The sequence below is a fragment of the Arachis hypogaea genome, chromosome 20, assembly GCF_003086295.3.
Source record: "Arachis hypogaea cultivar Tifrunner chromosome 20, arahy.Tifrunner.gnm2.J5K5, whole genome shotgun sequence".
NCBI lineage: Eukaryota > Viridiplantae > Streptophyta > Magnoliopsida > Fabales > Fabaceae > Arachis > Arachis hypogaea.
The window spans coordinates 134088513-134232691 of NC_092055.1; the positions used below are offsets into that span (position 1 = coordinate 134088513).

The 144179-nt window shown below is 36.8% G+C and overlaps 5 protein-coding genes, 1 long non-coding RNA gene and 1 pseudogene across 32 annotated transcripts; 4 read left to right on the forward strand and 3 right to left on the reverse strand.

Annotated features, from left to right (window-relative positions):
- The first annotated feature begins 31504 nt into the window (after nt 1-31504).
- LOC140173012 (UDP-glycosyltransferase 73C6-like) lies at nt 31505-33300 on the forward strand. Its single transcript, XM_072230782.1, has one exon. It carries the CDS (start codon nt 31749-31751, stop codon nt 33219-33221), a length of 1473 nt encoding a protein of 490 aa, XP_072086883.1. The 5' UTR covers nt 31505-31748; the 3' UTR covers nt 33222-33300.
- A 7948-nt stretch (nt 33301-41248) lies between these two features.
- Nucleotides 41249-43065, forward strand: LOC112784642 (UDP-glycosyltransferase 73C6). The gene has a single exon (XM_025827929.3). The coding sequence runs from the start codon at nt 41421-41423 to the stop codon at nt 42894-42896; it is 1476 nt and encodes a 491-aa protein (XP_025683714.1). The 5' UTR covers nt 41249-41420; the 3' UTR covers nt 42897-43065.
- A 612-nt stretch (nt 43066-43677) lies between these two features.
- LOC112786418 (uncharacterized) lies at nt 43678-53635 on the reverse strand. 27 transcript variants are annotated; one of them, XM_072230789.1, is made up of 8 exons: nt 51897-52263; nt 48513-48625; nt 47688-47756; nt 46676-46780; nt 44838-46572; nt 44524-44606; nt 44144-44409; nt 43678-44056 (listed from the first exon to the last, which is right to left on the reverse strand). In XM_072230789.1, exons 2-5 carry the CDS (start codon nt 48540-48542, stop codon nt 45085-45087), a joined length of 1692 nt encoding a protein of 563 aa, XP_072086890.1. In that variant the 5' UTR covers nt 48543-48625; nt 51897-52263; the 3' UTR covers nt 43678-44056; nt 44144-44409; nt 44524-44606; nt 44838-45084. The 27 variants fall into 27 exon arrangements, with proteins under 27 accessions (XP_072086890.1, XP_072086891.1, XP_072086888.1 ...); XM_072230790.1 differs by having other exon boundaries at nt 44144-44444; XM_072230787.1 differs by adding an exon at nt 51073-51165 and having other exon boundaries at nt 43678-44409; nt 51897-52028.
- LOC112786417 (UDP-glycosyltransferase 73C1-like) lies at nt 43871-44709 on the forward strand (annotated as a pseudogene).
- Nucleotides 53636-54785: 1150 nt separating the features above from the next.
- LOC112785198 (uncharacterized) lies at nt 54786-56384 on the reverse strand. The gene is made up of 2 exons (XR_003194185.3): nt 56059-56384; nt 54786-55198 (listed from the first exon to the last, which is right to left on the reverse strand). It is a non-coding gene; the product is annotated as an uncharacterized lncRNA (long non-coding RNA).
- Nucleotides 56385-73254: 16870 nt separating this feature from the next.
- On the reverse strand, nt 73255-74426 carry LOC112786419 (uncharacterized). The gene is made up of 2 exons (XM_025829797.1): nt 74170-74426; nt 73255-74098 (listed from the first exon to the last, which is right to left on the reverse strand). The coding sequence occupies exons 1-2, from the start codon at nt 74424-74426 to the stop codon at nt 73255-73257; spliced, it is 1101 nt and encodes a 366-aa protein (XP_025685582.1).
- A 30361-nt stretch (nt 74427-104787) lies between these two features.
- On the forward strand, nt 104788-106806 carry LOC112785114 (psbP domain-containing protein 2, chloroplastic). The gene is made up of 3 exons (XM_025828550.2): nt 104788-105200; nt 105708-105863; nt 106516-106806. Exons 1-3 carry the CDS (start codon nt 104883-104885, stop codon nt 106768-106770), a joined length of 729 nt encoding a protein of 242 aa, XP_025684335.1. The 5' UTR covers nt 104788-104882; the 3' UTR covers nt 106771-106806.
- Nucleotides 106807-144179: the final 37373 nt, after the last annotated feature.

Sequence of the window (144179 nt, forward strand, 5' to 3'; positions counted from 1 at the left end):
CCACAACCACATGATTATATCCCAAGTTTACAGTATGGTCCACATCCATTAAAATTCTCCAGAATTTTGTCGAAGTAACCGAGGTAAAAGCTAAGTTTGCACTAAAACCAACTAAAAACCTTCCATCCATGTCTCTAATAATCTTTCTGCAAGCTGTTTTTTCATTATGTAGAACTAAACCGTCTCTATTTAGTTTAACAAAAGGAGATTCTGGGGGTGCCATTAAATCTGTCTCTCAACATAATTGTCAACTATCTTCTTAACTCGACTTACTTCAGCCTGAGCATGCTAAAAGTCCTTTGCTAGATAGACAGCAAGGGGAGCAACATTCTCTTTGTAACGACCCAACTTCTAGCACGTCATGACCAATGCTAGTCGTCAGGCGCTACTACACAGCTTTTCCTAGAGACTCTAGACCTTATATTAAATATATACATATGAGCATGTAGCGCTAGTCGAGATCGCGTGTCAAATATATAGATATAACGAAATAGATAATAGTTAAATAGATAATATATACATGATGCATAGAAAATGCAGAAAACGTAGTAATATCATACATATATGCCCGAAAGCTCATTTAGTACATCATAATTCACACCGGGTTACGTCGTTGCTTATTCATGAAAATATTTACAGACTCCATATTTATACTAACAGGCCTCGACATATAAGAGTCACCCTAGTCTGGGACCCGTTCTAACTTGTTTTTATAGATATTTACAAAAGCACCTAACCCTCTAAAAGTCTATACAGAGCGAGGGCAAAGACTACTACTACGACTATTATAACTACTGCTGATCACCGATCTTTGGGCTAAAGAAATACGGAAGTGTTGTGTGGAAGTAAAAGAAGTCGCTTTGACCCTCCAATAATGCTACTACTGCTCACTAGTCCTAAGGCTGGAACCTCAAAGAAGACCTCGCTGGTTTGGATCTGCGGAACGAGAAAGTAAGGGGTGAGAACCTAAGGTTCCCAGTAGGGTACTACACAGGAATCCTAGGGGGTTTCGCAGCCTAAGTCTAAGACTTCATGCAATTTGATCAGTAAGTCACATAAACAAGTACAAGCACAAGTATATAGAAGAATAATAAACAAGCACAAAATACAAGAAGTAGGGATAAAACACAATCACAGGTACAAGTAAGCAATCACAAACATAGAGAATGCAGCAATCAAGTATGATGCATGCCTGCTCCTATGCAGGCCATGAGCTCATGCATCGGTTGGCTACCTGCAGCCCGACGTTACCCGTCCCAAGTCCAGATATGGCTACTCCACTGGGTCGGTCGCGCACTGGTGCCCCAAATACAATCGCAGCACTAATAAAGAATTACTCAAAAATACAAGGCGCTCCCAGTGACTAACAGTCTATATGGCGGGCGTCCTCACTTTCATATAGTCTCTGGTCAGGCGGGATGGAAGTCCGCTCTGCCAGGTACTTCCTAGCACCTTGGGGTTTACAGTTTCTTCTTCTGCAGCATATCTCAACAGAATTTGTTTCTAAGGGACTTCTCCTCCCTTCTTTTGTAAAAACTTGTGCCCGACTCTTTCTTAAAATATCTCAGCCTTGTCACAATTTATCATTTTGCCCATTTTATTTAACTTTTCTTTTTATCTTTTTTTAGACTTTTAGTGACGCTTTCACCCCTGATATTATTTTACCATTGTATCTTCATATTTTTCCTAATATACCTTTTCTATTTGATTAAGTTAATTATTTATTTTTAATTTGACTTTATGCCTGAAATTATTAATATGCCCCTAAGTACTCTAATTTTACCGTTTAACCTGATTTATCGTCAAAATGTTACTGCGTTAATCCTAATATTTTTTTATGACTAATTATCCATTATAATTTTGGTAATGCCAATTCTACTCTTAAGGACCTAAAAGATCATTTTATCCTTTATTAATTTATTTACTTATTCTAATTACTGCTTTTTACCGCTTCACTTCTAATTTTTACTAAAGCTTTTATTTCGGTCCGAAACTTTATTGTAATTATAATTATGACCCAATTAATTTATAAAATTACTATTTTACCCCTAATGACACTAAATTCATAATTTTACTTATTTTTCATTTAAATTACATCTTTAACCCTCTTTTTACCCAAAAATGACTATAACACCCTTTTTACCTTTCTACCTTTATTCTATAGGATTAAAACTATTTTTCTAACTACTTTTTAACTCTTTTCTATCATAATTTTTGTGCTCTTAGTGACTATAAATTCCAGAGGTGCAGTTTTTATATTTTTCTTCACTTTTGTGACGTTTAAAGCTTGAAACTTAAACCCCAAGTGTTTTCATATTTCTGGCTGCTTTCACACAAAATTCAGAGGCAATATAACAGTATATTACACATATTTAGCAATCCAAAATAGTGGTAACATCATAAACTTTTTAGAAATTCAAAATAAGCACAAATTCACCACAAAGTGGCTCATATAAGCACCGAAAACAAGCACAACCATACTCTAACTAATCCTAATCCTTACCTCTTATGTAATTCAGTTATTAAACCTTTCACACACTAGAAAACGTGCACACAAGGGCAGAAGCACAGCTGGTGATGGTGCAGTTTCGTTTTTGGCCGAAAGTGTCGCAAAGTCGAAATTCAACCACTTTGAGCTCGAATCTCTCTAACTCCTTAGGCATGCTCCATGGGTGTTTCAAGAGGAGTTCTCTATATATGGAGGAGAGTAAGAATTCATCATGGCTACTATTTTAAAAAAAAAAAAGGAAAGGAGAAAGAACAAAAGTTTACCTAACGCAAGAATTAGCGAAAACGGGCAAGAGTTTATGCTTGTATGGTTTGAGTCCTTGAATAACACATCAAGAACAATGGAAGAAGAGATGAAATATGGTCTAGAACACAGAGAATAGTTGCAAGAATTTTATCTCTTTCTCTCTCAAGAATTCGGTCAAAAGAGTGTAAAAATGTGTAAAGTATTTTATGAATTTTGTGGCCAATGCTTCCTTAAATAAAAAAAAATCAAAGTCTTGATGAATTTATGATGGTAAAAGTGGCTGAAATTTCGTGGTCAAGGACTGAGCTTCAATGAATAAGGGGCATGAAAACGAGGAAGCTTGGTCAGCGCTTGCATGTCGAGATTATCCACAGTTAACTGCAGTTAGTTACTCGAGGTTAAAAACACAGCAGAGAGGAGTGAAAGATTGAGATAGTCTCAGTCCAGAGGTTGAGAAGGAGAGACAAGTTTCTTGGGTGACAAGTAAGAAGATTTGGAGTCTCTAGGAGTCGTTTGCGGAATACTAGTCAAAAATTCGGTTTGGAGTAAATTTTATCGTGTGGTAAAATAATTAATGGCTAAGATTTATTCTTAAAGGAGTAAATCATGAATGGATGGCTAATATAAATCTTGAGACACATTTAGTTGGGTAGGAATTATTTTGACCATTGATTCCGAAGTTTTCGGTTACAAGAGTTTTTCTCGGCGCACGCAAAACCGTCATTAAAAGTGAATTTCCGACTCAAAAAGTCTCTATTGAGGAAAATAAACCAATAGTAAGCTAATATTTATTGTTTACTAGTCAAACTTGACTTAGGGGGCTTAATTACCCTCATAAAGTCAATTTTGACCTTATTAATGGCCTTTTTCTATTTAATTTTTTCATTTTTTTGCCTTTTTTTTTATTTTACTTTTTTTCTTTAACCATTGGGTCAGCCTCACTATTTCTTATTGAGCCGTGGTTTGGGATTTTGTGAAATAAATTTTTAAATAGCCAGAAAAGTCTGTTTACCGAAAATCGGGTTTTTACACTCTTCCAATGGTGGAGCTTAGTTCAGACAAGGGGGCCATGGCCCCCCAAACTTTTTATAAAAAACTTAGTAGTACTTTTTCAAAAGATAAAAAATAGTTTAATTGACTTAAATACTTTACTATGACCTAAAATATCTAATAAGTTCAATAAACAACACTCTCTCTATCTTTAAGTTCAAATATAAAAAATTAGATATTTTTATTTATTTAATTTAATATTATTTTATATTTTACTATTTATATAATTTAATTTTTTATATGATAAAAAATAATAGAATATTCAATAAGTATTAATATTATTGTATTTGTATAAATTGATAAAAAAAAATTCAATAATTATAAATTTTAATATTTGTCCTTCTAACTTCTTTACATATTTTACAAGATATATATTTAAATTTTTATATAAAATAATAATGAAAAATCAAAGAATTGATACATTTTTTAAGAGGAAGGCTAATATTTAAGAAGGAGAACATATAACTTTTACAATATCAACACCTGTAGATAGTTCTTCTACTTTAATGAATAACGAAAAAAGTGAGATATAACCTTCAAAAGTTCAAAAAGTTACATCTGATGACTTTAACCTTAACTTTTTGGAACGAGATCTTGAAAAACGGCTTTAAATTTGGCAATATCACCCAAACCAGAGAGATGAGATTAGACGAGCTTATCTTAAATGGAGTCCATATCAAAAATATTTTGACAATTATTTTCTATCTGCCCCCCCCCCCAAAATTTTGCTTCAAGTTTCGCCACTGCACTCTTCCTCAATGATATTATCAACATCAAAAACAAATTTATTCTGTTGATACCATAAGGAATTCATCGTAGTAACAAAAAAGAAGGGGCCAAGATTGTCCTTGGTAGGGAGATTTGGTAGATAAATTCTCTAGCAACCAAGCCAAAAGAGGAGAGTTAAAGAAGTTACCCGCAACCAAACTATTATCAATGCTCATCCACGTACCTTTCGCCACCCTGCAGTCATGGAGCACATGGAGCAAAGATTTAGGGGATACACCACAAATGGCACAACTGTCTTCTTCCGCCATATGTCTTCTTCCGCCATATGTCTTCTAGCACGTTTTGCATTGGTCAAAAGGGCCTAGTGCACTACGAGCCACTAGAAAGACCGCAGCCATTGCAGAGCCTCCATCTTCCATATTTTTTAGAATAAAAAAGCATTTGAGTCATCTACATGCCCCAAAAAGATAGCACAAGTTGACTTTATCGAGAAGACACCACTCGATACCGGAAGCCAAGCCAAGCTATTGACTTCTAACTCAGGCTCAAGAGGTTTAATAGAAGCAAAAATAGAATACCAATCTTTTCCCAGCATAATACCAATCCGGTCATAGTCCCAATGACTATTAATAACAAACTCGCAAACTCTCTTCTAGCATCTCTTCGGTAACTTCTGGTTGAGCAAAGTTCACAAGTTTATGAATACTTGGAATCTATTGGTCGGTCTAAAAATTAATCTCAGTGCCCTACTGATCCTCTATATGAGATTATTCTAAAAATTCTTCCAAACTTTTTGGAGGCCTTGCCAGCATTTGAAGCTGTTTTGATCCTTTTAACAACAAGAATAGTAGCCTCACCGCATCCATATTTATTTCGAAGAACTTCAACCCAAAGATCTCATCTATTATAGACATGTTTTCAAACTAATTTCACCAAATTTGCATTATTAAGAACCCACGAAGGTCTAAAACCAAGACTTCCTTATGCCTTAGGTGAACAAAGAGTTTTCCACTTAAGAAGATGAGGCTTTCTAACTAAATCAACTCCCCCTAGACAAAATTGCGACATATGTTGTCAATTCAATTACAAATACTCAAAGGCAGCTTCATGGTTTGCATTACTATAAGATAGGATAGTTGACAGAGTCGATTGAGCAAAAGTGACTTTACCTGCCAAAGAAAGATTGCGGACTTTCCAAGAGTCAAGACTTTTTGACATTCTGTCAAGAATGAATTGAAAATTCTCCTTTGATCTGCCATGTGGTAGAGGTACTCTCAAATACTTACCCAAATCCATCGTAAGTATCATCCTAAGGGCATTACTAAGAGCACGTTTCCTCTCCAAGTTCATTTTCTCCGAAAAGAAGACAGAAGACTTTGTAAAATTTACCTTTTGTCCCGAACAATGACAAAAAATATCTAAAATACCCCTCACCACTTGTACCTGATCCATAGTTGCCTTAACAAACAGCATAATATCATCAGCAAAGCAAAGATGAGATAGACTTAGACCTCCTCTATTAAATGTGATCGATTCCCAAAAATTGTGGTCAACCACAAAAGAAATTATCTGAGAAAGACGCTCAATATATAGGATAAATAGATAAGGAGAAATTTGGTCACCCTGGCGCACACCTCTAGTGGGCTTAAAGGAAGCTAATAGAATACCATTCCAAAGAACTTTCATTTCTGCAGAAGAATAGCAATGAAAGATTAAGTCAACCAAGTTCTCCAGAATATTTGCCTCAGAAAGAATATCTCTGATAAATTGCCAGTTAAGATGATCGTCGGCTTTCTCAAGGTCAATTTTAATGGCCATAAAGCCACTATTCTCCTTCTTTGATCTCATAGTATGAAGAATCTCTTGCGCCACTAAAATGTTATCCGCACTTTGTCTCCCAGGGATAAAACTACACTCGAAGGAGCTAATAAGCTTGGGCATAACTTCCTTTAACATTTGCGAGAGTATCTTGGTAATAAGCTTGTATAAGACGTTGCATAAACTAATAGGCTAGAACTGTATTTTTTCAGGGTTATCCACCTTCAGAATAAGAGAAAGAAAAGTATTATTAGCTACCTTTATCTCCTGATAATTCTGAAAAATCCTTTCTACCCAATTAATAAGTGAGTCTTTCACCGAATCCCAATTATTTTGAAAGAACATAGGCGGAAAACCATCCGGACCTGGTGCTTTCCAAGCGCCCATAGAGAAGAGAAACGTTTTGATTTCTTCAGGTGAGACAACCCTATCTAAACGCTCCTTTTATTCATCTGTAAGCATAGGGAATAAACCCAGAACTTATAGCTTCTCATACCCACTATCCTCAGTATAGAGATTTAGAAAACAATCAATACTAATCTCTTTCAATTGCTGGTCATCCTCAATCCAGATCCCTTGTTGGTTTTTCAACATACTAACTTTTTTTTCTCCTTTTCCTGGGGTAGTGGCTAAACTATGGAAATAAAAAGTGTTCCTATCTCCCTAATTTATCCACTTACACTAGGAACATTGCTTCCAGTAAACCACCTCTTGGATCAATAAAGCTTCCAAATCTTTTCATAATGATGATTAAAAATCTTCTAGAAAAGGATTTAACTCAAAAGACAGCTTCGAAGAGATGCATTGGAGTCTAGCTAAAAGCCTTGATTTTCTTTTAGCTAGATTTCCAAAAACTTTCCTACTCCAGATCTTGGCAGCAGACATGAAAGAAGATATATTATCCTCTAGAAGATTATCTTTGCTTCAATTATTTGTAAACAAATTCTGAAAATCATTATGAGAAAGCCATGTAGCTGAGAATCTGAACGGCTGGGACAAAGAGCCACCTGATTCTCCCATATCTTGGAAGATGGGAACATGATCAGATTTCAATTTAGGTAAATGCTTAGTCGAGGCTTAGAAAAATCTAAGTGACCACAAATTAGTAACCACATATCTATCCAATCTTCTATGAATTGTACCTCGTTGTCAGGCAAAAGATTGACCATGGAAGCCAACATCTTGCAAACACGGATCAAGCAAACAGGCAGCAAAGTGAGATTGATCTCCAGAGATGTTAGACCTTCCTCCAGTGTCCGCACTAGATAAGACACAATTAAAATCACCCCCAACACACCATTCTCCCTGCACTTGATTAACTAATCTTCGAATATCAGTCCACGACTCAAATTTAGGTCCAATATGAGGTAAACCATACACAACAGTCAAGAACCATGACATTTTATTTTGGAAAAAGACTTTGAGATGAGAAAATTGTCTATGATATTCGAGATGCTCAATTAACCAATAATTATCGTTCCACAGAACCCAAATTTCACCTGAGAAGCCTACACCCTCCACCAAATGCCAAGAAGAAAAACCAAGCTTATTTGCTATTTTATTTACTTTTACTCCAGATACATGAGTTTCCAACAAACAGAACAAATTTGAGTGAAATCTCCCACATAAGTCCCTAATCAATATGGAAAAACCTTTCAAACCTACAGCTCTACAATTCTAAGTTATTATATTCATGATATAACAAATAAAGGAAAATAGGGCATATAAAGGCACAGTAAAGAATTACTGCACAAATTGTTGCACTGAGGTAGAATTTTCCACCACCATACAATTGGAAGCTATCTCCAATTCAGGAGTACTTGAAGTTTTTGCTCCATTATCAAGGCCTTGAATTGACCTTTCCACTCTTGGGTTTGGGGGATTTGAGGCTGATTTTGGATTTCTAGCATGAAGGTGAAGATGGTTCGCAGCTAAATAATCCTCTTTTGACGGGAGGTGTGTCTGAACAAAAAGGATCCCTTTCATATCAAAGCTATCGCCCTCGGTCACGAATCTTGCTTGTTTGATAAAATTAATAACAGGAGTACAGGTAGCGACTTCCTTACCCTTATTCATGGTCACTTCCATCTTTCTATTCCCATCGTCTTTCTTCTCCACTTTGGTATTCTACATTACTTTGTCTTAACTTGAAGCAGCATTCGATTTGGTACTAGAGGAAACCTTCAGCTCTAGAATTCTCTTGTTTCTCCCTTCATGAGTGTTTGTCCTTGTATTTTCCTTTAAGACCCCTTTACCTTCATGAGATGAAGCTTTGGGCTGAGATGAAAGATCTCCCCCTCGGGTAAATTTAGGCTCTTTTTTGGGTTCTTCAGTGGCTAGCACATTAAAACGACAACCCTCATGAGGAGATGAAGAACTTTTTAGCTCAGCTCCTCTTCCAATTAGAGATGGCAATTTTTCTTGGCGGGGCGGGTATCTGTGGAGATTTACCCGTCGAGGGCGCGAATGGGGGCATAGTTTCACCCATAGAGGGCGGGGACAAGGATCTGCAAAATAAACGAAATGGGGGGCGGGTTGGAGACCCGTATAATACCCGCATATAGAAAATGACCAAAATATCCCTAGTGATATATATATATATATATATATATTAGTTCTGCAACCCTAACTCTAACCCTCTTCTCTCTACCACTGTCACTATCCTTCTCTCAGAACTCAGATTCTCTCCTTCTCCTTCTCCCTCTCCCTCCCTCCTTCACTCTTACCGCTGCTCGTCGCCCTCGTCCACTCTCATTGCATCCACGGCTCCACCTCTCACACTCAAGGTCACCATCTCATCGCAGAAGGTAGAACCATCGTCGTTGCCTCACTAGGTCCCTTTCCTTCTCTTAGATTCTCTCTATCACCCTCCTCCACTCAGGCTCTCTCTCCGCCACCCTCCTCCACATAAACACTCTCTCCATCGTCTGGCGCCCTCGTCCACACTCACTCGCATGCCTGACACCCAGCCTTAGGAGGACCGTCATCGCCAGAGGAAGATTTGTTGCAAGAAGGTTGAAGTGTCGCCGTCTTCGTCTTCAGTAGAGACAGAAGCATTCTTCGCCGTCGCCATCTTCATCTTTGGTAGAGGCAGTCCGGTCTCCATTGCCGCCTCCAACAAGATCATTGGCCATTCTTCTTTCCGGTAAGTCAACCTCAGTGATTTTTATGATTTTCATTTACTTGAAGCATTTGTTGTTTCTTTCATTAATTGTCTTGTGATTTCTATTATTTTATTTTATTTTATTTGAATTCCAAACAATTATCTTGTAATTTTGCTTCATATATATATGTGCTTCTGTTTTTTTTTTAATAATGCACAATGGCTAAAAGAAATTGGAATTGAATTTTTGAAGTTAATGGTTATGTTTTGAGGATGTGGTAGTGGATAGTTGAACATTTGAAATATTAACTTTTGAATGTTTGAAGGATTTGGTTATGTTTAAATCTGCTTCTGTTTTTTATGAAGGTTGAGATGGATTTGCAAAAGATCTTCGATGGTTGATGGCTGATTTGTGGATTTTGTTTAAATTTTGTTTTTGGATTAGTGATGGCCATATGTAAATTGGTGTTTGATGTGGCTGGTTGATTAATTTGGTATGTGCTTATGTTCAAATTGAAAGAATGGATATGAAAATTTTTATGCTTTGAGTATTTTTTTGTGTTTGATTGATTTTGTTTGGGTATGAATTACGAAATTATGACTAAATATTGTTGGTGATGAAGATCATGATTGTAATGATAATTGAGTTTTTTTTTTCAATTTTTATATATTTTTTTACTTTTTCTGATTTTTTTAGTTTTTTTTTTAAATATCCACGGATATCCGCGGAGATCCTGATCCCCAGCGGATATGGGCCCTCGTTACCCATTGCGGGGACGGGGACGGATTATGGGTGGCAGGGGCAGGGGTGGGGGGCATGTCCCTGCCCCCATGGGGACCGTTGCCATTTTTATTTCTAATTGCTAGCTTACCTCTTCCTTTCCTTTGGGCCTTATTGACTAACATCCAAGACCCCAACGAATTTGACTACTTACTCATCACCTCTCCGTCAGCCTCCAGAGACTTTGCTTGATTAACAATCATGAGAACATTTTCGAAACCTACATTTAGATTTTTCAGAGTCAATCCCACAGCACCAACAACACGTTCTAAATTTGAATCTGATCCCTGCAACTCCATCATTGCTGCTGATGACTGTTGAGCACATTCGGTTAACCTTTCACCTTCCGGACATGCTTCCAATCTGTGGCCATAGCGGCCGCAACCAAAACAAATCAAATGTAGGCCTTCATATTCAATTCTGAATTCTCTTCCCAACACTTCGATGGCTGGAACAAGCTTTTGTCTTAGGTCCATCTCTACACATAGACGCAAACTTTTCTTTAAAATGGATCAAAGTAGTCTGATCGATCTTGAGCATGGTCCTAATCTTCTTTCTAGCTCTCCATAAAAAAAGCTAGATATAAAGTTTTACTAGAAGCTCTGAATCCTTACCCATACAGCAATTTGTTGAAAATCATACTCACTTGGATTGAAAAGTGAGTGCCATCTTTGTACCATCAAATAGTGGTCAAAAGCCCGTCAAATAGAGCATGTCGATAGTCTTCCTCATCAAAAAAGCAGGCCAACAAGAAATCCTCTATTAAATCAAAGACCTTCACTTCACCTTTTTTAACCATATCCTTTGCACCCAAAAATCCATAGCACGAAAATTTAAGCTTTTACTAAGCAACTTGATAATTAGCGAGAATTCTCATAGCCTACATCAAGAGTCATATTCTTTTAACGATTCCTCCACAATTGATTTTGGATTTGTACAAGATGTCTCTGGTACGGGTTGAGAGATGGATCGGGAACCTGCGGGTCGAGGCGGATGTCGGATCACTTGACTGGGACGATGGGGGGAGGTACCTGCAAAGACACTCCGACGCTCAAGTCAGAATGGATCTGAGAGGTAGAAAGTGTGTGGAATGAATGAATACCTGGAGGGACCTGGGTCCTCTATTTATAGGTGATGGAGAATATCTTATCTTATCTTATTTGGCTAAGATAAGGGAAACGTTTGAATTCGAAAGTCGGTTAGGAACCTAAGAGTGCCGTTTTCGGGCCTTCTAGAAGTGGGGAACGGGTCGGACCCGGGGAACCGGTGTTGGGTTCGGTCTTGGATCCGGGATGGTGGGCCGGATCCGTAACAGTTGCCCCTGCAGCGGGGGAGCGAACAAGGTCAGTCCGTCGCTGAAAAGGCGCGATGTTTTTGGAGGGAGATCGGTGCCTCGGCTCCTGTTTCTCTTGGAGGCTCGTCTGACCGTTTTTTGGTTTGACGTGACTCCTCCGATTCTGCCGTGTCTGTTGCGTTCTTCGAGGCTTTATTAGCTTCTTTTTTCGAGGGAGGGTCATTAAATGTGAAGGGGTGTTTTCCCTCTTCTGCCCCTACTAGCTTTACCTGCGCCTAGGGGCAGTTGTGTCTTTTCATCCTTCTCTTTGAAACCGTTTTGGATTTTTATTTCAGTTCCCTCGCTCGTTTCCCTTTCTTTTTCCTTTTTCCATTCTCTTCTGAAGAATTTCTATCTGAACAGAAAGTCTCCTCCTTTCTCTGTGGTTTTTCGTTTTTTGGTTTTTGCTTGCTGCTTCTGCTTTTCGAGCTTTCTCAAGTGTTCTTTCTGCATTTCCAGGTCAGCACGTTTCGCTTATTCTTTCCTGTTATTTTGTGAATGCTGCTCTATCTTTTGCCATGCATTGTTCTGCCTGTTTTTAGTTTTGCGTTGAATTAGTTTCTTTTTGGGGGGGGTAGTTTTTCCCCGCTTTTGGAGGGGTTGAGCACCGCCGTGTTCATTCGGTGATGGCGGCGTACCGCCGTGTTGGTTTGGTAGCGGTGTGTAGGTTTCTGTCTTGCTTCTGTCTAGGGTTAGTAGGCTGACGGTGGTGCTCCTCCCTGTTTTAGGTATGCAACGGCGGAGGAATGAGGGTGTGGGAGCTCCGGTAGCCCCTTCCCGGGGCGTTCCCAATCGTTATGGTTGGGTGACTAGTGATGTATGGGGCGTTCCGTCGCGGATGACGGAGGGCGACCTTCAACGGCTCCGTGATCAGGGGGCCATCTGTGGCGGTGGTGATGAGGAGGGGCGGTATGAGCTCGTCCTCCCGGATGCTGACGAGCGTGTTTGTTACTTGAATCTGCATTCTCCCACCGTTCTGGATTGGATGTGGGTTTACGAGTCGATGTTCACTCGGCTTGGCGTGCGACTCCCCTTCTCGCCGTTTGTTCAGGATCTGTTGAGTCGGTGTTCCGTGGCGCCGTCTCAACTTCACCCGAACAGCTGGGCTGCTGTGCGGTCGTTTGAGTTGGTGTGCCGGTATCTCGACCTTCCGGCTTCCGTTCCTGTTTTTCTTTTTCTTTTCTTATGCACTCTCCCGACTAAGGAGGGGAAGCATAAGAAGGGGTATATGTCTTTCCGGGCTCAGCCTCATCGCCGTATTTTTGGCTTATTTGAAGATTCTTTTCATGGTTTTAAATGGGAGTATTTTAAGGTGCGTCCTGTCCAGGGACACCATCCATTCTGGCTGTCGCCGGAGGGCGTTCGTCGGTTTCCGACATACTGGAATTTCCAGGCTGGCCCGTCGGTTCTAACTAAATTCACCTACGATGGCTTGTCCCAGGAGGATAAGGACGTTGCCAACGTTTTGTGGCATTTGTTTGGTGAGCGTCCGTTGAACCCTCGGGACGTTATGGGGGATCCCGAGGCTTGTCGGGCGTATATCGGTGTGTGCCTTTTCTTTTCCCGATTTCATATGTTCTATTCTTGCCTTTTTGTAACTTGTTATTTTTTATTTCTTTCAGTTGAGATGGCTGGTGGGCTGACTTCTCTGGCTAGGTTGAAGGCGGCGATGGGTCGGGAGGAGGGATCCTCGTCTCCTTCTACCCCTGTCTCCAATCCTGCCGTGGAATCTCAACCGGCTTCCCAGGAGGTGATTTCCTCGGCTTCACGGGCTGAGGTTCAAGTTTCCCCTGGCCCTGTGAACTCTCCTGAGGTTGTGGTAGTGTCGGCTGCTGAGGCTTCTCGGAAGAGAAAGAGGCCCGAGGACCCGAGCAGCGAGACCTTTGAGGAGGGTTTGGTGCCAAGTGTGATGGATCGTTGTTTTGATGCCCCGGGTTTTATTGATCAGCATTTGATGCCTGGTACGGAGCCTTATTTTGATGGCTGTGATGTCTCGTTCCAGGCCAAGTTAGTGTACCGTGCTCTCCTTCGCTCTGCTGTTGTTGTTCGGAAGGCTGAGCCCGTGATGGCTCAGGTCGGTTTATTGGACAAGAAACTTCGCCAATCTCAGGCTAAGGTGGCAAAGTTGAAGGAGGAGCTCGAGGCTGCCGAGATTGCGAGGGGGAAGGCGGTGAAGTCTTCTGAGGAAGCCGGGGCGGAGATTCTCCAGCTTTCCGAGGTTGAGACTTCACTCCTTTCTCAGCTGGGCGAGGAGCGGCGCAAGGCTTCCGATGCGGGTTCCCGGGCTGCCGTACTTCTTGGTGAGACGGAGGCTTTGAATGCCGAGGTTGCTGCATTGAAGAGGGAGAAGGCGGAGTTGCTGGCCGATGCTAAGGATGCAATTGCTGCTACCGAGGAGACGATGAAGGCGCAGGCCCTGGTGCTTGCTCCGGGAGTGGATGTGTCCGTGATGGGAGCATTCAAGACCGTTCGTGATGGCCGGATAGTCGACCTCGAGTAGCTTTATCTTTGTAATTTTTGTTCTCCCGCTCTTCTAGACTTACTTGTTTTTTGGATACTTTTGGTTTGGCCGTGGGCCGTCTAACCGTGACTCCGTAGCTTTTGGATTTTGTTTTAACAACTTTTTGAGCCGTTCGGGCTCTTTTCGTATGTTCCGTTTTAAAGCTATTCCGTTTAATTAATCTTCTTCCCATATTTGGGATGAGTGGACCGTCGTGTGGTCGGGTTTATATGGATATCCGTGGGTTGGGCCCGGAGGGTGATCGGTCCTCCAGTTGTGGCCGTGTTTTTTGTTCCGTATTTGGGACATTGTGTGAAAAAATAAGGAATTTAGGGATAGCTTTGTAATGTGATTTTATTGATGGGTGGGCCTCGTTAAAACCCTCCGTTGTTGGCGGGAAAGAGTACCCGAGTTTGATACATAGGCGTAGTTTTGAAATGTAAATGTAAATTTGCAAATAAGTAAAGCGAAAGCGTAGAAGAAAACGGGGGAGGGGGGGATGGAGACCTGGGTTGGTTTTAGGAGTAGTATCGCCGTAAGTTGGCGGCGTTCCACGTTCTTGGGACTTCGTTACCGTTAAGCCGTTCGAGCTTGTACGCTCCTTTCCCGATTGCGGCTTTGATTCTGTATGGTCCCTCCCAGTTAGGGGTGAGTTTCCCTTCTCCCGGGGTTGGGGGACCGATGTCGTTTCGTCGTAGGACGAGGTCGTCTGTTGCGAACTCTCGCTGAATGACTCCGTGGTTGTATCTTAGGCTGATTCTTTGTTTTAGGGCTAGCTCTCTGAGATGGGCTACGCTTCTTATTTTGTCAGTGAGGTCTCGTTCTGCTTCTTCGTCGTTGCCTCCGATTGTTCTTCGCGGGCTTGGGTCGCCGATTTCAACTGGGATGATAGCTTCCGTGCCGTAGGTTAATCGAAAGGGGGTTTCCCCGGTAGCTGTCTGGGGGGTCGTGCGGTACGACCATAAGACCGATCCGAGTTCGTCTGCCCATAGCCCTTTGGCTTCGTCGAGTCGTTTCTTAAGGCCTTTGACTATTATTTTGTTTGCTGATTCCACTTGCCTGTTTGTTTGGGGGTGTTCTACCGAGCTAAAGCGGTGGGATATGCGTAGTCCGCTTAGGAATTCCTTGAATTTTGTGTCGGCGAACTGGGTTCCGTTGTCCGAGATGACGATCTCGGGGATCCCGAATCGGGTGATGATTTGTCGCCAAAGGAATTTTCGACATTGGGTCGCCGTGATAGAGGCTAGCGGCTCGGCCTCGATCCATTTGGTGAAATAGTCTATGGCGACGATGAGATATCGGAGTTGGCCTGGTGCCGTGGGAAAAGGTCCGACAAGGTCGATCCCCCAGGTGCCGAATGGCCGTTCTGCCGATATGATGCTGAGCTGATGTGGGGCGGCTTGGTGGATGTTGGCGTGCCTTTGACATTTATCGCAGTTTTTCACTAGTTGCATGGAGTCCCGGATGATCGTGGGCCAGAAGTAGCCGGCGCGGATGACTTTTTGGGCAAGGGTTTTACCTCCGACATGGTGGCCGCAGCAGCCTTCATGGATTTCGCGTAGTATGTATTCCGTGCTCCCGGGTTCGACGCATTTGAGCAGGGGTTGCGAGAATCCACGTTTGTATAGTTGTCCTGCGACGACCGTATAACCGGCGGCCTCCCTTTTTATTCGTTTTCCCTCTTTAGGGTCTTCGGGAAGTGTTCTGTCGAGGAGGTACTGTAGGATGGGGTAGGTCCAGGACTTGTGGTGGGAGTGTGTCAGGTGGGTGTCGGCTGTTAGGGATACAGACGGCGTTTTGACGACCTCCTGAATTAGCGATTTATTGCCGTGTCCTGGTTTGGTGCTAGCAAGTTTAGAGAGGAGGTCGGCTCTGGCGTTTCTTTCCCTGGGGACGTGCTGTATGGTTACCTGGTCGAATTCTTCTTTTAGTTTGTTGACCTTGGCGAGGTATTGTTGTAGTAGGGGATCTCGCGTTTGGTAGTCTCCGTTGATTTGGGAACTGACTACTTGCGAATCCGTGTTGATTTCCAGGACTTTTGCCCCGACTTCGCAGGCTAGGGTTAGGCCTGCCAGGAGGGCCTCGTATTCTGCTTGGTTGTTTGAGACCGGGAAATCGTATCGGACCGATTGTTCGATCACGACGCCGTTTTGGCTTTCCAGAATGACTCCAGCGCCTCCGGAAGTGACGTTCGAGGAGCCGTCGACGTGTAGTTTCCATGACTCGGGAGGGGTGTTTCCTGGGGTCATCTCGGCGATGAAGTCGGCCATGGCCTGTGCTTTGATTGCGTATCGGGGTTCGAACTTGATGTCGAATTGGGATAGTTCGACGGACCATGCTAGCATTCTACCCGCTAGGTCGGGCTTCTGTAGTACCTGTTTGACTGCTTGGTCGGTTCGAACCGTTACGGGGTGGGCTTGGAAATATTGTCGCAGGCGTCGGGACGCCGTGAGGAGGGCAAAGGCTAGTTTTTCTAGGCGCGAGTAGCGGGTTTCTGCGTCTTGTAGGACTTTGCTTGTGAAGTATATAGGTTTTTTCTCCTTTTTCTTGTTTTCTTGGATGAGTGCCGCCGCGAGTGTTTCTTCCGTTATGGAGAGGTATAAGTACAGGGTTTCCCCTGTTTGGGGTTTGGCGAGAGTTGGTGGTTCCGCCAGGGTTTTCTTGAAGTGTTGGAATGCCGCTTCGCACTCTTCTTTCCACATGAAGGGGGCTCCTTTCTTCATTAGTTTGAAGAAGGGGATTGCTTTTTGGGCTAACGCTCCGAGAAAGCGAGATAAGGCTGTCAGTCGACCGGTGAGCTTCTGAACGTCGCGTAGGTTTTTTGGGCTCGTCATCTCGAGAACGGCGCGACATTTCTCCGGGTTGGCTTCAACTCCGCGTTGTGTAATCATGAAGCCGAGGAACTTCCCTGCCTCCATTCCGAAGGCGCACTTTGTTGGGTTGAGTCGCATTTGGTGTCTTCTTAGGGTGTCCATTACGACCTTGAGGTCGCTGATGAGTTGTTCGTCGGAGTCAGTTTTGGCGAGCATGTCGTCTATGTAGACTTCTAGTTTTGTTCCGGATAGGTTCTGGAATATTTTGTTGACGAGCCGTTGGTACGTTGCTCCGGCGTTTTTCAAACCGAAGGGCATGACTGTGTAGCAGTACGTGCCGTCGGAGGTGATGAACGCCGTTTTTTCCTCGTCGGGTCGGTGCATGGGTATCTGATTGTAGCCGGAGTATGCGTCCATAAAGCTGAGGTATCGATGTCCGGATGCGGAGTCCACTAGTCCGTCGATGTTTGGCAGGGGAAAGGCATCTTTTGGGCAGGCTTTGTTGAGGTCCGTATAGTCGACGCACATTCGCCATTTCCCGTTGGATTTCTTTACAAGTACAACGTTTGCCAACCAGGTCGTGTAGGGAAGTTCTCGGATGAAGTTTGCTTCGAGTAGGGCTTGTACTTGTCTCTTGACTTCGGCCGCTCGGTCTGCTGACATTTTTCTTCTTCTTTGTGCTACGGGTTTGGCTTTGGGATTCACGGCTAGCCGGTGGGACATGAAGTCGGGATCTATCCCCGGCATGTCGGCTGGCGTGAAAGCGAACAGGTCTCTGTTTTGTTTTAAAAATTGGGAAAGGTCTTCTTTTAGGTCATAGGGGAGGTTCCTGTTGATGAAGGTGTACTCGTCCTTGGTTTGTCCTATTTGCAGTTTCTCCATGTCGCCTTCCGGTTCGGGTCTAGGTTGGCCGTCTTGTCGGGCGTCTAGGTCGGCTAGGAATATCCCGGCTGCGTCGCGGGATTTTTTCCGTAAAGCCAGGCTGGTGTTGTCGCATTCTGCCGTGATTTCCCGATCTCCGTGGATGGTCCCGATGGAGTCGTCCTCCGCTACGAACTTCATAAGGAGGTACTTGGTAAAGATGATGGCCGAAAAGTCATTGATCGTCTTTCTTCCGAGGATGACGTTGTAGGCAGTGGAGTCTTTTAGGACCACGAATTCGGCTATGAGCGTCCTCCTCTTGTCACCGGTTCCTATGGTGAGGGGGAGTGTGATGGAGCCTTCCGGTTTGAGGAAGTTGTCCCCGAGTCCCGTGACACCGTTGCGGTGCGTTTGGAGATTTTCGTCGCGGAGTCCAAGCTTGTCGAAGGCCCCTCGAAAGAGGATGTTGGAGTCTGCGCCGGTGTCTACTAGTATTCTTCGGACTAGTCCGGTTCCGATTTTCACCGAGATCACGAAGGGTGCGTCTTCGGCTGCGGTGCCGTGCTGGCAGTCCTCGGGTAGGAAGGTTATTGCTTTGTTGGACACGGGAGTTGGGGCTTGGTTTCTGACGGCCATTACCTGGAGGTCTTTTTTTATCTTGGATTTTGACTTGCATGGTGCATCTTTGCCCGTGATGACGTTTACTATGATGGTCGGGTCTTCTTCTGGACTTTCTCTTGGGGGTCGCTTTTGGGTTCTCGGGTTACGTCCTTCTCTCTCCGGTGACCTGTCTCTCTCCGCGCGTCTCGGTTCTCTGATGATTTTGGTAAATTCTGGGAGTTTTCCGTCTCGTATGGCTTGTTCAAGGGCGTCTTTAAGGTCGAAACAATCCTGTGTTTTGTGACCGTAGCCTCGGTGGTATTCGCAGTAGAGGGTTTTGTTGCCTCCTGTCCTTTCCTTGAGTTGTCGTGCTTTCGGAATGATGCCTCGATCCGCTATTTGGTGGTATATCTCGGTAATTGGTGCAGTTAGGGGTGTGTAATTGGAGAATTTGCCTATTCTCGGTGTCCGGTTGGTCGGCCTCGGGTGGTCCCGTTGATTCTCTTTGGGTGTTGCGTTATGGTGAGGAGCTGAATTGCCGCGTTGGTTGTTGCCGTGCTGCCGTTTGTTGGCCGCGACGACTTGGCTGACTTCTTCGTCGTTGATGTAGTCTTTGGCGACGTTCTGGATCTCGTGCATGGTCCATACCGGTCTGGTGGTGAGGTGTTTGCGAAAATCTTCGTTCATTAGTCCGTTGGTCAGGCAAAGGCTTGCGACGGAATCTGTGAGTCCGTCGACCGTTAGGCATTCGTCGTTGAAGCGGTCGAGGTATTTTCTTGTGGATTCGTCTTGTTTTTGTGTGACCCCGAGCAAGCTGATGGGGTGTTTGGCTTTAGTGATCCTCGTAGTGAACTGGGCCATGAATTTTCGTGTGATATCGTGGAAACTGGTTATGGATCCGTTTGGGAGGGCGTTGAACCATTTGATCGCTGGCCCTGCGAGGGTCACCGGGAAGGCTCTGCATCGGACCGCGTCGGCCGCTCCCTCTAGGTTCATTCTGGCTTCGAAAGCCGTTAGGTGTTCTTGGGGATCCTTAGTTCCATCGTACTTCATATCGGTAGGTTTGTCGAAGCCTTTGGGGAGTTTTGCTCTTAGGATTCTTTCTGTAAAGGGTGTAGCGCCCATTATTATATGGTCGTTTCTCGTGCGTTTGGTGTTTCGGTCCCTCCGATCTTCGTCTGAGTAGTGTTGATAACTCAGATCTCGAGAGGCGCTGCGGTTATGTTTCTTGTTGTATCGTCGTTCTGGCGATTTCTCGTGTCTGTGATCGCGTGATGAACTGCGACCGTCTCTTCTGTCGTGTCGTCGGGTTGGCGATCTACCGCGGCGAGATCTTGATCTGGAGGTTGCATGGCTTCCGTGCTCGTTGTTGTGTTTTCCTTTATTGGTTATCCTGCCTTCGAGTTCCTGAACCCGGAGGCAGAGATCCTGGATGATCTGCGCTGCTTTGTCGCTGGCTTTCTCAGGATGTCGTCCGTCCGTGACGTCGTAATTGTTCGCGTTTTGGACCGTACTCGCTATTCTCGCTTGGTTTGTGACTTCACGGTGCTCGGGGGTTGGGTTAATTGGTTGAGAGTCATCCTGGCTTGAGGGGGTTTCCTCTAGGACGTCCCCCATCGGGCCCGGTTGGCGCAGGGTCCCCACAGACGGCGCCAATGTACAAGATGTCTCTGGTACGGGTTGAGAGATGGATCGGGAACCTGCGGGTCGAGGCGGATGCCGGATCACTTGACTGGGGCGATGGGGGGAGGTACCTGCAAAGACACTCCGACGCTCAAGTCAGAATGGATCTGAGAGGTAGAAAGTGTGTGGAATGAATGAATACCTGGAGGGACCTAGGTCCTCTATTTATAGGTGATGGAGAATATCTTATCTTATCTTATTTGGCTAAGATAAGGGAGACGTTTGAATTCGAAAGTCGGTTAGGAACCTGAGAGTGCCGTTTTCGGGCCTTCTAGAAGTGGGGAACGGGTCGGACCCGGGGAACCGGTGTTGGGTTCGGTCTTGGATCCGGGATGGTGGGCCGAATCCGTAACAGGATTGAAGGGAACCACTTTCTTGTTTTCACTTTCTCTCACCTCGTCTAGAATATAGTCTTTTGTCACTAAGTGAACGATCTCCTCCGAAGATAGATTCACATCCGCACTTCCTAATATCAAACTGTCCTTGTAGGAACAATTTTTTGTTATCACCTCTTTGACGGCATTAGAATTTTGTGGTTCTACCATCACAGGATTAGACTGATCTTTCAAATCCATCTTTGCATTCTTTTCTTCTATGTAAGTTTCCTTTTCAGCATTCAGTAGAATTTTGTCACCATTAGATTTTGCTTTTTTTAACACTTCAAAGAACAAGATTTTTCAAAGATTTTTCGTTCGAACTCGCCGTACCCGTACTTATACTCGTAATCACACTACTTTAATCTTTATACATGGCTAATGTAAGAGAGTTATTTTTTTGTGTGTATGTGTTTGGAATATAAAAATTAACTTGTTTAACATTTTTTTATATTTATGTTACAATTTAAAAATAAAATGTGTAATAATAATTAATGCAGAATTAGTTAAGATAGTATCTTCTTTTAATCACATAATCAAAGATATTTACTTCAAATCTTAGAAGAAAAAATGAATAAAAGATTAAAAAGGCCAAACTAATACTTTTTTTTTTCTTAGTAAAAAATATTAACAATGGAATCATCAAAATCACGTCACAAAAATCACCATAGGGTACTTTTAGTCCACAACAAATTAGCCCACGAAATATTCCCTCTAATTTAAGTTATTATTATTATTATTATTATTATTATTATTATTATTATTATTATTATTGTTGTTGTTGTTGTTGTTGTTGTTGTTGTTGTTAATAATAAGGTCGGAAGGTTGTTTGAACTCGAGAATCTTCATATTCCTCCTGTACCAAATATCTGTGCTGCTTCTTCTCCTTCTACCCTTCACTTATGGCATCAACGTCTTGCCCACATCTCCTTAAGAAAACTGCGTCCTCTTGTGTCTCAGGGTGTTTTAGGTCAGGTTCCAAATGAATCTTTTGATTGCATTTCTTGCCAAACTGCCAAACAACCTGCTTTATCTTTTCACAATAATTCATCTCTTGCTTGCTCTTCTTTTGATCTCATTCACTCTGATGTTTGGGGCCCCGCTCCCACTGCCTCTATGGGCGGAGCTCGATACTTTGACATTTTCATTGATGATTATTCCCGTTTTACTTGGGTTTATTTGATGACTAATCGCCATGAGTTACCTCAGATCTATATCAACTTTGCTACTATGATTAAAACTCAGTTTTCCAAGGTTATTAAGGTTTTCAGACGTGATAATGCTATGGAATACCGTGATTCCAAACTCTTAACCTTTCTTGCAGAACAGGGTACTTTGTCTGAGTTTTCTTGTCCTGGTACGTCTCAACAAAATGGTAGAGCTGAACGCAAACACCGTCACATTCTTGACTCCGTCCGTGCAATGCTCCTTTCTTCTTCGTGTCCTGAGCGTACTTGGGGTGAAGCTGTTCTTACTGCTGTCCATGTTATCAATAGACTCCCTTCTTCTGTTCTTGGTAATGTTACTCTCTTTGAGCATCTTTATCATACCTCTCCAGATTATAGTTCTCTTCGAGTTTTCGGTTGTGTATGTTTTGTTCTTCTTCAGCCTCATGAACATAGTAAACTTGAACCTCGGGCTCATATGTGTTGTTTCCTTGGTTATGGCACTGAACACAAGGGTTATCGTTGTTGGGATCCTCTCTCTAAACATGTCCGTATATCTCGTCATGTTGTCTTCTGGGAGCATCACATGTTTTCTCGGTTCTCATCCTTTGAGTCAATTCCTACTACTCAGTCACCTTTGTTTACTAACCCCAATGTTGATCTTTTTCCTAGTGATGATTTTACAGATTCTATCTCGAGTGACCCTCCACAGCCTCCTGTTCTTCCGCCTTCTCCATCTCCCAATGATTCCAGACCGGACGATGATCCTGCTTCTGCTGTCATGCCTTCTCCTTCTGCTCGTTCTTCTAGGGTAAGGAATCCACCTCCTCATCTTCTTGATTATCATTGTTTTTCTACTATCCTTCATCAACATGAACCTAAGTCATTCAGAGAAGCCTCCACAAATCCACATTGGCAACAAGCAATGCAGGAAGAAATACAGGCACTTGAAAAGGCACACACTTGGGATTTGGTTGATCCTCCTTCTGCTCATGAAGTTGTAGGCAGCAGATGGGTATACAAGATCAAGACTCGCTCTGATGGTTCTATTGACCGTTATAAGGCATGATTGGTTGTTCAGGGTTGTACGCAAGAGTATGGTATTGATTATGAAGAGACTTTTGCTCCTATTGCTCATCTCACATCTGTTCGAGCTCTTCTTGCCATTGCTGCGGTCAAAAAATGGTCTCTCAGTCAGATGGATGTGAAGAATGCATTTCTTAATGGAGATTTGAAACAGCAGGTCTATATGAAACCCCCTTCGGGTTATCCTTGTCTCTCTGGCAAAGTTTGTCTCCTTCGCAAGGCACTCTATGGGCTTAAGCAAGCTCCTCGTGAATGGTTTGACAAGTTCAGCACTACCTGGTTTCACTTGCAGTCTTCATGAGCATGCTCTCTTTATTCGTAAAAGTGAACGTGGAGTCGTTCTTCTGCTTCTGTATGTTGATGACATGATCATTACTGGAGATGATGTTGATGGTATTTCTGATCTCAAGGCATCCCTTCAGCGTACTTTTGAGATGAAAGATCTTGGTTCTCTCAACTATTTTCTTGGTCTAGAAGTCATATCCACCGATGATGGCATCTATCTCTCTCAGGCTAAATATGCTTCAGATCTCCTTGCTCGAGCCGGAATTACGAATAGTCGCACTGAGTCTACTCCTCTGGAGCCTAATGTTCGATTTACTCCTATGGATGGCACTGTTTTGGAAAATCCTACTCTCTATCGACAGCTAGTTGGAGGACTCGTCTACTTAACTGTCACTCGACCAGACATCGCCTATCCAGTTCATGTACTTAGCCAGTTCTTGTCATCTCCTCGGACTACTCACTATGCGGCAGTTCTTCGCATTCTTCGCTACATCAAAGGTACTCTATTTCATGGCCTTTATTTTTCTGCCCATTCCTCTTTGTGCCTTCAGGCGTACTCCGATGCTGATTGGGCTGGTGATCCCACTGATCGTCGTTCTACTACTGGTTACTGTTTGTTTCTTGGCGCTCTCATTTCTTGGCGTGCTAAGAAGCAAACGTTCACTGCTCGATCAAGTACAGAAGCTGAGTACCGTGCCCTCGCTGACACCACTGTTGAGGTTATCTCCATTCGTTGGCTTCTCGAAGATTTGGATGCTCCTCAGTCATCCCCTACTGATGTTTTTTGTGACAACCGCAGTGCTATTCAGATTGTCCATAATGATGTCTTTCATGAATGCACCAAACACATTGATATTGATTGTCATTTTGTTCGGCAACATATCCTTATTGATGCTGTTCGTCTGATTGCTGTTGGTACACTAGATCAGACTGCTGATATCTTCACGAAAGCTCATCACCCGACTCGTTTCCGGACTTTGTTATCCAAACTCAAGATGATATCCTTAGCTCCCACTTGAGTTTGAGGGGGGATGTTAGAGAATCATTAGAATCATTTTAGATCAATTAGTATCGTTTATATTTATATGACATATCTGTATATTAATTGTAGAATTTTATACCTTTATTACTTTGATTCTTCTGGCACTTATATATACCCCTTATACATTGTACTTTTGATCAATTTGAATAATACACAGAAACACTTTTCTCATATTTCTCTCTTGTTTCTAACATATATAAAAATAATTCAAACAATTCAAATGAACATAGAGTATAATAAAAAAACATTTCGCTAAGTTAATATATTCTAGGATGAAGATAACATCTGTATGACTTTATGCTTGGCGGCATTTCACCAAGTGGTTAAGGTCACGGACAGAGAAACAAATTGAAACGTACAAATAATTTGTGAGGAAGACACATGATGTATATAGGTTGTGCGCTAACAGGCGCACAGAAATGAACAATTACTACAATACAGTGATAACTGATTTTTAACTTCCTACAAGTGTAATAACCCGTGCCATGCACATCATAAAAACTGAAATTATAATTTTAAATTATTTTATTAAAATTAATTTGAATTGTAATAATTTAATTAATAAATAAATAATATGATGTGTATTGTTCGTGTTTTTTTTAAATATAGTATTAAATATATTAACTCGAATGTAGCTATTAAGTGTATAAAAATTATGTTTGAATTATGAATTCTCTAAATAAAATTATCCCGTTTAAAATATTTAAATTATGATTTCAATCATAAATTACAATTATGATTTAAAAAAAATTTTTGATATAATATTACATTTTTTTCTTCATTTTACTATTAATACGTTGATATTGCAAGTCTAAATTACAGTATTTTACTTAATCTTGACTGAAAAAGAAAATAGTTACGTATTTCTTCTATCATTTAATTTATTTAATACACAATGTGCTAACACTAACGATATTTTAAAAAAAATATATATTGATAAAAATAGATATAATATAATTATAAATATAACATAAATAAATGCGAAACCAATATGTTTACCAATGCCTTTGTTAAATTTTATAAATTAGAGAATAAATTATGTATTTGGTTGCTTGGTGATCACATAGATGATCAAGTAATTGGATTGTAAATTGATCTCATAGTATACATCTTATTTTTTTCTCATTTTTGAATGAAAGCGAGAATTAAGGGAGTAAGTAGTAATATATAAAGAAAAAAAAATTTGCACCACAACACATAATTATAACCTAAAAAAATATTCATATTAAAATTTTACATACTGCAACTCATGAAGATCAATCACAATGTACTGGTCACTTCTCTCTATTTTTGACCATGATATGAGTTTTTCTTTTCTAGTCAAGAATCTATTAACATCTAATTAAAAAAAATGAATTAAAAGTACCAAATTAAGGACAAATGAGTGAATAATATAAGAAATTATAACTTCGAACGTGTATAAAATAAAAAGAATTTACTGATTTATTTTATATTAAACGATAAAACTAACAATAATATATTAATAAAAGGATATACCTTTAAAAAAAGTCACAATACAATTTCAAATATTTTCATAAATAAACTATTAAAATTTTTGTTATTGATAAAATGATGCTATTATACAATTTTTTGGTCAAACTTAAAATCAAAAGGAAAATAATTTTGTGTGGGTTAATATAAATTAATTACGTACCAAATAAGTAGAATCGTTCATTTGTTTGTTTCAATATATCAGTATGAGCAAGCAAATTAAAATGATTATCCAGAATTTTACGATCATCGACCAAATGTACTATACCTGACTCCATCTTAAAAGATATTTTGCACGTGTGTACAGTCAGAAGATATATTCCGCTTGATTTCTCGATCTCAAAATTTGAGAAGACATAGACTTTTCTTTCTACCAATTCATTCTCAAATATTTTTGTCAAATAATTCTTTATTGAACAATGAATTTTATTATATTGCAAAACAAATTAAATATAAAAGCTATTAGCATTTACAAAGCTATTAAAAAGAATTGTCTTTGACTTGATTGAACAATAAATTTTATCATATCGCAAAATGAATTAAATATAAAAGCTATTAGTATTTACAAAGCTATTAAAAAGAATTGTCTTTGACTTGTGAAATGGTGTACTTATAAAATTAACTTAAAATATGAACTACAAATATTTATAAGAATTTAATTTTGATGTACTGACAGTGTAAAGTAGTTTTACACGTGTACATTTCACATTGACCGCGTGAATGGTTATCCAAAAGAACGGATGTGATTGCACGACTATGTAAACGCTTTACACTGTCATTGTATCAAAATTAAACTCTATTTATAAATTGAACTTAGCATTACTTGAAAAAATTTAGTAAATGAATCAATTAATCTTATCATTTATTAGAACTATTTCTATGTAAACCGTCTTACTCTTGTCAAACTTGAATGGAACTTTTTATAGCCTTATAATTCTTGTCTTTATTTTTCATACTTTCTCTTCGTATAATCTACTATATGTGATACTATTAATAGAATCGTAGTCAATAGTCATTAGGTATAGAAAAAAATAGAAGAAAGGCTATGTGAAAATTATAAATTTTTTAAATAATAAACATGAAAAAAAATTTACTAATAATACTAATAGTTTAAAAATAATTTTGCTATAGTTATAATAAATTTAGTTATTACTCTAAATAAATAAAATAAATAATATATTTAAAAACTAAAGAAAAAAAGATTACCGGTAATCATATTTAGAATGTTTCCATATTTTTTTTCATTTTTTTTTGCTTGCTATTCTTTCACTGCAATGTTAGATCAAAAAAATTCTAAATTTAAAATATAATAATAAATATGTCATGTAATGAAAAAATAACAAACTATATATATATATATTACTGCTATATAGGGAGTCAATGCACAAAGATATGTTATCGTAATAAAATATCACACTATGAATAATTATATTTGTCAAGTAAATTTATTTATACTTTATATCTATTATATTATTTTATGTAAAATTAAAATCTACTATTCTAATTTAATATTATATATATTTGCTTCTTACATTGTCTAAAATTAAATTGAAATTATGTCTAAAGACTTAACATGGTAAACAAAATATAATTAATATCTAATATTTTAATAATTAAAAACCTAAAATAAATTAATAGATAATAATAATTAATACCTAAAATATCATATATATATATATATATATATATATATATATATTTGGTTTTGATATTGTCCAAAATTAAATTGAAATTATGTTCAAAGTCTTAATACCGTAATTGAGGTATAATTAATACCTAAAATTTTAATAATTAAATTCCTAAAATAAGTTAATTAAATAACAACAATTAATATCTAAATTATTGAAAAGGAATTTTTAATAAATGTGAGGAATAAAAATAAAAAAAATTAATAAATAATATTAGTGTTTAAATGAAAGAGTTGATAAAGAATAATAATTATAAGTAAAAATAGTATTTTATTTTGGAAAAGAAAAAACACATGAGAAATTCTTTAATAATATGTGCCATGTACATGATAATACATTGTTCAATACATGATAATACATTGTTCAATAATTCGTACTATGTACGTGATAAGTTTGAAATTATAATTTTAAATTATTTTATTAAAATTAATTTAAATCGTAGTAATTAGGTTTATTTTTTCTTAATCTAGTGTTATGTGTATCAACTCTAATATAGTTATTAATCGTTTTTGTTAATCTACATTTTTTTCTCTAAATTTATGATTTAAAATAATAATTATAAATATTAATAATTAAACAAATTATTATATTATAATTATTTACGTTTTATTCCCAAAATTAAAAACATACTATTTCTTTTTTATTTAATGGTTTTTTTATTTATACTACCAGTATATATTAATCGATTAGTCAATGATTTTTTATTCATAGGATATATTTATTTATTTTGTTTAAATAATTTTAAATCTTTTCTTATTTAAGTACACATATACTAAGTCACATATATTAATTATTTTTTGATTTCTTGATCATAAATATTTTTTTAGCCTACAATAATTATACTGATTTTGTTATTCCATTAATACCATCATATGCGTAATAATATTCATAAATTATACTAATTTTCGTATTTATTTATATGTATATATATCAATTGTTTAGTTAATAATTTTTTTTATTTTTAGAATATCTTTATTGTTTTAAATAATTCTAAATACTTCTTTATGTAGTTTAAATCGTATATATTAACTAATTTTTTATCATAATTAATTTTTTTGAGTCTACAATCATTCAATAATTTTTTTATTCTTTATTATTAATATCATCGTATGTGTAATTTTTATAAATTATAATAATTTTTTTATTTATCTATACATATATATTAATTTTGTTAAATAATTCTAAATATATATATATATATGATTATTTTTTATTCTACAATCGATTAATAATTTTTTATTTTTTATATCCATGTATATTCTCTAATCCCTTTTTATATGTATGATTAACAATTTTTTTAAATAGTGATATTTTAATTTTTTTTCTTTCACATATTTTTATATATTAGCAAGAAAGCAAAACTACGTATTGTGACTCTTTTTTCTTTTTCACGCCTTAATTTTAATTAATCAATCTTGTGTCCAAAACAGATGTTAGTTAATCTTAATAAAACTTTTAATCATTCTAATTTATTGATGAATTACATTTCTCTTAATAATTACATTACCAATCTGAAATACAAAAAAAAGTGATACATATATCAAAAAAGAAAACAAACTTAAAAAAATCATATTAAAAAGTTTAAAAATAACATATCCATAAAGAATAGTCATAATATATAAATTGAGACAATAATTTAAATTTCTCTAAAACTAATTTAATCAACTACCAATGTTAGAACTAAATTATTTAAATAATATTTAATCTATTCTAATCCTTAGATACGCATAGATTAGAGTCATTCTCGTAACAACCAACCAAAATAACATCATAAGATCGAATACTTAGAATCGGTACAAATTTAGACTATCTTCTTGTTAAAATTGTCAAATTAAATTGACTTTTATTTTCTTCAATGGCATTGCATTAATGCACCAAAAGACCGGTAGTTTCTGAAAAAAATACAATATATTATAAAATTATTTTTAATACAAAAAGCTTAAGAGAAAAAAAATTTTTAAATATAGTACCAATCTTTGAATTGCATCTTTAAGGTTGGCACGAATTTTTCAAAATTGAACCTAAATTGAGGAAATTCAATCTCATTATTTGCTCCACTTCGAATATTTTTGGACAAACGTAGAAAACTTAGAGGGGATGTGACTTGAACTTGACCTACAAAGCTCCTTAGAAATAATTGCCCAATCAAAAAAGAATAACAGATTAGAAAAAAATGCTTTGATTCTTAGATTTAGACTCACTAACCACAAAGAAACACTATATATATAGCCTTTAGTAGTACAAAAATAATTATAGAAATTAATTATTACAATATCAATTTACCACTATGAACGTTAGTATCATATTTACAGCAATTAGAATTATAAATTTATGTTTAACTTTTTATATAATTATAATTAAGATATTTATTAAATCAGTATAATTATGCATTATTCATTAAATGCTAATTGTAATATAATTCTAATAAAGATATTTTTAAAATAAATTTAGAAGAGAGAATAGTGCCTTTATTTTGAAAAGAAAATAAATTCATGAGAAATTGACACCTTACTTTCATTAGCTAGGGAAAAATCTAATTTTAGTATATTAAATAGATTATTTTATATAATTATAATAAAGATATTTTTTTAAATTAGTATAATCATGCATTATTCATTAAATGCTAATTGTAATATAATTATAATAAAGATATTTTTCTAAAAATAATTTTAGAAGAGAGAATAGTGCTTTTATTACATGAGAATAGTACTTTCTAAAAATAAAGATATTTTTCTAAATTAGTATAAGGTTTAATTACTCTGCAGGTCCCTATAGTTTCACCGAATTTTCAATTAGGTCCTTATACTTTTTTTCTTTTCAATTGGGTCCCTATACATTAATTTTTTTTTTTCAATTTAGTCCTTGTTAACGTTAAACGTTAAAAAAATGTTAGTGAATTGTGAAATTACTTGTATACCCCTAGGGACTTAATTGAAAAGAAAAAAAGTATAGAGATCTAATTGAAAATTCGGTAAAACTATAGGGACCTGCAGAGTAATTAAACCTTAGTATAATCATGCATTATTCATTAAATGCTAATTGTAATATAATTATAATAAAGATATTTTTCTAAAAATAATTTTAGAAGAGAGAAGAGTGCTTTAATTACATAAAAATAGTACTTTCTAAAAATAAAGATATGTTCATAAATTAGTATAATTATGTATTATTCATTAAATATTAATTATAATATAATTATAATAAATATATTTTTTATAAAATAATTTAGAATAGAGAATAGAAAAGTTCATTTTGGAGGGAAAATGAAAATTAAAAGTTCTCTATTTATGCTTGATTAAAAAATAATCGTTCTCTATTTATGCTAAAATAAAAAGTTCCTAAATTTAATCATTATAAGTAACAAATTATCTATGCTATTATGTACCTTATAAATTAATGAATTAAAATAATTGATATAATAAATTACAATCCTTTGATTGATATGAATTATAATAAATCGTGTGATATTTAAATATCTAATCAAATCAATTAGTTGATATAATTAATTTACTGTAATAAATTGTATTAAATGAATTATAAAAAATAAATTAAGAAACACACTCAAAAGTAGTGACGGATCCAGAAATTTTAAATAGTGGGAGTAAACATATAGCATATAAAAATAATAAAAAATATTTATAAATATATCAAAATATATAAAAATAAATAATATAAAAATATTAAATATTAAATAATTTGTATGTAATCATTATCAATATTAATATATTGATAAATAATAATATGGTTATTAATTTATCTTTCTGTAAATTAAATATAATAATAATAATAAATGAAATTAATCAAAATATAAATACGTTATCTTCTAATCAATAATAAAAGTAAAATATATTTTTTATGAATTATATACAGTAAATGATATTTTAAATAAATAATTTTTTATGTTATATTTTTTTAATAAATGATATCACGTGTAATTATCATTATCATATATTATTATTATTATTACTATTATTATTATTAAAATGATTAAAAGTATTTTTAATTGATAATTGATAAGTAGTTTAATAATGCATTAAATATTGATTTGACATAATTATAATAAAGATATGTTTTTAAATTAGTATAATTATGTATTATTCATTAAATATTTATTATAATATAATTATAATAAAGATATTTTGTATAAAATAATTTAGAATAGAGAATAGAAAAGTTCATTTTGGAGGGAAAACGGAGTCACGAGAGATCAACACCTCACTTTTATTAGTCGGGGGAAAACTCGTATATTAAGTAGATAGATATACTTAAAATGTGAAATTTCAAGTGTAGTCAATTCTAGGTAAAGTTGATAGTTGAGAGTGGTTAAATAATTTAACTGATTTTATTAAATTTTCATCTAATAATTATTAGTTATAAACTTCACATAAAGTTAACTGCACGTGAGTTTTTATCCAAGAAATGTGAGACACCCACAAAAACAAATAAATAAATAAAATAAAAATTAGACAATGATATATAGCTGGCCGATGTATGCACTGACATCACCAAGAGAGGAATGTAGTTTATATTAAAGTCCAAGTGAAATTATTCAGTGCACTAAATCCAAATTACCATTTCCAAAAAACAAGAATGGCTTCCCAAACACCACAGCTCCATTTCGTTGTCTTCCCATTCATGGCACAAGGCCACATGATTCCAATGATGGACATAGCAAAGTTATTGCTCCAGCGCAACAATGTTATTGTCACAGTAATCACAACCACACAAAACGCAGCAAGATTCACATCAACCTTTGCTCGTTTCATCGATTCCGGTTACCAGATTCGACTAATTCAGCTTCAGTTTCCATATAAAGAGGCAGGTTTGCCAGAAGGGTGTGAGAATCTTGACATGCTTCATTCACTAGGCAATGCCTTGAATTTATTCAATGCACTAAGCCTTCTAAGGGAACCTGTAGAAAAAATCTTTGAAGAGTTGTCGCCCCCACCAAGCTGCATAGTCTCTGATATGAGTCTACCGTACACAATCCACATCGCTAAGAAGTTCAACATTCCAAGGATTTCTTTTGTTGGAGTGAGTTGCTACTGTCTCATGTGTTACGAAGCTTTGCGCACCAGTGATGTGAAGGAGAGCATAAAGGATGAAACAGAGTACTTTGTTATACCGGGTTTACCTGATGAAATTGAAGTCACCAAAGCGCAGGTACCAGGACCAGCAGACGAGAACTGGAACAAGTTTTATCAAGAGATTCATGCGGCCGAAGCAGACACTTATGGAATAATCATGAATTCCTTCCAAGAATTGGAGCCTGAGTATGAAAGAATGTACAAGAAGGTTAGAAAGGATAAAGTGTGGTGCGTCGGTCCGGTGTCACTAAGCAACAAGGATCACTTGGACAAGGCTCAAAGAGGCAACAAGGTTTCAACTGAAGAGTGGATGCACCAAAAATGGCTTGATTCTCAAAAGCCTAAGAGTGTAATTTATGTATGCCTTGGAAGTTTATGTAATCTAACTGCAACTCAGTTGATTGAGATTGGTTTAGCCTTAGAAGAATCAAAGAGACCTTTCATTTGGGTCATAAGGAAAGGGAGTCAATTAGAAGCGCTAGAAAAAAGGATTAAGGAAGATGGGTTTGAAGAAAGAATCAAAGATCAGAGTCTTATAATTCGAGGTTGGGCTCCTCAGCTACTAATACTATCACATCCTTCTGTTGGAGGGTTCTTGACACACTGTGGCTGGAACTCTAACTTAGAAGCTATCTGCGCCGGTGTGCCAATGCTGACGTGGCCGTTGTTTGCAGACCAGTTTCTGAATGAAAAATTGGTTGTCAAAGTACTCAAAGTTGGAGTGAAAGTTGGTGCAGAGAGTTCAATGGTGTGGAGGAAGGAAGAGGAGATTGGTGTATTGGTTAAGAAAGAAGATATTAAAATAGGAATAGAGAAGTTAATGGATGAGAATGATGCTAATTGTGAAGAGAGAAGAGAAAGGGTAAGACAGTTAGCTGAAATGGCTAAAAGATCTGTAGAAGAAGGTGGATCTTCTCATAGTAACTTGACTATGTTTATCCAAGATATTTTGCATAATCAAATTGTCAAAAGCTAATGGCACGATATCTGTTTGCATGTGTATGATTATTTTGTTCTAGGCTCATTTTTTAATGAAAATTGTTGTGTTGTCCGTAGTCTGTAGTCATGGAAAAGCGGAGTGATTTAATTCAATACCGAAGTGACTTTTTTTTTTTTATTGCAAAAACTAAATCTGAGGTTTATATTTGGGGTTAGGCAAAATTTCAATTAAAAATTGAGGGTGAGATTCCTGGAATGATAAATCCAAATTTGAGATCTGATTTGTGGGTGGCTAATTTTTTTGTTTTTTGATAAGACAAATGGATGGATCAAATTTGTAAATAAAAAATTTAAAATTTAAAATTAAAAAATGGGTAGCCATAAGGTATCATTTGGTAAGAGATACTAGAAATGAGACTGAAAAATTGATACTTAATATTGTATTTAGTAGTCAAATATTAAAAATTTCTGTCCTCAAAATTTCAGTCACTTTAATATTTTTAAAAAGTGAGAATATAGAAAATTAAAATTTTTTAGAATAGGGGCTAAAACTGTAATAACATTTTATTTCTAAAATATTCTCATTCAAAATTTCATATTTTAAGTCTATCCTTCACCACTAACTTCACTCCACCTCTCATCCCACCACCATACCTCTGCCACCAATAACAACAGTATCTCATAAATCAGATTCAACAATATTAACAATCTTATAACATCATACCAAATTCTACCACCAACAACAATAATAATACTAAAAACAACAACAATCAAAATCATATTCAACAATCTCATAACACAAGAAAATTTCAAAATAAATAGAAAAAAGAATAATAGAGGCAATGTGAAACTGGAACTGAAGTGGTACGACAGACTGAACACGGGGGCACGATCCGAATAGAGGCGGCACGGCGCAGAATTGACACGGCATAGAACAGAATTGTAACGACAGAACACGATGCAATGAAGACAACAAACATGATGCAATAGAACAGAATGTAACAAACATAATGATAGATACGATTAGGGGTGTGCATGGGCCGGGTGAAACCGGGTTTGATGTGACCTAGACCCGACCCGAAATATATATCGGGCCTATTTGTTAGACCCGAACCCGACCCTAGATCCGATGAAACCTATACACTTTCGAACCACGATTATACCGGATAAAAATCGGGTGAAAACCGGACCGTTAACATTATATTACCTTGATACCTTCTTGTAAGTTAGCATGTAAAAATATCCAAATTTCCAAGACTCCAACCATTATTTGACATGGTAAAATTCACTTAGAAAAATATAATAAGAAGTAACTCTTCTCTAAAATTAAAGTATAACCATAATCAATACTAATATTGCCTAATAACACCAAATATTTAAATCAATACAAATAACACAAAATTATGCATTAGTCTAAAGTCTTATGCATTTTAAACATAAAACATTAACTTATAGTCTTATATATAATGACTAATAACACAAAATATTATGGTTTACAATACTTAAATTTCACATAATAATAGCCATCATCCATCACTAATAACACAAAATATTAATTGTGTATGATGATCGAGCCACCGGGCCGATTTCGGGTGACCCGAGCTATGGCCCGGACCCGACCCGAAATAATGACCGGGTCTACTTTTAAGACCCATACCCGATGAAATCACATCAAATTAGCCCATAAAGTATTCGGGACCGGACCAAGTCTTCGAGTCGGGTCGAGCCATACACACCCCTAAATATGATGGTTGTAGGTATTGTCGTCGCTGCTATTATTGCCGTGGAAAAACAGAAATATCGCTGCTATGTCAAAGAGAAAGGAGAAACAAAAAAGAAAGTGGCGGATACGAAAAAAGAAAGAAAAAAGGATAGAGTTTTGATTTTATTAAGGATATTTTAATAATTTGTATTATTCAAGATTCTAAGACATAATTTAATTTAATTTTTATCTTTTAGTTTCTATCTCTCGATCTTTATTTCTTCATCTAAATCTTTATTTCAAATGTTAACTAATAGTCCTTTAATTGTACTATGTAAAATTAGCACTCTCTAATATTCTTTCGCTCCAAGATTTGATATTTTTCACTCGAACGGTCTGATACTTCTTTTGCTTTTGATCTAATGTGATAAAAACTCTTTTAAATGTGTGCTATATCCAAATGTAATGCTAGTCTAGTAGTCTATGTGTATAGAAGCTGATTTGTTTGAATTTAAATTTCCTAAATTTTAAATTTGTACTTTAAAGGGTAAAGTGTGATTTTCTACCTTTGAATAGTTTTTCTTTCATATTTATTCTTGGTCCCATCTATAAAATAAATGGTGAGAGATCACATTTTATTCTCTAAAGTGAAATTCAAACTTTAAAGAATCTAAATCCGATTTATTTTGTTTGTTCATAATAAAATTGGTCTGCAATGCTTGTTCACAATACGAAAATTGATATACATATTTGTAGTTCTTATTGACTTGTTTTTAACCTGCTGACTTAGCATACACATTAAATACAACATAGATTTTTTTAACTCAACTAAATATTTATCATCATAATTAAAAATTAATTATTTTTTAAACTCAACAGTTTGATTGTTTGAATATAGTATCATATTTTTTTCTTTTCTTTAAAAAAAAATTGAGATGTGAGTTTAATCTCTATGCGTGGCTAATGTAATGGAGTTTTTACCTTTTATTTTAGTATGCTTAATTTTTTTCTTTGTATGTTTGGAATCCAAGACCCAAGAATTAACTTGTCTATCCATCTATTTTTATATTTATTTATAAAAAATAAAAATTTTAACAAACAACTTATATATGTGTGGCCGTATTCCACTAACTAGTTAAATTCAACAACGATAATGAATTTCTCAGGATAGGAAGGATGGAATGGATATACATGGAGTCATGGACTCATGGAGACAGAGTGAAACGTTCAAATAAGTAATTGGACAGTCAAATTCAATGGGAATTTCTTGCACTTTGTGCATTCAGATATACATACATAAATGAGTAACAAAGAAGTAACCAGAGTGGCTTAAATTATTGTCTTTTTCTATTGAGAAGAGTTTATTTTCTCTCCGTACACTTTCCATCTTTGCCTCACTATAACGTGTTTGGCCGCCCATGAGAGGGGGCTTTGTGAGAGGTGGAGCCTCTCGGTCCCATGAGCCAAGAAGAGAACCTAACGTTGAATAAGATCTCCATCAGGGACTTGGAAAAAAAAGTAAAGAAGAATAGGGAAGGTAAAGAATTTTCTAGATCTGTTTGCATTCATCCGAGGGTGGATGCTTGGATGGAAGGTCATAAAGAGGTAGAAGATCGGGAACATTCCGTGATGCATGTTGGTGAAACGCCTCCAGAGAAAGAATCGAAAAAGGGAACACAGGGATGGTCGACTTCTTTTGCCAACATAGTCAAGACAGGAAAAAGTGCCCCTCGACAAGGAGATTCCAGTGCGGAAGTCAATAGGGAAGATGAAGCAGAAAAGGTAAATGAAGAGGAGGACGGAGATGATGAGAACGAAGATATAGATGATGAGGAGATTACTATAAAAAAGATACCTAATGGCTTGCTGAATCTGATTATAGGGAAGAGTATACAAAAGGAAATTAGGGAAGAATGGTGGAACTCCCTAATAGTGAAATTGCTTGGCAGAAAAATCTCTCTTTTGGCTCTGAAAAGGAGATTGGAAACTATGTGGGCCAAAATGAGAAGCATTGAGGTAATAGATCTGGGTGATGATTTCTTTTCGGTAAGGTTTTTCAATTCAAAGGATTTGGATTACGCTCTTATAGAAGGACTGTAGAATATTCTAGATCACTACTTGACTGTTCAGTTTTAGAAACCGGATTTTGATCCAACTACGACGTCCATTGACAAGATTGTTGCCTAGGTGAGGCTCCCAGGACTAGCAATAGAATATTACAACAGGACTATTCTAAAAAAAAATTGGGAATATAGTGGGGAGAACACTGAAAGTGGATAGCAATACTACGGAGGTCTCCAGAAAAAAGTTTGCCAGAATTTGTGTGAAAGTGGAACTGGACAAACCTCTGGTGTCCCAATACCTAATCAATGGTATACCTCATGCAGTTGAATATGAAGGGCTCCATCTAGTTTGCTTTTCGTGCGGAAGAGTGGGCCATGACAGGGAGAACTGCCCTGAGAAGAAAAAGAATGCTTCAGAGTCTCAAAATGGTAATGGCGAAAACACAGCAAGAAATCCAGAGGCAGAAAAAAGGAACAAAAATGTAAAGGACAAGATTGACAAGGGCAAAAAAGTTCAAAAAAATATGATAGGGATTTTGGCCCTTGGATGTTAGTGCAGAGACATACACGTGGCAAAAAATCCACAAATCATGGAGAAGGTACCAGCAAAGGTGGAAATGTGCAAGAAAAAAGAGAGAATATGGGTGGAAATGGAAAACAATCTCGTTTTGATGTGCTGCAAATAGAAGAATCTATGAGGTACACAAAGAGGCATCCCCACAACGTCATAGTGTGATTAATTCAGATGCTATCCACCAAGAGAAGGCTCAGTCATCCGAAGCTAACCCTACCCAGCCCAAAACCCGAACCAGCTCACTGCCCAAGACCCAGCCAGCCCATTTCAAAGGCATCTCTTTGACCTTACAACAAGCCCATTCTATCTCTAAAGAGAACCCATATGTCCCTAAACCTGCTTCCTCTTCAGCCCCACCCAGAATATTTTCGACTAATCACCCCCTTGACGCCCAACACCACCAAGAGAATTGGGCCAACCCATCACCCTACAGCCCAACACCCTTCCTTATTGTTGTAGATTCAGCGTGTAACCCAACTCCTTCTAAAGAACCCCCTGATCCAGTACCCCCAGGCTTTGTTTCTGTTGACTCCAGGGAGCTCTCTATGGTAATGAAGGACGTTGAAAATAGAGAGATGGTAATTGCAGTAGTGGCTATGGAAGAGCATCCTTCTCTGGAGGATGAAATGGTGTGCTCGTAATGAGTACTGGTTGTTTTTGGAATAAGTTGTTCAAGTAGATACAGAGTTTCACACTTGTAGTTTATGTTTAGATTTTTATCTATAAAGATCCTTGCTTGGAATATAAGAGGGATTGCCAACCATGCTTCGGTTAGCACCCTTAAAGAACTGGTTAGACAGAAGCATCCTGATTTGGTGCTCCTTTTTGAAACTAGATGTAGTGGCGTGAGGGCTAAGGAGATCATCAAAAGCCTGTGTTTCAAATACTATTGTATGCATGAAGCACAGGACTACAGTGGTGGCATATGGGCTCTGTGAAATTATGACTCCCTACAGGTAACCTGTATTGAAATGCATACTCAGTTTATTCCTATGTCTATAGATGATTAATGTAGAGTTCCTTGGGCTTTAACTGCTGTTTATTGAGTCCCCAAGAAAGCCTTAGAAAGGTGTTTTTTGAAAAGATTAAACAGATTGCTTGTAATATGGATATGCCTTGGATGCTAGTTGACGACTATAATGAAATTGCGAAGGTGTGCGAGAAAAAAAGGGGTGCTAGAATTGATGCCAATGCAGTAGAACGGGTCAAGAATAAACTCAGTGGGTGGAAAGTAGGATGCTTGTCTTTCGCTGGTAGAGTTACTCTGGCTCAATTTGTGTTAACTCCCTCTCTAAACTATGATATGATGCATTTCATTATCCCTAAATGAGTCTGTCAAGAAATTGAAAGATTGCAAAGAAGATTCATCTGGGCAGAGAATGCAGGAGAAAGAAAATTTCACAACGTGGGATGGCATATTTTATGCAAACCCAAAATCCTTGGAGGCTTGGGATTCAAATCACTTTCCTTGATGAATGAAGCCTTCATGCTCAAAGCTTTTTGGAGATTAGTGGTGGATAATGACACTCTCTGGGCAAGAGTACTACTGAATAAATATGATAAAGGGAGACAATTTTCTGGTGAGATGAAAGTCAAAGGCTCAGATTCTCAATTCTGGAAAAATCTTAAAAAGATGAAGATGATCTTTGACAAGAATACAAGATTTTCAATTGGTAATGGTAAATTGACTCGCCTTTGGGATGATCCTTGGGTAGAAAATGAACCTCTTCATGAGCACCTAACCAGTAATCAGATCCCTACGGAGATAAGGAACATGACAGTTATTGAAGCTGTGGAACAAAACAATGATTGGAACTACCCCCTTCTAAAGAATTTTCTCCCGGATATCATTATTAACAAAATAAGAGCTATCCACCCTCCCCTTCAAGAAGCAGGCAGAGATCAAATTTGGTGGAATGCAACTCAAAATGAAAATTTTTCTGTTGTAAGTGCTTATAAACTTTTAGCAAGGCATGAAAAACCAAAAGATTAAGTGTGGAATGTGATATGGAAGTGGAGAGGACCCCAAAGAATGCGGTGTTTCTTGTGGGTGACTACACACCAAAAATTCATGACTGCAAAAAGAATATCAAATTTTTTTGGAGCACCCCCCCTTCTGCCATAGATGCCAAGGAGTCCAAGAGACCCAAGAGCACCTATTAAGAGACTGCCCAGCAGCATCTAGAATTTGGACCCAATTCATTCACCCAGCCTTCCTTCAAGATTTCTTTAGAGCTCCCTTCGAAGCGTGGCTCAGATGGAACCTTTGCATTGAGCTGGGCCGTTCAAACCAAATAGATTGGATAACACAATTTGTAGTTACCTGCTGGTGGTTATGGCACTGGAAAAATAAGGAGATTTTTATGCCGGGTTTCACCAGGCCTTACGATCTGTGCTCCTTCATTTGCAATCAAGCAATTTCGATCAGGAATGCTCCTTACAAGCTGTATACTGGAGAGTATAGAGAAAAAGTGGAAAGACAGATTTCATGGTCATGTTCACCTACCAACTGGATCAAATTGAATTCTGATAGTGCTTCGTGCGGAAACCCAGGAACAGCATCATGTGGAGGACTCTTAAGGGATGAGATGGGGCATTGGGTTGCTGGATACTGCTCGAACTTGGGAGTATGTTCAGCTTTCCAAGCAGAGATATGGGGCTTGTTACATGGGCTAAAAACAGCCTGGGAGCTGGGAATCAGGAGGCTCATTATGGATCTGAATTCAAAAGCGCTTATGGATGTCATTATTAAAGAAAATGCAGAAAGCCACCCCAGTAATTTGATCAGAATTATCTCTACATGGCTTAAAAAGAACTGGCAAGTTAGAGTAAGTCATACTTATAGAGAAGGAAACAGAGCTGCTGATTTTTTAGTTAGAGAAGGATTAAAGTGTAACCCAGATTTTAATTTTGTTGATGTGCTACCAGCACCTTTAAAATAAATTTTGTTTGATGATTGTAGAGGGACTTCCTTACCTCAGTTGATTAGTGTCTTGTAATTTTGGACTTTAGCCTCATTTAAATACTAAAAAAAAAGATATACATACATAAATAATTTCATCGAATCCAAAGACACGTGATGTTGATTGTAAAGAGATTTCCAGAGACACAACATAAAAGCTTTCAAGTATATCAACATTGGTTCCAGTAATTTTAACTGTTACTTTTAATTATATATATTTTTTATAATTAAAATTAATAATTAAAAATTATTAAAATATTAATGTATCGATACATTTAAAAAATTTTTCACACAATACTATATGAATCAATTATGAACATATATTAAAATAAATCACTAAAATATATATTAAAAATAAATTAAATTATATATTTATATAAAAAAATTTAAATTAGTAATTTTTAATATTTTTGTCATTATTTAATCAGTACAAATGTTAAATTATATTTAACAAATAAAGTTTATTAATTTATATATATAAATTCTAAAAAAAATATAGATACAAACTGTATTGATTAATATGTATAAAATTTTAGTAAATATAGATACAAATTATATATTTTTTGTGTGCAAAATCATGTAAATATAAGTGTAAATTATTATTAACTAAATACTAACAAAAAATGATAGTATTTATTCGTTATAAAACATTACTCTATTTATATATAAATATATAATAATAATTAATTTTAGTGTGCAGATAATATTTTTATACATAAATGAATGATTATATTATTTTTTAATAATATAAAGGATATTTTTTATTTTATATTTTATCAAATAATTTTATTAAAAATAAAAAATATATAACATTTTTTAGATTGCCTATGTAGACACTTACGTCACCAAGAAAGAAATGTAGTTTATAAAGCTAGAGTCCAAGTAAAATTATTCAGTACACGAAACCTAAATTATCCATCTCCAAAGAAACAAAAATGGCTCCCCAAACACCACAGCTCCATTTCGTTCTGTTTCCATTAATGGCACAAGGCCACTTGATTCCGATGATGGACTTAGCAAAGTTATTACTTCAGCGCAATAACAATATTATTGTCACAGTTGTCACAACCCCGAAAAACGCAGCAAGATTCACATCAACCTTCGCTCGCTACATTGATTCCGGTTACCAGATTCGACAAATCCAGCTTCAGTTTCCATATCAAGAAGCCGGCTTGCCAGAAGGATGTGAGAATCTTGACATGCTTCATTCACTTGGCAATGCTTTCAGTTTTTTCAACGCAGCAAGTCTTCTAAGGGAGCCGGTGGAGAAGATCTTCGAAGAGTTGTCGCCGCCGGCATGCTGCATAGTCTCCGATATGAGTCTGCCGTACACGATCCACGTCGCTAAGAAATTCAGGATTCCAAGGGTTTCTTTCGCTGGAGTTAGTTGCTTCTGTTTAATGTGTTATGATGCTTTGCATACAAGTAATGTGAGGAATAGTGTTAAGGATGAAACAGAGTACTTCGTTATACCGGGTTTACCGGACGAAATTGAAGTCACTAAATCGCAGGTACCGGCACAGGTAGACGAGAATTGGAGCAGGTTTGGTGAAGAGATTTATGCAGCTGAAAGTGATTCTTATGGAGTAATCATGAATTCGTTCCAAGAATTGGAGCCTGAGTATGAAAGAATGTACAAGAAGGTTAGAAAGGATAAAGTGTGGTGTGTTGGTCCGGTGTCACTAAGCAACAAGGATCAGTTGGAGAAGGTTCAAAGAGGAAACAGTGTTTCAGTTGAAGAGTGGAAGCATCAAAATTGGCTTGATTCTCAAAAGCCAAAGAGTGTGATTTATGTATGCCTTGGAAGCTTAAGTAATGTAACTGCAATTCAGTTGATTGAGATTGGTTTAGCCTTAGAAGAATCTAGAAGACCCTTCATTTGGGTAATTAGAGAAGGGAATCAATTAGGGGCGCTAGAAAAGTGGATTAAGGAAGATGGTTTTGAAGAAAGAATCAAAGGTAAGAGTCTTATAATTCGAGGTTGGGCTCCTCAGCTACTAATACTGTCACATCCTTCAATTGGAGGGTTCTTGACACACTGTGGCTGGAACTCTACTTTGGAAGCTATATGCGCTGGCATGCCGATGCTGACATGGCCGTTATTCGCAGACCAGTTTCTGAATGAAAAACTAGTTGTCAAAGTACTAAAAGTTGGAGTGATGGTTGGTGTGAAAAGTCCTACTGCTTGGGGGAAGGAAGAGGAGGTTGGTGAACTGGTTAAGAAAGAATATATTAAAATAGCAATAGAGGAGTTAATGGATGAGAATAATGGTGAATGTGAAGAAAGAAGAGAAAGGATAAGAAAGTTAGCGGAAATGGCTAAAAGATCTGTAGAAGAAGGTGGATCTTCTCATAGTAACTTGACTGTGTTTATCCAAGATATTTTGCATAAAAGCATGGGAGGTATATGATAATATGATTTTCCAAACTAATGGCCAACAATGCAATTGCAAATGTGTGAGAGTTTTTAATATGCTTAATTTTTGCTGTGTTTGGAATATCAAAATATTTGACTATAGGGCTCTTCAATGTATAATATGCGGTTTGCACTTGGAATCAAAGAATGGTCTTGCTTATTAATCCATTTTTATATGTAATTTAAAAATAATTAATGTGTAAAATAATTTATGTATGTGGTTAAAACGTTAAATCCTTTAATCTCAACTAATTATATTAAGTTCAAATCCTAAATAGTATTTGATTTGATCTTTGATCTGAAGATTATCAAAATCAGGTAATAAAACCATCATAGAGCACTCAACTATAATTGAGTGGTGATGAAGCGAGAGGCGGTGGGGGCAGACCTTACTTTAGGACGTGAAGACAACTCAATCCGCCCTTGTCTTCTTTTCCAATGTGGTTGTCTTAATCCAAATGGTTGGACACATTACAAAGGATGAAAATGAAAGCTCACATTACATAATACATACAAGCCTAACTTTGGGAAGGAAGGGATGATAGTAAGAGTTGTTCATCAATTGGAAAGTTGAAGAAGGGATGGCAAAAGCTGAATAAGCTTATGCAGTATACTAATGTTCTGCAAGTGTGTTATCTCAGCTTTTTTTTTTTTTTTTTTGCAGCTGATATGCCTTAATCCTCATCAAATCAAAAGGTTGATAGGTCCAATTTCCTCAATCAGCTCATTGGAATACAAATAATAAACTCGCTGCTGCCACTTATTTCGACAAGCAATTGAAAAATAAGAGATTGTGTTTATCTCTGGCAAATTTGTTTATATATATAATATAAATAAAGTGTGGTGAACAACAAAGCAGACACACATACCAAGAAAAGAATGTTAGTTATAGATGTCACACAGGTAAACGAATTAAACCCACCCAAATTCAGTGGACTAAATCCAGTTACAATATCAACCAAAACAAAAATGGATTCCATAACACCACAGCTCCATTTCGTTGTGTTCCTTTTAGTGGCACAAGGTCACATGATCCCAGTGATGGACATTGCAAAAAATACTGCCTCAGCAGAGTGTTGTTGTCATGGTAGTCACAACCCCACAAAATGCAACAAGAATCACATAAACCCCAAACCTTTGCTCGTTACAATGATTCTGGTTATCAGATTCGATTAATTCAGCATCAATTTCCACATCAAGAGGCTGGTTTGCCAGAAGGGTGTGAGAATTTTGATATGTTACCTTCACTTGGCAATGCTGATAATTTGTTGAATGCAACAAGCATTTTTGTGGGAACCGGTGGAGAAGGTTTTCGAAGAGTTGGTGCCGCTGCCGAGCTGCATAGTTTCTGATACGTGTTTGCTATATACAATCCACATTGCCAACAAATTCAGCATTCCTGGGATTTCTTTTGCCGGAGTAAGTTGTTTCTGTCTCTTGTGTACTCAGTTTGTGCACCAATGATGCGAGGGAAAGCATAAAGGATGAATCAGAGTACTTTGTCGTGCCTGGTATATCAGACAAAATTGAAGTGACCAAACCACTGGCATTATCACCAAACAATGAGAAATGGAACAAGTTTAGTGAAGAAAAAAGAACTAACTACTCAATTGTGGACTTACCAGGTAAAGTCTCCATCACTGCCTCCTCAACAAAAATGCTGTGGTCGAAAGAACTATATGCCACTTTTCCAATCCTTAGGTATCTGCAAGTTTATCTTTTAATAGTAAGAATGCTTTTTTGTATGTTGAAAATAATCTAATTAAAATGCCTATGTAGGTTACTTCAGAAACCAAATTGGAAATTAAAACATTTTCCAACTTAGAACTAACTACGCAATTGAAACAACTAGTCCAATGCCTAAGGCCGAAAGAAAAAGCATTTTCAAACCATGTAGGTCACTTCAGAAATCAACTTGGAAATTAAAACAACTGACCTTATTGCTTGCCATGCATCTAATGATCATTTCCAGAAAACTTTGTGCCTCATCCTTTTTCTTTTCTCTAGAAGTGACAGCATTAGAGAGGTTTTAATTGTCTTCCCATTGTAAAATCAAAGGCTTCCCTATTCTGATAATCCACCTTTACAAAGATGATCGATTATGTTTTTGACATTTGCATGATTTCCTCTGATGAAAAAATGATTGAAAAATCTTCTATGCATTCTTTTACTCTTCCAGAGTTCTATAAACCATGTATAAGTATTTTGTATGTGTACAAATCAGGACAAATATCATCGTCAACAATTTTGTTTAATAGTATAATTGCCTTGCCCAGTTGCTGCCTGTCGCATAACGCGTGTAACAATATATTGTAAGTTTCAATATTTGGATCCAAATTCTTACACATACCTTGGAAAAGATTCATGGCTTCATCTAATCTTTTATTCTTGCAATAACCACTAATCAAGATATTGTAACTCCAAACATTTGGAACAAAACTTCTTTCAAAGATGAGTCTTTTAAATAATGCAATTGCCTCATCAAGATGCTGGTTTTTGCACACGAAATCTAAAAGGATATTATAAGTGTTTACATCAGGGAATGGTTGATGCATTTCATTAACAATCTTCCATGCAGACGTGATTCTACCAGCTTTGCACAAGCCATCAACTAGAGAATTGTAAGTTACAATGTCTGGAACTATGTTCTTACGAAACATATCTTTCATCAAATTCCTGGCCTCATCCACTCTGTTAATCTTGCAATAACCTTTAATCAAGATGTTATAACTCCAAACATCAGGCACAACACCCCTTTCAATTACCATATCAAATAAGTTTCTTGCCTCATCAACTTCATTGTTCAAACAATATCCATTCATCAAAATTGTGTAAGTAATAATGTTTGGTTGCTGACCCCTTAGAATCATCACATCGCACATAACGTGGGCTTGTAATAGCATCTCTTCTTTGCATAATGCATCAATTATTATGTTAAAGGTATACACATCTAGGCTGATGTCTTTAACAACAATCTCATTCAGCAATAATCTAGCTTCTTTCCAATGGCCCACATGACAGAAACCATATATTAATGAAGTGTAAGTGACAATATCAGGGGAAATTCCTCGATCAAGCATATTAAAATACAAACCCAGTGCATCATTCAAAAGTCCATCTTTGCACAAACCATCAACAACAATATTGTACATTACAAGATTCGGCCTAACATACTGACCCTCCATTTTCCAAAGCATTTGGAGAGCACGTCTTGTTTCTCCAGACTTACACAGCCCATTGATTAAGGTTCCGTACATAACTTCATCAAACCAAAATCCTTTTGCAACTATTTTATTATAAATGTAGAATGCATCCGAAATCTTACCATTAAGACACAACCCCTTCATTATTGTAGTAAAAGTTACAGCACTTGGCTTAAATCCCCACTTAACAAACTTGCTCATTACCGAGAGTGCAAAACCCATCTGACCTGCATGGCCATAACAATTGATCAAGATGTTCAAAGTAACACTAAATGGTAGGATGCCCTTTGACTCCATCTGGGTATAAAGATAAATAGCCGTGGCATAATACTTCATCTTTACAACCATTCCCAAGATTTTGGTTAATTCCACAATCGATGGCTGCGGATGCATATCAACCATGCAATTAAATAAAGCTACAGCATCTTCAACATTATCAAATTTGTAAGCGTCTCGTGATGGAAGCGGCTGTGAATGAAGAAGAGATAGCCTTGTACGGTGGGCATATGGCATAAAAGCAAGTAAGTTCGATGATGGCAGAAGAAAGCGATGGAGTTTAGGGATTGCATACCTCGTTGCATACATTATGTTCTCTTAACATAAAAACTGATGATACTTCACGAAACACAATTCTCCACTCTATGATTATCAGTATTGCCTGAAACCGTTTAGCTACCTTAAGAATGAAGAAGACGAATTTGGATATTTAATACAATACAACAACAATTCATTGATCTCAATAGAAATTAAAAGCTAAGTAGTTGCCACAAACTAGGGGTGGGCATGATTTGGATTTTTATAAATCCAAACTGGATCCATTTCAGAACCAGTTTTATGGTTCATAAAACCAAACCAGAACTGGATTGAAGAGAGAAACCGGTTCTAAACCGGTTTAAAAAAATAAAAACCGGTTTTAAACCGGTTTTAAATCCAATTTTACGTATAAAACCGGTTTTAAATCCAGTTTTACATATAAAACCGGTTTTAAATCCGATTTTTTTAAATCCAGTTTTTTTTTTAAATCCAAATCTAAAATCCGGTTTTTTTTTATAAAATCCAGTTTTAAAACCAGATTTTTTAACCAAAAATTCAGTTTTAAAACCAATTTTTGAAAATCCAGTCTTAAAATCAGTTTCTTTAAACAAAAATCCAATTTTAAAACTAGTTTTTAAAAATCCAATTTTCAAACCAGATATTTTAAAAAAAAATCCACTTTTAAAAATAATGTGCACTAGGTATCAATGTACTAATATAGACATGCAACAAAGAAACGGATAGTAATTTTCTTTGCAACCTATTGGTTAATCCAATAAGGCAACTCAATTTAAAATATTTCTATTTCTCCCTAAACATTTCCTTATTAACATGAATTTGCACGTCAAGTAGTTATTGTCACCACATTGCAGATCAACAACATTAAGACTGTTTATTAAGTAAGCCATGCAAAGCAAACTTGAGCAGTAGCATAAAAGTGAAGATTGGATCAGAACAAGAGAAAAAATTGGATATGATAGAATGCAGGGTATAGTAGCGAATTTCAGAATATTGATTTGAAAATTACAAAACTTGCATTAACCACATACTTGGTGCTCTGTTTTGGAACCATCAAAGGGCACTTCAAGCCGGTGCCTCAAATTTCTTAGTCTTTCTTCCTACAAAAGGAATAAATAACAAAGAACAATAAGCAACAGGTTACATAACAAATAATATATAAACTACAAACAATAGATAAAATTCTACAAAATGCAATAAGATGTCATTCTTCAACATATACTAATATAAAAGATAGGCACACTCCAAAAATAAGACAGTGAAGGAATCAAAATACTGATGAATTATAAGTTTGAATATATTTATTAAGGCTTGCTTTTATCATGTGATAAATTTACATTAATATTTCAACAAAATACACATAATCAGTTCTAAATAAACATCCACTGCCTGCCTACGTCTTTACAAACAATACCTCAGACATTCAAGACACTGAGTCGCAATATCAAACTAACTCCAGTGATGAGACCATACAAGCATATACAATGACAATCTTTTCATATTAGATTGAGTCGGCTACATATACAATGACAAAATTGTGCTATCTTAATTATCCTGAAGCTTCTTCACTTACTGAACCTCCTAATTGATGTGCACCCTTTAGTTCTCAAATGACAACAGTTGGCTAAGTTGGAGTTGGTGGGCATTGGTTCAAAAGGCATGATAAAAAAAAGTCTGTTAAATTCATAGCTTATCAATTGAATTTTCACCTAGGATTCCAAAATATGTGGGGTTTAGAGAGAATATTCAAAAGCAAAAGCATTTGAATCTATTTGCCAAAGGATCAAGGTCTTGATCACTTGATTTACAAAACGATAAGTACATGATAATTCAAAATACAATAACACTACACATACCTGCAGAGAGCTAAGAGAAAGAGGATGCATCCTATTGTTTGGCACATTTAGAGCAGTAGAAGGTAAAGATAGAATACGCCCGATAAGTGATCCAGATCCTAGTACAATGTTAGCTGCAAATGCAATATGAATAATTAGTTACAGATCACTAAATCATTTGTGCACTAGAAAAGCTAATTTTTACAGAAAGCATGCATACAACCGAATGTCTACTATTTCATAGTAAAGCTTCATATGTTTTCCCCAAGCACTAAAATGGGGCTATTAGAAATATAAAAAGATAAATCATCATAATCCTATAAAAATAGGAAAATAAAAAAATAATAAAGAAAACCATAGAAAAGTGGCATTAACACAAACACTTGATATGCATAACAGCATAAGCAATCAAACCTTGTTCAGTTTTTCAAATTGATGGAATGAAACAGAACAGAAAAGAACATGGAAGCACCTTTGGCAATTTCAACTATATAATCACAAATGTAGTAAATCCCTATCTACCACTCAATTCCTTTTCTCAGATGATAGATTCACACTGTGGTTCTTCTCTGTTGCTTCACAACATTTCAATCTACCAAATTAATTACTTAATGGTAAACCTATCTAACCTTGAGGGTACCCAGAGAACGGAGAAGAACAGAGCTGGGTCACGGCGAGAAAAGGCGGACGGCGGAACCGCGGATGGCGGAACAGAGCAGTGGCACGACGCGCTTGTGGTGGTGGTGGCAGCTACGAAACTGCAGTGCCAGTTGCCTGCTCCGGTGCGGCGGTGCCGGCTGCGGGCGAAGGAGAAAAGGATTCGTGCGAGTTAAAACTGGTTCACCAAATCAGAAATGAAGAATTAGGGTGTTTTTGAGATTTGGATTTTAATCTGGATCTGGATCCAGATTTAAAACCATTTAAATGGATTGGATTTAAAACCAAATTATAAAATAAATTTGGTTTGGTTTGGATTTTTTTTTATTTAAAATTAGTTTTTTTTTAATGGTTTGGTTTGGATTTGGTTTAAAATCCAAATTTTGGATTTTTTTGCTCACCCCTAGGCACAAACAAATAAATAAAAAATAAAAAATGAAGAAAACTCAAAATTAGCACCTTAAAGCGAGAACAGCAGAAGCAGAGGCAAAGTGGCAAACACAGCAATGGTGAAAGCGGAAGCGGAAGCGGAAGCAGAACATGGAAAAGAGAGAACTGAGAAGAGTTGCAGAATTGAACTCGAGAGGCATGGTATTGTTAGGGTTTTGTTTCACAATTGGTTTTTTTTTTTCATTTTTAATATTTTATAATCACTAAGTATATATTAAAATTAGTCATTAAAATTAGTTATTAATGTAGAATATTAGGTTCTGAAAATCGAACCAGTCATCGAACCGCTCTAACTACTGGTTCACTGATTTATAAATTCAACTGGTTCGACCGTGGTTGAACTGAAAAAACCGTTTTATAATAAAATAATAAATAAATTATAAATAAATACATTAAAATATAATTATAGTCTAATATAAACTTTAAAATATCATCCAAATTAAAAGTACTACATAAACCAAAATATTATAATTTCATTTAAATACAAACTCGAAAGTCAAATAACAAAAACAACCAACCAAACATAAAATGTCAACATCCAAGTTTGTCATCAATCATCAAAATCTGCCATAACTTGCTGCAGATTTGCTTCCTTGATATCATCAACTACTTGGACCAGAAAAATCAAGTGGTGCAACATAACATGTACTACTACTACCACCACCACCACTTTGATCTAAATCAGCATCAATATCATCTATAAATATACCATTAGATTTAATTTTTATTGTGCAAATACGACTACTCCTACTCTACCAGCAACAACATATAACTTGTGAGCAAAGAAAAAAAAGAGATGAAAGTATCTATTATCTCTGAGGTCCTTCTCGAAACCATTTATTATTAGTACTAGACTCATCAACCAACCCCCTATTTTTTCTGTCATGTGAATTTTCTGTTTGTGGAATAAAATGCGTTAGATATCAAGCTTGTGATTTATCCATGCTTACATCATTATAGCTTCATCAAGATGTATCACCACTCTTGCAATGAAATGAAAAGCCTTGTTATGAATGCCAAGAATGAAATGAATTGAGTTATTTAGTAAAGAAACTCTATTCCTCTGTTTTTGTAGCGCGTGTCTGAGAGTGAGAGAAAAATGTATAACTATGTTATATGAGTGGTCTATGTGAGTGTAGGGGTGTTCGCGGTGCGGTTTGGTTCGGTTTTTGAGCGAAAAGTCATCCGATCCGATCGTCTAATTAAACTGCGGTTCGGTTTGGTTCGATTTTTTTATCGAAACCATCCGAACCAAACCAAACCAATTAAAATCGGTTTGGTTTGGTTCGGTTTATTCGGTTTTTTCAATCAATTCAAAAAAAATATTACTATACTACTTCACAAAATCATAACATGATATATTTAGAATCATTTATTTTTTCGAAGGAAGAAATCACTTTTAGACAAATTACCAAACATAATCAGTATACATCAAAATCAATTCTACAAATGTTAGAATGCAAACAAAGCTTACCTCTACCATAGGGCCTATTCTAAAAGTTCCCATGACCTCTTCTTTAGACACCAATGTAAGAAGTGGAATGAGTACAAAAGGAATCTGAATTGACTGAACCATATTGAGCCATTCATTCATAGTATCCAATGAACTCTCTGATGTATTAAAAACTATAGCAGCTATCATTGTTGGAACAATAGCACAACTTCTAGTGATCAATGACCTTAACCATTATATTTAGCTTCAAAAACCCTTCAATTATGAATTATCCTGCATATGTTCCTGTAATTGTGCTACTTTGTCGTGCTGCTAACAAACCAATTTCCCATATATATAGATTTGGAAACAAAAGTAATAAATCATACTAAATCATACTAAACCAGTTCAAAATTAATTTTTTATTTTTCCAAAATAACTAATAATAATAATAAACCAGAAGCAGCTTCAAATCAAGTTTTCGGATATTATCAGATAATAACAGACAGAACAACAATTTTAGTATGAACAGCAAACAGAACAGCAATTTAGTAATTCAGTATGAACAACCCAGAAGCAGTTTCAGCAATTCAGTATGAACAGCAATTCCAGTATGAACAACCCAGTAATTTCAGTATGAACAGCAAATTCAGTATGAACAACCCAGAAGCAGTTTCAGCAATTCCAAGTTAGTAATAACCACCAACAATACCAAGTTAGTAAACCAAATAATAACCAGCAACAATAAACCGAACAATGAATCAATAACCAGCAACAATACCAAGTCAGTAATACATCAATAAATAGTAATAATGAATCAACAAACAGCAGCAAGTCAGCAACAATGAGTAAACAAACAACAGTACCAACAATCTTCTGCCGGGTCAGTGGGTGGCTGGGTGCTCTGCGACTGCTACTGCTGGGTGCGAGGGTGGTGCTGGGGCTGGGTCTTCGTGGGTCTTCGTGGTTCGGCGGCGTTAGGAGGAAGGCTTCGCTGCCGGCCTCGAGACTCAACCACGTGGGTGGCTCCGCAGCTGGGTGCACCGGTGCAGACTGTGAGGGCCCGAGGGGAGAGCGCGACTGTGAGAGCCGAGAGGAGAGCACCAGGTTTCACTTCGATTGGGGTAAGGGGGAAAGGTCACGCTGAATGGGATTGGGTCACGCTGGGAGTGGGAGACTGGGAGAGTGGGAGGGGTGGGGTTAGGTCACGCAGCTGAAAGGGGAATTTGGGGGAGGGGGGGTTTGGTTATTTTAGGGTTTTTAACCTCACCGGTTCGGTTCGGTTCGGTTGACATTTTCATGGTCAAAACCGAAAACCGAACCGAACCACAAAAAAACTGCAAAAATATATTTTTTTCGGTTTTTTCGATTTTCAGTTTATTCGATTTTCGGTTTTTTCGGTTCGATTTATCGGTTTAGTTCGGTCCGAATCGGTTTTGAACACCCCTATGTGAGTGATATTGATATTGAAGATAATTAACTCATGAAAGTGTGTTTTTCATGATTAACTCATTCTGTGCTTATTAATATACTTTAAACTATAAATCAATCTAAAGTAATCCAAACATACACTTTTAAGAAAAATGTTAGTATACATCTTACTAAGGAAGGGATTATGGTCACCAGAAGATGAGAAGCTCATGAAGTACATGATGAACAATGGACAAGGTTATTGGAGTGAAGTGGCTTGGAATGCTGGGTTGCAAAGGTGTGGCAATTATTAATCAATTATATAACAATTAATCAAAATTATTCAACAGCAAGGTTTAGCAATGCTTCAACAATTAATCAACAAACAAACATTTATTCAACAAACAAACAAATTCAGTAGTTCACACTTCACAGCTTAACTAACAATAATTATTCAACAAAGTTCACAATTCAGTTCAGTAACTTCAGTTGAATCAGTTCACAGTTTGAGTTCATAGAACCTTGGTTCACACTTCACAGTTCACAAAAAAATAAAAAATCAGTAAATCACATAGTTAATAAAAAAAATTACTTAGAACTAGAAGCTAGAAGAATCAAACAATTATTCAATCATAGCTAATAAAAAAAATTATTCACAGAGCTTCACACTTCAGTAAATCAGTTCACACTTCAGTGACTTCAGTACTTCACAGTTCACAGAGCTTCACAGAATCAAACAATGGTTCAATATAGTTAATAAAAAAATTTACCTAGAAGCTAGAAGAAGCCTTCAACAGAGCATGCAAGAGAGAGACAGTTTCACCGAATGACCAAGACAAGGAATCGTAGCTGCGCGATGGGCTTCGAACGGGACAGAGCTAGGTTGCGCGACGGAGGAAGGTTGCGATGGCTGCGCGACGGAGGAAGGTTGCGATGGCTGCGCGATGGAAGGGAAGGTTGATATCGATGGCAGCTGCGCGATGGAGGGAAAGTGAGCGAGCAAACGGTGGCTGCTCGAAAGAACGACGGCGGCGGCACGAGGCGGTGGCTGGACGGAGGTGAGGGACGGCCAGGAGCTCAATTGAGAGGAGCCTTGCCCTGGACTGAGTCTGTGTGAGTGTGAGAGAGGCAGAGCGTTCTGCAATGAGGAGAATCTGGATCTGGGCCTCTGAGTTAGGGCTAAGCTAAGTGCAGCAGCTGAAACGGCCACGATTTGCTCCCCCTAAAAAAACCGACCGGGTCACGGTTCGGTTTGACCGACCGATTCTCGTCCGATTCACTTATTCAATTACGGTTTGAAATTTACAGTTTTAACATTAGTTCGAATCGTTTTCTTCAGCAGTTCACGGTTCAGTCGGTTCAACTGACCGATTCGAACCGATTTTCAAAACCTTAACTAGAATATAAAATATACATTAAAAATATGTTAAATTATGTATGTCTTTATATAAAAATATATAATAATTGATTTATTTTAGTATATAAATAATATTTTTAATTGTTTTAATATTTTTTGTGATAAAATATATTTTTTTAATATTACAAGGGCATTCTCAAATAACTTCAATTTCAAAATTTTTAATTAACTTCAATTTTTAATAATTCAACTAAATCATTTCTTACTCGTTATAAATGATACCAAATGTTTTATCAATCACCATTCAATATTCTTAGATTTAGACACCACATGTGATTAATTGACATATATTGCCTTTAATTTTACCAACAATGTAAATTCGTTCCTAGTTGGCATTATATTAAATAGGTATAAAATAAAAAATTTACATTAGTTGTTTAAATTTATATTATTATATCTATTTCAGTGTTTTGTTGAAAAAGAAAAAAATTTACTAAAAATATAATAGACGTTCGTGTTTAAAGAAGCTTAATTTCAATTTTCTGTTGCTAATATAAAATTTATGTGAGATTATTAGATTGTTAAAAAATGTGAGATTAAAATAATAAAAAATATTTTAATATTGGTAAAATTTTTATAACCTGCTGATTAAGATTTTATAATTCTGATATAATCTGTAATTAAATTCTCTTATTAAAAATTTTCTTAATTTTTTTATGAAATTAAAATCCATATTTAAATGATGATTTTATAGAATTTTGTGACCATTTGAGTTCTGAAAACTGAACCGACCATCGAACCGTTCTAATAATTGATTTACTGGTTCAATCGATCTAACCGTGATTCAACCGAAAAAATCGTTCTTTAATAAAATAATAAATAAACTATAAATAAACATCATAAAATATCTTTCAAATTTAAAACCATACATAAAATATCACCAACTAAATGTAATTAATCATCAAAATACGCAAAAACATACAGCAAATTTGTTCACAATTAACATAATTATATTTCCATTAAAAATAACTGGATTGAATTATAGTGCACAAGTTAAAGATAGAGAATATTGTCTTAATGTAGTCAAAAAGTAAAACAAAACAGGCCCTTTTAATTCTACAGAGAAACTTTCTTGAAGGGATTTATGGCAACCAAAATAGGCCCTGCTTTTGTCTGAATTGTACAAGATACTGTTAACAAGGTTAAATAAAAATAACATTTTCCAGTTGTCTCACTGAGTCCAGCTATAGATGTAACAAACATCACTGTGTACTGTTGTAATTCTAGATCATATCTTACTTTTCCATCAAACAGTGAAACAACAGACTTAGTTCCAAAACATGTTATTATCTTCACCAGCTCCCAATTCCCATTTGAAAGTTGAAGCCAACACTGAACCTTCTGAAATAATAAACTTCAGAAGTAAGGGAAAGAAATAGAAAATTCTAGACTATCCATGTCTTACTAATAACGAGAACAGAAAAACTAGTCTCTTGAACTCAATAATTACATTAGTTATCCAACTAAATAATTACATCACAGTTATCATAAACTGATTTCAAAGCCTAGAAGCAGAGTGAAACTAAAAACATGAAGCATATAATAAATCAAAAGATCACCAATTGCAAATTTTGTAATAAGAACAGAAATTAAGAACAATGAAATTAATAAATCATTCACGAAATTAAAAACAGCAGCAGCATTCAGCAACAAACATTTACCATTCAGAACAAATAGCATTAAGCAACAAGACCATATCTAAACTCAACAATCAGCATTCAGCAACAAACATTAACCAATAATTACACTAAACCTCCATCCAGCAACCAGCAATGACAAAATAGCAACAAACATTAGTACATAAACATTTCAAAACAGTGATGACACTAAACCTGCACCCAGCAACTAGCAATTAGAAAACAGCAACAAACATTATAAAACATTACAAAACATTACACAAAAATTTTGAACAAAAATTCCAGAAATTAAAAAGAACAAGAAGAACCAAGCATTCAGAAATTAAACAGAGCCATCACTCATTAGTAAACAGAGCAAAATTAAAAGGAAGAAGCGGATGCGAAGCAAAATTAAACAGACCATCAGTAACCAGAAGCAAAATTAAACAGACCCATCACTCATCACTCATCAGTAACCACTAACCATGGCAAAATTAAAAAGAAAGAGCAGATGCGAAGCAAAATCAAACAGACTAACAGAGCCATCAGTAACCAGAAGCAAACTTAAATAGAGCCATCACTAACCTTCGACGAAGACACGGATGGCAACCGGCGAGACGACGGCGATAGGCGAGGCGACGGCAAGCGGCGACCCAACGGCGAGCTGCTCCAAGCCACAAACAGAGAAGCCAGGGAAGATGGGGACGACGAGCTGAGCTACCTGGGTTCCGGACAGGGGGAAGAGTAAGAAGTGGAGGCGCCGAGAACCTGGGGACGGCGGCGGCAAGGAACCTAGGGCTAGGGTGTTACTGGGTGCTGCTTCGCGTTCTGCTTCTGCGTGCTGGAGAGGAGAGGCCAAGAGGGGTGTTACTGTGTGTTAGGCATATTAGGGTTTAAAAATCACAACCAAGCTTCAACGGACCGTTTTTGGAAATTTTGATTTTTGACCCATTTCAAAAATCGGCCGGTTCAGCGGTCCAATATCAATTTTTAAATTTTACGATTTTAACTTCTAATCGAACCGTATTTAGCAACGGTTCACGGTTCAACTGATTCGACCGATCGCTTCAAACCGGTTTTCAGAACCTTTTGACATATTAATTATAAGAAGTTTAGTATTGTTGAATTATTAAAAATTAGAAGATTTATGAAGCTATAGAATGTCATATAGTACTGACACAATTCACATAATTTGTTAATTAAGATTTTGTAACTTTGGCATAATTCTTATATCTATGTGTGGATGGTAATTTTATGGCGTTTTGGGATCATTTTGTGTCATTTGAAATGAGTCACAAGAGATTTAGTGAAATTGAAGAAGTTGGAGAATGTTTTGTAATACTAGCGTAATTCATGTAACCTGCTTATTAGAATCCTTTAATTTCAGTATAATTTTTATAACTGGATTCTCTTGTAAAAAAATTATTTAAATTTTTTAGTAAAGTATCGATTTTGTCCTAATATTTGGGATAAGTTTCAAAGTTGTCCCTAACGTTTGAATCGTCCTATTTAAGTTCCTAACATTTTAAAATTGATTCAATGTTGTCCTGCAGTTAGGAATCTGTTAATAAAATTGACGGCGGGACAAAATTGAGACAATTTTAAAACGTTAGGGACTTAAATAGGACGAACATGTTGGGAAGAAAAACGATACATAGAAATAAATTTTAATTCTATCCTTCAATTTTTTACGGTACATTATTATTCAATTATTTTTTAATCACATCTAAGTAAATTACACTTAATCACATTAATTTTATTCTAAATAAATTTACTTTTTTATAATTTTATTTTTAAAAATTTTTACTCATCATAAAATGTTTGTAGAATGACTAGTATATAAACTTGTGGAGAAAAAAATGATACATATATAATAAAGTAATGTAATTCTAGTCATTTTACAAATATTTCATGATGAGTACAAATCTTTAGGAGTAAAATTATAAAAAAATAAATTTATTTAGAATCAAAGTAATGTGATTAAGTGTAATTTACTTAAATGTGATTAAAAAATAATTGAATAACTATGTACAGTAAAATATTGATATAGTGAAGGATAAAATTAAAATTTATTTCTATCTATCATTTTTGTCCCTAAAATTTTCGTCCTATTTAAGTCCCTAACGTTTCAAAATCGTCTCAATTTTGTCCCACCGTCAAATCCGTTAACAGACATTGAATTAATTTTGAAATGTTAGAGACTTAAATAAGACTATTCAAACGTTAGGGACAATTTTAAGACTTACCCCAAACACGTTAAAGATAAAAACGATACTATACTCTAAATTTTTTATGAATTGTGCCATTATTACAGAATATTCTCCAACCTTTTCAATTTTATAATTTCTAATAATGTAACCACACTAAATTTGTTGTGACTCAACACGCATAATATCAAATGGTTACAGAACTCCATAAAACTACCATCCAAATATAAATTTTGATTTTTAAAAAAATTGAAGAAATTTCTTTACAAAAGGATCTAGTTATAGAAATTATAATAGGGTTACAAAATCTTGATCAGCAAGTTATAAGAATTATGCCAGTATTATAAGATATTCTCTAGCCTATTAATCTCAATTTTCAATAAGCTCAATAACACTAAATTCTTTGTGGCTCATCATGTATGGCACCAAATTATCTAAAAACTCAATAAAATCTCTATTCAAATATAGATTTTAAATTTATGAAAAATTCAAGTAATTACCTTAGGAGGAATTTTAGTTACATAAATTATATCATATTACAGGATCTTATTCTATAGGTTTAGGGCAAAAAACACATTTAAGTCAAGGGGAGAAATTTATTACACATTTCAGCTAAATAAGAATCTGATTCATCAATCAACCAAAGCACACTATAATGTAATTCGAAGCAACTTCATTCAAATTACACTCCCATATAATTCGAAACAACATAATTCGAATTATTCCTAACGTAGGTATATATGTAAATCGAAGCTACAGTTCGAATTAAAAATAGCATAATTCGAAGAGGTTCATTCGAACTACAAGTGAGCACGTGATTTCTAAGGAGTTCGAAACAAATAGATTCGAACTACTCACAATTTGAAAACATGGTGTAATTCGAAATTAGTATAAAATTATCAAATATAAATTAATTTTAACTCCTATTAGTACATTGAATTAAAAATAACATATAAAAATGTACTTATATATATTAAATTTTAATAACATATAAAAATTTAACGACATTTTAATTACTCTTTTTATAATACGAGTACATTTTTATATACTTTAAATATTTTATAAACACAACATTTAAATACTTTATAAAAAATTATTTAATAAAGTGTTGTGTATGTTTATCATACAAAAATAAAGTGTTGTGCCAATATAATAACATTATAACATTTAAAATCAATTTTTTTTCTAGGATTAAAAGCAGCACATGGAAAAGTATTATTGGTATTTGTTACGGTAGGTAACCGGAGATTAATGGGCTGGATGGCGCTGGTCGGCCCAATCGTCTGAGGGAGGAAGCCTTTGTCAGGGTCTGCGCCTTGGGGGCCTCCGTCCGACTTGTTTGTATGAGTGAATGGGGGGTGGTACCTGCAAAGACACTCCGATGCCTAAGTCAGCAAAGGGGTTAGCAGGTCTAGGGAGTATTGGAACTTAGAGATACCTGAGGGGTGTCAGTGTATTTATAGTGGTGAGCCAATAACCACCGTTGGAGTAGTGCCACTTTTCTAGGGTGTTAACCGTCCCTTTATCTTAGGGAAGTTAAGATATTGCTTCGTGAAGTGGTTAGAGAGATTCTAGGGGCAGTTACTCATTCAAATGAGTGCCTATCTGCCAGTTAATCCTCGTTCCCGACTTCTTTAGAGCAAGTCGTGACTAGTTCCGACTTCGTGGCGGCTAATCTGGCGAAAGGTGAGGCCAACCCTTTGGGTTGGGCCTTTTTATTTGGATCCTGGGCCTTATTCGTTGGGCCAGGGTATGAACAGTGCCCCTACTCGAGCCCAATTTCTCTTTAAGATTTGGGTTCGAGTATACTACTCGGGGTTGTAGCTGACTTGTTGGGGGACTAACGTGATGTTCCGAAACCGACGTGACTTATCCGACTTGTCTGATTTGTCTGTTATTGTCTTTTCAGAGATGGCAAAGGCAAATGCTCAGGAATCCTACCAAAGGGTCCAGGAGGCTAAAGCAAGATCTCGTGCCAGGACTGGTGGTGTTAGGGCGGTTATCTCTCCTCCTCCTCCTCCTCGGAACGTTGGGACTCCCTCTCAGCCCATCGTAATTTCTTCTTCAACTTTCTCTCAACCACCCCCCTCTGCTCAACCTTCTTCTGAACCAGAGAACAAGAAGCGCAAGACCTTAGAGTCTGGCTCTTCTGGTGAGGTGAAGGCGGATGCTCTTGCATTCGTCCGAAAGAACATCTATCCTAATGTTCGTATAAGTATGGATGATGTTTCTGTTCGGCACCACCTTACCACTCTGGTTGAGGAGAGCCTTAAGGCGGCGGGGGTTTGTGGCAAACTCTTAGATATTTTTGAGAAGGCTCCTCTCAGCTCTTTAGGGATGACCTCGAGGGTCGAAGAGCTGGAAGGTAGGCTTCTCATATATCAGGAGCATGAGGGGAAGTTGAAGGAGGAAGTCGCCAGGCTGAGGGAGGAGAGAGATAACCTCCGGGAGAGGGAGAGGAAGTTGCAAGCCCAATGCAACATGGAGGTCGGTTTGAGGAAGACAGCACATGATAGCTATCAAAGTTTGTTTGATGATCTTGTGTCTGTGAAGAATGATCTGCTGAATTCTCGGAAGGCATACGCCGAGTTGGAGGACTCTATTACTGATGGCGCTGAGGAGGCTTGGAGGATCTTTAGGGAGCAGGTCGGAGTCATTGCTCCTGACTTGGACCTCTCTCCTTTAGATCCCGATAAGGTTGTCATTGATGGTGCCATTGTGGATCCTCCTGTCCCCGAGATTATTTCCGAGTCAGATTTGAAGACTCGGGGGCAAAGGATTATAGAGTCTCCTCCTCGTCCTAAGGATGTCCCGAGTTCCTCCACAGTTCCTCTGACTTCTTCTTCGTCTCCTATGGATGCCTCTCTTCCCGGTCCTGGTGGCGCTCCTTCCTCTGGTGGTGGTTGCCTGTCTACTCCTCTTGAAAAAAAGTGATTTGTTGGCTATTTGGGGCCCGGCTTGTGGGTCCCCTCTTTTTAAACTCTTTATTTGTTTTGGTAGTATTTGAACAATTTTTTGGCCTTTTGAGGCCGTAAATAAAACGTTTTTATAATACCCTTTTTAATAAGGGTTTAAGTTAAAAAATAAATGCCCTTTTTTGGATAAGGGTTTAAGTTACCTTGTGTGTGCATGCTTTTCTTATTTCGAATTTCCCTTTGATCTTTTCTAAAAAACTTTTTCTTTGGCTTTCGTCTGCCTTTCTGAACTTTTCTGTTTCAAGGATCTTTAGGACAGCCTTTTAGTCTTTTCTTGGATTTTTTCCTATCTCTCTTTTGTTATTCCTAGTACCCAATTTCGTTTCATTGAGTTTTTATGACTTAGATTATTTTCGTGATTCATTTCTGTTTTACTCGGTTTCTCATTCCGACTTAAGAGTCGGGATGTTTCCGAGTTTATCATGATCAACTTCTATAACCTCTTTACACTAACTTGTACCTCGTCGTTTTATCCTGACGACCATCTAGGTCGGTTCATGGGATTTTCACGTTTTGTCGAGCTTAAGTCGGCGTGTTTCGTAGAAAGGAATGGAAAACAATAGAAAAGGAATTTATAAGAGATATTTGAAAAGATCTTTATTAATTGGGGGGTACTTCATTGCTACTAAGGGTTTTTGACAGTCTATTTCCCCTAGCCCCTACTATGATGCCTCGTTAAAAACCCTTCTTCAGAAAAAACCCTTTGGTTCTGGGGAAAAAATCATGAAGTTGGGAAAAGAGTACATCAGGGAGTAGAGTTCGCTTTTAGCTATAGTACCTTTTCATATTACAAGCATGCCACGATCTTGGTAACTCAGTGCCGTCCAAGTCGGTCACTTTATAATAGCCTTTTCCTAAGATCTCCTTGATTTTGTATGGTCCCTTCCAATTTGCAGCGAGCTTTCCTTCTCCTGATTTGTTGACTCCAATGTCATTTCTGATCAGGACCAAGTCGCTTAGGGTGAATGTTCTTCGGATGACTTTTTTGTTGTATCTTGTAGCCATCCTTTGCTTCAATGCTGCTTCTCTTATCTGGGCTTCTTCTCGGACTTCGGGGAGCAAGTCGAGTTCCTCTTTGTGCCCCTGTACATTCCCGATCTCGTCATGGAGAATCACTCTTGGGCTTTGCTCGCTGACATCTATTGGGATCATGGCTTCTACCCCATAAACTAGTCGGAAGGGAGTTTCTCCAGTGGCGGATTGGGGTGTCGTCCTGTAGGCTCATAACACTTGGGGGAGCTCTTCGGCCCAAGCTCCTTTTGCATCTTGTAATCTCTTCTTTAGCCCTGCCAATATGACTTTGTTGGCCGCCTCGGCTTGCCCATTGGCTTGCGGGTGCTCCACCGAGGTGAACTGGTGTTTGATTTTCATACTGGCTACTAGGCTTCTAAAGGTAGAGTCGGTGAACTGGATTCCATTATCTGTAGTAATGGAATGAGGTATCCCATATCTTGTGATGATATTTTTGTAGAGGAACCTCCGACTTCTTTGCGCGGTGATTGTGGCCAATGGCTCTGCTTCTATCCACTTTGTGAAATAATCTATTCCCACGATTAAGTACCTGACTTGTCCTGGCGCCTGAGGAAAAGGACCTAATAAATCCATCCCCCATTTTGCAAAGGGCCATGGAGAAGTGATACTAATGAGCTCTTCTGGGGGAGCCACGTGGAAATTTGCATGCATCTGACATGGTTGGCACTTTTTCACAAATTCTGTGGCATCTTTCTGTAAGGTTGGCCAGTAGAATCTAGCTCGGATCACTTTCCTGGCTAATGACCTGGCTCCGAGATGGTTTCCACAGATCCCGCTATGCACTTCCTCTAATACCTCAGTGGTTCTTGAGGTCGGTACGTATTTTAACAATGGTGTTGATATCCCTCTTCTATAGAGAATATTTTTCACCAAGGTATAATGTTGGGCTTCCCTTCGGATTTTCTTTGCCCCTTTCTCCTCCTTGGGGAGGATGTCGAATTTCAGAAATTCGACTAAGGGGTTCATCCATCCGAGGTGTAATCCGACCACTTCGAAGACTTCTTGTTTGTCTTCTGTTTTTACCACTAAGGGTTCCTGGAGAGTTTCTTGGATCAAGCTTCTGTTATTCCCTCCTGACTTGGTACTTGCTAACTTGGATAGGGCGTCTGCCCTGCTATTTAGATCCTGAGTTATGTGTTTGACCTCGGTTTCTGCAAAGCGCCCAAGGTGTTCCAGAGTTTTTTCCAAGTACCTCTTCATGTTTGAGTCTTTTGCCTGATACTCTCCACTTATTTGGGAGGTCACCACTTGAGAGTCGTTGTATATCATCACCTTCGTAGCACCGACTTCTTCTGCCAGCTTCAATCCTGCAATCAAGGCTTCATACTCTGCCTGATTATTTGAAGCTGGGAATTCGAACTTGAGGAAAACTTCTATCTGGGTTCCCCTTTCATCTACCAATATTATGCCTGCACCACTTCCTGTTTTGTTGGAGGATCCATCTACATAGAGTTCCCATGTAGTTGGTTTATCCTCTTGATCTCCTGCGTATTCTGCAATGAAGTCAGCGAGGCACTGGGCTTTAATCGCCGTCCGAGTTTCATACTTCAAGTCGAACTCGGAGAGCTCTATTGCCCATTGAACCATTCTTCCCGCAACATCCGTCTTTTGGAGGATTTGCCTCATGGGTTGGTTCGTGCGGACTCTTATTGTGTGAGCTTGAAAGTAAGGCCGTAGCCTTCGTGAGGCTACTACTAAGGAGTATGCAAACTTCTCTAGTTTGTGGTACCTTAGCTCAGGGCCTTGTAGAACTTTACTGATGAAGCATACTGGGTGCTGTCCGGCCTCGTCTTCTCTTATCAGGGCCGATGAGATGGCCTTGTCTGCTACTGATAAGTATAGGACAAGGTCTTCTCCAGCTATAGGTCGTGTCAAAATAGGAGGTTGGCTCAAAAACTTTTTGAACTCCTAGAACGCCTCCTCGCATTCAGGAGTCCATTCAAACTGGTGTCCCTTTCTCAGTAGGGAGAACAGTGGAAGGGATCTTAGTGCTGATCCTGCCAAAAATCTGGAGAGAGCTGCTAGCCGGCCGTTCATCTGTTGGACCTCTCTCAAACAAGTCGGACTTTTCATCTCCAGGATAGCTCTGCACTTGTCGGGATTGGCTTCTATCCCTCTTTGTGTTAGCATGAATCCTAGAAATTTTCCTGCCTCCACCGCGAAGGCGCACTTTGCGGGATTTAGTCTCATCCCGTGCGACCTTATGGTGTCAAAGACTTGTGAAAGGTCAGGCAAGAGGTCGACTTCTTTCTTGGTCTTTACCAGCATATCGTCAACGTATACTTCCATTAGGCTCCCTTGGTGAGAGGCAAACACCTTATTCATCAGCCTCTGATATGTGGCCCCTGCATTTTTCAGCCCAAATGGCATGACCACGTAGCAAAAATTAGCTCTGGGCGTGATGAATGATGTTTTTTCCTGGTCCGGCTCATACATCGGGATTTGGTTATATCCCGAGTAGGCGTCCATGAACGACAAGTATTGATATCCCGAGCTGGAGTCCACTAGGGTGTCAATACTTGGCAGTGGATAAGGGTCCTTGGGACATGCCTTATTTAGGTCGGTGTAGTCGACACACATTCTCCATTTACCATTTTGTTTTTTGACTAGCACTACATTGGCTAGCCATGTTGGGTATTTGACTTCTCTAATGAAACCGGCTTCTAGGAGCGCTTGTACTTGCTCCTCTACTATTAGGGCTCGCTCTGGGCCGAGCTTGCGTCTTCTTTGTTGTACAGGTCGTGACCCCGGGTAAACCGAGAGTTTATGGGACATGAGCTCGGGATCTATCCCAGGCATGTTGGAGGCCTTCCAGGCGAAGAGATCGGAGTTATCTCTTAGGAGCTTAGTCAACCCTTGTTTTAGGGTTTCCCCTAGGTTGGCCCCTATGTGAGTATTTCTTCCCTCCTCTTTGCCGACCTGTATCTCCTCAGTTTTTCCTCCTGGTTGTGGACGCAGCTCCTCTCTAACCTTTGCGCCTCCGAGCTCTACTGTATGAACTTCTCAGCTTTTTCCTCTCAAGTTTAGGCTTTCATTGTAGCATTTTCTTGCCAACTTCTGATCTCCCCTTACCGTTGCTATGCCCGCTGAAGTCGGAAATTTCATACAAAGGTGAGGGGTGGATACAACTGCTCCGAGTCGATTAAGGGTAGTCCTGCTAATTAAAGCATTATAAGCTGACCCTACATCGATGACTATGAAGTCTACGCTCAGAGTTTTTGATTTTTCCCCTTTCCCGAAGGTGGTGTGGAGAGGCAAAAACCCTAGTGACTTTATTGGCGTGTCGCCTAGTCCATATAAGGTGTCGGGGTAGGCTCTTAATTCTTTCTCATCCAACCCTAGTTTGTCGAAAGCGGGCTTAAAAAGAATGTCCGCTGAGCTTCCTTGGTCTACTAGGGTTCTGTGGAGATGAGCATTTGCTAGGATCATAGTTATTACCACTGGATCATCGTGTCCCCGCATTATTCCTTGCCCATCTTCATTTGTGAATGAAATGGTGGGGAGGTCGGATGACTCTCCTCCGACCTGGTATACTCTTTTGAGATGTCTTTTGCGAGAGGATTTGGTGAGTCCCCCTCCTGCGAATCCTCCGGAGATCATATGAATATGTCTCTCCGGAGTCTGCGGTGGTGGGTCTCTTCTATTCATATCGTCTCGCTTTCTCTTCCCATGACTGTCCGACCTTTCTATGAGATATCTGTCGAGCCGACCTTCCCTAGCCAGCTTTTCTATCACATTTTTAAGGTCGTAGCAGTCGTTTGTGGAGTGACCATATATTTTATGGTACTCACAGTAGTCGCTGCGGCTCCCCCTTTTTATTTTTAATGGGTCTGGGGGGTGGTAGCCTTTCAGTATTACAAATCTCTCTGTATACGTCCACTATAGAGACCTTTAGAGGAGTATAAGAGTGATATTTTCTTGGTCTATCGAGGTCGAGTTCTTCTTTCTTTTTGGTTTCCCTCTCTCTTTCTTTTGTTGAGGGAGGGTGCCCATGTCGCCAACTCAGGTCTCTTAACTTAGTATTTTCCTCCATATTGATGTACTTTTCAGCTTTTTCCTGTACATCACTTAGAGAGATGGGATGTCTTTTGGATATGGACTGTGAGAATGGACTTTCTCTGAGCCCATTGACTAGCCCCATTATGACTGCCTCGGTGGGCAGGTCTTGAATCTCTAAACATGCTTTGTTGAACCTTTCCATATAGGCTCGTAGGGATTCTCCGACCTCCTGCTTTATTCCCAGGAGACTTGGTGCATGTTTAACTTTGTCTTTCTGGATAGAGAACCTCATCAAGAATTTCCTTGAGAGGTCTTCAAAACTGGTGACCGACCTCGGGGGGAGACTGTCGAACCACTTCATCGCTGCTTTTGACAAGGTTGTCGGAAAAGCTTTGCATCGCGTAGCATCGGAAGCGTCAACCAGATACATCCGACTTTTAAAGTTGCTCAGATGGTGCTTTGGATCAGTGGTTCCGTCGTAGAGGTCCATATCGGGGCTTCTAAAGTTTCTCGGAACTTTTGCCCTCATTATGTCCTCAATAAAAGGATCTTCCCCTCCTAAGGGGGACTCTTCTCTACTATCACGGGAGTTCCGACTTTTGAGGGAGGATTCTAGCTTTAAGAGTTTTTCCTCTAACTCTTTTCGTCTATCCATCTCCTCTCTTAGGCGCTTTTCTATCTCCTTTTGTCGCTCCCGTTCCTGTTCTAGCTGTTCCAAACGATTTTGGTGAATATGGACTAACCCCATGAGCTCAGTTGAATGGGATTGTCCGTCCTTCTCTGACTCACGGCCTTCTGAGGAATTCACCTTTGGGGTTTTGACTCCGGAGGTTCCTTCTTTGTGTTGATCGTTGGTTTCCTGTTGGAGGGTTAGGTCCGCGTCACTATTTCTGGTGTCCAGATTCTCTTGTTCAGAATCTGTTTCCACATGACCCTCCTCAGGAGATCTGTCCGCCATCACTGGTTGATCTCTCGGGTCCCCGGCAACGACGCCAATGTTACGGTAGGTAACCGGAGATTAATGGGCTGGATGGCGCTGGTCGGCCCAATCGTCTGAGGGAGGAAGCCTTTGTCAGGGTCTGCGCCTTGGGGCCTCCGTCCGACTTGTTTGTATGAGTGAATGGGGGGTGGTACCTGCAAAGACACTCCGATGCCTAAGTCAGCAAAGGGGTTAGCAGGTCTAGGGAGTATTGGAACTTAGAGATACCTGAGGGGTGTCAGTGTATTTATAGTGGTGAGCCAATAACTACCGTTGGAGTAGTGCCACTTTTCTAGGGTGTTAACCGTCCCTTTATCTTAGGGAAGTTAAGATATTGCTTCGTGAAGTGGTTAGAGAGATTCTAGGGGCAGTTACTCATTCAAATGAGTGCCTATCTGCCAGTTAATCCTCGTTCCCGACTTCTTTAGAGCAAGTCGTGACTAGTTCCGACTTCGTGGCGGCTAATCTGGCGAAAGGTGAGGCCAACCCTTTGGGTTGGGCCTTTTTATTTGGATCCTGGGCCTTATTCGTTGGGCCAGGGTATGAACAGTATTCTAAAGCTAATTTAATTAAAAAAGATAGAACTGTATTTTTTAGGATTTTATGTACATAATTAGCCTAATTTTTTTAATATTGATCAAAGATGTGTGTTACACTAGGTTATTTGGTTTCAGGTAAGTTTTACTCTACTATAATTTTTTTTATTTACTTTTCAGAAGACACAAATCTAAAAAATTTTATAAATCAATTTAAAAGAAAACATCATTGACGTTTTCATTAAAAATTTAATTGTACTCGTTACAAAATTTTAGTAAAAAAGTACATTACAAATTTTTATAATACTCATCAAAAAAATTTTAGTAGAGTAAAACTTACCTGAAACCAAATAACCTAGTGTAACACACATCTTTGATCAATATTAAAAAAAATTAGGCTAATTATGTACATAAAATCCTAAAAAATACAATTCTATCTTTTTTTTTAATTAAATTAGCTTTAGAATACCAATAATACTTTTTCATGTGCTACTTTTAATCCTAGAAAAAAAATGATTTTAAATGTTATAATGTTATTATATTAGCACAACACTTTATTTTTGTATGATAAACATACACAACACTTTATTAAATAATTTTTTTATAAAGTATTTAAATGTTGTTTTTATAAAATATTTAAAGTATATAAAAATGTACTCGTATTATAAAAAGAGTATTTAAGAAGTCGTTAAATTTTTATATGTTATTAAAATTTAATAAATATAAGTACATTTTTATATGTTATTTTTAATTTAATGTACTAACAGGAGTTAAAATTAATTTATATTTGATAATTTTATACTAATTTTGAATTACACCATGTTTTCAAATTGTGAGTAGTTCGAATCTATTTGTTTCGAACTCTTTGAAAATCACGTGCTCACTTGTAGTTTGAATGAACCCTCTTCGAATTATGCTATTTTTAATTCGAACCATGTAGCTTCGATTTACATATACACATACGTTGGAAATAATTCGAACTATGTTGTTTCGAATTATGTGGGAGTGTAATTCGAATGAAGTTACTTCGAATTACATTATAGTGTGCTTTGGTTGATTGATGAATCAGATTTTTATTTGGCTGAAATGTGTAATAAATTTCTCCCCTTGGCTTAAATGTGTTTTTTGCCCTATAATATTTATACATTACTATTATATGACTAATTTTTTTGGTTAATCAAATTTAATTAAATTATCAAAATTTTCTATAACAAAAATATTCACACTCCAAACGCATGAAAGAACTCACTCTTATGCTTTTTATTCTTCTGAATCAAAATGTTTATCATTCACTCTCACATCTTTCTCATTACTTCCGCTCTCTTGGTTTCTTTCTTGCTAAACATAGAAACTTTTCTACTGAGGGATTGATTTTCTAAATTGGTGACAATACATTATATTTTTTTATTCATCTTCTCATTACATGTAGTGAGTTAATATTTAATTTCTTTTTCCTTTATATTTGAATTTTTTTATCTTGATAGTACAACCCTCCTATTTAGTATAATTTTTATATAATTTTTTATTTTAAATTTGTTAAAAGACATCCTAATCTTTAGTATATATTAATTAGAGGAATGTTAGGGCCAGTAACTTTTATGATTTTTAGCCATCTAGTAGCCATCAATGATAGTTTTGATGGGCCAATGAGTAATAGCTCAAATGGCATAGACTCCCTATACTCAATTAAGAGGTTGCGGGTTCGACTCCCCATACTCAAATGGCCAGAATTTAACAAACTTACTGGCTCCTTAAACTTTTTCTATTAATTAGAGAAAAGGACAAATAGGTCACTGATCTTTTGTCCCACAGACATTTTTGTCCTGACCATTGAAAAATACTTTTAAGTCCCTGACCTTCACAAAACTTGGACGAATCAGTCCCTCCGTCCAAATGCCTCCGTCAGGGACTGATCCGTCCAAATTTTGTGAAGGTCAGGGACTTAAAAGTATTTTTCAATGGTCAAGGACGAAAATGTCCGTGAGGCAAAAGGTCAGGGACCTATTTATCCTTTTCTCTATTAATTATTATAGCATAAGAGTTTTTATTGTTAATTTGAATATCTTATCAAAATTAGGTTTTTTTTTTAATGGAAGTGTGGGTTCAAATTTCGTTTCAACTTTCTCAAAAACTATAATTTTATATTTTCTCTCTTTTTTTTAGTTTTCACAATTTTTTAAGAAAATTAAAATTCATTCTTTTTTAAAAATATATTAATAAAAATTATAATATTTTATATAAGTTTATCCTATCACTTGTATTATTCTCAATTTTTTTTTAGATATTAACCTAAGCTGCAACTTTTAAAACTATATATACTAACGGCTCAACAGAGATGATTCAGCCGTTTTTCTATTGTTTTTAAAAGATTAATTTTTATATTTTTATTTTTAAAATTATAAATTTAATAAAATAATTTAAAAATTTAAAATAAATACTATTTAAAAATAAATATAAAAATTTTTAAGTTATTTAAATTTTAGAACATTAAAAATTTATAAATTTAAATTAAATAAAATATTAAAAAATTTATTATATCATTATTATGTGTAATAAAATAATGATAAACATTTATAAAGTAATTATTTATAAATATTATATAAATTTATTTATTTATTTTTTTAAGAGTTAGGATTAAGACTCGAATCCAAAATTTTTAGATGAGGATGGGGGACTATATCATTTGAGCTATGAAGCAAAGATAAAACATTATATTTAAAACATTCTTTATCTTCATGAATAATTCTAAATTTTATATTCAATTTATTAAATTATCTTTAATTTGATTACTTTTTTCAAATTATTAATTTATACTTTTATTATATTCCTTCATTGTATCACACACTATTATTTCTCTTACTATTATTCTCTATACACATATCTATCATTGTTTCAACGCAACTGTTATATTGCCTTGTTCTCCTTTCTTTTTTTTTTCTCCTCCTACCTTTTCTTCACCCGATTGTAATTAATTATCACTAAGTATAATTATCACAATTTTTAATTTGAATTTATCACTTTGATCTATAACCATCCATTATGTTAACTTTTATGAGTTGTTAAAGTGTTATTAAAAGAATTTATTTTTGTCTCTTTTGAATATCTAGATGTATAAAAATAATAATTTTTTATTGACGTGCGTGTTAAGTAATTTTATTGTTCTATTAATAAAAAAATTTAAGAAATATCTTGTTCAAATTATCAAAATTTAATGATAGTAATCCTAAAAACTAATGCCAAAATATATCATTTTTAATTAATATAATAAAAATAGTATATTACTATAAGTTTTTAACTAATAATCACATAAATTTAAGTTATAATTTAATATAATACCTTAAAACAGATGGTTGTCATTACTTTTTATATTTGACTGCTATTATATAAGTTTTACGTTTGTTTTATTGTGCAAATTAATTAAACTATACTTTATTATATCATTTTGTATGTTTTGAAATTATGCTATCGTATTAAGGATGACATTAGTTTTTATAACTAATGCGAATTTTTTACTTATTTATTTGTCATTTAAATACTATTCATAAAAAATAATTACTTAAAGTAAAATACTATATAAAGAAAGATAGAAAATTTTTGAATTTATCATTCGGGTTTGTTTCTTAATTTTCACTTGATATTACTCAAATTTAATAGGTTGATGGTGGTGATTCTTTTTATTAGTTAAAAAATTTTAACATCCTCTCTCTTTCGCTCTCTTAATTTTATTAAATAGTTTTTTTTAGGTCAAAAAAGTTTTAACTTTCTCTATAATAAGTATTTTTTTAAATTATCTAATGTATAAAATATCACATATTTTTATTTTATCTTAAAAGTTTCATTTTTATATCAAAGCATTACGGTTTATTATATTATTATATATTATTTTTGTACCACAAAACAAAAGGTAAAATTTTATATTTTTTTGTTACTTATTTTATTTTATTTTGGCTATTTAAATTAGCATGTATATTATCAATATATTTTCTATTAGTTATACATATTTTTACAATATTCTTTTTCGTTTCAATCAATATGCATTTAAAAAATCATCTTTGAATCCTAAGCCATGTAATTCAAAGATCATTGCATTCATATTTTCTAAAATTTCAAAAGAATAAATTTTTTTTGTAATATTATAATTAGTTGAATGGAGAAATAATAACAATCACATCATAATTTTAATTAATAAAGTAAAATAATTTATTAATTTATATTAAATTATTAATTTTAGTTTCACTTAAAAGTAAATAACACTTTAAAAATAATTAAAAAAATTTAAAAATCTTATGTGAATGAACATATACATAAAATATCATGTGAAGATAAGTATAAATATTAGGATAGTCGATAAGTAATTACGGAAAAATAAAAAAGAATAAAAAATAATTATAAATTCTAAGAGTTGAAATAGTAAAAAGAACGAGGAAGAAAAAGTTAGATATTTATTGAGTTATTCCTCTTAAATAGGATAAAATTGAAAAAAATGTAAAGACAAAATTAGAACATAATTTGAATACTAAATTGATAGTTTTTGAAGAGAATTCTCGAATAAATAAATAAATAATATTAAAAATAATAAATAAAAATTAAAGAGATGAAATGCAAGTAAATAATCAAAAATCACTTTTTAAAATTGAAGTTATTTATTCATAAGTATGTTATGTACCCGAGAAGAAATAAATTATTACCCTCAAACATATGCTGAATATAGACATAATACTATTTGAATATGCAAAGAACCTGAAATAAAAATAATTTTACACATAAATAAAGAAGTAATATGATTTGTTATTTTAGATTTTAAAAAATAACAAATTAAGTATTGAACTATTGATAGAAAAAGCTCAAAATAATTCTAGCAAAACAATAAAATGTTACAATGTCTTAATTTACAACATACATAAAATCAATCAACAATTTTTTTTAAATAAATATAAATATATATTCACAGTTTCACCTTATAAATGTTGTGATTTGGTTGTATTTAAAAAAATAATGTAAAAGTACGTTATAAAGAAAAAATGTAAAGAGAAGTAAACTCTCAGTTGAAATATTAGACTTAGTTACTCATTTAAAAAGTTTAAGTTACATTTTCACCGTTTTTAACTGTTTTTTATGCAAAAAAAAAAAGACATATTAGAAAAAATAAAACTTTGATTGAAATTACAACTTAATCCTTGATATTAGATTTTTTTACAATTCCTTCTCTTCTTCTCCTCACTACATTTTTATTTTCAAACATTAGTGCCATAATCCTAACTACTAGAAAAATCAACTACATATAAGAATTTTTATAAATATAATAACAATACTTTAGAATAAATAAATAAAGGGTAATTTACTGAAATAAATAAACTGGCCTCCAAATTTACCAGAATACACATTTTGCTAAATGGATACCGAAATGCATTTTTTTCATAAACTATGTAAACCGCGACAGGAGTCCTGCGGTTTATGAATGCACATAATCCGCTACAGGGGTGTCGCGGATTACGTTCGAAGCAAATCATCACATAATCCGCGGTAGGGGTGTCGCGGTTTATGTGTGATGATGCAAATGTGCATAAACCGCTACAAGGGTCTAGCGGTTTATGCCTTAGTGTGGATTTAGTTCAATTTTCATGGAGGATGAGTTTTTGGATGAAACTTTGGTTTGCATTTTTTATGTATGGCACAACATAGGTTGGTGCTTTGATTTAATTGAAATTAGTCTCTTGAACTCATAGAATTACCAACAAAATTAGAACACCTTTACTCAAGAGAATCCAACTACATAGAGAATCGCTAACAATAACCACATCACCGTAAAACGAACAGTAAGTACAATTTTACTTAACAGTAAGTACAACTAAAACAGGACAAGAACACAAATAAGAAAAGAAAAATAAAAGCTAATCATGACAACTTAATGACACCTATGCCTCGGCACTAGGGGCGGATCCTCGCTGAGGGCAAGTCCTGCGAGTGTGTCCTGTCTGTCTGGATAGCCCACATCGCTTCGGCCGACTAGTATTGGCCTCATCCATGGTGTTACGGATTCTTTTTGACCTCGTTCACCCTTCTCTGGCACGTCTCATGTTAGGATTAGGAACGATAGTAGGACCGGTGTACGGTGGCCACAGACCCTCTAGAATAAGGGGCAAAAACCCTATCTGGTATATACTGAACACCTTACTCATGGTATAAACCTCATGGACGTATGTAGTCCAGTCTAATCGGGACTGAGTACAACATGCAATCGCATGGCACCACGGGTAATGGAGAGCTTGAAAGTACCCACAGTCACAAGTGCGATCTCTGAGGGAAACCGGATACGTCCCAAGCGAAAAATTACCGGTTGGGGTCATCTCAGCCACGGTATACTCAGACTGATGTCTGTCAAACAGAGTAACCGTGAAGCACCTCGAATCTTTCAAGTTGTGCTCTATCACCTTGACCAGCGCCTGGCAAAACCGTTGGCCTGATCCCAACTGCGCCTCTGCTGTCTGCCCTCGGACGACAAAAAGCTCTTCTAACCTCCCGTATGTGGATTTCATAAGCGCAGTAACCAGCAGATTCCGTGTCCCCTTTAATACAGAGTTAACACACTCGGATATGTTCGTAGTCATGTGGTCGAACCGTCTGCCTCCATCCTTGTGTTGGGTCCACTTATCATACTCCAGTCGGTTGGCCCAATCACATATGGCCGGATTCTCAATCCTCATAATATCAAACCAGTAGTCAAATTCGGTCTCAGTCTTGGCATACGCCACATTCATGAGCATCCGCCTTGCATCCTTACCCTTGAAACTGGGAGCAAAATTAGCTGCAACGTGTTGAATGCAATACGCCCGATATGCATGAGGCGGTTGCCAACCATTGTCTGGTTCTTCTAGTGCAGCCTTAATACCGTTGTGTCTGTCAGAGATCACCAGAATCCCTTCTTGTGGGTCACATGTTGACGCAAGTGGGGTAAGAAAAAAGCCCACGACTCAGCATTCTCCCCCTCAACAAGTGCAAAAGCAACTGGCAATATATTCAAATTTCCATCTTGTGCAATAGCCAGAAGCAAAGTCCCGCCATACTTCCCATACAGATGCGTACCGTCAATGCTGATTAGTGGCTTGCAATGTTCAAAAGCCTCAAAGAATGTCCAGAAAAGTCGATGAAAGTACTCTGTAGACTCATCAACCTCATCACCAACATGCACTGGAGAAGTCTTCAACAAAGCTATCGTTCCGTCCATCGTTGCTTGCATACCAAGGATCCACCGGGATAACTCGACATTCGACTCTTCCCAATCCCCGTAAATCTATGCGACTGCCTTCTGCTTTGCCTTTCACACCTTCCTATAACTAGGCTTGAATCCGCAGGTTGACTCAGTAGCTTCTTGCAACACCTTTATCGTAATCGTTTCATCGGCTTTGACCAACGGATAGATCCTAGCACAGATTATGTGGTAATCAAGCTCTCGGTGGTCGCTCGAAATCGAAGTGGCCAGACAAGTGTGGGCTCCGTTGTACCTTCTAACCTCCCAGTTACCCTTGCGCTGCTGAAGTGCCACGCGGATTATCCACGTGCAACCGTTTCTAAACTCCTTGCATCTCCCAACATACTTCAGATAGGGGTGGCAACACTACCCGAACCCGCGGGTACCCACCCCGCCCCTACCCATTCGAAGCGAGTAATTACCCGCCCCCGCACCGGGGCGGGTACTTGGGCGGGGCGGGGGCGGGGTTGAGTTTAGGTTAAACCCGCCCCTACCCGCCTCGGTATATATAATATATATATATATATATATATATATATATATATATATATATAAATATATATTTTTAATATATAATATATGTAACATATATAAAATAATTAATAAAATGATTAATAATATTATATCATATTTAAATTTTTACTTTAATTTATGTTATGTATGTAAATAGTGGTTATATAATTTTAAAAATTTAATTTTATTTGTTGGATTTAATAATTATAGGGGCGGGTAGGAGTGGGGCAAGTACCCGCAGGGGTGGGTTAGGGTTTAACATTTTACTACCCGCGGGTAGGGGCGGGGCGGGTTTGATGCAGATTTTTGTAGGGCGGGGCGGGGTCGGGTAGAGCAAAAACCCGCCCCTACCCTCCCCGTTGCCACCCCTAACTTTAGATGATCTGATTCCATAACCCGATACTGAACTCCACGACCAAATCTATAATCCTTAACACTCATCACAACTTCCTCCTTAGTCTAGAAAGATTAGCCAATATGAAATTCTCCAGAAGTATTACCCTCGAAGGTGTGTGCCTCATCCGGTTGTTGACTCACTGCTTCCAGGTTCAGTGTCGAGAAATGCGGCAGTTGTTGGTGGGACTCAAAACTGGATGGCCCCTGAGGTGCAGGTGGGGCCACTGGAGTCTCCTCCTCACTATCTCCTGATATGTGATCGGGCTCATCATCCGAATCATCTTCCCGCATCGCGTCCTCAACGTGATCCGGCTCACCACCACCAACAAGACTAGTAATCATACCAGATGCCCTAGCAGCCGATGCTAGAACAAGTGAAGGTGCAGCTAAGAGACTACCAGGTGCAACGATAGGCATCGAAGTCGTAGCACCCCCACCGTCGTCGACTGAGGATTTGGCACTAAAGTCCCGGAACTGTCGACACGGTCTTCCAACTTGGCAAACAACTCGTGTATTCTCACCTCCGGAAAACTCCGCCGACAATAAAATAAGACCTCCATGTCTTCATCCGACCCTATCACAAATGTTTCATACTGCACACCACTTGACACAAACGCCATCAGAATCTTGTAGAACACTTTCTTCACTAACTAGGCCCCACACAACCCTGCCTTCTGCAATATGTTCCTCTTCAGATCCGACAAAGTATCATTCGAATGGATAAAAATGCTCAGCGGTTCTTTATCAGTGAACTTAACACCATGCCTATTAATTTTTTTTTATTTTACCATAGTAGTGGACTAGAACTAACAAGCTCTCCTCATTATCCATTTGTAAAAGTGTGAAAATGACTCTCCTCAAATGTCCCACTCCCTATCTTGAGTGGTATGTATAGGCGAATTTGACAAAGCATAAACCGCTAGACCCCTGTAGCGGTTTATGCACGTTTACATCATCACACATAAACCGCGACACCTCTACCGCGGATTATGTGATGATTTGCTTCGAACGTAATATGTGACACCCCTGTAGCAGATTACGTGCATTCATAAATCGCGGGACCCCTGTCACGGTTTACATAGTTTATGGAAAAAATTATTTCGGTATCTATTTTGCAAAATGTGTATTCTGGTAAATTTAGAGACCATTTTATTTATTTCAGTAAATTGCCCATAAATAAATCAAATTTGATTAAAAATAAACTAAACAAAAAATACAAATTAAAACAGAGGGCAATTTACCAAAATAAATAATTTGACTTCTAATTTTACCAGAATACACATTTTGCAAAACGGATACCAAAATGCATTTTTTTCATAAACTATGTAAACCGCGACAGGAGACCCACGGTTTACAAAATAAACATAAACTGCTACAGAGGTCTTGCGGATTACGTTCGAAGCCAAACTGCACATAATCCGCGATAGGGGTGTCACGGTTTATGTGTGAATTGCAAACGCGCATAAACCACTATACCCCTACAGCGGTTTATGTTGATATGCAAAATGGCTAGAAATCACAGTATAGGTCTCACGGTTTCTGTGTATATGTGTTTTTTTGCTTCCAGTTGAACATTTTTCCAACCTAGACCTTCAACCTTAGCATAGTTTTCAACATATAAATGCAATTAATTATTGTAAGATTATAATTTATTTCATATTTGATAATTGATATTATATAAAAATAAATTGTTCTTAAATTTGAAGGAAGATTCAGGAGCATCATTAAAATTCTCTTGATCAAATGATAGAAAATTTAGCCAATGAAATGAGTCAATAGTTAGAGAAGGCATAGCCTGACAAAAAAATAAAAACAAAAATAAATAAATAAACACAACATCCTAGGGTCCAAAAAATTGATCTTTTGATAAAATTGAAACAAAATAATTAAAAGGGTCGCTGACAAAATTAACAAAAAAAATATATAAAAAAAAAAGAGAAAGCGGAGTAACCTGAGAATTGGAGAGCATGATGGGAGAATCAAACAATGTAGTGGGACTAATGCCAGAGGGACATAGTGATGCAAAGCATGAAGATGGAGAGATATAGATGCCAAAAGGGTCGTGTTTATGTTCATTTGTAAACCGTGGGTCTCCGGTTTATATAGTTTATGAAAAAAAAAAAGTATTTTGGTATTCGTTTTGTAAAATGTGTATTCTGATAAAATTGGAAGTCAAATTATTTATTTTGGTAAATTGCCCTAAAACATAATTAAGATTCTAAACTAAGATTTAAAACAAAACTAAAGAACGACTAATTTGTGGTCAAATACTAGAATTAAGAATCATATGAAATAGAATGTGACCTAAAAAAATAAAAGATGTTATGAATAAAAAATATTAACTAATTAATATTGTATGGAACACTTTTAATTTATCTTTAAATATATGATATATGAAAATCCGGTAAAACTAATATATTTATCTAAAAAAGTTACAAAACAAATGATTAATGATATATATCAATTAAATAATATTATAAATAAATATTTTAATTTATTATTTCATAATATCATTTTTTTTAAAAAATGCATGTATGCATGTAATGAATTTTCTATTTATGTTTATTAAAAGTTGAGACAAAATTATAAGTTAGAGTACAATATATCACAGAGTACGTAGTTAGTATTAAACCATATAAATTAAGACTGTTTTTTTTTTCTTGTCTTCATCCCTTTTAAAGTAAAAAATATATACTCTATCTACTTTCAGTCTTTTTTTACTGTACATTAATCCAGTATAAATAAACATCTTTATATTACCACAAATTGTTAAAAAGTTATAACCACCTTTCATAGTTATCATAAAAATGGAGTTTTTGGTAGGGTTAATTATAAGTCATTTTTTTCTTGCAATTTTTTGAAGACAAAAAAAAAAAGAGTAATACATAATGTTCGGTACTTCGGGTTCCGGACGGGTCAGTGAGCTATGGAGATGGAATGGTAGGAACCAGCCTTGGTCTGGGTCTTGAGGAAGAGGGCGGAGACTTCACGACCTCTCGAGCTGCTGCGGTGTGAGGAGGAGCCACCTATAATGACACTCTGACGTCAGAAATGATACGGATGGCCGTGAGAGTAGTGGAATGGTGATGTACCGTGGGAGAGGGGTAGGACCCTCCCCATTTATACCCTGTCAGTAGGGTGGGTCCCACAGGCTAGGTCTCTTTTCCAAAAGTTTTCCTTCCCAGCTGTCAGGTAGCTGGCTGCTTGAAGGGGAGGTGTCCGGATTGTGGTCTGGACGTGCGACGCCCAGCAGACCGACCACTCGGGTTGGGTAGCACTGCACGCCGGGTTGGCCAGGCAGAGCGCCAGCTGGGCTGGGCCGTAACACATAATTAATTTAATAAATAAAAAATGATACAGAGAGATAAAAAAATTAATAAAATTAAACAAAGACATGAAAGAAGAGAATGGAATTAAAAAAAAAGACGAAGTGATTGGAAATGATGCGTAAAATAAAAAAGTAACCGCAATATGAATGAAAATAAAAGTTAATTGGTAATTTACTTTTTTTGACCTTTTTTTTCAAAATAAAAAGTTATATCAGTTACTCTTTATTGATAGGGTTAAGATGGAAAAGCAGAAATTGGACACTAAACTCTTCTATTCCTTTTATTTTTTTTTTATTATCATAAAAATGAAAGACATTTGGTATAGTTAATTATGAGTCATTTTTTTTTATAATTTTTTGAAGACAAAAAAAAATAACACATAATTAATTTAATAAATGAAAAAAGATACAAAGAGATAAAAAAAAATTAATAAAGTAGACAAAAACTTAAAAGAAGAGAATGGAATAAGAAAGAAGATCAAGTGATCGGAAGTTATCCGCGAAATAGAAAAGTAACCGTAATAGAAATAAAAAAAAAGTTAATTGATAATTTACTTTTTTGACCTTTTTAAAAATAAAAAGTTATATCAGTTACTTTTTATTAATAGGGTCAAGATAGAAAAGCGAAAATTAGACATCAAATTCTCCTATTACCTCTTATAGATATAAAAAAATCTCTATAAAAAATTTATCAAAAAATTCTTATCTTGAGTTTTTATTTTTTAAAATGAACTAACACAGGGATGTCAATGGGGCGGGGCGGGCTCCCAGAATTAATCCCCGTCCCCGTCCCGTTCGGCCATGGGGGAATAATTGTTCCCATCCCCCCGTTTTCCGTGTTCCCCCAAAATATTACTATAAACATACAAACATATCTTATTCAAGATTATAAGTCCAGAAATATAACATAGCAAATCATAGTCCATAAAATAAAATCTTGAATAATAGGGTTAAAGTTTTTCAATGAATGAAATTACTAAAAAAAAACCCTATATTAGAAATAAAGTAAGAGTTATTAAGTAAGTTCAAAAATTCGGGGAATTGTCGGGGATAGGGCGGGGATCCCCGCTCGGGTGCCTGTCTCGAAAAAATTTCGCTCCTCATCCCCATCCCCACAGAAAAAATTTTTCACTATTGGGGCCCCATTCGGGGCGGTCCCACGAGAATCCCCGCTTTCTGGAAATTTTTGACACCCCTAAACTAACATGATCATCCTATTAAAAATCAGATTGAAATTAATCCGTTCCATCCAATTAATTAAGAATTGGCCATCAAATTAGTTCGATTTAATATATATTGTTTGATAGAAAATTAATTAAAAATAAAAAAAAAATTATTAACTATTTAAACTAGTATATATTTTAACAGTTAATTGATTCAAAATAATAAACTACAAAAAAAATTAAATCTATATTTTTAGAAATATTTTATATATATTTATATATTATTTTATTATATCCAATTAAATCCTAATTAAATTTCGATTATATTTTTGAATATCTAATTTCACTCGTTAGATGATCCGTTTGATTTTCAAACCTCAAACATTTGAAACTACTAATAAAAATAAAACGGTAACAAATGAGTTCAATTTTTACAATTAACGCGCTTAACGTTGTCATGTCCCTGTGAGCTGTGACGAATGAACCTCACAACAACCACATCCTGCATTTCTCAACATTTTTTACTAAGAGGGAGCTCCTTCTTACTCTTCTTCTCACAATTTTTCTTTCGAGCAACTTATCAAACACTAGTGGTGCATTGTTGATGGCTCAAGAGTTGAACTTGGAGCTTCACAGATACACTGATTCCAAGGAAGGTTACACTCTTCTTATACACTCTTCTTGGACTAAGGAAAAATTATTTACCCATTTTTTTAGCATTCAAAATTACTATTAACCTTAATCTTTGATAAGCTTTTTCTACTGTGAAGAATTGCGTATGTTTGTTTTCCTCTCTGTTTGGTATGATGTGTTGGAAAATATTCAATAGAGTTAAATGGAAATGGAATGAGGTGGGTAAAATATTGAGTTTAAATCTATATGTTTTCCTCTCTTTTGGATTTTGATCCCAATGAAAAATTTTGGACAAGATCTCCTCCTTCTAAGATAACTCCTTGATTTTAGGCTTCATTATTTTCACTATGTCTTTTCATTTTACTACTTTAACGCGTACGGCCTCACTACAATATTGTATTTGAATTTTAGTTTTACATTTAAACTTATATTTAATTTAAATCAATATTTAATGCCTTTTGTTCTTGAGAGTCTTTTGTTTTAATAAAAAACTATCTAAATTTACTTAATACAAAAAGATAAAAAATTCTAGAATGAAATTTTAAAACTGAAATTTGAAATGAAATATTTTAATTTTTATCCATAATATAATATAAATTAAATTGACACACTCTATCTTAAAAAGTGAAGCTTATATAATGCCTTCTCATAGTCTTTTGCTTTAATTAAAACTATCTACATTTACATAATACAAAAAGATAAAAAAAGAATCCTAGAATGAATTTTTAAATGAAATCATTTAATTTTTCCATAAACTGCTGGCCCTAGACTTCTCTATAAAATTAAATTGACACTCTCTATCTTAAAAAGTGAAGCTTACATAAATAAATACTATATCTAAAAATAGGAAACCAAGAAACAAGAAGAAATAGGAAACCAATAAAGAAGAAGAAGAAGAAGAATAATGAGTGACGAGCAATCAGATTCCGCAATGATGAATCCGTGGGATATCAAAGACCCGTGGGATATGATAGACTTTTATATCGATGAACCACCGCAGTTTCAGTTTGAGTCTCCGCCTCTGCCTGAGCCCGTCTGGAATGGGGACCAAAACAATGTAGGTGATCCCCAGCCCCAGCCGTGTGCTATGGACGTCAGTGGTAATCAACCACCTCAGCCGGTTATTGATGAGTGTTTCCCGGAAGCTATGAAGATGATAGAGCACTATTGTGAAAGCCCATTATCTGGTTATCAACCATTTCAGTCTCAGCTTCAGCCATGTGCCATTGACGTGTGTGGTAATCAACAACCTCAGTTACCGTCTCAGCCGATTATTGATGAGTATTTCCCAGAAGTTATGAAGAGGACAGAGCACTATTGTGGAAGCCCATTATCTGGTTATCAACCACATCAGTCTCAGCCTCAGTCATGTCCCATTGACGTGTGTGGTAATCAACCAGCTCAACTACCGTCTCAGTCTCAGCCTTGGTCTCGGCCACTTCAGTCTCAGCCTCAACCGTGTGCCATTGGCATGTATGGTAATCTACCACCTCAGCTACCGTCTCAACCACCTCAGCTACCGCCTCAGCCTCAGCCTTGGTCTTGGCCTCGGCCTCAGCCTCAGTCTGGGCCTCGTTCTCAGCCTTGGTCTCGGTCTCGGTCTCGGCCTCGGCTTCTTTTTGAGCCTCGGCCTCAGTCTCAGACGGATATAGTAAGGATGGCGACGAATAAGTTTTTCACTGACACATGTGGTTATCCCCCACCTCAGCCTCAGCTTCAGCCTCAGCCTCAGCCTCAGACTGAGTGGGATACGAGGAACATGTTAGAGCTGATTCCCAATGTCGATGGTCATCAACCACTTCAACCTCAACCTCTGGTCTGGACTTTGGAGGAGAACAAGGCTTTTGAGTCTGTTATTACCAGTTGTTTTCAGGATGCTCTACACAACCACCGGGAGGCAGTGGCTGCTCGTCTCCCCGGCAGGACCCCGCACAGCTGCAAGAACGCTTTCAGAAGCTGATGAACGACATCAGTGCCATCCATAACGGTTTTGAAAAAATGAGAGCACGAGAGAACGTGAGGGGGGGGGAAACACTAGCATTGATCGAAGAAGGGATGATCCAAGAATTTGGAATAGAGAAGCATATCAACGATTAGAACATGACTCTTTCTCTGTGTTTGTGGATAATCTTCCGGAGGATATCTCAAGAAGAGAGTTGTATCACTTGTTTTGTTGGACGGGAAGGATCAACGACATATATCTATGCAGAAAATGGAAGAATGGGATGATTTATCTGTTTGCTTTTGTCCGGTATACGACCAAAGGAGGTGCTTTGAAGGCTATTGCAGAGATGAACTAATGGAGATTACGAGGGAAGGTGATTTCTGTAGGTGAAGCTAAGTTTAGAAGGCAAGGGGAGGTGAGGGATCGACTGGTGAATGTCCAACGACGAGGCAACCAGGAAGGAGGTCCACGGGAATCTAATCATCGGGAAGAGGTGGCTACGAAGCCAGGAGTCGTTAAATACCTGGAGCATGAACAAATAGCGACCAAGCAGGCTCGGAATGATTCGAAAAGCATTGAGGTACCTATCGTAGAAGCTAATATGGAATGGTTGAGGAGAAGCTTGGTGGGGAAAACAGTAAAACCTTTGGACCCAACATCGCTGAAGAAAATAGTGAGGGTAAATATGCCGCACATTGTGGACGTTAGGGAGTTAGGGGCGTCGAAAGTGCTGCTAACTTTTGATTCGGCTCAACATGCGGATGAAGCGTATGCTATCAAACTGGATACGTTGTTGTGTCTGTTCCATAGGGTGTGGCGTTGGGGGGAGTCTGACAGGTGTGACACTCGAAAAGTGTGGCTCGAATGCTATGGCATCCCACTACATGCATGGTCGCTGGAGACAGTCAAAGCTATCGGTGGACAGTGGGGGGGATGTACTACAGTGTGATATGCCAACCAAGGAAGGTGCTTCCTTCAGAACTGGACGGGTCTGTGTGGAGACGGGGGTGTTCGAGATCATTCGAGAGTGGGTTCAACTCTCTGTTGGGAGTTCTGGTTTCGGCGTTTTTGTGAAGGAGGTGGACTTGGAGGCGTCTAAGGAGGACAGTGCGGAAGAGAGCCCCTTAGTCTGTGATGAGCATGGCACTGTGGGCAGTCAGGAAAGTGTCCCGGAGAGGGTGCCGGTGCTATGGGATCCAGCAATGGCTCTTATTGAAGGTGGGGCTTCGGTGGCTGAGGCCGCCAAGGATAGAATAGTAATTCAAGATGTGCTTTTGAATGATATGAACGTTGAGTATTTGAATTTCAAAAAAGGGTTGGATGTTGCAGATTCAGTTAGTAGTACCAAGAAAGCAGGAGATGAGGATTCTAAGGGATTGGAGGAGATTTGTGAGGTAGAGTCTGAGAGAACCGTGACGCAGCTATGTGGTACTGGAGGAGGAGGGTTTATGGAAGGACATGCTAAATATAACAACATGGGACAACATGGCATTAATCATGTGGGCTACCCTAACTATCCACATGAGAGGAAAAGAAATATAGTGGGGGTTAAACTGGGCTGTGAGGGTAGTGGCCCAGCAGAGTTTTGTGTTGGAAACAGGCTTAGAGGAGTGGGCGAATGGAGGGTGGAGAGTGGGCTAGTTTTTGGGCTTGGGCAGGGGCAGAACTCGGGCGCTTTGGAAAGCAGAGGCGGGTCGGGTCCTCATCTGATTGGGTTGGAGGAAGTGAATTTGTGTGGTGTGGGTAGACGGCTAGGGATTCCCGTGGAGGAGGTGGAAGGCACGGACAGGGGGAGCACCGCTGAGGGGAGACCTGTGGTGGTTGGGGATCGCGAGTCCGAGATGGCTCTGGTGGCAGGAAGTCACGGCGTCGAGGAGACCCATGGTGGAGAGCTCGACCGGTTGCTAGGTGGGCGGCTAGGGATCCCCGTGGAGGAGGTGGACGGCACGGACAGAGGAAGCACCGCCGAGGGGAGACCTGTGGTGGCTGGGGATCGTGAAGACGAGCTGGTTCTGGTGGCAGGAAGTTACGGCGTCGAGGAGACCGATGGTGATGAGCTCGATCGGTTGCTGGTGGGCGGGGGGAATGACCGCGTTTCCTTGGCCAGCCAGGAAGAGATGTTTGCCGTAGGGGAAAGGGAGGCCATAAATCCGGGTGTGAGTGTCCCGGCAAACTCAGACATGATTCCCGATGAGGGAAGCAAGAGGTTTGCACACTGCGTAATAGAGCGTGGTGCTAAGAAGGGGGATAACGGGGAGGCATCAGGTGGGGAAGCAGCAGATGTGGGGTTGGAGAGTGGACGGGATTCAGGGGGTCATGGAGGGAGCACGACACAGGAGGATCAGACGCGGGAAAATGCGGCAACGTGGGCACTTGCAGTGGAGTCTGGAGCAATCTTGTATGACGAGGAAGAAGACATAATGGGCATTTTGCAAGCACAAAATGAGAAATTAGCGGCAAAGCGTAAGTTACAGAAGCAAAAAGAAAAAGCAAGAAGAAGTAGGCCAAAGAATAAACCTAAGGTGAGTCAAGCTCGGGTTATATGATTGTAAGCTGTTGGAATATCCGGGGGTTGAGAGGGGATGGAAAAGTGAGTATGGTGAAATCATTGAAGAAGAAGTATAACTTGAACCTGTTAGGATTGATTGAAACAAAAAGAGAAATGCTTACTAAATATGATGTTGCAAGGTTGTGGGGGAATAATTCGGTTGGATGGGAGTTTGTGGAATCCGAAGGGGCGGCGGGGGGGTCTATTATTAATGTGGGATGAGGTAGAATTTAAAGTTCAGAATTGTCAGAAAGGTGAACGGTGGCTGTACGTGGAAGGGACGTTAACAAAGTCTAATTTTCTGTGTGCTTTCTGCTTGGTGTACGGAGCACATGGGAGGGAGGAAAAGAGCAAGGTATGGGAAGAATTGAGTTATGTGGCGGGCTTGTATCAGGTTCCTTTCTGTTTCTTAGGGGACTTTAATAAAATTCTGCAAATAGAGGAGCGAAAAGGGGTGACTAGCTTGCCGGCATCATCGGAGGATTTTAAGAGGTGGGTGCATGATATGCAGCTGATGGATTTACCCCTTACGGATAGGCATTACACTTGGTTTCGGGGTCGGTCCTGTAGTCGGATTGATAGGGTGCTGGTCAATGTTGAGTGGACTGAGAAGTTCCCGGACATTCGGCTAAAAGGTGGCCCGCGGGGGTTGTCTGATCACTGCCCGTTGATTGTGGAAGGTACAAGAGTAAAAGGAGGCCCTAGACCGTTCAGAAGTCTGGATTCCTGGTTTACGCATGACGGTTTTCTGCGAATGGTGAAAAATGAATGGAGAAGCTTGGGAGATGCTCAATTCATGTGGAAGCTAAAGGCGTTAACGGGTCCTTTGCGGCATTGGCACAATAATACTTTTAGGGACATGGATAAGAGACTGGGGATGTTTGAGGAGGAGATCGCAAGGCTGGACAACTTAGTGAGTAATGGGATATACGATGGTACAACGGAGGCTAGACGTAAGGCGCTGGCGTGCTTCTGTGAAAAATGGTACGTCAGGAAGGAAATTCACTGGAAGCAGATGTCCCGATCTCAGCATGCGGCAGACATGGACAAGAATACCAGGTACTTCCATACCATTGCCTCAGCTAGAAGAAGGTCTAATAGGATTGAAGCTCTGATGATAAATGGTCGACTTGTGAGGAATCAGGCAAGAATTAAAGGGGCCATTAGGGGGTTCTACAAGGAGCTTTATAGGCAGGAATATGCTCTGAGGATTGGCTTCAGGGATGGGTTGGTGAAACAGATTAGTGGAGAGGAGGCTGTGGCATTGGAGGTCATGCCATCAGAGGAGGAAATCAGGGAGGCAGTGTGGGACTGCGGATCGTCTAAAGCCCCAGGGAGTGATGGGTATAATATGCACTTCATAAAGAAGTGCTGGGATGACATTGGTCTGGAATTCAGTGCAGCTGTACTGGGATTTTTCCGAAGTGCACAGTTACCTACAGAGGCAAATGTCACCTGGGTGACATTAGCCCCAAAGGTTGAAGGTGCAAAGGAGGTGAAGGACTTTCAGCTGATTAGTATGGTGGGCTGTCTGTATAAAGTAATCTCGAAGGTGTTGGTAAGGAGGATGAGGCCTGTGATGCCGGGGTTGGTTGGAGAGACTCAGACTGCATTTGTAAAGGGTAGGAAAATTCATGAAGGAGCACTCATTGCCTGTGAGACAGTCCATTGGCTGAAGGCGCGTAAAAGGGAAGTGGTTATCATCAAGCTGGATTTTCAAAAAGCCTATGATAGAGTACGATGGAGCTTTGTGGATATTGTGCTACAGAAGATGGGTTTTGGCCAAAGGTGGAGGAATTGGGTAAAGGAGTGTGTTACCACGACTACTATGTCTGTTCTGGTGAATGGAACACCGTCTAAACCGTTCAAGATGGAAAGGGGACTAAGACAAGGAGACCCCATATCTCCTCTTCTTTTTGTACTCGTCGTGGATGTGTTGCATCGGATGCTGGGGGAAGCCGTTAGGAATGGGCGCATTGCGCCATTACTAGTAGGGGGACAATGTGGAGTTGTCGCACCTACAATTTGCAGATGACACAATCTTATTCTGCCCGGCAGAGACGGAAACAATTGTGAACTATAAGCGGCTGTTGCGGTGTTTTGAGTTGATGTCTGGGCTGAGCATTAATTTTGAGAAGTTGAATCTGATCCCGGTGAACTGTGAGCAAGAGTGGATAGAGCGTGCATGTGACCTACTAGGGTGTCAAAAGAAAGAGTTGCCTGTGCGATACCTTGGGATCTCCTTGGGAGCGAATCCAGGTTGGTAAAGACGTGGAAACCTATCATTGATAAGGTGGAACAGAAGCTCAGTTTATGGAAAGCGAAGGTGTTGAATAAAGCAGGTAAGCTTGTTCTTATCAAATCAGTCCTGAATAGCTTGCCCATTTATTACCTTAGCTTGTATAAGATGCCACGGGCGGTGGCGTCCAAGCTGATTGCTTTACAAAGGCACTTTATGTGGTGTAAGGAGGACGGTACCTATGGAATCCCGTTGGTCAAGTGGGAGTTGGTACAGGCTCCGAAAAAGGCTGGAGGCTTGGGGGTGGGGGATGTGGTGCTTAGGAACACAACACTATTGTTTAAATGGTGGTGGAGGTTTTCAAAGGAAGAATGTCCGCTGTGGAAAAAGATTGTCTGTTCCTGGAACAAATTGTCCCCTAATATAATGCTAGCAAATCAGTCGGTACCGGTCAAAGGAGGGCCTTGGAAGGACATATGCCAGCTAAATATCAAAGCGCAAAGGGTGCGGGATAAAATAGTTAATGGTTTGGCAATGGAAGTCGGCAATGGTAGGAAAACCCGGTTTTGGAAAGATAATTGGGTTTAGGGTGGTCCACTGAGAGTGAATTTCCCAAGACTCTTCTCTGTTTCAAGCCAACAAAATTTTGTGATTGGGGATTGTAATTTTTGGGATGGGTTAGAGTGGATATGGAACTTCCAATGGAGGAGGGAGCTGTTCCAATGGGAGCTAGAACTGGTACATCAACTGCATGAGCGATTAAGGCCAGTGAGGATGTCACCTGAAAATGAGGATACTGTGGTCTGGAAACTTGATAACACAGGTGTCTTTTCTACGAAGTCCTTTATACAGATAATCCAAACGGAGACGTTGTCAGAGGAGATCACGCGCTATAGCTTCACCAGTGTAATATGGAAAGACTTGGTACCCCCAAGAATTGAACTATTTGGATGGTTTGTGCTAGTTGGTCGCATTAATACTAAGGAGCAATTGAATAGATTAGGAGTTGATATACATAGTGATACTATTTGCGTCCTGTGCCACAAGGGGGTAGAAAATGTTGAGCATCTATTTCTTCGGTGTGAGGTAACATGGCAGGTGTGGTGCTACTGGTTGCGATCCTTTAGTAGTGTTTGGCTTATCCCTGGAACCATGAGAGATCTTTTTGGGAGTTATATTGGCATGATCGGTAGAAGACAAGGACAGAAGCAGTGGATGGTGGCGTTCTTTGCAGTAATCTGGAACATATGGTTGGAACGTAATGCCAGAATTTTCAAGAATGCACGGGAAAGTATTGAATCCATTCAAACAAAGACGGTGTTGAGTTACAAAGAGTGGTATGGCTCCGATGTTTTCTTGAGTTGTTAGATGACTTGACAGTGTAAGGGGATTGGTTGCGTTGTCTGTAGCGTTTATATTCTATGTTTGTTTGTTTTGCTCCACTTTAATGTGTTGAGCTTTCTCTAATTCAAAAAAAAAAAAAAACGGTTATCCTTCAAACACTCCTGTCAATGCTGCATCTGATAACATGACCATCATGATGGAACACAACCCTCCCTCCATCCCCATCATCAATGCAACAACACCACCACCATTACCATCTTATTCGACGGATCATCATCATAGGTCGGTATTCTCAATATTTTCATTCTCTTCTTATTTGGCAAGGTTTATTTCTCGTATTCTTTCTTTCTTTTTGTTTACTTATTCTATATTTCCTTTTTCTTATAAGTTTTATGAACAAACCTAATAAACAATGAACCTTTTTTTCCCTTTGATTTGTTTTTGAAATAAATAAAATATTTTGAAATGGAGATGATCAAATATATAAATATTTTTGTTTACATGAAATTCATTGATTATCAAATATTTTGTTTATTATCATGGCAGGGAGGAGGTACTGCCGGCTGCTGAGGAGGAGCTCGTGCCAATTGCAGGGGAGGAGGCAGCACCAACAAAGACAGGATATCATTAGACCCAAGATGAACATAGGTATTATGATTATATTACTTTTTTTCCCTCTTATTTATTTATTATTTAGTTGAATATTGGTATTTAAAAAAAAAGTGAAGCAACTAATTTCAACATATAGGAGCACTTCTCTTGATTTAGATATATCTCTAACTTGTCGATGATAATTGTATGTTGTCTATAATATATAAGTCTAGCACCTCTTTTTTGTAAGATCGATTTCACTGCTCTCTTGTTAATTAAAGGTTTCATACATCAGTGTTTTTGTGTATCAATAACTAGCCATTTGAGTGAGTTCTAAAGCAATTTTTGTTGATTGCTAAATTTATTTTTGTTTTGACTGTGGTTGGCATAATAAGGTTTTGGTTGGACTGAAAACCAAAAAAAGAAAAAAAAATGTTTGATATCTAAAAATATCATTACTAATTAAATAGTTTATGTTTTTATTTAAAAATTTTTAGTATAAAATTTGTTAATAGTTATTTCAAAAATCATATTTTGGTATGTTATTTCTTAGAAGGTACCAAGAAGAAGGTAAACATTGGAAAAGAATTTCAGAATATTATGTAAAAACAAAAACTTCTAGTCAAATTGCCAGTCATGCTCAGAAATATTTTTTACATCAAGAAGAATCGGCTAAAGGAAAAAAGCTAAGAAAAAGCATTTTTGATGTAATTTGATCATCGTAAGTCATTTCTTTACTCTCAATTAGTTAGTCTAATTCAATTTCTACTAATATAAAAAATATTTAATAGGCTATTTTAAACTCTTTTAAGTTATTATTTATGATAGTTACACTATTTTAATTGTTTTTCAATGTAGAAATTGTGCTCTATTCCGAGGTTTTTAATGGATGGAGGAGGATTTGCTTAAAGGAGGAAGAACATGTAAATGGTTGCACATATCTAGTTCGAGTTAATTGTTAGCTAGTTTTATAAATCAATATAGATGTAATTGTGATTCATAACATTTTTATCAATAATATTTGATTTTCTAGTTCTCTGGCCTTGATGGCAATGCCGAAGAGGACGGTGAACTAGATTTTATCGAAAATCTTGATGGCTATGCCGAAGGGACTTTTAGTAAGAAAGATGTATCTTTTTAAAAAATTATTAGCTTTAAATGTATTAATTAAACGGATGTGTAAAATTTTTTTTAAAAGTATTTCATCCATAAAAATTAGTTATAAAATATTTTTAGTTAATTTTATACTTTTATTAATAATTACTTCTTTTTTATATTTTATTTGGTTGTCATTGAAGTTGAGAGTTAGTATAAGAAGAATTTGACACTAATTAGATTATAAACAAAATATTTGATACTAATTATCTTGTTAAGTATTTACACAATTACTCCAATTAACTTGTTGTGTGCTGTATTTACATGATGCCAGTAATAAAATTTTGTTTTATTAATATTATTGCCTCTTTTTTATGAACGAAAATAAGTGACTTTTGTAATAACATTTTTGTTCTTATTTATCGTGAAAATCATATTTACCAAATTTTAAAAATATATATATTGCAGAGGTTTATAACCCCCACAATTTTCACAATTAAATTAAAAAAATGTTGGTCTTACAAAGCTGCTCAATTGCTTTTACATCCAAACAAACACAAAAATAAAATAACCTAAAGATGGCTAAAATATCACAAGAGTAAATTAATAACAAATTAAGAATTCAAGACAATGATATCTCCGAAACAAAATGCCAGAAGTAAAATGCGTATTTTGTCATTTTGATAATGGTCTTCCCTAGCGGATAGGCAGCTGAGATTGAATGCAAAAAGTGGAGAGCTAAGGAGATATTTCATACTGATATTGATCTGCCAAAGAAAAAGAGAAGATGAAAAATGTCAAATTAGTCTTAGAATGAAATTACTTAGATATAAAAAAAAAGATTTTTTTTTGAACAAAGAAAGTTCAACACACTAAAGTAGAGCGACCATAAAAGGAGAAGTTTGTTTACCTTTGTTTCTAAATTGCGCAAAGGAGTGTGTAATGCTCACTGAACACTATTGCAAAACAAAAAAAAAAGTTCATTCAAGCTCTGAGAAATTGTAAATATGGTTACAAATATATGTAAAAATATTAGAGTACAGATTGATATGGAAACACATTAACTGTGACTAGTTAGGAGTATAAATGAAACAAACACAAGAAAACAAAATCTTGATTTAGATAAAATTGTATTGGTCTTTCATCCCTGGCGTCAATGCTTGGTTATGGAACCAACAATCAAGAGGACTCTACTTCCTGCCAAAGCCATAACACAAACACAATGTCATAAAAATTTTAAATGTGTCATATCAAACGGTAAAAATATAGATGTATGAACTATATGCAAAAATGATTTGATGATGACATGTTTCATATAATGTTAGAGCAGTAAACTACTTCCTCTTGCATGTTTTGGATGTTGGAACAATCAATCCTCTCTTCTCTAAACTTTTATATCGATCCTTTATAAGGGTACAACAACCCAACATATATGTCATGGAAATTGAAAAGTTACTTGGATGTTTTAAAAATTCAGAAAACAGATAACCCAACATTAGAATTTGGTTTATGTTTAAAATTGCCACTAAAGGCATAATTCACATGGGGAGGCTATGGTCCTTGCAAGCATTTGCCAATGTTAGCCTCAAACCACTTCAAATTAAATGCACTAGTGAAATCATCAACATTAAAAATATGAGTAGGCTTAATAGTCTCAATATCAACCAAGATTCATGACCTATCTTCTAAGCTCCCATTTCCAAATTCAAAGGGTATTATCACTTGATTATGACAAATTTATAGAAATATTTGTAAAAATTATTCTCACACTGCAATTTACAACTTGGTTTAGATATTCTGATATTAAATGGAATATACTAAAAAGATTTTCTATTGAGCTTTCTTTTCTTCTTCGATAAATCAAAACAATCAATTTAATTAGTAGAAAAACCTAAGAGCAGAGTGAGCAACAAATCAGAACAAAAAAAAAAACTATGAAGAGAAAACCAGAAGTGAAGGTGCAAAGCAGAAGGACAGAAGAGCCCCTTTGTTATGGGTGAAGGACACTTCTCCTTTTGTAAACAGGTGAAAACCTAGCAGAAAAAAAAAGAAGAAAAATAAACCAGAATCCAAATAAAGAAATAAAGGAAGAAGGAGAAGAAGAACATGCGGCGGGCGTGGTGGAGAATGCTCGTGTCGCTACTGCAGATTCGAACCGCGCACAGCACTACGCTGATCTGGCAGAGCAGAGGGAGCAGAAGAAGCAGAGGAGCTAGCAGAGCGTAGAAACTTTGGGGAAGTGCAGAGACGGTGATGGATGAGGGAAAGAAAGAGCAAATAGCGGCTTCTCTCCAATCTGTCACGGAAATCGCCGCTAAAGTGCAGAGAGCGGCTGTTTTTGAAACGGACTCCAATAAAGCACTGCTACATATTTTGCGATATTTTTTTTTGGTGACTTAAAAGAAAAATAAACAAAAACTAAGAAAGAAAAAAAAACAAGAAACTGCTTAAGAAAGGCAGTCCCGCTGAATACTACTCTCAAACTCCTTCCAAGGCAATGGAAGCTCCACTTGGGGAGAAATAGTCCTCATTGCAGTCTTTGCCATGATGTCTGCTACTGTATTTGCATCTCTCAAGATCAACCGAAGATCAGCACGCCATTTCCAAGACCTGATATCTCGGATTTTTAACACCAAAGGATCAGTAAACCCAGAGCAATCTTGTAAATTATTGACAATAGTAAAAGCCTCCACACAGTCTGTCTCACATATAATGTCTCTTTGTCCCGAGTCCCATGCTAAAAGAAAGCCTCTCCAAATAGCAAACAACTCTCCTTGCAAAATGCTACGACTCTCAATTGTTCCAGACAGCCTCGTTGCCACCTTCCCTTCCAATCTCTGCTAACACAAGCAAAACCAACTCGAGCACCACTGCCAGGATAGCTAGCATCACAATTAATCTTAAAGGTACCCACTGAGGGGGGAATCCAAGAGCCACTAATGGTTGAGGGGATAGATAGTTTTATACAAAAGAGAAAACAATTAACTAACTAATTGTTTCTAGAATCTGAGAAACCCTAGCAGAGAAAGAGTACGTACTCCATACTCAGAGAGAATGAGAGAAGGAGAGAGCGGGAACGAGTGTTTGAGGGCGAAACACAGTGAGCATGGCGGCCATGCCGTCGGAAGAGATAAGGGGGAGAGTGTGGGTGGGGGTGCATCCGGTGTCAAGGAGGGTTTTTCACGAGGGGGTTTTTCAAATCCTACAAAGATCTCTTTTAGAGATAAAGTCATTGGTCCAGAGAAATCGAAGGCGTTTGCACTTGCAGGATCTCTATCTGGGGATAGTATAGCCACGGTGGTGGGCAAGCAGGGCGATTCCCAACCTCCATGTGTAAACTTCACTGAAGAAGCCAAGCTTTGTTTGGCAGAGCCTTATCGAGAAGCTTTAGTGATTAAGGTTCTTGATAAAAATTATAGTTACACAGCTCTTTCACACAAGCTTCGGATGGTTTGGCGCATCAAAGGTGGCTTTGATCTGCTTGATGTGGGGTTTGGGTACTTCATGGTAAAATTCGATGCATGTGAAGATCGTGAGAAGGTCATGCTTGGTGGTCCGTGGTTGATTGAGGGGCACTATGTTGCTGTAAAACCGTGGGATATAGATTTTCGGCCATGTGAGCAATCCTTCGGGTCTACGCTTGTATGGGTTCGGATTTCGGGGCTCCCAATCTGGTGCTATCAGGAACAGGCCATGATGCGTATTGCTTCTGCAATAGGAGTTCCCATCAAAGTGGACTTAGCCACTAAATTGGCTGAGAGAGGACGATATGCCCGAGTATGTGTTCAAATAAATTTAGGACTGCCAGTGATCAAGCATATCATTGTGGAAGGCGTAACTCATGTAGTGGAGTATGAAAGTTTAAATTTAATTTGTAACTCTTGTGCACGTTATGGTCACGATATGGCACAGTGCTTGGGTAGAGACTCTAGGAAAGGAAAGAGTGTTGATTCCGATGCCACCAAGCCACGGGACGGTACAAAGGCAGTGCCATATCCTGAGACCAAAAGTCACAATTCAAATGAAGTAGAACCTAATGTGGTAGGTGGCGTTACTAGCGAGAATCCTGCATCGAATTTGCAAGAAGATTTGGAGGCTAATAATTTGGAAGGAAATAATGTTGAGGAGGCTTGCATGCATGATGAACCAGGTTGGGAGCAAGTTGTGAGGAAAGGTAAAACCAAGCTGGGTCAGAAGCAATCTAACAAGGTCCAAAGAGGCATTCAATCCAGAATCGATTCGGGTAGAGTAATCAGGCCCACCATTCACTTCTCTCACACGAATGGATCAAGCTCCTATCGTGCTAGGGTCGGGTCACGAGTCAAGGTCGGACACAGCGCTTCCCGTGTTGGTGAGACGTCGATCTCCTCAACCCGACACACCCCAGTGCCTTGCGGGTCCTCTCTCCGGAAACGACCAAGGCCGGGGTCCCTACAAAGCTCGCCAGTTGAGAAGAATGGAGGCACGGTGGTGGAAGCATCGTCATGTCTTCCTGCAACCGTGAAGGAGGGTGTTACCGTGGCGGTTCCATTGGAGAAGGAAGGCGCATTGCCGGCTGTTACTGCGTCGGTAGGCGGGATTAAGGAGATATTCCAGGGAGATCCGGCAAACCTGAAGGTCACGGGAGTCACTTTCACTGGGCAAGCCTCGGTTTGAGGTTGGTGAAGCACTTTGATTTCCTTGTTTTATATTTTTATATTTTATATTATGGATAGTTTAAATATAATAGCTTGGAATATTAGGGGTGCTTCTAATAAGTTAGCCCGGGTGAATTGTAAAGAGCTGGTTAGGAAATTTAAACCTGTAATTTTTATTGTGGTTGAAACTCACTGTCCTTTTCAACACTTGAAAATGTTCTGGGAAAGACTTGGTTATCACCCTATTGGTATAGTGGAGGCGTCAGGACACAAGGGGGGTATTTGGTTCCTTTCTGCAATACAGGGTGTTCACTGCAAATGGGTTGATGCTTTCGATCAGTGTGTTACACTTGAGGTTCAGGTAAATAATGTGATTTGGAGGTGCAGTGGTATCTATGGTAGTCCTCAATTTAATACCAGAGTTTTGCTATGGGATTATCTTGTTACTCAGTCTTCGTCTTTCTGCGGGCCATGGATTGTTCTTGGTGATTTTAATGAAGTACTATTCTCTCATGAATCTAAGGGTTGCCTCTTCTCGAGTCATCATGCAGATCGGCTTGCTGCCTCTCTAGGGGATAGTAATCTGTTTGACTTGAAGACTATTGGAAGACAATTTTCTTGGTACAGAAGGGTTAAAAATGGTGTTGAGGTGGCGAAAAAACTTGACCGGGTTTGTATCAATAGTGGCTGGCTATCTCTATTTCCAGAGGCTTACGCAGAAATTTTAAATAGGCTTCAATCTGATCATTGTCCTATCCTAGTACGCTGTACAGGTCGTCCCCAACCGAAAAAGAATAGACCTTTTCGGTTTATTGCAGCTTGGGCAACTCATCCGGGGTACAGAAATATTGTGAACCAGTCATGGCAGGCTGGCTACAGAGAGATGCACGGCAAGCTTTCAGAAGTGCAGAAGAACTCTTTGGAGTTTAATTCTAAAGTGTTCGGCAATATTTTCGTTAGGAAATGCAAATTGGAGAGACAGATTAATTTCCTTCAGAAGCGACTTGAAGTAATGGAAGATTTGTCTATGCGACAAAAAGAAAAACAGCTGATTGAGGAATTTAATAACACGCTTGTGCAGGAGGAACTTCTATGGTTTCAAAAATTCAGAGAGCAATGGGTAAAATTTGGGGATAGAAATACCAAGTTCTTTCATGTCCAGACTCTTGTGCGGAGAAAGCATAATAAGATTCATGGTCTCTTTCTTCAAGATGGGGTGTGGGAAACGGACCCGGATGTCCTTAGAAGGGAAGCTGAATCCTTCTATAAACGCCTATTCTACCAGTCGAAGGATGTAGACTTAGGTTGTCTTGGTGATGTGCCACTGCCTTCCCTGAATGATGAAGCTTGTTGTAGCCTCACAGCGCCAGTTACTCTGGAAGAAGTTAAGTCGGTTGTTTTCAGTATGCATTCTTTTAAGGCGCCGGGCCCTGATGGGTTTCAGGCTTTCTTCTTTAAAGAATACTGGAAGATTGTTGGTTTTGATGTTTGGACTATGGTTCGTCATGCGTTCTCTGGTTTGGATATGGATCCAAGGATGATGGAAACTCTTGTGGTTCTTATTCCGAAGGTAGAAAACCCGGTTTCCATGAAGGATTTCCGACCAATTAGTCTCTGTAATGTGGTTTACAAAGTTATAACGAAGGTCCTGGTCAATAGAATTCGTCCCCATCTCAAAGAGATTATTGGGCCCCTTCAAGGAGGGTTTATCCAGGGGAGAGGAACCCCTGACAACATCATTGTAGCACAAGAGGTTCTCCATTTCATGAAGAAGACAAAGTCAAAGAAAGGCACCCTGGCCTTTAAGATTGATTTGGAGAAAGCGTACGATAGAGTGGATTGGGGATTTCTGAAACAAACCCTGGTGAGTTTTGACTTTCCTCCTCCGACAGTCAATCTGATTATGCGTTGTGTCACTGCTTCCTCACTGTCTATCTTCTGGAATGGGGATAGATTAAATAGCTTTACTCCGAGCAGGGGTCTTAGGCAAGGAGATCCTATATCACCGTATCTGTTTGTGTTGTGTATGGAGAGATTGTCCTGTTCTATTAATCAGCAAGTTGATAAGGGCGTGTGGAAGCCAGTTGCGGTTTCTAGAGGGGGTCCAAGAATTTCTCATTTGATGTTTGCCGATGATTTGCTTCTTTTCTGTAAAGCTGAAAAACAGCAAGTTCAAACTGTAATGGTAGCTTTGGAAAATTTCTGCAGAGCCTTTGGGATGAAGGTTAATGTGGGAAAATCTAAAGCGCTATGCTCCAAGAATGTTTCAGCGACAAGAAAAGAGATTTTCACTGGAGTCTCCTCCATCAGATTCGTTCAGAACTTGGGCAAGTATTTAGGGGTGAACCTTAATCACTCTCGGGTGACACGCGCAACTTTCAACGATGTTTTGGACAAGATTCGGGGAAGGCTAGCCAGCTGGAAAGGAAGATTGCTTAATAAGGCAGGCAGACTCTGTTTGCTCAACTCGGTAGTGACTGCGATTCCTACTTATCACATGCAAGTATCTCTCTTCCCTAAAGGGGTAACTAATAAGATAGAATCCATGATGCGAAACTTTCTATGGAAGGGTCAAGCTGATGGTAGAGGCCTGAATCTAGTTAACTGGAAAGTGTTGGTCACTCCTAAGAAGTTTGGAGGTCTGGGAATTAGAGATCCCTTTTGTGCCAATATTGCTCTTCTTGGAAAACTAGTTTGGCAACTTTTTCACCATCCCAACAAGCTATGGGTTCAACTGTTGACAGAGAAATACCATTCTTCTAAGGATGATTGTTTTAGTCGGTCTCGAGGAAGTGGATCTTATGTTTGGAAGAGTATATGTCGAGCTTGGGATATCCTAAAGGAAGGTTTTAGTTGGTGCATTGGGGATTTGGAACAGAACTTTTGGTTTTCTAAATGGAGAAGAGAGGGGCGACTGTGTCAGGAGATGGATTATGTTCACATTTCTGATTCGGATCTCAGGATCTTGGACCTTTAGTCATCTGGACAGTGGAACCTTGAGAATATCTATTCTCCTCTGAATCAGTCTCTGCAGAGCAACATTAATTCTTACAACCCAGATGTTCAAGCTGGTTCAGAGGTGGGTTGGTGTTGGACTGGTGCGGCCTCAAAGGTTTATGATGCTCATAGTGGTTATTTATGGCTCAGTAAGAAGATGTTTAGTTGGGAGGATAGGGGTAATTGGCTTTGGCTTTGGCGTCAACATGTTCCGGAAAAGCACAAATTTTTGGCCTGGCTATGTCTTCGGGAGGCTCTTCCTACTGCTGCATTTCGTTTTAGAAGGGGCATTTCGCACACGGATAGCTGTCCACGATGTTTCTCAAGTCAGGAGTCGGTTTTACATTGTATTCGGGATTGTCCAAAAGCCCAACTTGTTTGGCAAGCTTTAGGGATCTCCGATCAACCAGTGGATTTGATGAGTTGGTTCTTACATAATAGCAAATAGCGCCCCTTTAGATTCTTTTCTGGTCTCTGGTGGATTTGGTGTTCGAGAAACAACGAGATCTTTCATCCTCACGAGCATTGGACCACAGACAAGGTGATTGGTATGACTTTGTCCTTAGAAAAGGAGCTCCGAAATATTTTTGAGTTGCAACATATTTTGCGATATGATAATATTTCTTATTGGATTGAAAAACCAAAAAGAAAAAGAAATTTTTTGTGTGACTAAAAAAAATTATTTGTTTTTTTTAATAAAAAAATAGAAAAACTCGAATCCGCAACTTTTTAGTGAATATGAAAAGATTATGTCATTTGAACTATAATTCATTGGCATAAAAATATCGATGCTACTCTGATTATTAAATATCAGTGGTACTAAGGAGCCATTATATTTTATGATTTGTAGTTATCAATTAACTATTATTAGTATTTTTAATAGTATAAAATTATATATTTTTTATGATTAAATACTGACTAAATTTTAATAAAAATATTGCTCCTTAAAACTTTCACATTAAATAATATATGTTTTTTTTTTCTAAATCAGCTATATTTTTCATATAAAGTTCATTCATAATTCTTTCAAAATATATTTGTCTTGTTAGGTTATTTTTTGAGAAACTTGAATAATCAGGATATAAATCATATTGATAAAACATTTTAAAAAATGACGTTAAAACCAAATTTCAAGTATAAATTGTCAGTAATATTAAGAAATTTTGTCTACATATACATTTGAGAAACTTCAAAAATTATTTGTTTGAGCTTTTAATTTATAAGGAGTAGTAGTGTTAATGTTTAAGTGTAATTTTTAAAATTAAATTGTAACTTTTTAAAAAATTATTTAAGTATTTGTAGAAAAGTTAAAAAAATGACTTATCTTATAATAAAAAGTTTTTTATCATATTTTTTTAAAATAAATATTTTCAAAACTAAAAAATCAAATACAAAATAACTTATTTATAAACAATTTTTAACATAAGTATTATTATTTAAATTATTTTAAAAAAATTAATTAAACTATTTACCAACTGAAGCTACATCACATGAAACTTAAAAAGAAAAATCGAAAAAAAAAATATTTATGATATAACGTTATAACCAAATATTTGGTATTTTTTAAATAAATAATTTAACTATTTTATTTACCGAACTATATATTTTATAGTATATTTATCAATTTGTATTATATGATTTATCTCATTTACAGTATAAATGAGATGAGTTTGTGCGTGGAGATAAGATAAGTCAAATTTTATTTGTGAACGTATTTCGTTTGCAAATAAGATATTTAAAGTTTGAAAAACATGTGTATTGTTATAAAACAAATTACAATTCAAATAATATCAATTAGTACTTAAAAAGTTTAATGAAAAAAATTAAAACGAAAATTATGTTTGAACAATTAATACTCAAAAAGAATACATATAAAATTTTAAATTAAATTATAGAATGAATTAGATTATTTGAATTTAAAAAAAAAACTTTTACGTTTTCAAGTTACATAATAAAAATAAATACGATAAATGAGATAAATCATGTAATGTAAAATAATAAATATACTACAAATTACTTATTTTAGTAAATAAAATAATTAAATCATTTATTTAAAAAAATTTCCAATACTCGTTCGCCTTAGTCTCTACTAATTATAAAAATATTTAATTAGTTATTTTAATCTTTTTAAAGTTTAAATTATATTATGTATCTTAATTATACTATTTAAATTTTTTTATACAGGAATAGCTCCATTATTTGTGTTTTAATTGATGAGACCATTTTTGTGAGAATGAATTTACTGAATAGAAAAAAATACTGCTCAAATAAAAAAATCATCTATATTAATCGACTTAATAATCATTAGTTTAAAACGCACCAATTAAACGAACATACAATTAAAAGAACTTGTGAAATAAAAATTATTTATTTTTTAATAAACATTTAAATTAATCTTCTGACGAATTTTAAATTAGATTCTTTAATTCATTATAAAATTTTATTTTAAAAAAATTTGGAGAATAAATTGAATATTTACTCTAAAATATTTTGGTAACTTTTTACTGTTATTATTAATTATCTTGTACTCTGCTTTGATTGTTGTTAAAAAGAATTGATTATTAATATAAAAGCTTCGAATAAAGATGTCAAATAGATTGTTCAATGGAACCTAATTATATATCAAGTATATATAGGTCTTTAAAATAGAAATTGACCTGCTTAAGAAAAATTTGTGAGTTAAAAGGTCCTTTTAATTTTTTTTAATTCTCTAATAGATAATTTTTAACTAAAAAACAAATAAAATAATAAATTTTTAGATACTTATCAACTTTGGTTAAATATTTGAGATATTTTAATTAAAACTTGACATATTTAAGTTAGGTTATTAAAAAAATTATCAAAAGCATTAAAAATAAATTAAACGAGAATGATAAAAAAAAGTTAAACAAGTTAAATGGACCAATTTATTTATTTTGTAGGATAATCTATTTAATTCATATATTAACCAAATCCATTAAACATCTTATTTTTATAGACTTATTTTTACAATAAAAACTTATACACACTCACACTCATTTGAAATAATTAAATGGGTCAAGTCACTAAATTCAGCTCATTTTAAACGGTATTACTTGTAGTCCAAGTATTCTTTATTTTTGGTTCAGTCGAATAAATCTTATCTTGTAGTGTTAATGGTTTCGATGATTCTTTCATGTTTAATTTATAGGAGGTAACAGAAAGATATTGACTAAGTCTCTAGTACTACTCTTGAAATTCTTTTTATTATTTAATTTTCAGATTCAAAATTTATTATGTCACTTGATATTTATTCTATTAGTTAAAATTTCTTAATACGGGTTGTTATTTCTCTTGTATAAAAAAGTTGTTAGTAGTGAATTTTGTTGATATGCTGAGATGTATAGTTTGTTAGAATAGCAAGATAATTCTGTTAGAAAGCAGTGTTTTATATAAATAGCAAACTGTAGTATTATATTTTTTGAGTCTTATCATTATTCAAGTTCAATTCTCAATTCCTTCTTAGTTTTTCTGTTATTGTTCTTTTCCATATTCATATGCAATTTTTACATGGTACGGAACATGGAGATTCCGATTGAAGGATGAGAAACTTGCTCTCTAATTCACAATTCGTTAACGTGATTAGAGAAGGATGATGAGTCCATCTTCACAGTTGAAGTGCTTGTTCGCGGTTTTTGCTCCGTGAATCTATTTTTCTCCTTTTTCTTCGTTTGATCTGAACGCCCTCTTTCATGCAATTTCTTCTCCTTCTCTTTCACACCTCTCTGAAATCTCAGCTCCTCTTCTTCATCTATTTCTTTTCTTCTTCTCTCTTGAACTCATACCATCGAGTTTGATGAGAGCTCTGTTATCTCATCGTCTTCCCGTTAAGAAGAGATAACGAGTTTTCGATTAACGAGATCAAGAGAGAAAGGTTACTAAAGCCTCTATCATCTTCGCACTGATGGAAGGAAAATCAAATCCAAGTGCTAGATCCACAGGAGGTGGTCCTACGATGGACATGCAACAATTCGTGGCGTTATTCAGTCAGGTGGCGCAGATCCAGGGTCAATAAGACAAATCCGAATCAAGATCTTTTAAGCCCGTATTACATACTTTTTTTTTGAAAATCCAGGTATATCTATTACCAATGTAATTCTTACAAGTTCAAATTATAGTGCGTGGAGCAAAGCTATGATCAATGCTCTTACATCCAAAAATAAAATTGAATTTGTTGATGGCTCGGTCGTAAAACCTGAGAAAACTGATCCTGATTTCAAGGCATGGTAATGATGCAACACCTATGTAGTTGCTTGGATTAACCTTTCTCTTAGTCCAGAAATCAGTCAGAGTGTTCTATGGAACAATATAGGCTATGAATTATGGAATGATCTTAAGCATCCTTATTATAAGGGTGATAGGTTTCGAGTAGCTGAATTGAATGAGGAAGTCTATGCACTAAAATAAGGGGACTTGTCTGTTACTGCTTATTTTGCCAAACTAAAAAAATTTTTGGGAGGAGATTGATGATTTTAGAACTATTCCTGACTGTGAATGTGGCTAAGGCATTATTAGGCAACACAGGGAGGAGGACAGAGTCATCAAGGTTTTGCGTGGTCTTAGAGAGTAATATTCCACTGTTAAGTCACAGGTCATGCTGATGGATGATTTGCCTAGACACTAAGATTTTGGGAGCCTCTTCAGTTTTGATAATGCATTAGACACTAAGATTTTGGCAACCTCTTCTCAACTTGACAACAGAGGTAGAGGTCAGTCTAAAAAGGAGCAAAATCGCAACAAAATGCAATGTACTCATTGTGAAAAATTAAGACACATTGTGGATAATTGCTATAAAAAGCATGACTATCCACCCAACTTCAAATCTAGATTTGAGAAAAAGTCTCTTGTCCTAAATTGTATGACTGCTGCAAACACTCTTGTCCTAAGTTGATAACAAAGTAAGCTTTAACCACAGAATCATAAGGTTTTAATTTTACTAACGGATTTCTTTGATAAGAAACTTAACTTTCTTTTTCTTTCTTGATTAGTCCGTTATGTCATGTAACACAAAAGTAATGCAATTTTTAGTCAATACTTTAATTCTCAACAAATTTTAATCAAATTAGTCTCTAAACTCTTTATTTTTTTAGATGAATAAATTTTCAAGTCATATTTTGACAAAAAATTAAACAATCATTATTTAATAAAGACATAAGCGTCTTTAAAAATTTTTAAAATTCTTAAATTAATTTTTCATATAGACAAGTAATCTAAAATTTGAAGACAGATTTAGTAATTAAATTTAACTAAAAATTAAAATATTTTAATTAAATACTTTCTAAAAATTAACAAAATAACTCAAAATAAAGTTTTCTGTGTTTTATCATGTATTCTTTAAAAAATAGTTATTGAAGGTTCATTCTTTCGTTGAATCAACAGTTTTGCTTTCTAAACTCCTAAAGCATGAGACATTAACGATAGATACAGATCTATGTGTTATATGCGCCCTTTAGCCATATGGGCAATGCAGTGGACATTATCGAAACCAAATAAGCACACGTGGCGCGAGATTAAAGTTGATATAAAGGATGGTAATTTGTCTTTGTCAAGATACCATGCTGATTTTTGCAAAGTTGCACGTCTTCTCAAGACGAAGGATGAGAAAGCACCAAGAAGTCTATGATAGCTTATATATGATTCTACTTGCAAGAGGATGTTGTAGTCAAAGATTATTAGATTTAAATTTGTGCAATGCACCAAAAAAATACAATAATGTAAATGAAAATAATCTTTTGCATTAAAAAATAAAATAATTTAAACTTATCAAACTTTTTTTATAGAATTATTTTGGCTGATTTTTTTTAGATATAGACAAGATTTTGTGTAACACATCATTATTGGATTTTATTGTATTTTTCAAAATTTTCATGGTGAAACAATTTATAGAAGGCTGAATTGTAATAGCAATTTGTTTTAATTTATCTGTAGTAATATGCAAGAGTGTATTGATTAATTATAATATTAAATATATATTATGTCAACACACGAGGTGTATTGATATTACATAAGGAGCTTAAGCATATTATATTTTTTTATTAGGAAAATATAATTCTGGCATTATAAAAGAAAGAACGAAAATTAATCTATTTCACCCTGTTAATTAAAAATTAGTTATCAAATTAATTCGATTTAACTTAAAAATCGTTTGACGAAGAATTAATTAAAAATAAAAAATTAATTAATTAATCAAACTGATATAGTATTTTAGCAATTAAACAATTTAAAATAATAAATTACAAAAAGATAAATCTTTTAAAAAAATAACTTTTATATATTAATATATTATTTTATTATATCCAATTAAATCCTAATTGAATTATATGATTGAATTTTTGAACATCTAATTCTACCGATTTGATTTAATGACCGGTTGAGATTTCAAACCTCAAACATGACATTTGTTGAAATTACTAATAAAAATAACAGTAATAAATGAGGGCTAAAATTTTTATATAAGAATACTTTTAATGTAAAATACAAAAATATTTTATTATTTTAGTGTTTTACATAGTTATGGTGGTAGCACAAAATATCATTGACGTTTTATAATAAAAAAATTTTAAATTATAAAAAAACAAAACGTAAATGATGTTTTATAATAAAAAATATTACTTTAATTTTAAAAACGCAAAATGTCACTGGCGTTTTGTTAGAAAAATATTATTTTAATTGAAAAAACACAAAACGTCACTTACGTTTTGTAAATAGTCATAGTAATGTTTAATATACAATTTGAACGTTTTGTAAATAGCTATAATAATATTCAGCACACAATTTGGTTCATGATAAATAGTTTCACCTCTAATAATACAATATTAAAAAGAAAAAGTTCACAAATGAGTTCAATTTTTTTTTTTATTTAAGTACTTACCTTTTTTTCCCCTTTAACCCAAATGAAGTATGGATAACGATTAACGACGCTTAACGTTCTCATATCCCTGTGACCAACAAAACCCAACACATTGGACTTTCCAATTCAATTCCAATGGCTTTGAAAACTTGCTTCACTCTTCTCCACCATTCACAACACTCTTCTTCCAGAACCTTCTTCTCAATCCCCTCTTTCAATTCTGCTACCTGCATTCTTCACAATGAACCTCACAACAACCACATCCTGCATTTATCAACATTTTTTACTAAGAGGAAGCTCAATCTTGCTCTTCTTCTCACAACTTTTCTTTTGAGCAATTTATCAAACACTAGTGGTGCATTGTTGATGGCTCAAGAGTTGGACTTGGAGCTTCAGAGATACACTGATTCCAAGGAAGGTTTCACTCTTCTTATACCCTCTTCTTGGACTAAGGTAAAATTATTTACCCATTTTCTTAGAATTCAAACTTATTATTAACCTTAATCTTTGATAAGCTTTTTCTACTGTGAAGAATTGCGTATGTTTTCCTCTCTGTTTGGTATGATGTGTTGGAAAATGATTCAATAGAGTTAAATGGAAATAGAATGAGGTGGGTAAAATATTGAGTTAAAATCTAGCTGTTAGTGTGTAACTCTTTTACACAGACATTTAATCGTGTGCTGTTGCATAGATCAAATTGGTTTCTTGTTGAGATTGAGGTGTAGAAGTTAACCACTTTTTGTTTTGTCTATATAGCAATAGTTTGATTTGATATTAATTTAGAAGAATTTTGCATTGAAAATGCATAAAATTTAAACTTAGATGAAATGGAAATGGAATAATAGTATTGGATGAAACTGATCATCATATTTCATAAAAAGTAGTTATTTATTCCCGCCAAATCACAACACTTTCCATTTACATTGTAACATCTTTGCTGCTCTGGTTTGCAATGAATAGGTTGATAAAGCTGGGGCAACTGCTCTGTTTCAAGATGCAAGTATGGGGAGCAACAACATTGGGGTTGTCGTGAACCCAGTTCGTCTTGCAAATCTTGGAGACTTTGGGAGCCCCGAGTTTGTAGCTGATAAGCTTTTACAAGCAGAAAGGCGTAAGGTAAGGTTCTTGTTTCCATTGCTGAAACTTTCTATGACCAATGCAAAATTTGAGTCGAGTGTTGATGATATTGATTAGAACAATCTCCCTGTACTTGTAGCATAACAACATAAGCAAAGGAAGAATGAGCTGAAAGATTTACCCTGGATTAGTTTGACTCTGTTGTGAACATCATTTTGCTAATACTAAGCAGCAAGACACTAAAGGCTAAACTAACTAATTGGCTAAAATTGTCTTCTCTGTTTCTTTCATTACATTATATAATAAAAAGGACTCTAGAACCTTCCCTTCCTATCACAAACTATTGGCACCTCACTTGTGCTCTAAGCCTCTAAAGTATTCCTCCCTATAACTATTTATTTTTATCCATAGTAGATTCTTCGTTGATCTTTATTTAATTAAATCAAAAGTAGCAATGATCATAGATGTTAGTGAAACATTGCTCCCATATTTATGACAAAAGGAATAATGGCCATTACATATAGTTTGCTATGCATTTAACAACTAAAGTAAGAAGGCAAAAAGCTTATTTCTCTGAAATAGTGAAATGTTCCTTCTGTGTTCATAATTGTCTTTGATCCTAGGGGATAATCAAATGTCTATGTGACTGTATATCATTTGAACTTTTGTGTATTATTCTCCTCATATTCAGGAAAGTACAAAGGAAGCTGAATTAATTGCAGCTTCAGAAAGATCAGGAAATGGAGGTTTGCAAATTTATGAATTTGAATATACCATTGATAGTACTCGTGGAGGAAAGAAGAGGATATTTTCTGCAGCATTTGTGACCTCAAAGAAACTCTGTCTTCTTAACATTGTTCATTCTGATAAACCAGAGAGTCCTCTTGAACCATATAAAAGAATGATTTTAGAGCAAGTTCTCCATTCCTTTAATGCAGCAGCTTAAAACTTTGAAATGAATATCTCATTTCTTCTCTGATTATTCTCCCTCTCTTGAGTCTTGGTTCTTAAAATATGGCAACTGATTTATGTTCAGTCTTGGTTGAAAGTCATAAAAATCAACCAGACTGAAATTCTAGTGTATAGATTTTATATCACTATGTTTTAACTTACATAGCTACATATTACTTGAACAGTTGAACATTATATCTTTTCAAAAGAGAAAATACTGCAGTAGGTGTGTAATTATTTTCAACAAAGATAAAAACGTTGATTGCATGAACAAATTATTTTCAGAAGATTATAGTTAGCGAGATCTCAACTAGGTTTAATTCACAGGCATAGGCTTACGCTTTCCACTGATCCTTCCTGCCTTAAGCTATTTATGAAGAAGGCGAAAAAAACACGTAGTTATGTAACTGTAAACCGAAATCTAAATATTTTGGCTCAGAAATATTATTGGTTAAATCATAGTTTGAATTTTGGATATAGTTAGCTGTGTAAGTAAGAGTGTCAAACAAATTGGTCTATTAATCCAGTTCGTTTAGGTCTATTATAGATTTAAATGGATGAACTAATTATATATCAAATATATATGGATATTTAAAATAAAAGTTTTATACATTTTTTTTTTAAATCTATCAAACTAAACGAGTCAATATTTTTTTTTTTGAATTTGTTATCTAAATAGATAACTTGTAATTAAAGCATGTGTATAAGGAGGGAAAAGAGGATCAGATTGTTGGCTACTTGGCTTGAGAAAGCTTGAAACCTCACCCAATTCTGTAGATATCCCACAACACAAACTATTGCTGATGATTTTAGAGGTACACACTATTCCGATTAGAAAAGGAATAATAAATACTATTAATTAAGTTAATTACATAATTTAAAATTATGAATAATTTTTTAAATAATAATAAAAAATAAGATCACTATTTTTATATTCTACAAAATTTATAAAAAAAATTATAATAAATTAACTCTAAATAAATTATATATTAACTTTGTAAAAAAAAATATACATTAGATATTATACGTAATAATATAATATATTATCTTATGACTAATTATACATTGGATATTATTTTCTTCTCTTGAATTTTGGTTCTTAAAATATGACAATTGATTTATGTTCAGTTTTAGTTGAAAATCATAAAAATCAACCAGACTGAAATTTATGTTCACATTAAATATTTTGCACCAAATTAATTTTTTTTGTTATTGAAATTAAAAAAATGAGTTGTTAATCAATTCTGAATTCATATTTAAATTTGAATAAAAATAAAATATTATTTTAAATTTTATCTCACTAATCAAACTTAATTTAAAAATAAAAATTATTTTGTACACTATATTATTGGATAATATGATCATTTGCCAAATAAAATAAACCAAAAAAAACACTAGTTATATATTTTAGAAAACAAATTTAAATCTTTTTTATATCGTATATATGAGAATTTTGTTGATGTATTTAAAACTTTCTACATTTACATATAACACGAAAACAAAAAATGTTAAAATGAATTTAAATATGAAATTTTTGAAATAAATTTTTTTCTATTTTTAATCATAATCTAATCTAACTAACATACTCTAGCTAACAAGTGAACTTTATATAAATGTATTTACTTATATAAATGTTGTGTTTAAAAAAGAAATCCAAGTAAGAAGCTAGTTAAGAAGACGAAAAAGTTACTTAAAATAAGAATGAGTCAAGAGAAAATCAGACTGAAATTAATTCGTTCCACCCAATTAATTAAAAATTGCCATCAAATTAGTTTGGTTTAATATAAATTATTTGACAGAAAATTAATTAAAAATAAAAAATTGACTAACTAGTCAAACTGATATAGTATTTTAATAGTTCATCAGTTTAAAATAATAAACTACAAAAGATTTAATCTTTTTAAAAAAATATATATCTTTTTAAATCTTTTGAACATTTAATCCTACGTTTCGATAAGCGGTTTGGTTTTCAAACCTCAAACATGGCATTTATTGAAACTACTAATAAAAATAAGGGGAATACTAAGGGAACAATGAAAATTTTGAACAACATGAAGAACCACCAATCAAATGGAAATACACTACACTTTAATTTAATGCTACTAATCAAATTTACTTTTTTAACCCTATTAATTTACATTGTTTACACATTGTTAAAAAACCTTGTTAGTTACCTATACTTTTTCTAAAAATAAAAATAACTGTAACAAAGGAATTCAATTTTTACAATTAACGCGCTTAACGTTGTCATGTCCCTGTGACGAATGAAACCCAACACATTAGACTTTGCAATTCAATTCCAATGGCTTTGAAAACTTGCTTCACTCTTCTCCACCATTCACAACACTCTTCTTCCAAAACCATCTTCTCATTCCCCTCTTTTAATTCTGCTTCCTGCATTCTTCACAATGAACCTCACAACAACCACATCCTGCATTTCTCAACATTTTTTACTAAGAGGGAGCTCCTTCTTACTCTTCTTCTCACAATTTTTCTTTCGAGCAACTTATCAAACACTAGTGGTGCATTGTTGATGGCTCAAGAGTTGGACTTGGAGCTTCACAGATACACTGATTCCAAGGAAGGTTACACTCTTCTTATACACTCTTCTTGGACTAAGGAAAAATTATTTACCCATTTTTTTTAGCATTTAAAATTACTATTAACCTTAATCTTTGATAAGCTTTTTCTACTGCGAAGAATTGCGTATGTTTGTTTTCCTCTCTGTTTGGTATGATGTGTTGGAAAATGATTCAATAGAGTTAAATGGAAATGGAATGAGGTGGGTAAAATATTGAGTTTAAAATCTATATGTTTTCCTTTCTGTTTGGATTTTGATCCCAATGAAAATTTCTGGACAAGATCTCCTCCTTCTAAGATAACGCCTTTGATTTTAGGCTTCAAGATTAAGTACTACTTTATTCATATTAACTGCCTTCAATATCTTTATTATGTCTCTCCATTTTACTACTTTAACTCGTACGACCTCACTACAATATTGTATTTAAATTTTGGTTTTACATTTAAACTTATATTTAATTTAAATCAATATTTAATGCCTTTTGTTGTTGAGAGTCTTTTGTTTTAATTAAAAACTATCTAAATTTACATAATATAAAAAGATAAAAAATCCTAGAATGAAATTTTAAAACTGAAATTTGAAAATGAAATCTTTTAATTTTTATCCATAATATAATATAAATTAAATTGACACACTTTATTCTAAAAAGTGAAGTTTATATAATGCCTTCTTATAGTCTTTTGCTTTAATTAAAACTATTTACATTTACATAATACAAAAAGATAAAAAAAGAATCCTAGAATGAATTTTTAAATGAAATCATTTAATTTTTCCATAAACTGCTGGCCCTAAACTTCTCTATAAAATTAAATTGACACTCTCTGTCTTAAAAAGTGAAGCTTACATAAATAAATACTATATCTAAAAATAGGAAACCAAGAAACAAGAAGAAGAAATAGGAAACCAAGAAAGAAGAAGAAGAAGAATAATGAGTGACGAGCAATCAGATTCCGCAATGATGAATCCGTGGGATATCAGAGACCCGTGGGATATGATAGACTTTTATGCCGATGAACCACCGCAGTTTCAGTTTGAGTCTCCGCCTCTGCCTGAGCCCTGGAATGGGGACCAAAACAATGTAGGTGATCCCCAGCTCCAGTCGTGTGCCATGGACGTCAGTGGTAATCAACTATTGATGAGTGTTTCCCGGAAGCTATGAAGATGACAGGGCACTATTGTGAAAGCCCATTATCTGGTTATCAACCACTTCAGTCTCAGCTTCAGCCATGTGCCATTGACGTGTGTGGTAATCAACAACCTCAGTTACCGTCTCAGCCGGTTATTGATGAGTATTTCCCGGAAGTTATGAAGAGGACAGAGCACTATTGTGGAAGCCCATTATCTGGTTATCAACCACATCAGTCTCAGCCTCAGTCATGTCCCATTGACGTGTGTGGTAATCAACCACCTCAACTACCGTCTCAGTCTTAGCCTTGGTCTCGGCCACTTCAGTCTCAGTCTCAGCCTCAGCCGTGTGCCATTGGCATGTATGGTAATCTACCACCTCAGCTACCGCCTCAGCCTCAGCCTTGGTCTTGGCCTCGGCCTCAACCTCGGTCTGGGCCTCGTTCTCAGCCTTGGTCTTGGTCTCGGCCTCGGCTTCTTTCTGAGCCTCGGCCTCAGTCTCAGACGGATATAGTAAGGATGGCGACGAATGAGTTTTTCGCTGATACATGTGGTTATCCCCCACCTCAGCCTCAGCCTCAGACTGAGTGGGATACGAGGAACATGATTCCCAATGTCGGTAGTCATCAACTACTTCAACCTCAACCTCCGGTCTGGACTTGGGAGGAGAACAAAGCTTTTGAGTCTGTTATTACCAGTTGTTTTCAGGATGCTCTACACAACCACCGGGAGGCAGTGGCTGCTCGTCTCCCCGGCAGGACCCCCGCACAGCTCCAAGAACGCTTTCAGAAGCTGATGAACGGCATCAGTGCCATCCATAACGGTTATCCTTCAAACACTCCTCTCAATGCTGCATCTGATAACATGACCATCATGATGGAACACAACCCTCCCTCCATCCCCATCATCAATGCAACAACACCACCACCATTACCACCTTATTCGACGGATCATCATCATAGGTCGGTATTCTCAATATTTTCATTCTCTTCTTATTTGGCAAGGTTTATTTCTCGTATTCTTTCTTTCTTTTTGTTTACTTATTCTATATTTCCTTTTTCTTATAAGTTTTATGAACAAACCTAATAAACAATGAACCTTTTTTTACCTCTGATTTGTTTTTGAAATAAATAAAATATTTTGAAATGGAGATGATCAAATATATAAATATTTTTGTTTACATGAAATTCATTGATTATCAAATATTTTGTTTATTATCATGGCAGGGAGGAGGTACTGTCGGCTGCAGAGGAGGAGCTCGTGCCAACTGCAGGGGAGGAGGCAGCACCAACGAAGACAAGATATCATTGGACCCAAGATGAACATAGGTATTATGATTATATTACTTTTTTTTCCCTCTTATTTATTTATTTATTTATTATCTAGTTGAATATTGGTATTTAAAAAAAAAAGTGAAGCAACTAATATCAACATATAGGAGCACTTCTCTTGATTTAGATATATCTCTAACTTGTCGATAATGATTGTATGTTGTCTACAATATATAAGTCTAGCACCACTTTTTTGTAAGATCGATTTCACTGCTCTCTTGTTAATTAAAGGTTTCATACATCAGTATTTTTGTGTATCAATAACTAGCCATTTGAGCGAAGTCTAAAGCGATTTTTGTTAATTGCTAAATTTATTTTTGTTTTGACCATGGTTGGCATAATAAGGTTTTTGGTTGGACTGAAAACAAAAAAAAAATTGTTTGATATTTAAAAATATCGTTACTAATTAAATAGTTTATTTTTTTATTTAAAAAATTTTAGTATAAAATTTGTTAATAGTTATTTCAAAAATCATATTTTGGTAGGTTATTTCTTAGAGGGTACCAAGAAGAAGGTAAACACTGGAAAAGAATTTCAGAATATTATGTAAAAACAAAAACTTCTAGTCAAATTGCCAGTCATGCTCAGAAACATTTTTTACATCAAGAAGAATCGGCTAAAGGAAAAAAGCTAAGAAAAAGTATTTTTGATGTAATTTGATCATCGTAAGTCATTTCTTTACTCTCAATTAGTTAGTCTAATTCAATTTCTACTAATATAAAAAATATTTAATTGGCTATTTTAAACTATTTTAAGTTATTATTTATGATAGTTACACTATTTTAATTATTTTTCAATGTAGAAATTGTGCTCTATTCCGAGGTTTTTAATGGATGGAGGAGGATTTGCTTAAAGGAGGAAGAACATGTAAATGGTTGCACATATCTAGTTCGAGTTAATTGTTAGCTAGTTTTGTAAATCAATATAGATGTAATTGTGATTCATAACATTTTTATCAATAATATTTGATTTTCTAGTTCTCTGGCCTTGATGGCAATGCCGAAGAGGACGGTGAACTAGATTTTATCGAAAGTCTTGATGGCTATGCCGAAGGGACTTTTAGTAAGAAAGATGTATCTTTTTAAAAAATTATTAGCTTTAAATGTATTAATTAAACAGATGTGTAAAATTTTTTTAAAAGTATTTCATCCATAAAAATTAGTTATAAAATATTTTTAGTTAATTTTATACTTTTATTGATGATTACTTCTTTTTTATATTTTATTTGGTTGTCATTGAAGTTGAGAGTTAGTATAAGAAGAACTTGACACTAATTAGATTATAAACAAAATATTTGATACAATTACTCCAATTAACTTGTTGTGTGCTGTATTTACACAATTACTCCAATTAACTTGTTGTGTGCTGTATTTAGATGATGTCAGTAACAAAATTTTGTTTTATTAATATTATTGCCTCTTTTTAATGAACGAAAATAAGTGACTTTTGTAATAACATTTTTGTTCTTATTTATCGTGAAAATTATATTTACCAAATTTTAAAAATATATATATATTGCAGAGGTTTATAACCCTCATAATTTTCACAATTAAATTAAAAAAAATGTTGGTCTTATAAAGTTGTTCAATTGCTTTTACATCCAAACAAACACAAAAATAAAGCAACCTAAAGATGGCTAAAATATCACAAGAGTAAATTAATAACAAATCAAGAATTCAAGACAATGATATCTCCAAAACAAAATGCCAGAGTAAAATGCGTATTTTGTCATTTTAATAATGGTCTTCCCTAGCGGATAGGCAGCTGAGATTGAATGCAAAAAATGGAGAGCTAAGGAGATATTTCATACTGATATTGATCTGCCAAAGAAAAGGAGAAGATGAAAAATGTCAAATTAGTCTTAGAATGAAATTAAGTAGATATAAAGAAAATATTTTTTTTAAACAAAGAAAGCTCATCACACTAAAGTGGAGCGACCATAAAAGGAGAAATTTATTTACCTTTGTTTCTAAATTGCACAAATGAGTGTGTACTGCTCACTGAACATTGTTGCAAAACAAAAAAAAAAGTTCATTCAAGCTCTGAGAAATTATAAATATAGTTACAAATATATGTAAAAATATCGAATTACAGATTGATATGGAAACACATTAATTGTGACTAGCTAGGAGTATAAATGAAACAAACACAAAAAAACAAAATCTTGATTTAGATAAAATTGTATTGGTCTTTCATCCCTGGCGTCAATGCTTGGTTATGGAACCAACAATCAAGAGGACTCTACTTCTTGCCAAAGCCATAACACAAACACAATGTCATACAAATTTTAAATGTGTCATATCAAACGGTTAAAATATAGATGTATGAACTATATGCAAAAATGATTTGATGATGACATGTTTCATATAATGTTAGAGCAGTAAACTACTTCCTCTTGGATGTTTTGGATGTTGGAACAATCAATCCTCTCTTCTCTAAACTTTTATATCGATCCTTTATAAGCGTACAACAACCCTACATATATGTCATGGAAATTGATAAGTTACTTGGATGCTTTAAAAACTCAGAAAACAAACAAAAAGTAAGCAAGAGAATTTTTACAAGCTTACCTTAAGCTTCTGGATGGATCCATTTATTTCGTCGATTAGGAGAACTTGAAGGGGAGTAGGCTCAAACTTATTAACGAATTGTGATAAATATACACTCACAAAGAATTGTGTGTATGGAATAATATGTGTTAGGTCAAAATCACTGAAGTACTCTCAGCATGTTCTCTCATTCGAATAACTAAGATTTTGATGGCAAATTAAGATAAATAGAAAAGCCTACTTACTTGTGCTTTCCTAAGCGTGGTGGCCGTGCCTTTAACCTATCTTAGCATGTTCTTCTGCTTTTCCTCATCTTCTTGCTTGATTTCCTCCATAATTTCAGGTATGCTGTAACCAGAAGAATCAACACAGCTCAAATATCATGCTTTGTCGTGTTTGGAAACATAGAAAAAGATCAATTCATACTACCTGTCAATTTCTTTCAACAAGTCCTCCAACTTCTTAGCTTCTGCTTCTTTTTTCTGTTGTTCTTTGTGCCTGAGTCTCTTGTTCAACTCAACTCTAGTGACCCTCTTTGTTTTGATATGCATGTTGGATGAATATTCAAGCAATACAAATATATCATATTTTTAGTTGATATGTATGGAACCTATTTACAATTACAAGCATAATATGAGTATAAAAAATAATAATAAATAAAAAAGCAATAAAATGACCATAAAATATCTTACAAGATATAATGATACTTTAGCCACTTTATCTGATCTTGTCATCTTAGTGATGAAGTTGTGTGAATTGCTAAGTTCAGAGGATATTAGAAATTGAATTTTGAGGGTTCATACATTTTCATAAATCATAATCCTTTAGAAGCTCTAAATTTTAAAAGGGTCAAAGACAATTTCACTCGCAATATATACTGATTATAAAAATCAAGATTGTATACTTTTTGGAACTCGCCTTGACTTGGGTTTTTGAGTAGAAAGAAACATTAGAATTTGGTTTATGTTTAAAATTGCCAGTAAAGGCATTGACGTGTACCACGCAAATGTCGGCAAACAAACTCAGTTATGAACCGACCTCAAAGGTCGGAAACAAACAAAACAAGAACAACCTTATCTCCCAAACCGTTACCCCCAAAATAGACTACACTACTTAAACACGCCTCCATACATATCAAAAAGATACTGATAACTGCATTGACCAGGAATATCGGAACCTACGAAGTCCACTACCAACCCAAAAATGTCTATAAAACTAATCCCTCTAACTCATAAAGACTCAGGTTCTACACTTACTTCTGATTATTATTCTTTACTTACTTATCACTCACACACTTACTTGAGCGTTGGAGTGCTTTGTGCAGGTGCTCCCGCCGCCGTGTTTCAGGAGTCCGAGGCTAAGTCCACACTCCTATACCTGGACGACGTTTAGCTCAGCCGTGAATCCAGGTGCTCGACCGGAGGCTACTGACCTCGGCACGTTCAGGACGAAACATTTGGCGCCCACCGTGGGGCCCGATATCTAACCCCATTCTATTTCCACTTTCCACTTTATTTTCTTCTTCTGCACAGGACTTATCAATCTTGTGGCATGGCTGACAATAGAGTTCATCAACCCAGTCAGGCCGAACTTATGGCCCAGATGGCCGAACTGCAAGCGGAAGTCAAGAGATTAGCTGAGCTATCCACCCAGAACAGCAAACAAGAGGAAGGCAACTCCAAAGGTTCAACCCAGGGCGGAGCCGATCTAATAGGTGTCAACCCCCCAAGGAGAAACTGACCTTGGACAACCCATTTTCTGAGGAAATCACAAATTACCAAATGCCAAAGCATTTCACACTCCCTTCCTCTCTTGAGCCATATAAGGGGATTGGTGACCCCCGGGCTCACATAAAAAAATTTTAATCTATGATTTTTTTTAACGGACCTAATAACGATCCTGTACTTTGCAGAGCTTTCCCTACTTATCTTGACGGGGTTGCTCTGCTTTGGTTTTCGAAATTATCTGCAGGATCAATCGCTTCTTTCGAAGAACTAGCTAGGTCTTTCATCGACTACTTTGCAGCAACTCGGATCTACGTACATGGGTCGGACTATCTCAGCACCATCTGCCAGGGTCCACAAGAAAGCCTAAAGGATTATATGACCAGGTTCACAGATGCCACCATGGAAATACCTGACCTAAACCCTGTCGTCCACCTACATGCCCTCAAGGCCGGTCTCAGACCCGAAAAATTCAGAGAAATCATCGCGGTTACAAAACCAAAAACACTGGACGAATTCTGGGAAAGAGCAGCATGACAAATGGAGATCGAAGAACTCCGAGAGGCCGACAAAACTGAAAGGAGACCAAGAAAAGAGGATGACAGATCATCCAGATCAATGAACACTAAGGACCTCGGCAAACCATTCAAGCTCACCCCAAAATTCGATAACTACACCAGATTCAATACGAAGAGAGAAAAGATAATCAAAGAAATACTCAATGCCAAGATTATAAAACCACCAACCAGAGCGGGGAGCTACCAAGATCAGCGATTCGTCGACAAAAGCAAACACTGTGCTTTCCACCAGAAATATGGGCATACAACCGACGAGTGCGTGATAGCCAAAGATCTCCTAGAAAGATTAGCACGGCAGGGCCTCTTGGATAAGTACATCGAGGGGCGAAAACACAGGGAAAGCAACAAGGAAGAACATCAGCAAACCTCGGCCAGTAAAGACACTAATAAATGGTCAAACAACAACCCACCCAATGGTGTTATAAATTGCATATCCGGAGGATTCGCAGGAGGAGGCGAGACAATCTCAGCACGAAAAAGAAGCTATCGTGCAATGCTGGCAATCGAAGAAACAACACCACCAAACAACAAAAACACGCCTGACTTGGAAATCACTTTCAAACAAGCTGACATATGCTCGGCCGCTCCTAACTCAGACAATCCAGTGGTAATTTCTGTCCAAACAGGCGATCTTTTGGTAAGAAAAGTCCTTTTGGACCCAGGTAGCAGTGCAGATGTCCTCTTTTACTCTACTTTCTCAAAAATGAATATATCTGAAAAATTAATACAGCCCTCATCTGGAGAATTAGTAGGGTTCTCTGGTGAGAGAGTACCGATCAAGAGTTATATATGGCTAAGGACAACGATGGAAGACAACCCGTTATCAAGAACCTTAGACATACAATACCTAATAGTTGACTGCCCTAGTCCTTACAATATTATCCTCGGAAGACCTGCTGTGAACATGTTCAGAGCAGTCATATCTACTTATCATTTATGCGTTAAATTTTAGGCACAAGACGGCAAGATAGCAACAATACACTCTGACCATCAACAAGCTCGGAAATGCTATAATGCAAGCTTAAAAAGATCGGACACAAACCAGAAGCAAAGTGAAGTCCAATCAATACATGGCACGGAAGTTTTGTCCCTGGCCGAGCTTGATCCTCGAAGGGACGCCCAGGAAAGACCTCAACCAGCAGATGAGCTACATAAGGTCCAACTAACCCAAGACCCGGGACAGGTAACTTACATCGGCCAAGCACTAGAGGGACAACAGAGATCGGAGCTCATAAAATTATTACAAGACAATGCTGATCTATTCGCCTGGACCCCGACAGATATGCCCGGCATTAGCCCAGACATCATCTGCCATAAACTGGCCACCAACAAGACAAGCCGACCTATAGCTCAGAAGAAGAGAAACCTCGGTGCGGAGAAATCAAAAGCGGCCTTAGAAGAAACAGAGAAGCTCCTCAAAGCCAACTTCATCAAAGAAATCCGCTTCACCACGTGGCTCTCAAACGTGGTAATGGTAAGAAAAAACTCAAGTAAATGGCGCATGTGCGTCGACTTTACAAATTTGAACAAAGCATGCCCTAAAGATGCTTATCCTTTGCCATGTATCGATAAACTCGTAGACAACGCTTCGGGTTTCAAAAGCTTGAGCTTCATGGATGCATACTCTGGCTATAACCAGATTCTAATGCATCCAGAAGACCAAAGCAAGATAGCATTTATAACTGAGCATGGTAATTTCTGTTATAGAGTTATGCCATTTGGCCTAAAGAACGCAGGTGCAACCTACCAATGATTGATGGACAAAGTATTCCAGCACCAAATAGGTCAGAACATTGAAATTTATGTAGACGATATGGTAGCCAAGACCACCAAAGATCAGACACACTGCGACGACCTCAAGGAAATATTCGAACAGATTCGATCATACAATATGAGACTCAACCCAGAAAAATGCGCCTTTGGAGTCCAAGGAGGCAAATTCCTTGGATTTATGCTAACCTCTCGAGGAATTGAAGCAAACCCTGAGAAATGTAAAGCAATACTCAACATGGCAAGCCCCAAAACGATAAAAGAAGTACAGCAATTAGCAGGAAGGGTAGCCGCACTCTCTCGATTCTTGCCAGCAGTATCAAGTCGATCACATCTATTCTTCCAGACGATCTTAAAGAACAAAAAATTCCAGTGGACCCCAGAGTGCGAGAAGGCGTTCGCCGAGCTTAAAATCATCCTATCATCACCACCCATACTGCAAAGACCTGAAGTTGGTAAACCTCTGTATTTATATTTGTCTATTTCTAATCACTCTATAAGCTTGGCTCTTGTCATTGAGACAGGAAGGACACAGCAGCCAGTATACTTCATCAGCAGAGTCATGCAACCAACAGAACAAAGGTACCCGAGGATAGAGCAACTAGCCCTGGGCCTCGTGGTCACGGCAAGAAGACTAAGACACTATTTCCAAAGTCACACAATAATAGTAAGGACAAATCACCTATTAAGGCAAATATTGACAAAACCAGAATTGGCAGGACGCCTGACCAAATGGTCAATTGAGCTCTCAGAGTTCGACATTCAGTTTCAGCCCAGGTCGGTCCTGAAAGCACAAGTTCTCGCCGATTTCATCACGGAACTAACCCCTGACGAGCGCAATAAAACATGGGAGTTGCATGTGAACGGAGCGTCAAGCCGAGAAGGAAGTGGTGCCGGCATAATCCTGAAAGAGGGAAACGAGGTGATAGCCGAACAAGCCCTCCAGTTCCACTTCTCGGCAAGCAACAATCAGGCCGAGTATGAAGCCCTCATAGCAGGACTCAAGCTCACCCTAAGCCACCAAGTGCAGAGCCTAACAGCACATTGCGACTCCCTCCTGGTGGTCCAACAAATCCGAGGAGAATTCCAGGTAAAAGATCCTTTGCTAGAACAATACTGGCTCATAGCAAAGGATCTAATTTCAAATTTTAGTTCTTTTACTATATTACATGTGCACAGAGAACAAAATGTCAGGGCAGACATACTATCCAAGCTCGCCGCCACCAGGGCGAATACACAAACATCAGCATTATCTCAACGTACACTTACAAAACCCAGCATTGAACTATTATACATAGAAAACATTAACCACCTCCATGATTGGAGAAAACCTTTTCTTGAGTACATATATACAGGTACCATACCCAGTGACGAGATCAACCCCCAACAGTTCAGGCGTAAAACAAGCTTCTACAAAAAGATAGCAGGAGAGCTATACAGACGTGGTTTCTCACAACCACTGCTAAGATGCTTAAACAAAGATGAAGCCAGAGAGGTAATGGACGAAGTTCACGAAGGTGTGTGTGGAAACCACATAGGAGGACGAGCTCTCGCCGCAAAATTAGTCCGAATAGGATACTACTGGCCGACCATGAAGAGAGACTGCATGGAAAAAGTCAAAGTATGTGACAAATTCCAAAAACATGAAGCCATCTCGACAAAGCCGGCCGAGGTATTACACAGCATGGAGGTAAGCTGGCCTTTCCACAGATGGGGACTTGATATCCTCGGCCCATTTCCAATAGCCCCAAGACAGGTAAAATTCTTTTTGGTATCCATAGACTACTTTTCAAAATGGATAGAAGCACAACCCTTAGCAAAGATAACAGCCGAAAATGTACGATCTTTTATATGGAAAAATATAATATGCCGTTTTGGAATACCAAAGAAAATAATATCAGACAATGGTAGACAGTTCACAGACAATAAGCTCGGTTTGTTTCTAAGAAATTTTAATATACAGCATCGTTTTAGCTCGGTTGAACACCCACAAACTAATGGGCAAGCCGAAGCTGCTAACCGAATTGTGTTGCAGGCAATAAAAAGGAAGCTCGACAATGCAAAGGGAGAATGGGCCGAGCTCATACCAGAAGTATTGTGGAGTTACAACACCACGGTACACAACACTACGGGCGAAACACCCTTCAAGTTAGTCTATGGCTCAGAAGTGCTAATTCCTGTTGAGGTCGGAGTACCGACGTTAAGAGCCGAGCTATACAACGAACAACAAAACATAAGCGCCAGAAATGCCGAGCTTGACCTAGCCGAAGAAGATAGGGAAATCGCCGCCATCAAACAAAGAGCCCAGAAAAGAGTGGCAGAAAGAAAACACAATAAGAGAGTAGTACCGAGGACATTCATGGAAGGCGACCTAGTGCTCAGACGAACAGAGGAGGCCAGACGACCTCCAGCACATGGCAAGCTCGCCGCAAATTGGGAAGGCCCTTTTTGAGTAGCAAAAGTGCTCGGCATGGGGGCATATCAACTTCAAACATTACAAGGCAATACCATACCATGAAACTGGAATATCTCTTCACTCAAAATGTATAGATCATAGTTTGTACAATTTAGCGAATGAAGGTACTCTTTTTCCCCCTTAGAGCTTTTTTCCCAGAGAAAGGGTTTTGTCTAAGGAGGGTTTTAATAAGGCCGGACGCCCAATATATTCAAATAAACGTGACAAATTCTTCCAAATAGAATCTAACAATGTCAAAACAAAATAAACAAAACAAAGCATATGCTATAGACGATCACAAACAAAGCATTGTCAACTTGTCCCAATGTCGACCAAAACCACACAATTCAAAAAATAAAGATGACCAAAGCTCGGTCACCCAAACCAAAACAGTAAATAAAGTCATAAGTACATGTCCAAACTACACAAGGCAAAACAAACTAAGAAGTGGGAGCATTTTCATCGTGCTCCTCCATAGTGCCGTCCACAACTAATTTTCTACCAACCACTATCTTGGTAATGTCAAGCTTGTCACAATCAAACTCTGGGGCTAACAAAGCAATCTGACTCACAGCACGATCAAAGCCATAAGAAAACATTTCCATCCCAGATTCCTCCAGCTCATGGACGCGAGAGGTAAGTCGACCTTTAGCTACATCATGCTCCATAACTTCGGCCTGCAACAAATGAATCTGATCTCTCAAGCGAACCACCTCGTCTTCAGCTTCCTTTGCCTTAGCCATAGCACTAGCAACAACATCACCCTTTTCCTTCACAGCCTTCTCCAAATCAACAATCCGAGTTCCATATGACTTCTCTAAGGAAGAAACCTTGTCCACAGCCTCTTGTTGCTCGGCGCCAATAAGCTCGGCAGTCCGACCAACACAAAGTAGACGAGAGGCAACAACCTACAAACACTCTCATAAGGTGAGAATGAAACTATAAAAGAACGAAAAGATACAAAACGAAAGTAAAGGTACCTGAACAAATTTACCAAGTGCCTCCATACCAACCCGACGAGTCATGAGCATGTCCCCAGGATACTGCGAGGCCCTATCAAAAAGCTCCGCAAAGTTAAACCGCTCGCTCCAAAGGAAATGCGAACTAGATCCAGCAATGAAGCCATGGAGTTTCTTCTGCCGATCGAAAACAAGTCCACCACCACCTACAGCCTCTTGATCACCTTCTGAAATAACCTCTAAGGAGGTATCATCCCTCTTTCTCTTGAACGAAGACGCAGGATGAGCAACAGACGAGAAAGCTTGCTCTCCAACATCCTTTCGATCACCAGAGCCACCAACCCTTTTTTCTTTTTTCTTATTTAAGAAAGACTGCAGCTTGTTCAGATCTAACAAAGGAACTCGGCCACCTGTAAGAAACCATCATTAGGAAAGCTCGACAAATGACCAGCACAAAACGACAAAATACTAAAAGCATTACCTATATACGCCCTCAAACCCTCACTATCACCCAAATCATACAAGCGCAAAATATCAGGGATTGACATACACTCCCCAGCAGCAACACTTTCAACAAGAAAATTCATCACAAACTCCTCCTCTTCACTCCTTTCGGAAGCCTCAAGAATTTGGCTCGACTCAGAACACCAGTAGAGGGGAAACTTCTCACTAAGCTCATCATCCAAATAAAAGGGATATTCAGACTCGGACGAACGAACCTTGACAAAGAGAGACTTGAAATTCTTAAAGGAAGACTTGTAGAGAAGAAACAGGGACCGACCCGGGAAACTACTAAAGCAGACCCACAAACCCTTACGAACTCCTTTTGCCTGAAAAAGCGAGAAGAACAAAGACAACAAACAAGGAAAGGAGAGATAATCCATCAAACATTGGAAGGCACTAAGGAACGCCCAGGAATTTGGGTGCAACTGTGATGGAGCACAGTTAAGTTGAGTGAGGACGTCACACTCAAAAGAAGAAAAAGGAAACTTCACACCAAGCTCAACCATGCACGGGTATACATGTAGAAATACTCCTAGTCGCCCCTTCTCTCACAAACCCTATCACTACTGGAACAGGGCTGAAACTCAACGACAACACCAGAACCACCCCTAACAAAGTCCATACCCCTCAAGTCAGAAATGGATTCGACACTGACAAAAGAAGAAGAACGGGTCTTTACATCATCTTGGACCTAGTGATACAGGTCATCTTCCCTAACCTCAACAGCTTTCAATTTCTCTTTTAGTTTCTCTCCCGCCATGAAAAAACACACGAAAAGCAAACAGTCAAAGAAAAGTCAAGAAACACTAACCTTTCGAAGACATAGTGAAAATAAAACAGAGATAAGAGGGAGCAACGCAGCGTAATTTCCAAAACGGAGAATGACTATTATTGCAAGCCCACTATTTAAGTGGGTAAGTTAATTCACACCCACTAAGGAACGTGGGAAACCCAAAAGACAATAAAACGCAATAAAGGCGACACAACTTGCAAAGACACACAAATAAAACCTTTTTTAAATTTTTTCAAAACAAAAACAACATTTAGCCACGTATGAAAGACAAAAAAGCTCGCCTACCGATCTATACAGAACACTAGACGACCTGGGGCTATGACGTGTACCACGCAAATGTCGGCAAACAAACTCAGTTATGAACCGACCTCAAAGATCGGAAACAAACAAAACAAGAACAACCTTATCTCCCAAACCGTTACCCCCAAAACAGACTACACTACTCAAACACGCCTCCATACATATCAAAAAGATACTGATAACTGCATTGACCAGGAATATCGGAACCTACGAAGTTCACTACCAACCCAAAAACGTCTATAAAACTAATCCCTCTAACTCATAAAGACTCAGGTTCTACACTTACTTCTGATTATTATTCTTTACTTACTTATCACTCACACACTTACTTGAGTGTTGAAGTGCTTTGTGCAGGTGCTCCCGCCGCCGTGTTTCAGGAGTCCGAGGCTAAGTCCACACTCCTATACCTGGACGACGTTTAGCTCAGCCGTGAATCCAGGTGCTCGACCGGAGGCTACTGACCTCGGCACGTTCAGGACGAAACATGCATAATTCACATGGGGAGGCTATGGTCCTTGCAAGCATTTGCCAATGTTAGCACACCAACAACATCAACACCAATAGATTCTGTTTTGTTAGCCTCAAACCACTTCAAATTAAATGCACTAGTGAAATCATCAACATTAAAAGCATGAGTAGGCTTAATAGTCTCAATATCAACCAAGATTCATGACCTATCTTCTAAGCTCCCATTTCCAAACTCAAAGGGTATTATCACTTGATTATGACAAATTTATAGAAATATTTGTAAAAATTATTCTCACACTGCAATTTACAACTTGGTTTAGATATTCTGATATTGAATGGAATATAGTCATATACTAAAAAGATTCTCTATTGAACTTTCTCTTCTTCTTCGATAAATCAAAACAATCAATTTAATTAGTAGAATAACTTAAGAGCAGAGTGAGCAAAAAATCAGATAAAAAAAAACCATGAAGAGAAAACCAGAAGTGAAGGTGCAAAGTAGAAGGACAGAAGAGCCCCTTTGTTATGGGTGAGGGACACTTCTCCTCTTGTAAACAGGTGAAAACCTAGCAGAAAAAAAAGAAGAAAAATAAACCAGAATCCAAATAAAGAAATAAAAGAAGAAGGAGAAGAAGAACATGCGGCGGGCGTGGTGGAGAATGCTCGTGTCGCTACTGCAGATTCGAACGGCGCACCGCTACGATGATCTAGCATAGCAGAGGGAGCAGAAGAAGCAGAGGAGCTAGCAGAGCGTAGAAACTTTGGCGAGGTGCAGAGACGGTGATGGATGAGGGAAAGAAAGAGCAAATAGCGGCTTCTCTCCAATCTGTCACGGAAATTGCCGCTAAACTGCACAGAGTGGCTGTTTTTGAAACCGACTCCAATAAAGCACTGCTACATATTTTGCGATACGATAATATTCCTTATTGGATTGAAAAACCAAAAAGAAAAAGATTTTTTTGTGACTAAAAAAAATTATTTGATATATAAAAATATCAATGCTTTTTTTTTACCAAAAAATAGAAAAACTCGAACCTGCAATTTCTTAGGTGAATATAAGAAGACTATGTCATTTAAAATATAATTTATTGGCATAAAAATATCGATGCTACTCTGATTATTAAATATCAATGGTACTAAAGAGCCATTATATTTTATGATTTGTAGTTATCAATTAACTATTATTAATATTTTTAATAGTATAAAATTATACATTTTTTTATAATTAAATACTGACTAAATTTTAATAAAAATGTTGCTCCTTAAAACTTTCACATTAAATAATATATGTTTTTTTTTCTAAATCAGCTATATTTTTCATATAAAGTTCATTCATAATTCTTTCAAAATATAATTGTCTTGTTAGGTTATTTTTTGAATAATTTGAATAATCACAATATAAATCATATTGATAAAACATTTTAGAAAATGATGTTAAAATCAAATTTCAAGTATAAATTGTGTGAGATAAGTCTCAAAGTAGTTCCTGAAGTTGCACTCGAGCCTCAAAGTAATCTCCGAAGTTAATAATTTCTCAAATTCGTCCCTGAAATTGCACTCCGAAACTCATAGTAGTCCTTGAGAAATTTTCCGTTCGTTAGAATTTTAAAACGACATCATTTTGAGAAGTAAAAAAAAACATTGAAAACGACGTAGTTTTGTGTTTATCTAAAAAAAAAAAAGAATAAAGTAAAACAAAAACACGCTAAACCCCACATCCCCACCCCCTTCCCCGAGCCATCCCTTTCCCTTTCCTAACCCTTCCCCTTCCCCTTCCCCAATCTGCCCTTTCCCTTCCCCTTCTCTCCCTCACAAGCAAGCTTTCCTCAACCCTCTCTGTCGCCGGCCTCCATTTTAGTGCCGCGCCGATCGTCCCTCCCCAACCTAGTCTTTCACGTTCCCAATCTGCTTCTTCGCACCACCACGAGATCGAGGTGCTCTTCGACCTCGCCGTCCAGATTTCACACTTTTTCACTATTTTCAAGCGTTCTATCAACCACCTCCAACCCTCCGTCGCCGACGTCTTCGCTCACGGCCCACTGCACTCATCGGCCCTCCCTATTTGTCGCCGTCTGCTCTCTGTCTCCCTCTACATCCTTCTTCTCTTTTCTGCGGCAAAGGTGAGTTTTTTTTAATTTTTTTAGTTAGTGAATCATTATTGTTTAATATTTTGGATGATTATTGCTGTTCATGATTGTATTTTAATGTAGTTGTCATGGTTGATTTTTGCTTTTTTTTTTGTGATTGTTGTTTTTGATCGGTTGATTGATGCTGGATATTTAAGTTAATTGATCTTTTCTAATTGTTGTTGGTTCTTTTTTGTGATTTTTTGTAATTGTTAGTTTTTCAAATTCTGTGATTTTTGTTGGTTTCTGAAGATGTTGTTGTTGCTTGTATGAAATTGAAGAAGAAGAAGAACATCAGTGAAGAAGAGAATTGGTGAAGATAAGGATTAGTTTTTTTTTTTATAAATATAAAATGACGTCGTATTGAGTATTAGGTTTTTTTTAATAAATACAAAACGACGTCATTTCAGTCCAGCTCAGTTTTTCGGTAGCAAGGATGGACGGAAATTATTTCAAGGACTATTATGAGTCCCGTAGTGTAATTTCAGGGACGAATTTGAGGAATTATTAACTTCGAGAATTACTTTGAGACTCGAGTGCAACTTCAAGGACTATGGTACATTTGAGAAACTTCAAAAATTATTTGTTTGAGCTGGCGAAAGCTAGTGCACTCCAGATAAAGTAAAGAGTGTAGTACTCTTTAAGAGTTAACCTATTATCAAAAGTTATCAAGTAAATTAAATTTATTTATTATTTTTTTTATTTTTTTTATTGTCATGGATTGAACAAACAAATTGGCACAGACAAAAAAACTAATTCCCTCTTTCAAACACTAGAAAAGTACTCAGTAACTTGATGGAACTCCTCTATTACTCTGTTACTAGCGATGGTAGTACTTCTACTATCGTTCTGGCCGGATTTAAATTTAAACATTTTTGAACCCACTCCCTTTCGCCTCTGCAATGAATGACCTTTCAAATCCAAAAAATCACTGCCATGAAAGAGGGAGACGATTGTCTGTCGCCGCTGTTGGCTGGCTAACTACAAACATAAAACCGATTCTGGAGAAGAATCCCTGTCTCCATGAAAGCGCCATGACTCCATTAATTTTAAAATACTAATTTATACTTATAGATTATTTGAAATTCTTTGATTGCATTAAAAATTAAAAATATTAATTTAATATTAAAATGAAATTAATCTTAAAAAAATTAAAATACCCTTTTAGAAAAAAATTAAAATACTATTTGAAAATAAATATTTTTTAATTATATTAAAAATTATAAATTTAAACTTAAAAAAAAACTAAAATACTCTTGTAATTAACTTTTATAAGAACACAACAAAGTCTGAATGTTACTAAAAATACTAAAGTAATTTTATTCGTATTATTTAATTGTATTAGGAATTAAAAATTTAAAATAATTTTAAAAACATTAAACTACTCTTATATTTAATTTTTAAGATATTAAAATAGTCTTTTAGGATTAGTCTTGGAAATAATAAAATACTCATTTAAGATTAGATTTTGTACAAGATGTTTCTGGTACGGGTTGAGAGATGGATCGAGAACTTGCAGGTTGAGGCAGATGCCAGATCACTTGACTGAAGCAATGGGGGAGGTACCTGCAAAGACACTCCGACGCTCAAGTTAGAATGGATCTGAGAGGTATAAGGTGTGAGGAATGAATGAATACCTGGAGGGACCTGGGTCCTCTATTTATAGGTGATTGTGAATATCTTATCTTATCTTATTTGGCTAAGATAAGGGAGACGTTTGAATTATCTTATCTTATCTTACTTGACTAAGATAAGGGAGACGTTTGAATTCGAAAGTTGGTTAGGAGCTCTGGTGGGCCGGTTCCGGGCCTTCTGGAAGGGCGAAGCATGTCGGACCCAGGTAACCAGGTTCGGGGACCGTTCCGGGTATAGGATCCGGGGGTCGAATCCGTAACAGTTGCCCCCGGAGCAAGAGAGTGAGGGTGCTCGGTCTCATCGCTGGAGGAACCTTTTCCTTGCCGTTGTGGTTTGGCAAGGGGATCGTTGTTTGGTTTTTTCGGTCGAGGTCAACGATTTGGGGAGTTCCTAGCCGTTTTATGGTCAGGCAAGGAGCGCGTTGTTTGGGCGTTTCATCACATGCCGGGTTTGATGACCATAACAGTTGCCCCCGGAGCATGAGAGTATGCTTTCTTGGTCTCAATGCTAAGTCGTTGGAGAGTCCGATCCTCTGTAGTTCGGGAGACTGTGAGGGGCCTAAAAAAGGCATGACGTCATCCTGCACCAATTGGTAGGATGTTGGTCAGTCTGGCTTTCTGCGAGTTGGAAGACCGTCCTCATGCTTGTTTTGTATGGCCTTTTTTTTTTGGGCCGTTATTCTGAACTTATTTTAGACCTCTTGGTGGGCCGATTTCCAGACTTTGTTTATTTAGCTTATTTGGATTTCCGTTTTGTTGGCTTTACGGGTGATCGATTCATGAGTCACTATTTTTGTTATTTGGATATCCGTTATGTTGGCCTCAGGGTGATCGATCCCCGGGCTGCCATTTTTTATTTGGATACCCGTTTTGTTATTTGGATATCCGTTTTGTTGGCCTAGGGATGATCGATTCCTGAGTAGCCGTTTACTTATTTGGATATCCGTTCTGTTATTTGGATATCCGTTTTGTTGGCCTCAGGGTGATCGATCCCCAGGCCGCCATTTTTTGTTATTTGGATACCCGTTTTATTATTTGGATATCCGTTTTGTTGGCCTCGGGGTGATCGATTCCCGGGCTGCCATTTTTTGTTATTTGGATATCCGTTTTGTTATTTGGATATCTGTTTTGTTGGCCTCGGGGTGATCGATCCCTGGGTGTAGCCGCGTTTTGTTCGTGTCGTTGGACAGGGCAATGCTTTTGAAATAATGAATTTCATTTGTGGTTTGGGCCTTGTTAAAACCTCCCGATGTGGGTAGGAAAGAGTGCCCAGTAAGAAAATATACGATTGAATAACTTAAGCAATAAATGAAAGTGAAGAAGGCAAAATATAAAAGGTAAAGAGATAGTCTTAAACGACCTCGATCTTGTTGCTTTGGAAGGATGTTTCTACATATAGTAGCATCGTAAGTTGGTGGAAGTTCAGGATCTTGGGAGCTTGGTCCCATCTAGTCTTTCGAGCCTGTAGGCTCCTTTTTCGTTTACCATCTTGATTTGGTAGGGACCCTCCTAGTTGGGCGTGAGCTTCCCTTTTCCAGGAGTGGGTAGACCGATGTTGTTTTGTCGTAAGATGAGGTCTCCTGGTCCGAAGTCTCGTCGTACCATGCTGCCATTGTACCTTAGGCTTATTCTCTATTTTAGGGCTAGCTCCCGTAGGTGTGCAATACTCCTGACCTTGTCTGCAAGGCCCTACTTTGCTTCTTTGTCGTTTCCTCCCATGGTTCTGCATGGACTTTGGTGTGCATCGAGGTCAGAAAGGAAGATGCCTGCCGCGTCTCGGGATCTCTTGCGTAGGGCTAGGCTGGTGTTGTCGTATTCTACCGCGATTTCCCAGTCTCCATGGATGGTTCCGACGGAGCTATCTTCTGCCGTGAACTTCATTAGAAGGTATTTGGTAAAGATGATGGCGGAGAGGTCGTTGATTGTTTTTCTTCCGAGAATGACGTTATAAGTGGTGGAGTTCTTAAGGACCACGAACTCGGACATGATTGTCTTCCTCTGGCTTCCCGTCCCTATGGTAAGGGGAAGAATGATGGAACCGTCTGGCTTGAGGAAGTTGTCTCCGAGTCCGGTTACTCCGTTGTGGTGTGTCTGGAGGTTGTTGTTGCGGAGTCCGAGCTTGTCGAAAGCTCCTCTGAAGAGGATGTTGGAATCTGCTCCCGTGTCCACCAGTATTCTTCTTACTAGCCCGGTTCCAATCTTTGCCGAGATGACGAAGGGGGCGTCTTCTGCCGAGGTGCCATGCTGGCAATCCTCGGGGGAGATTTTATCGCTCTATTAGTGGTGGCGGTTGGGGTTTGGTCTCTAACTGCCAGGATCTTGAGATCCTTCTTCAGTGCTGATTTTGATTTTCTTGGGGTGTCTTTCCCTGTGATGACGTTCACGATAATGGTCGGATCTGTTTCAGGGCTTTCCCTAGAGGCTTGTCTCTGTGTCCTTGGGTTACGTCCTTCTTTTTCTGGTGATATGTCTTTTTCTGCGCGTCTTGGTTCCCTGATGATTTTGGCAAACTCGGGGAGTTTTCCGTCTCGTATGGCTTGCTCGAGGGCGTCTTTTAGGTCGAAACAATCTTGTGTCCTGTGTCCGCATCCTCGGTGGTAGTCGCAGTACAGGGTCTTGTTGCCGCCCGTTCTTTCCTTGAGTTGTCGGGCCCTCGGGAGAATACCTCGATCGGCTATTTGGTGGTATATCTCGGTGATCGGGGCCGTCAGAGGTGTGTAGTTAGAGAATTTTCCGATTCTGGGGGGTTAGTTTACGTTTGCTGGTTTGGGATGTTTTTTATGGTTTTCTCTTGGTGGGGGGTTATGTCGAGGTGTCGTGCTGCCGTGTCGTGTGCTGCCGTGCTGCCGTTTATTGGCGGCTACGACTTGGTTTACTTCCTCATCGTTTATGTATTCTTTTGCGACGCTCTGGATCTCGTGCATAGTCCACATCGGTCTGGTAGTGAGGTATTTTCGGAAGTCTTCATTCATGAGCCCGTTAGTTAGGCAAAGGCTTGCGACTAAGTCCGTGAGTCCGTCGACCGTTAAACATTCATCGTTGAAGCGATCGAGGTATTTTCTCGTGGACTCGTCTTGTCTCTGGGTGACTCCCAATAAGCTGATGGGGTGTTTAGCTTTGGTGATTCTGGTGGTGAATTGGGCCATGAACTTCCGTGAGATATCGTGGAAGCCAGTTATGGATCCGTTGGGGAGGGCGTTGAACCATTTAATTGCTAGCCCGGCTAGGGTTACCGGGAAGGCCCTACCTTGGACCGCGTCAGCGGCCCCTTCCAGGTTCATCCTAGCCTTGAAGGCCATTAGGTGCTCCTGGGGGTCCTTGGTTCCGTCGTACTTCATATCCGTAGGTTTGTCGAAGCCTTTAGGGAGTTTTTCTTTCAGGATTCTTTCAGTGAAGGGAGTGGCTCCCATTATCACGTGGTTACTTCTTGTGCGTTTGGCCTCTCGATGTCGTCGGTCGTCATCCGTGTCATGTTGATGAGCCGGGTTGCGTGAGACGCTACGATCATACCTTTTACCGTGTCGTTATTCAGGCATCCTGTCGTGTCCGTGGTCACGGGAGATGCTACAATTGTATCTCTTGGCATGTCGCCGTTCTGGCGATCCGCCGTGCCTGGTTTCATGGTGAGATCTTGATCTGGAGGTTGCGTGACTTCCGTTTTTGGCATTGTGCTTTTCTTTGGGTGTAACTCGGCCTTTGAGGTTTTTCACCCTGAGGCACAGCTCTTGGATTATCTGGACCGCCTTCTCTCCTAGGCCGTCGGGTGGTCGGGCTTCAGTGGAAGGACGGTTGTCCTCTTTTGGTTGTTGCTGGGTTGGGGTTGGTTGGCGATGTGTCGCGCTTATTATCCTCCCGTGGGTGGGAGGAGTGTTATCTTGGAGTTCGGAAGTTGGGGTGTTGGGTGGAGGATTGCTCCTCGAGGTTCTCTGTCATGCCTTCACGATTTGGCTGTCCCCCGCATCTGTGCAAGAACCTTGAGAACTTTCTTGATCTCTTGGCTCCTGAGAGGTCTGAGCTTGGCCACGGTGGTAGCGTTTAAGGAGGTCGTTCATGAGGAGCTTCCTTATGAATTTTCAGTAAGGTTCGAAGGGGGATCATGGCGACAGAGTTGTCATAGGTGAGGCGGCGGATGGCAGAGGTTTGGAACCTGGTGTTGAAGGAGGTGACCTCGTGGGTTTGGAGGAAGAGCTTGAAGAGTTCAAAAGAAGAAGCAACCACGGTGGGCATGGAGCCAAAATAGAGGGAGAAGATGGGGCCATGGCGCTTGGAGAGACGGATGAGGGAATGGTGAATGAGAGGGTCCAAGAGGTGGAGGTGTCCCACTAAAGGGAGGCGAAGGTGTGTTATCGCTGCAAAGGTGATGCAAGTTAAGGAACCATTATTCCTTTGGGATTTCACCATTGGAGTAGGGCGAAGGTGTGTTATCCCTGCAAAGCTGATGCAAGTTAAGGAAACATTATTCCTTTGGGATTTCGCCATTGGAGTAGGGCGAAGGTGTGTTATCACTGCAAAGGTGATGCAAGTTAAGAAAGCATTATTCCTTTGGATTTCGCCGTTGGAGTAGGGTGAAAGTGTGTGTTATCACTGCAAAGGTGATGCAAGTTAAGGAAACATTATTCCTTTTTGCTCAGTTACACGCAAGAAATCTGAGTTTGATGATTGCCCTTCTGGGTTATCCGCCATGCTGCCACAACGTTGCAAAGTCCCCACAGACGGCGCCAATGTACAAGATGTCTCTGGTACGGGTTGAGAGATGGATCGAAAACTTGCAGGTTGAAGCAGATGCCGGATCACTTGACTGGAGCAATGGGGGGAGGTACCTGCAAAGACACTCCGACGCTCAAGTCAAAATGGATCTGAGAGGTATAAGGTGTGAGGAATGAATGAATACCTGGAGGGACCTGGGTCCTCTATTTATAGGTGATGGTGAATATCTTATCTTATCTTATTTGGCTAAGATAAGGGAGACGTTTGAATTATCTTATCTTATCTTACTTGACTAAGATAAGGGAGACGTTTGAATTCGAAAGTTGGTTAGGAGCTCTGGTGGGTCGGTTCCGGGCCCTCTGGAAAGGCGAAGCAGGTCGGACCCAGGTAACCAGGTTCGGGGACCGTTTCGGGTATAGGATCCGGCCGCCGGATCCGTAACAGATTTGTTTAATTATGTTTAAAATTTTATATTATAATTTTAAAATATTAAAATATTCCTTTACAAAAAAATATATTTAACTATTTTTGTTTGTTTTATTCTTTATATTTATCTTAAATAAAAAAATATTAAGACATAACTCAATTTTATACACATTTTACACTAAATATAACACAGAATTATGCAGTCTCTGTCGTCTTTCAATTTTTATCTTCCAGTCTTTCTTTCAGTATATAATTTTATTTATATTAAAGAAGCTAAGTTTAGCTTTAGATAGATAAATAACTAATGAAATTATTATTATTATTATTATTATGTTTGTTTGCTTTCTATATAAGTATATTTATTTTTTTAATTAAATTTATATAATACAAAATTTTTTATCATTGTGTTTATATTTAGAATAAAATACATAATTAAATTAAACCCAAAATAATATTACACAATTCACCCAAAAAGAGAAATATTATATGGATCACGCAGGTGCATATTTCTATATAAATCGATTTATAAATTCCCATAGTAAATTTGAATTACCAAAGACAAATGCAAATCGAATTAGTTAGAGTCGATTTATACATGCATGTCAGCCATCCAGTAAATCGAATCAGTTACAATGGAGATTTACAAATCGAATGTATCTCATTCGATTTACATAGAAATATGCACTTGGGTGATTTGTATAACATTTTTTTTGGTGAATTGTGTAATATTATTTTAGATTTGATTTAACTATGCATTTTATCCTTATATTTAATAGTATAATTTTGTTTCACACAAAATAAAATTATTATATGTTTGTTTGCTTTTTAAGTGAGTATATATGTTTTTTTTAATTAAATTTATATAATAGAAAATCTTTTATCATTGTCTTCATATTTAATGTTATAATTTTGTTTCGCACAAAATAAAATTTATTTAAATTTTAATATTATATACATAATATATATTTAATATTATTTTTTCTAAGATTCTAATATATATTTTTTTCTGAATTTGGTGTATGAATTTTCAACTTATTTCTTATGTATTAATATTTTAATTCTGCCCAGTAATTTTTTTTTGTATAGTCATGTTATAATTAATATTCATATGCTATTTTTCTGTTTTAGACTTTAGTCCAATATCTAAAACTTACAAAAAAATCCAAATTTTATAAAAAAAAAATAGTTAACCTGATTAACAGGTTACCTTTTTAAATCCAGACCATTTAAATAAAATATAATAAATGAAAAGTTCAAATTTAACAAACTAACAAGGTGTGCAGCACTCCATACTTAACAAGAAACGTTTAAGGATGTGGCGAAAGCTAGTGCACTCCAGACACAAAGTAGAGACTGCAGTACTCTTTAAGAGTTACTCTATAATCAAAAGTTATCAGGTAAATTAAATTTATTTATTATAATTATTTTTTTTTATTGTCATGGATTGAACAAACAAATTGGCACAGACAAAAAAACTAATCCCCTCTTTCAAACACCAGAAAAGTATAGTCACCAAAAAAAAAACACCAGAAAAGTACTCAGCAACTTGATGGAACTCCTCTATTATTCTGTTACTACCGATTCAAACATCTTCACTGCTGGTGGTACTTCCACTATCGTTATGGCCGGCGATAAATTTAAACGTTTTTGAACCCACTCCCTTTTGCCTCTGCCATGAATGACCTTTTAAGTCCGAAAAATTACTGCCATGAAAGAGAGAGACGACTGTCTGTCACCGCTGTTGGCTGACTAACTACAAACATAAAACCGATTCTGGAGAAGAACCCTATCTCCATAAAAGCGTCATGACTCCATTAATTTGAAAATACTAATTTATACTTATAGATTATTTAAAATTCTTTGATTGCATTAAAAATTAAAAATATTAATTTAATATTAAAATAAAATTAATCTTAAAAAAATTAAAATACCCTTTTAGAAAAAAATTAAAATACTATTTAAAAATAAATACTTTTTAATTATATTAAAAATTATAAATTTAAACTTAAAAAAAAAACTAAAATACTCTTGTAATTGATTTTTATAAGAACAGAACAAAGTCTGAATGTTACTAAAAATATTAAAGTAATTTTATTCGTATTATTTAATTGTATTAGGAATTAAAAATTTAAAATAATTTTAAAAATATTAAAATATTCTTATATTTAATTTTTAAGATATTAAAATAGTCTTTTAGAATTAATCTTGGAAATAATAAAATACTCATTTAAGATTAGAGTTGTTTAATTATGTTTAAAATTTTATATTATAATTTTAAAATATTAAAATATTCCTTTACAAAAAAATATATTTAACTATTTTTGTTTGTTTTATTCTTTATATTTATCTTAAATAAAAAAGATATTAAGACATAAGTCAATCTTATACACATTTTACACTAAATATAACACAGAATTATGCAGTCTCTGTCGTCTTTCAATTTTTATCTTCTAGTCTTTTTTTCAGTATATAATTTTATTTATATTTAAGAAGCTAAGTTTAGCTTTAGATAAATAAATAACTAATGAAATTATTATTATTATTATTATTATTATTATTATTATTATTATTATTATTATTATGTTTGTTTGCTTTCTACGTAAGTATATTTATTTTTTTAATTAAATTTATATAATACAAAATTTTTTTATCATTGTGTTTATATTTAGGATAAAATACATAATTAAATTAAACCCAAAATAATATTACACAATTCACCCAAAAAGAGAAATGTTACATGGATCACGCAGGTGCATATTTCTATATAAATCGATTTATAAATCCCATAGTAAATTCGAATTACCAAGACGAATGCAAATCGAATTAGTTAGAGTCGATTTATACGTGCATGTCAGCTACTCAGTAAATCGAATCAGTTACAATGGAGATTTATAAATCGAATGTATCTCATTCGATTTACATAGAAATATGCACTTGGAGTGATCTGTTATAACGTTTTTTTTAGTGAATTGTGTAATATTGTTTTAGATTTGATTTAACTATGCATTTTATCCTTATATTTAATAGTATAATTTTGTTTCACACAAAATAAAATTATTATATGTTTGTTTGCTTTTTAAGTGAGTATATATGTTTTTTTTAATTAAATTTATATAATACAAAATTTTTTATCATTGTCTTCATATTTAATGTTATAATTTTGTTTCGCACAAAATAAAATTATTATATATTTGTTTGATTTTTACGTGATATATATATATATATATATATATATATATATATATATATATATATATATAATACAAAATCTTTTATTATCATGTTCATATTTAATATTATAATTTTTTTTACACAAAATAAAATTTATTTAAATTTTAATATTATATACATAATATATATTTAATATTATTTTTTCTAAGATTCTAATATATTTTTTTTTCTGAATTTGGTGTATGAATTTTCAACTTATTTCTTATGTATTAATTATTTTAATTCTAAAGCCCAGTAATTTTTTTTGTATAGACATGTTATAATTAATATTCATATGCTATTTTTTTGTTTTGGACTTTAGTCCAATATCTAAAACTTACAAAAAAATCCAAATTTTATAAAAAAAAATAGTTAACTTAATAGGTTACCTTTTTAAATCCAGACCATTCAAATAAAATATAATAAATAAAAAGTTCAAATTTAACAAACTAATAAGGTGTGCAGCACTCCATATTTAACAAGGAGCGTTTAAGGATGAGTCCTTTTAATTTATAAAAAATTAGTAGTATTAATGTTTAAGCATAATTTTTAAAATTAAATTGTAACTTTTTAAAAAATTATTTAAGTATTTGTAGAGAAGTTAAAAAAATGACTTATCTCGTAATAAAAATTTTTTATCACATTTTTTTAAAAATAAGTATTTTCAGAACTAAAAAATCAAATACAAAATAACTTATTTATAAACAATTTTTAATATAAGTATTTATTATTTAAATTATTTTTTTTAAAAAATTTAATTAAACTATTTATCCAACTGAAGCTACATCACATGAAACTTAAAAAGAAAAATCGAAAAAAAATTATTTATGACATAACGCTATAACCAATACTTGGTATTTTTTTCAAATAAATAATTTAGCTATTTTATTTACCGAACTATATATTTTATAGTATATTTATCAATTTGCATCATATAATTTATCTCATTTACAATATAAATAAGATGAATTTGTGCGTGGAGATAAGATAAGTCAAATTTGATTTGTGAACGTATTTCGTTTACAAACAAGATATTTAAAGTTTGAAAAACATGTGTATTGTTATAAAACAAATTACGATTCAAATAATATCAATTAGTACTTAGAAAGTTTAGTGAAAGAAATTAAAACGAAAATTATGTTTAAAAAATTAATACTAAAAAAGAGTACATATAAAATTTTAAATTAAATTATAGAATGAATTAGATTATTTAAATTTAAAAAAAACTTTTTCTTATTCAAGTTACATAATAAAAATAAATACGATAAATGAAATAAATCATGTGATATGAAATAATAAATATACTATAAATTATTTATTTTAATAAATAAAATAATTAAATTATTTATTTAAAAAAAATCTCCAATATTCGTTTGCCACCCTTCTCTTAGTTGTTTAGTTAGTCCCTACTAATTATAAAAATATTTAATTAGTTATTTTAATCTTTTTAAAATTTAAATTATATTTGTATCCTAATTATACTATTTAAACTTTTTTTATACAGGAATAGTTCCATCATTTGAATTTTAATTGATGAGACCATTTTTGTGAGAATGAATTTGCTAAATAGAAAAAAAATACTGCTCAAACAAAAAAAATCATATATATTGATCGACTTAATAATCATTAGTTTAAAACGCACCAATTAAACGAACATACAATTAAAAGAACTTGTGAAATAAAAATTATTTATTTTTTAATAAACATTTAAATTAATCTTCTAACGAATTTTATATTAGATATTTTAATTCACTATAAAATTTTATTTTAAAAAATTTTGGAGAATAAATTGAATATTTACTCTAAAATATTTTGGTAACTTTTTACTATTATTATTAATTTTCTTGTACTCTGCTTTGGTTGTTGTTAAAAAGAATTGATAATTAATATAAGAGTTTGGACTAAAGATGTCAAATAGATTGTTCAATGGAAGCTAATTATATATATAGGTCTTTAAAATAGAAATTGGTCTGCTTAAAAAAAATTTGTCGAGTTAAAAGGTCTTTTTATTTTTTTTACTTTTTTAATAGACAATTTTTAACTAAAAAAATAAATAAAAAAAATAAATTTTTGGATACTTATTAACTTTGGGTTAAATATTTGAAATATTTTGATTAAAACTTGACATATTTAAGTTAGGTTATTAAAAAAATTATCAAAAGCATTAAAAATAAATTAAACGAGAATGATTAAAAAAAAAGTTAAAGAAGTTAAATGAACCAATTTATTTATTTTGTAGGACAATCTATTTAATTCATATATTAACCAAATCCATTAAACATCTTATTTTTATAGACTTATTTTTACAATAAAAGACTTATACACACTCACACTCATTTGAAATAACTAAATGGGTCAAGTCATGAAATAACTAAATGGGTCAAGTCATTAAATTCAGCTCATTTTAAACGGTATTGCTTGTAGTCCAAGTATTCTTTACTTCTGATTCACTCAGATAAATCTTATCTTGTAGAGTGTTAATGGTTTCGATGATTCTTTCATATTTAATTTATATGAGGTATAGTCAAATATCGTTACTAATTAAATAGTTTATGTTTTTGTTTAAAAATTTTTAGTATAAAATTTGTTAATAGTTATTTCAAAAATCATATTTTGGTAGGTTATTTTTTAGAAGATACCAAAAAGAAAGTTCACACTGGAAAAAAATTTTAAAATATTATGTAAAAACAAAAACTCTTAGTCAAATTGTCAGTCATGCTCAGAAACATTTTTTACATCAAGAAGAATTGGCTAAAGGAAAAAAGCTAAGAAAAACATTTTTGATATAATTTGATCATCGTAAGTCATTTCTTTACTCTTAATTAGTTAGTCTAATTCAATTTCTACTAATATAGAAAATATTTAATTGGCTATTTTAAACCCTTAAGTTATTATCCATGATAGTTACACTATTTTAATTGTTTTTCAATGTAGAAATTGTGCCCTATTTTGAGATTTTTAATGGATGGAAGAGGATTTGCTTAAAGGAGGAAGAACATGTAAATGGTTTAAAGATTTTTATTTAGGTTGCACATATCTAGTTCGAGTTAGTTGTTAGCTAGTCTTGTAAATGAACAATGACTGGAAGATAGGTTTGAAAAAATAATGATGTAGGAAAATGCAATCATTATAGATGTAATTGTGATTCATAACCTTTTTATCAATAATATTTGATTTTCTAGTTCTCTGGTCTTGATGGGAATGCTGAAGGGGACGGTGAACTAGATTTTATCGAAAGTCTTAATGGCTATGTCGAATGGACTTTTGGTAAAAATGATGTATCTTTTAAAAGATTATTAGTTTTGTTACGGATCCGACCCTCGGACCCCCGCATACCCGGTTACCCGAGGACAACCCGCTTTGACACGGAGGCCCAAACACCGGCCCTTCAAAGCTTCTAACCCAAATATCTCTCTTATCCTAACCAAATAAAAGATAAGATAAGATATTCACCGTCACCTATAAATAAGAGGACCCAGGTCCCCCCAGGTATTCATTCATTCCTCACATCTTATACCTCTTAGATCCATTCTGACTTGAGCGTCGGAGTGTCTTTGCAGGTACCTCCCCCCATTGCTCCAGTCAAAGCGACCCGGCTCCAGCTCTGTCCGCGGGTTCCCGATCCACCCTTCAAACCGTACCTGAGACATCTCGTACATTGGCGCCGTCTGTGGGGAACCTGCGCCAGCTGGGACCGATGGGGGACGTCCTAGAGGAAACCCCCTCAAGCCAGGATGACTCCCAACCGATTAATCCAACCCCCGAGCACCGTGAGGTCACGAACCAAGCGAGAATAGCAAGCACTATCCAAAACACAAACAATCACGACATCACGGACCGACGGCACCCTGAGAAAGCCAGCGACAAAGCAGCGCAGATCATCCAAGATCTCTGCCTCCGAGTTCAGGAACTCGAAGGCAAGATAACCAATAAAGGAAAACACAACAATGAGCACGGAAGCCATGCAACCTCCAGATCAAGATCTCACCGCGGTAGGTCGCCAACCCGACGACACGACAGAAGAGACGGTCGCAGCTCATCACGCGACCACAGACACGAGAAATCGCCAGAACGGCGATACAACAAGAAACATACCCGTAGCGCTTCTCGAGATCTAAGTTATCAACATTACTCGGACGAAGATCGGAGGGACCGAAATACTAAACGCACAAGAAACGACCATACAATAATGGGAGCTACACCCTTCACGGAAAGAATCCTAAGGGCAAAACTCCCCAAAGGCTTCGACAAACCTACCGACATGAAGTACGACGGAACTAAAGATCCCCAAGAGCATCTAACAGCTTTTGAGGCCAGAATGAACCTAGAAGGAGCGACCGACGCGGTCCGATGCAGAGCCTTCCCGGTAACCCTCGCCGGGCCAGCGATCAAATGGTTCAACGCCCTCCCGAACGGATCCATAGCCAGCTTCCACGATATTACACGAAAGTTCATGGCCCAGTTCACTACCAGGATCACCAAAGCCAAACACCCCATCAGCTTACTAGGGGTCACGCAAAAACAAGAAGAATCCACAAGGAAATACCTTGACCGCTTCAACGACGAATGCCTAACGGTCGACGGACTCACGGATTCCGTCGCAAGCCTTTGCCTGACCAATGGGCTAATGAACGAAGATTTTCGCAAACACCTCACCACCAGACCGGTATGGACCATGCATGAGATCCAGAACGTCGCCAAAGATTACATCAACGACGAAGAAGTCAGCCAGGTCGTTGCCGCCAACAAACGGCAGCACGGCAACGCCCAGCGCGGCAACTCGGCTTCTCACCAAAACCCCACACTCAAAGAGAATCAACGGGACCACCCCAGGCCGACCAGCCGACCACCGAGAATAGGCAAATTCTCAAACTACACGCCCCTGACAGCACCAATTACCGAGGTATACCACCAAATAGCAGATCGAGGCATCATTCCGAAAGCACGACAACTCAAAGAAAGGACAGGAGGCAACAAGACCCTTTACTGCGAATACCACCGAGGTTACGGTCACAGAACACAAGATTGTTTCGACCTTAAAGACGCCATTGAACAAGCCATACGAGACGGCAAACTCCCAGAATTCGCCAAAATCATCAGAGAACCGAGACGCGCGGAGAGAGACAGATCGTCGGAGAGGGAAGGACGTAACCCGAGAACCCAAAAGCAACCCCCGAGGGAAAACCCAGAGGAAGATCCAACCATCATAGTAAACGTCATCATAGGCAAAGACATATCAAGCAAGTCAAAACTAACAATGAAGAAAGACCTCAAGATAATGGCGGTAAGGAACCAAGTCCCAACCTCCGCGGACGACAATACGATAACGTTCTTACCAGAGGACTGCCAACACGGCACCTCAGCCGAGGACGCTCCTTTCGTCATCTCAGCTAGAATCGGAACAGGACTCGTACGAAGAATACTGGTAGACACCGGGGCAGACTCAAACATCCTTTTTCGGGGAGCCTTCGATAAACTCGGACTCCGCAACGACAACCTCCAAACACACCGCCACGGCGTCACGGGACTCGGAGACAACTTCCTCAAACCAGACGGCTCAATCACACTTCCCATCACCATAGGAACGAGCAGCCAAAAGAAGACAATTCTATCTGAATTCGTAGTCCTAAAAGACTCCACAGCCTATAACGTGATTCTCGGAAGGAAAACAATCAACGATTTCTCCGCAGTTATCTTTACCAAATACCTCCTTATGAAATTCAGAACCGACGATGGCTCCGTCGGCACCATTCACGGAGACCGAGAAGTCGCAGCCGAATGCGACAACACCAGCCTAGCCCTAAGGAAGAAATCACGAGATGCGGCCGGTGTATTCCTAGCCGATCTGGATGCCCGACAAGACGGCCAACCCAGGCCGGAACCAGAAGGGGATATGGAAAAATTACAAATAGGGCCAACCAAGGATGAGTACACCTTCATTAACAGGAACCTCCCATACGACCTCAAAGAGGAGCTCTCTCAACTCCTGAAACAAAATAGGGACCTGTTTGCATTCACACCGGCCGACATGCCGGGAATAAGCCCCGACCTAATGTCTCACCGTCTAGCCGTGGATCCCAAAGCTAAACCAATAGCACAAAGGAGAAGAAAAATGTCACCGGACCGAGCCACCGAGGTCAAAAAACAAGTTAAAGCCCTACTCGAGGCCAACTTCATCCGAGAACTCCCCTACACGACTTGGCTAGCCAACGTCGTACTGGTGAAAAAATCTAATGGGAAGTGGCGAATGTGCGTCGACTACACGGACCTCAACAAAGCTTGCCCGAAAGACGCCTTCCCCCTACCAAACATCAACGGATTGGTAGACGCTGCATCCGGTCACCGATACCTCAGCTTCATGGACGCATACTCCGGATACAACCAGATTCCGATGCACCGACCAGACGAAGAGAAAACAGCGTTCATCACCCCAGACGGGACGTACTGTTACACAGTAATGCCCTTCGGCCTAAAAAACGCTGGAGCAACCTATCAAAGACTAGTTAACAAGATATTCCGAGACTTATCCGGTAACAAATTAGAAGTCTACATAGACGACATGCTCGCCAAGACCGAATCCGGCGAACAACTAACCGACGACCTCAAAGTCATAATGAACACCCTACGAAAGCACCAGATGCGACTCAACCCGGCAAAATGCGCCTTCGGAATGGAGGCAGGAAAGTTTCTCGGCTTCATGATTACACAACGCGGAGTTGAAGCAAACCCAGAAAAATGTCGCGCCATCCTCGAGATGACGAGCCCCAAAAACCTCAAAGACACCCAAAGGCTTACCGGCCGACTAACGGCGTTGTCACGATTTCTCGGGGCTTCGGCCCAAAAAGCGACCCCCTTCTTCAAACTAATGAAAAAAGAAGCCCCCTTCAAGTGGGAGACGGAATGTGAAGAAGCATTTCAACACTTCAAAAAGGTCCTAGCGGAACCACCAATCCTCGCCAAACCCCAGACGGGGGAAACACTTTACCTATACCTCTCCATAACGGAAGAGGCACTCGCAGCAGCACTCGTCCGTGAAAACGAGAAAAAGGAACAAAAACCCATATACTTCATAAGCAAAGTCCTACAGGACGCAGAAGCCCTCTACTCACGCTTAGAAAAGCTAGCTTTCACACTCCTTACGGCCTCCCGACGCCTACGACAATACTTCCAAGCTCATCCCGTGACGGTTCGAACCGACCAAGCGGTCAAACAGGTGTTACAAAAACCCGACCTAGCTGGAAGAATGCTAGCGTGGTCCATTGAACTATCTCAATTCCAGATCAAATTCGAACCCCGGAATGCGATCAAAGCACAAGCTATGGCCGACTTCATCGCCGAGATGACCCCGGGAAAGCTCACCCCCGAATCATGGAAACTACATGTCGACGGCTCATCAAACTCCACCTACGGAGGCGCCGGAGTCATACTCGAAAATCAAGACGGAATCACGATCGAACAGTCAGTACGATACGAATTTCCAGTATCGAACAACCAAGCAGAATACGAGGCCCTCTTGGCAGGCCTATCCTTAGCCCAGGAAGTCGGAGCAAAGGTCCTAGAAGTAAATACCGATTCACAAGTAGTCAGTTCCCAGATTAACGGAGACTACCAGACACGAGACCCCCTACTCCAACAATACCTCGCTAGGGTAAACAAACTAAGAGAAGGATTCGAACACGTCACCATACGGCACGTCCCTAGGGAACGAAATGCCAGAGCAGATCTACTCTCCAAACTGGCCAGTACCAAACCCGGACACGGTAACAAATCGTTAATCCAGGAAGTCGTTAAGACACCCTCCGTGTCAACAACAACCAATGCTCACCTAACAATTTCAAACCAGGGATCTTGGACCTACCCGATCCTGCAATACCTCCTCGATGGAACACTACCACCAGATCCCAAAGAGGAAAAGCGAATAAAGAGGGAAGCCGCCAACTATACCATTGTCGCAGGACAGCTATACAGACGCGGATTCTCGCAACCCCTGCTCAAATGCATCGAACCCGAGAACACGGAGTACATACTCCGAGAAATCCACGAAGGCTGCTGCGGTCACCACGTCGGAGGCAAGACCTTAGCCCAAAAAATCATCAGAGCAGGCTACTTCTGGCCCACGGTCATCCGAGATTCCATGCAAATAGTCAAAAACTGCGACAAATGC

Excerpts from the sequence above, each read along its gene's own strand:
- LOC140173012 (XM_072230782.1), top strand. The coding sequence starts at position 31,749 with ATGGCTTCCCAAACACCACAGCTCCATTTCGTTGTCTTCCCATTCATG.
- LOC112784642 (XM_025827929.3), top strand. The coding sequence starts at position 41,421 with ATGGCTCCCCAAACACCACAGCTCCATTTCGTTCTGTTTCCATTAATG.
- LOC112786418 (XM_072230786.1), bottom strand. The coding sequence starts at position 48,542 with ATGCATCCTCTTTCTCTTAGCTCTCTGCAG. Across the intron at positions 47,757-48,512 it reads TTTCTCTTAGCTCTCTGCAG|GAAGAAAGACTAAGAAATTT; the intron begins GTATGTGTAGTG and ends TTCCTTTTGTAG. Across the intron at positions 46,781-47,687 it reads GTTCCAAAACAGAGCACCAA|GTAGCTAAACGGTTTCAGGC; the intron begins GTATGTGGTTAA and ends TTCATTCTTAAG.
- LOC112785114 (XM_025828550.2), top strand. The coding sequence starts at position 104,883 with ATGGCTTTGAAAACTTGCTTCACTCTTCTCCACCATTCACAACACTCT. Across the intron at positions 105,201-105,707 it reads TACCCTCTTCTTGGACTAAG|GTTGATAAAGCTGGGGCAAC; the intron begins GTAAAATTATTT and ends TGCAATGAATAG. Across the intron at positions 105,864-106,515 it reads TACAAGCAGAAAGGCGTAAG|GAAAGTACAAAGGAAGCTGA; the intron begins GTAAGGTTCTTG and ends CCTCATATTCAG.
- LOC112786419 (XM_025829797.1), bottom strand. The coding sequence starts at position 74,426 with ATGGACGGAACGATAGCTTTGTTGAAGACTTCTCCAGTGCATGTTGGT. Across the intron at positions 74,099-74,169 it reads GAGGGGGAGAATGCTGAGTC|ACACAACGGTATTAAGGCTG; the intron begins GTGGGCTTTTTT and ends GATCTCTGACAG.